Source organism: Nomascus leucogenys, chromosome 2 (assembly GCF_006542625.1).
Source record: "Nomascus leucogenys isolate Asia chromosome 2, Asia_NLE_v1, whole genome shotgun sequence".
NCBI classification, from domain to species: Eukaryota; Metazoa; Chordata; class Mammalia; order Primates; family Hylobatidae; genus Nomascus; species Nomascus leucogenys.
In genome coordinates this window covers 2,773,950-2,917,739 of record NC_044382.1, presented here as the reverse complement: position 1 = coordinate 2,917,739, position 143,790 = coordinate 2,773,950, and the positions used below count along the sequence as shown (strand labels likewise).

Below are 143,790 nucleotides of genomic sequence, written 5' to 3'. Positions count from 1 at the left end.
TACAAACAACAAAAGGTCCAACAAATACAAAGAAATGATAAACGCTTGAGATGATGGATACTCCAATTACCCCAATCATTACACATTGTATGCCTGTATCAAAGTATCACATGCATCCCATAAATTCATACAACTATTATGTACCCATAATAATGAAAAAGAATAACTCCTTTAAAGATACAAAATACAAAAAAATTTTCAGAAAAGAAGACTTGTTTTCCTCCCTCTCTACAGAAAACAATTCTAGCGTGTATGTATATAAAAGAAAGATTCCACTGTGAAGTTAAAAGAAAAAAGAAAGGTCCAACAAAAGCCTGCTCTTTCTGGCCAAAGGACTAGGAAATGTGCAACCTGGAAACACAGAACACTATTAGACAATAACTGCTCCACTCCAGAAAATCTCCAGTTCTACTCTCACCCACACCAGCAAAGGCCAAGTGGGGAGCCTAAATCTCCATTCTCACAGGTCTATAACAAGGTGCCCACACCCTCCAGGTGGAGTCAAAGGAGGCCAAGCATGTAATAAGGGCCCCACCTATGGTGTCAGTGGAGACCACATGGGAAGCACTAATGAGGCACTCCTACCCTTCCCAACCAGGGAGGCATAAATGGGGACCTAGTGAGGAGCTGAAACTCCCATACCCACACAGCAGTCAGTGAAGAGTATCCCCCACCTTGGACGTCAATGATGCCAGGTCAGGAACCTATGACTTTCACCCCATCTAGCACTAACATGGCAGCACCCTTCTTCCTTTACCAGAGCAGTTACAAGAAGAAGCCTACCAAAATAGAAGGTTTAAATAAGAAGCAGAGGCTGGGTGTGGTGGCTCAAGCCTATAATCCCGGCACTTTGGAGGCCAATGTGTGCAGATCACTTGAGGTCAGGAGTTTGAGACCAGCCTGGCCAACCTGGTGAAACCCCGTCTCTACTAAAAATACAAAAGTTAGCCGGGCGTAGGAGGCTGAGGCAGGAGAATCACTTGAACCCAGGAAGTGGAGGTTGCAGTGAGCCAAGATTGTGCCACTGCACTCCAGCCTGGGCAGCAGATTGAGACTCTGTCTCAAAAATAAATAAATAAGTAATAAATAAATCAATAAATAAAGTAAATAAGATGCAGAGTCTTACAACATAATACCCAAAATGTCCACTTTCAATCAAATTGCTTGTTATAACATGAACCAGGAAGATCTGAAAATGAATGAGAAAAGACAGTCAGTAGTTGTCAACACTAACACCATACAGTTGTTAGAATTATCTGAAAGAACTTTAAAGCAACTGTCATAAAAATGCTTCAACAAGCAGTCATAATCATGTTTGAAGCAAATGAAAAATAGAAAGGTGAGTAAAGAAATAGAAAGCCTCAGCAAAGAGATAGAAAAATATAAAGGAGAATCTGATGGAAGTTTTAGAATGAAAAAATACAATAACTGGGCCGGGCGCAGTGGCTCACGCCTATAATCCCAGCACTTTGGAAGGCCGAGGCGAGTGGATCACGAGGTCAGGAGATTGAGACCATTCTAGCTAACACGGTGAAGCCCTGTCTGTGCTAAAAATAGAAAAATCAGCTGGGCGTGGTGGTGGGTGCCTGTAGTCCCAGCTACTCAGGAGGCTGAGGCAGGAGAATGGTGTGAACCTGGAAGGTGGAGCTTGCAGTGAGCCGAGATCGTGCCACTGCACTCCAGCCTGGGAGACAGAGCGAGACTCCATCTCTTAAAAACGAACAAACAAACAAAAACAATAACTGAAATTAAAACCCAATGGATGGGCTTAGCAGTAGAATGGAGAAGACAGAGGAAAGAATCTGAGAACTTGAAAATAAAACAATAGAAATTACCCAGTCTGAACAATAGAGAGAAAACAGACAGAAAAATAACTAATGGAGCATCAGAAACATATGAGGCTGTAACAAAGATCTAACATCCACGTCATTGGAGTCAAAGAAGAGGAGAAAGGGGGTGTGGTTTAAAAAATATTCAAAGAAATAATAGCTGAAACCTTCCCAAATTTGGCAAGAGAAATAAACCTACAGGTTCATGAAGCTGACCAAATTCCAAACATGACATACGCTAAGAAATCCACACTAACATACATCATATACAAACTTCTAAAAACTAAAGACAAAGAAAAAAATTCTTGAAAGCAGATAGAGAGAAATGGTACTTTACCTATAGAAGAAAAACATTTCAATGACAGCAAATTTCTCATCAGAATCCACGAGTGACAGAAGAAAGCAGCACAACAATTTCCAAGCTCCGAAAGAAAAGAAATTGAAAATATTCTCCAGGAATGAAGAAAAAAACCAAGACATTCAGATGAAGGAAAATTAAGAGTAATTGCCACCAACACAACTACCCTAAAAGAATGACTAAAGGAAGTTCTCTAAACAGAAATAAAAGAAGAAGTCTTGGGACATCAAAAAGGAAGAACATGGAAAACAAAAATATGAGAAAATACAATATATTTTTCTTCTCCTCGTGAGTTTCCTAAGTTATGTTTGCTGGTCAAAACAAAAATTATAGGCCGGGCGCGGCGGCTCACGCTTGTAATCCCAGCACTTTGGGAGGCCGAGGTGGGCGGATCACGAGGTCAGGAGATCGAGACCACGATGAAACCCCATCTCTACCAAAAATACAAAAAATTAGCTGGATGTGGTGGTGGGCCCCTGTAGTCCCAGCTACTCAGAGAGGCTGAGGCAGGAGAATGGCGTGAACCTGGGAGGCAGAGCTTGCAGTGAGCCGAGATCGCGCCACTGCACTCCAGCCTGGGTGACAGAGCGAGACTCCGTCTCAAAAAAAAAAAAAAATTATAACACTATCTGATGTGGTTCTAAATGTATGCAAAGAAAATATTTAAGAAAATTATGTTACAAATGGGAGAGGGTAAAGGGACATAAGATCCTTCATGAACTGGTAAAATGACAATACCAGTAGGCTGTAACAAGTTATATACAAGTATATACAATGTAAGGCCTGGAGCAACCACCAAAAGAGCTATGCAAGAAGATACATTCAAAAATACCATGAGTAAATGGGTAAATCAAAATGGAATTTTAAGGAATATTCAAGTAACCCCCAAGAAGGAAGGAAAAAGAAAATAGGTACACCAAAAATCTAGTAAACAAAGCAAAAAAGTCAGATTTAAGCCATATCATATTAATAATTACATTAAATGTAAATTGCCTACACTAATTAAAAGACAAGGGTGAAAGTGGGAGAGTAAACTATAAAACATGACCCAACTATATTCTGTCTACAAGAAATTCACTTCAAATATAATGACATAGGCATGTTGAAAGAAAAAGTGTAGAAAAAAATATATCATGCCAACACTAATAATAAAAAGCAGAAGTGGTGATATTAATATCAGATAAAGTGACTTCAGAACAAAGGAAATTACCAGAGACAGAGAAGCACATCATATAGTGATAAGAGGTTCAATCTCCCAAGAAAGCACAGCAATTTTAAATGTATATGTGCTAAAACATAATACAACTACAAAATACATGAGGCACAAACTAATAGAACTGAAAAGAAAAAAATCCACGATTATATTTGGAGGTTTTAACATACCCTCTGAAAAACAGAACAACTAGACAGAAAACCAGCATGGATACTGAAGAATTTAACATCACAAACAAACAGGATCCAGTTGACATTTATAGAACACTCTACCCAACAACAGCAGAATACACATTCTTTTCAGTTGCCCACAGAATATATAGCAAGGTAGACCATATCCTGGGCCATTTAAAACAAAACTAAACAAACAACATAAAAAAAAAACCTTAACAGATTTAAAATAGTTAAAATCCCACAGAGTATGTTTTTCAAACACAATGGAATAAAATGAAACATCAATAACAGAAAGATAATAGGAAAATCTTCAAACACTTAAAAATTAAATGACACACTTCAATTGATGGATCAAAGAGGTAGCCTTTGTCATAAAAGGATATATGAGATATTTTTAAAAATACACTGAGCTGAATAAAAATGGAAACACAGCATATCAAAATTTGGGGCACAACTAAAATGGTGTGAAATGTTTTGGCTGTGTCCCCACCCAAATCTCATTTCGAACTGTAGTTCTCATAATCTCCATGTGTCATGGGAGGGACCTGTTGAGAGGTAATTGAATCATGGGGGTGGTTACCCTCATGCTGTTCTTGTGATAGTGAGTGAGTTCTCATGAGATCTGATGGTTTTATAAGGGGATTTCCCCTGACTTTGCTCACACTTCTCCTTCCTGATGCCATGAAGCACAACTTTGCTTCCTTTTCTGCCATGATTGTAAGTTTCCTGAGGCATCCCCACCCATGCTGAACTGAGTCAATTAAACCTCTTATCTTTAAAAATTACCCAGTCTCAGGTATGTCTTTATTACCAGCATGAGAACAGACTAATACAGTAAATTGGTACTACAGAGAGTGAGGTGCTGCTGTAAGGATACCTGAAAATGTGGAAGCAACTTTGGAACTGGGTAACAGGCAGAGGTTGAACAGTTTGGAGGGCTCAGAAGAAGACAAGAAAATGTGGGAAAGTTTTGAACTTCTTAGACACTTAGAGGGCTCAGAAGACAGGAAGATGTGGGAAAGTTGGGAACTTCCTAGGAACTTGTTGAATGGCTTTGACCAAAATGGTGATGGTGATATGGACAATGAAGTGCAGGCTGAGGAGGTCTCAGATGCAGATGAGAAACTTGTTGGGAACTAGAGCAAAGGTGACTCTTGTTATGCTTTAGCAAACAGGCTGGCGAAAATTTGCTCCTGCCCTAGAGATCTATGGAACTTTGAACTTGAGAGCAATGATTTAGGGTATCTGGTGAAAGAAATTTCTAAGTAGCAAAGCGTTCAAGAGGAAGCAGAGCATAAAAGTTTGGAAGCTTTGCAGCCTAATGATGCAATAGAAAAGAAAAACCCATTTTCTGGGAAGAAATTTAAGCTGGCTGCAGAAATTTGCATAAGTAATGAGGAGCCCAGTGTTAATCACCAAGACAATGGGGAAAATGTCTCCAGGCCATGTCAGAGACCTTTGCAGCAGCTCCTCCCATCACAGGCTTGGAGGTATAGGAGGAAAAAATTGTTCCATGGGCCAGGGCCAGGCCCCCCCTCTACTGTGTGCAGCCTCAGAACATGGTACTCTGCTTTCCAGCTGCTCCAGCTGTGGCTAAAAGGGGCCAAGGTACAGCTCAGGCCATGACTTTAGAGGGTGCAAGCCCCAAGTCTTGGCAGCTTCCATGTGGTGTTGAGCCTGCGAGGGCACAGCGGTCAACAACTGAGGTTTGGGAACCTCCACTTAGATTTCAGAGAATGTATGGAAATTACTGGATGTCCAGGCAGAAGTTTGCTGCAGGGGTGGAGCCCTCATGGAGAACCTCTGCTAGGGCAGTGCAGAAGGGAAATGTGGGGTACAAGCCCCCACACAGAGTCCCCACTGGGACACTACCTACTGGATCTGTGAGAAGAGGGCCACCATCCTCCAGACCCCAGAATGGTAGATCCACCAACAGCTTGCACCATGCACCTGGAAAAGCCACAGACACTGAATGCCAGCCCATGAAAGCAGCTGGAAGGGGGGCTGTGCCCTGCAAAGCCACAGAGCTGAGCTGCCCAAGGCCATGGGAGCCCACCTCTTGCATCAGCATGACCTGGATGTGAGAGACATGGAGTCAAAGGAGATTATTTTGGAGCTTTAAGATTTAATGACTGCCCTATTGCATTTTGGACTTGCATGGGCCCTGTAACCCCTTTGTTTTGGCCAATTTCTCCCATTTGGAGCATGTTTTTTATTTTTTTTTTGAGACAGAGTCTCGCTCTGTCGCCCAGGCTGGAGTGCGGTGGCGCAATCTCGGCTCACTGCAAGCTCCGCCTCCCGGGTTCACGCCATTCTCCTGCCTCAGCCTCTCCAAGTAGCTGGGATTACAGGCGCCCGCCACCACGCCCGGCTCATTTTTTTTGTATTTTTAGTAGAGATGGGGTTTCACCGTGGTCTCGATCTCCTGACCTCGTGATCCGCCCGCCTCGGCCTCCCAAAGTGCTGGGATTACAAGCATGAGTCACCGCGCCCGGCCTGGAGCATGTGTTTTTGCCCAGTGCCTGTACTCCCATTGTACGTAGGAAGTAACTAACTTGCTTACTTGCTTTCATTTTTACAGGCTTATAGGCAGAAGAGACTTGCCTTGGCTCAGATGAGACTTTGGACTTGGACTTGTGTTTTTTTTTTTTGTTGTTGTTGTTGTTGTTTTGTTTGTTTGTTTGTTTGTTTGAGAAGGAATCTTGCTCTTTCACCAGGCTGGAGTACAGTGGCGCAATCTCAGCTCACTGTGGCCTCTGCCTCCTGGGTTCAAGCGATTCTCCTGCCTCAGCCTCTCGAGTAGCTGGGACTACAGGCATATGCCACCATGCCCAGCTAATTTTTGTATTTTTAGTAGAGATGAGGTTTGACCCTGTTGGCCAGGATGGTCTCCATCTCTTGATGTCATGATACACCTACCTTGGCCTCCCAAAGTGCTGGGATTACAGGTGTGAGCCACTGAGCCCAGCCTGGACTTAAACTTTTGAGTTAATGCTGGAATGAGTTAACACTTTGGGGGACTGTTGGAAGGGCATGATTGTGTTTTGGAATGTGAGGATGTGAGATTTTGGAGGGGCCAGGGATGGAATAATATGGATTGGCTGTGTCCCCACCCAAATCTCATCTTGAATTGTAGTTCCCATAATCCCTACATATCATGGAAGGGACCCATTGGGAGGTAATTGAATCAGGGGGTGTTTACCCTCATGCTGTTCTCATGATAGTGAATGAGTTTTCATGAGATCTGATGGTTCTATAAGGGGCCTTCCCCCCTTTGCTCGCACTTCTCCTTCCTGCCGCCATGAAAAAGGAGGTGTTTGCTTCCCCTTCTGCCATAATTGTAAGTTTCCTAAGGCCTCCCCAACCATGCTGAACTGAGTCAATTAAACTTCGTTCCTTTATAAGTTACCCAATCTCAGGTATGTCTTTTTTTAGCAGCATGAGAACAGACTAATACACAGTGCTAAGAGAGAAATTTACAGCACAAAATGCATCCATTAAAAAGAAAGAAGAGTATCAAATGAGTAATTGAATGTTCCACCTCAAGGACAGAAAAATGGTAGTGAAATAAACCCAAAATAAGCAGAGAAAAGGAAATAATAAAAATACCAGAAATAAATGAAATTGAAAACAATGAAATGATAAAGAAAAATCAAAGAACTTATTCTTGAAAAGATCGATAAAACTGACAAACCTCTGGCAAGGCTAACAAAGGGAAGAAAAAAGAGAGAACACAAATTACTAATATCAAGAATGAAACCAGGGAGATCTCTACAGACCCTGTAGACATCAAAAGGATAATAAGGGACAACAACAACTCTACACACATAAATTTGACAACTTAGTAAAATGGATCGATTTTTTGAAAAGCATAACCTACCCTCACATCACCAAATAAGAAATAGATTATTTGGATAGCCCTATTAAAAACATTGAATTCATAATTTTAAACCTTCCAAAAAAGAAATCTTCACACCCAGATGGCCTCACTGGAGTTCTACCAAACATTAAAAGAAGTAACACCAATTCTGCACAATCTCTTCCGGAAAATAGAAAAGGAGGAAACACTTCTCAGTTTATTTTATGAAGCTAGTATTACCCTGATACAAAAATCAAAGATAAATATAGTATCAAAAAAAGAAAAGTTCTAGAACTACAGACTAATATCCCTCATGAATATAGACACAAAAATCCTTAACAGAATATCAGCAAATAGAATTTGCAATACATAAAAATATTATACACCATAACCAAATAGTGTTTCAACATTTGAAAATCAATAAATGCAACCCACTGTATGAACAAACTAAAGAAGATAAATTATTTGATACATTAATTGATGTAAAAAAAGCATTTGACAAAATTTAACATCCACATATGATCAAAACTCTCAGAAAAATAGGAATGTAGAAGAACTTCCTCAATTTGATCAAAACACCTACACAAAAATCTATAATTAACATTAAACCTAATAGTGAACAGTTATTGGGATGGGCACACTGGCTCACTCCTGTATTCCCAGCACTTTGAGAGCCTGAAGCGGATCACTTGAGATCAGGAGCTCAAGACCAACCTGGCCAACATGGTGAAACCCCATCTCTACTAAAAATATCAAAATCAGCCAGGCACGGTGGCAAGCGCCAGTGATCCCAGCTACTTGGGAGTCTGAGGCAGGAGAACCACGTGAGCCTGGGAGGCAGAGGTTGCAGTGAGCCAAGATTGCACCACTGCACTCCAGCCTGGGTGACAGAGTAAGACTCTGTATCAAAAAAAAAAAAAAACCTCTTGTATATTTTCCTCCTGAGGTCAGGAACAAGGCAAGGGTGTCTGATATCATCACTCTTATTCAACATAGTGCTGGAAATTCTGGTGTCAGTGCAATAAAGAAAGAAAATTAAATAAAAAGCCTACAGACCAGAAAGGAATAAATAAAACTATCAGTATTTATAGATGATATAACTGTATATGTAGAGGTTTCTAAGGAATCTAAAAAAAAAAAACAAAAACAAAAAACAAGGTTTTTTTCCTGATCTTAGGGGGAAAACATACAATGGTTTTTCACTGTTAGGTTTAATATTAGTTGTAGATTTTGTGTCAATGTTTTGATCAAGTTGAAGAAGTTCTTCTCCATTCCTATTTTTCTGAGAGTTTTAATAAGTTAGTTTAGCAAGATTACAAGACAAGATAAACATATAAAAATCAATTGTATTTCTATATACTAGCAATGCACACGTTGATGCTGAAATTTAAAATACATTACCACTTAATATCACTCGAAAATAAAGAAATTCTTAAGTATAAATCAAAAAACACATGTACAGAACTTGCATGCTGAAAACCATAAAATGATGATGAAAGAAATTAAAGAAGATCTCAATAAATGGAAAGACATACTATGTTCATTTGAAGACTTGACATAGTAATTATAGTCAATTATCCCCACAACTGGTACTCAGGTTTAACACAATTATTATCAAAATCCAAGCAATGATTTTTGTAGATATAGACAAGATTATTCTAAAATTTATATGTAAGGGTAAAGGAACTAGAATAGCTAATGTATTTTTTAAAAATAAGAGTAAAGTGAGAGGAATTAGTCTACCTGAATTAGAAACTTATTATATAGCTGCATGAATCAAGACCTTGTGATACTGGTGGAGGGCCAGACAATAGAACAATGGAGCAGAGTAGAGAAACCAGAAATAGACTCACATAAATACATCCAACTGATTTTTAACAAAAGTGCAAGAGCAATTCAGTACATTTCAACAAATGCTGCTGAAGCAATTAGACATCCATATACCAAAAAAAGAACCTTGACCTAAACCTCACATCTTATCAAAACCTAATTCAAAATGGACCACAGACATAAATGTAAAAAAAAAAAAAAAAAAACCTATAAATCCCTTTGGTAAAAAAATGGGAGAAAACTTCCAGGGTCTGGAGCTAGGCAAAGGGTTCTCAGGCTTCTTGACATCAAAACTCCAATTCATAAAAGAAAAAAATGCTAAATTGGACCTTATTAAAACTTTAAAAGTTTTTCTCTGTGAAAGACCCTGTTAATAGAATGAAAAGACAAGCTACAGACTAGGAGAAAATATTGCAAACCATGTACCCAACAAAGGACTAATATCTAGAAAAAATAATTTTATGTTTAAAATTAATTGAATATTTAAAATTAAATATTTAATATTTATATATGTATATATCAGAACTTCTCAAATTCACAATACTAAGTAAGAGAAGCCAGACTCAAAAAGGTTTCATACTATATGATTCTATTTATATAATTTTCTGGAAAAAGCAAAACTCTATGTAAGGTTAGAAAACAGATCAGCATTGCTGGAAGGGGGGCTAACTAAGAGGCATAAGGCAATGTTTGTGTATGAGGAGGAGGTGTTGGAATTGTTTTATATATTGATGTAGTAGTAATGGTTACCTAATTGTATGCATTTGTCAAAATTCATAGAACTGTATGCCTTAAAAGGGCATATCTTATTGCATGTAAATTTTATCTCAATAAACCTAACGTAAGCAAAACCTCTTGGAGCTTAACAGTAAGATAATGAACAATTCAATTAGAAAATAGTCAAAAGACATTGTAGCCCATTCTCACACTGCTATCAAGAAATACCCGAGACTGGGTAATTTATAAAGAAAAGAGATTTAATTGGGTCACAGTTCTGCAGGCTGTACAGGAAGCATGACAGCTTCTGGGAAGTCCTCAGGAAACTTTCAATCATGGCAAAAATGAGGGGAAGTGGGCACGTCTTACACGGCTGGAGCAGGAAGAAGAGAGAGAGGGGAGAGGTGCCGCACACTTAAGCAACCAGATCTCGTGACAACTCTGTCACAAAACAGCACTAGGGGGATGGTGCTAAACTATTAGAAACTGCCCCCATGATCCAATCACCTCCCAACAGACCCCACCTTTAGCACTGAGGATTACAATTCAACATGAGACTTGGGTGGGGACATAGATCCAAACCATATCATTTTGCCCCTGGCCCCTCCCAAATCTCATGTCCTTCTCATATTCCAAAATACAATCATGCCTTTCTAACAGTCCCTCAAAGTCTTAACTCATTCCAGCATTAACTCAAAATTCCAAAGTCCAAAGTCTTATCTGAGACAAGGCTAATCCCTTCCACCTATCAATCTGTAAAATCAAAAACATGTTAGTTACTCCCAAGATACAATGAGGGTACAGGCATTGGGTAAATACTGCCACTCCAAAAAGGAGAAATCAGCCAAAAGAAAGAGGATACAGGCCCCATGCAAGTCTGAAACCCAGCAGGGCAGTCGTTAAATCTTAAAGCTCCAAAATAACCTCCTTTGAATCCATGTCTCACATCCAAGGCACACTGGTGTGAAGGTGGGCTCCCAAGACCTTAGGCATCTCTGCCACCATGGATCTACAGAGCTCAGCCCCCATGGCTGCTCTCAAGGGCTGGTATTGAGTGCCTCTGGCATTTCCAGGTAGTACACGGTACAAGCTGTTGGTGGATCTACCATTCTGGGCTCTGGAGGATAGTGACCCTCTTCTCATAGCTCCATTAGGTAGTGCCCCAGTGGTCACTCTGTGGGTTCCAATCCCACATTTTCCCTCTGTACTGACCTTGTAGAGGTTCACCATGAGGGCTCTGCCCCTGCAGCAGGCTTCTTCTTGGACATCTAGGCTTTTCCATACATCCTCTGAAATCTAGGAGGAGGCTCCCAAGCCTCAACTCTTGCACTGTGTGCACTGGCAGGCTTAATACCACATGGAAGCCACCAAGGCTTACAGCTTGCACCCTCTGAAGCAGCAGCCCAAGCTGTATCTGGGGCCCTTTTAGCCACAGCTGGAGCTGGAGTGGCTGAGATGCAGGGAGCAGTGTCCTGAGGCTGCACAGGCCCTGGCCCTGGCCCACAAAACCATTCTTTCCTCCTAGGCCTCTGGGCCTGTGATGGGAGGGACTGCCCCAAAGGTCTCTGAAATGCCTTGAAGGCCTTTTCCCATTGTCTCAGCTGTAAGTATTTGGCTCCTTTTTACTTACGCAAATTCCTGCAGCCTGCTTAAATTCTTCCCCGGAAAATGGCCTTTTCTTTTCTGTTTTTAAAAATTTTTGAGACAGAGTCTCACTACAATGCCCAGGCTGGAGTGCAATGGTGCTATTTTGGCTCACTGCAACTTCCACCTCCCAGGTTCAAGTGATTCTCCTGCCTAAGCCTCCTGAATAGCTGGGATGACAGGCATGCACCATTATGCCCAGCTAGTTTTTGTATTTTTAGTAGAGACAGGGTTACACCATGTTGGCCAGGCTGGTCTCAAACTCCTGACCTCGGGTGATATGCCCTCCTTGGCCTCCCAAAGTGCTGGGATTACAGGCGTGAGCCACTGTGCCAGGTCAGCTTTTTCTTTTCTATCACATGGCCAGGCTGCAAATTTTCTAAACTTTTATGCTCAGCTTCCCTTTTAAATATAAGTTCCAGTTTCAGATCATTTCTTTGCTTACACACATGATCATATGCTGTTAGAAGTGGCCAGGCCACATCTTGAATGCTTTGCTGCTTAGAAATTTGTTCCACCAGATACCCTAAATCATCACTCTCAAGTTCAAAGTTCCACAGCTTCCTAGAATAGGGGCGTAATGCCACCTGATTATTTGCTAACACCTAACAAAAGTGACCTTTACTCCAGTTCCCAATAAGTTCCTCATTTCCACCTGATATCTCCTCAGCCTAGCCTTCACTGTCCATATTGCTATTGACATTTTGGTCACAACAATTTAACAAGTCTCTAGGAGGTTCCAAACTTTCCCTCATCTTCCTATCTTCTTCTGGGCCTTTCACACTCTTTCAGCCTCTGCCTTGTACCCAATTCCAAAGGTGCTTCCACATTTTCAGGTATATGTATACCAATACCCCACTCCTGCTACCAATTTTCTGTATTAGTCTGTTCTCATGCTGCTCTAACGAAATACCTGGGACTGGGTAATTTATAAAGAAAAGAGACTTAATTGGGTCATGGTTCTGCAGGCTGTACAGGAAACATGACAACTTCTGGGGAGGCCTCAGGAAACTTTCAACCATGGAGGAAAACGAATGGGAAGCAGGCACGTCTTACATGGCTGGAGCAAGAGGAAGAGAGAGAGGGGAGAGGTGCCACACACTTTTAAACAACTGGATCTCGTGAGAACTCTGTCATGAGATAGCACTAGAGGGATGATGCTAAACCATTAGAAATGGCCCCCATGATCTAATCACCTCCAGCCAGTCCCCACCTTTAACACTGGGGACTATAATTCAACATGAGATTTGGGGTAGGGCCATATATCCAAACCATATCAGACACGAAGAGACATTTCACCAAAGACGGTATACAGATGGCAAATAAACACACGAAACAATGTTCAGCATCATTAGCCATCTAAGAAATGCAAATTAAAAACATAATGAGATATTACTATATACCGATCAGCATGGCTAAAATAAAAAATGCTAACAATATGAAATGCTGGTGAGGGTGCAGAGAAACTGGATAAATCTTATATTGCTGTCAGAATTGTAAAATGATACTACCACTTTGGAAATCAGTTTGGCAATTTCTAAAACTAAACATACAACTACTATATGATCCAGGAATCACACTCCTGGGCATTTATCCCAGAGAAATTAAAACTTTTGTTTACACAAATATCTGTAGATGATTATTTATAGCCGCTTTGTTTATAATAGTCAAAAACTGGAACCAACCCAGATATTCTTCAGTGGGTGAATGATTGAACACACTGTGGCAGATCCACACCATAGAAAGCTGCTCAGTAATCAAAAGAACCAACTACGATATACACAACAACCTGGATGAATCTCGAGATAATTTTGCTGAGTGAAAAAAGTCAATCCTAAAATATTTCATACTGTATGATCCAATTTATTTGACATCTTTGGAATAACAAAATTTCTAAATGGAGAACAGTTTAGTGATTGCCAAGGGTTAACGGATAGTGAGGGTAGGAAGACAGTGGGCACGGCTATGAAAGAGCGACAGGAGGGATCACCTGGTGATGGAATATTAGTAACTTGACTGTACATTTCCATATCCTAGTTCTGATATGGTACTATAATTTTGCAAGACGTTACCATTTGAGAAACTAGTTAAAGAGTACATGGGATCTCTCTGTATTGTTTCTTACAAGTGAATATGAATCTAAAATTATCTCAGAATAGAAAGTTTCACTAAAAATAATAATCTAATTGTTTGCAGCATTGCTTGTATTTGGGGTGGTGGGGGGGCCTGGAAACAGCCTAAATGACCATCAGCACAGGAATAGTTGATTATAATGTTAGTTTCATAAAATGGAACATTGTGCAGAGCCAAAGAAAAAAAGCATCTTTGATTTGAAAATCTATATTGCAGAACTCTTTATGCAGCATGATATCATTTCTAAAATGCACACACACAGTGTGGCTCTCGTGTAAATGCCTACACCACGTGTTCCCAGTGATGGAGAGACTGCCTCCAAGAGGTCGAAAATCGATTCTTGAGGGGCTAAATAATCTTACCCTTCTTGTGTCTAAGGCACAGATATACATAAAGTACACCAGCATATATGCGATTTATCTGTAGTATTACTGCACTTATGGTGGGGGAGGATTAGGGGAAAAATTTCTTTAAAACTCCTTAGGAGAGGGATAGTGGGAGGGAAAAACCAGAAATGTTAAGAATCCCTGGCCTATCCCAGAATTTCTCAACTTGAGCTTGTGGGTATTTTGGGCTAGAAAATTATTCACTGCAGGGGCTGTCCGGTGCATTGTAGGATGTTTAGCAGCATCCCTAGCCTCTACCGTAGATGCCAGTGGCACCAACCCTCAGCTGTGATGATCAAATATGTCTTCAAGGCACTGCCAAATGTCCCTGGAGGGCACGGTGGTCCCCGGTTGAGAACTACTAGACAGATGACTGGAAATCATTCAACAAACCCCAGCCACGGGGCATCAGGAGTGATGGATCCATTGCATTTTCATTTTTGACAGGGAGAATATATTCAGGGCTTACTTGTGTCATTAAAAATTAATTTTTCAAAAATGGCTCTCACTGGGAAATGCAGTCCTGGAGAGGGGAAGAGGCCCAGCCAAGCCCTAAGCCTCCAAACTTTAATCCCAGCCCTGCCCCTGCTTGCTCTAGGACCACCAGCCAGCCTTCCCGCCATGGGCCTCTGTTTCCTCCTCTTGCACACACAGCCCACGCTGACACTTTCCACTACCCCTCCACAGTCCGTGCTTCTCTCCCACACCTCCACGCTCAGGCAGCTATCAGGAATGCTGTCTGCCTCTCCGCCTCTCCAGGGCCTGGAAAACTCTGGCTCATGCCTGGACTCCAATGTCCTACCCTTCAGGAAGTTCTCATTATCTCCCACCAGCATGCAAGCAGCCCTGGCTGTGACCCCACAAGCTCTTGGGCATCCCTGCACACAAACGTGCACCCTGCCCACTGGTGTCTACAGACCATGGTGAATATTTGCCATTTATCATCTTCCTCATCCACTCCTCTCCACCCGGCTCTCAGCGAGACTCCTTCACCCTCTGACCTCTGGTTGGCTAAATAAATGTTAGGCACCAGCAAAGGATCAGGGAGCAGGGAGGACAAGGAGGCAGGCATTTAGTCTCCTGCTTCCCCTCTTCCGGGTCCCCGTTTGGTAGTGCCTGGGTCCCTCTTCCTCTGGCCACAGCTCTTGCAGGGTTTCAGTAGCTGCTCCTCTTCTGGTCCCTTGAGACCTAGGGTAGTAACAGCTTCCTGTGTGCACATTCATCTCCTTAGTTCCTTGACCTGGTCTATGTCTTATAAACGCGCCCTTCACTTAATCCTCATACCCTTCTTCAAGAGTTCCCAACAGGGTCCTGATCTGATCCACATGTCCCAACTCAAACGCAAGCAACTTGAGCAAATGTGCGTACGAGAGCTGCATGTTGCTGTTTTGTTCTGTTTTGAATCTCAGCAACCCCAGGGGCCAACATGGATGGGACCTAGAACATGGGCAGAGCTCAGCAAATAAGTGGATGAATGAATAAAGAATAGATGGATGGATGGATGTGAACAGATGGGCAGACGGATGGGTGGATGGACTGGTGGAGGGATGCACGGACCCTGCTTTTGCAAACATGAATAACAGCTGAAATCCCTTGAGTGCTCACTGCTTATTGGGCACAATGCCAAGTCCTTCATATATATTCACAGTAAAGGTAAAAAACAAACTGTTTTTTTCCATCTACTCAAACTCAATACATTACTCAGCACAGAAACACTTCGCCTCTAGTCACCAAAAGGTGTGTGAGTTTTCTTCCCACTGACATGTAATTCTCCAGCAGACACTGACTGGGTGTCCTACAATTTAACTCATTTCTAACACTAACTATCTGGAATTAGTGTCAGATTCTGCAGGATGAGGGCTCAGTCCCACGAGACTGCCCCCTACCTTCAGACATCAATCAAAAGTAGCAAGTTGTCATCTATACTTCTGACCAACTGGCTATAAATCAAAGTTCCCACAACCCCCTCCCTGGGTTCAATTAATAAATCAGGGTTCCCTCAACCCCCTCCTTGGGTTCAATTAATCTGCCAGGGCAGCTTGCAGAACTCAAGGAAACACTTTATATACATTGGCCCATTTATTATAAAGGATATTAGAAAGGTTACAGCTGAACAGCCAGATGGAAGAGATGCATGGGGCAAGGTATGGGAAGGGGTGCAAGGCTTCCATGCCCTCTCCACCATGCCACCCTCCTGGCACCTCTGCATTGTACACGCCGCAATCCAGAGGCTCTCTGAACCTCGTCCTTTGAAGTTTTTATGGAAGCTTCTCGACATAAGCATGGCTGATTAAATCATTGGCCATTGGTGATCCATTCAGCTTTCAGTTCCCCTCTCCTCCTTGAGGTCAAAGGCGAGGCTGAAAGTTCCCACCCTCTGCTGACAGCGTTGGTTCCCGGGCAACCAGCCCTCATCCTGAGGCTGTCCAGGAGCCCACCAAGAGTTGCCTCAATAGAACAAAAGATGCTCCTATTACCCAGAAAATTCCAAGGGATTAGGAGCTCTGTGTCAGGAACTGGGATCAAAGACCAAATATCAGAACCAAAGATCCTCCTATCACCCCTGTCCACGAGGATTTCAGGAGCTCTATGTCAGGAATCGGGGGGCAGAGACCAATTAATATATCACAATATCACTTTCACCCAATCTTCATAACCAGTCTGAAGCAGGAGTATTATCATGAAAAAAGAGACACTCATAATGGCTAGGTCACTTGCTCCAGGTCACAGTTAGGAAGTGACAAGGCCAGGGCTCATCGGTGCCACTGGCTTCCAGAGCTTGCAGTCCTGATAACACAAAGATGTGGCTAAATGACTCCAGGACCCCATGGTCCAGCTCCGCCCACAGGGGTTCCCTCCCGGGCCTCTCCTCTCCCACGGCCTGTCCCCGCCCTCTAGGCCCTGGGTGGACTTAGTCCTGGTCACAGTGGGCACAGCGTCGGCACACTTCCCTCCGAGGCCACACCCCCCCGCCCCTCCACCCTAGAATCGGAGGACGCCGCGGTTGCAAGTGGGAGGCCCAGGGAGGCGCCAAGCCCCTCCCGCTCCAAGCCGACGCGCCCTGTTTTATGCCTTGAGTAGGCGGGAGCCTTGCAGGTCTGTGGGTTTCTTTCTCAAGGGAAAATTGCTGGGCTCATGAGGAACAGCCTTGGGCACTTGCTCTACTTGGAAAGGGTGAAGAGCGCGGGCTTTGGAACCCTAGGCGCGCCCGCAATCCCAGCTCTGGGTGTGGCGCGGGACACCTCCTGCTGAGGGTGTAAACCGAGACTCCTCGTGCGTCCTTGCTGCAAGCGAGGAGCAAATGGAACAGCACAAGCTGCCCGCAGCCTGCACCATCGCTCCCTCGTGAGACCTGGTTCACCTTCTCGCACTTTCCCAAACACTCCTGCAGATCCATGCGATTTGCCCATCTCTGTGAGGACTGCCAGTCTTTCTTCCCATTTGGCAAATTAGGAAACCGAAGCCCTTCAGAGCCCTGTCGAGGTCACGCGCGGCAGGGCGGAGGCAGAGCTGGGTCGAAACCCGGGCAGTGTCTGCCGCTCCCGGCCTCGCTTCCCCCGCGCCTGGGGCTCCGCGGGGCGGCTTTGTTGGGGCAGCAGCAGGCAGGATTTACTTCCGGCGTTGTTTCCGCGCAGCACGTCTGGAACAGGGCCCTTGGTGATTAAAACGCCTCGGGACAGAAAAGCCGAGCTGAAACATTCGTGAAAATATAAAAAGGAAAACAAAACAGCGGCATCAACAGGGACATCTCCAGGCGGACGCGCAGGAGTGCCGCTAAGGACAGCACCTGGTCCCGAGGCTTGGGGGTAGCTGCTTCACCTTGGGCCTGACCCCCTCCTGGATTCCAGTCACCCTGGGACCAAGCCAGTCATCATCATTATGAACAGCAGCAGCGTCATCCCTTGCCATTTGGGGGTCAAGCACACCTGGCTTACACCCCAGGTCTGCCAGTTCTGGCTGTGTGACCTTGGACAGGTAAATTAACCTCTCTGAGCTGCAGCGTACTGGGCCCTGCTTCCCGGGGTCGTTGGGGAATATGTGGAATGACGCATGGGAAGCTACAGGCTAAAGGTCTGGCACATTGCAGCCGCAATAAACAATAGATGTCTGTTTTTTACATTCTAAAAAGTCCTTTTATATATATTTTAGAGCAGAGCAAGCAGGCAGGCTCTGGAGCTGGCAGCGGCAATGCAGCCCAGCTCCTACTCTGTGTTACTAGAGAGAAAGTCATATAACCCTTCAAAGCCTGGATTTCCACATCTTCTATAATAAATGAGGTTAACAACCCCTACCTCCTACGGTTGTGTGAGGTTTTATTAGGAGGTTACACATAAGGGGTTTGTCATAGTACCTGTCACAGAACAAGCGCTCTGCAACCGTTATGAATAATTTTCACCCTCCTGAGACAGGAATAATACAGGGTGGTCGCAGGAGAATAGAAAATTTCAGGCACACACCCACCAGCATCTTGACAGTTCCAAGACCACCCATATTTAGTGTAAAAATGGGTGGCACCTAAAGTATAATAATAATAAAATTAAAAAAAAAAAAAGAATGATCCGTGACCAAAACAAAACCTGAAAAAAGAAAATGGGTGGCACCACAGTTCTGAGAAATCTCCACCTTTTTCCAGGAATCTTCAAGAATATTCCACCCCTTGGGCAAATATATCCATAAACATAGCAGCCCCAAACCCCGTTGCTTGACTTTCTTTGAATACCCCTGTACTCCCCTTCCTTGAGCGTGTACTTTTTGCTTTGCAGTAAATCTCCCTACTTTCACTGTTTCCTGACTCATCCTTGAATTCCTTCTCCCGATGGTGTCAAGAGCCTGGACACTAGCCAGGGTTGAGGTCCCACCAGCATTTGGGGACCTGGGCCAGCCCACCAGTATCATTCCCAACTTGTCTATTTTATAGTCAAGATAAGTGTCTTTGCCCCCATGTTATACAGGGTGGAAGTAAGGCTCTGGGAGGCGAAGTGGCTTGACTAAGGTCACACTACCAGGAAAGCACAGGACAGGAACTTCTGCACTGGGCCCCCAGTTCTAAGTCAGCGCCCCTTCCATTGCAGGGGCCCCAAGGTTGTGCATTCAAAATGGCCTGGCAGCCTTGTCAGCTCTGCCCAACAGAATGGACTGAAAGACGCCCTGAGAAAAAGGCCCAGGCCACAGCTTCAGACTGATCTGGTTTCAAATCGTCTTCCAGCTGTGTGACCTTGGCCAGAACACTCAGCCTCTCTGGGCTTCAGTCTCTTGTCTGTAGCTCGGTGGGAGTTAGTCCTACTCCTCAGGGTCAGTGTGAACAGGAAATGAGGATGGGTGTAGACGTGCCCAGCATTGTGCCAAAAACCCAGCAAGTACTCAGGAAAGGTTGTCTCCTTCCCCGGCCCCCATCAGTGCATCTGTTGTCATCTCTCTTGGGGCTTCTAGCTCCAGCTTCATTCCCAGCCAGAGGGACCTGAGTGACTGACAGGCCCTGACATTCCAGCTGACAGAGCAGCTGCATCTCCACCAGCCTGCCTCAGCCTCCCAGGTATCTGCCATAGCAGCATCCTATCACCTGGGCTCCGAGAGCTAATGAGGCCACCAAGCGGGTAAGGACAGGCCCATCCAGATGCTCCAGATCCTGCCTTTCTCTCTTCCCCCTTGCCCTTCTCTGTCCCCCATCCTTTTCCAAACTCTGCCTCCTTCACTCTCCTTCCCCTCAGCCTCCCTGAAACTTTCAAGGAAGCAGCTGATGGCCTCTGACAATGATCCAAAAATTACGACCAACGTCAAAAAAGTACAAGATGATTTATTCATGCTTCAAACTCTTAGCGCATTCTTATACTTATCAAGAAGCACTGTGAAGACAAAGTTGAACAAGACACAGTCCAGCCTTGGGGATCTCAGAAAAAAATGATGCATCAGCAGAAATGTACAACCCAATGGGATGCACATATTAAATAAGAATTCCGACAGCTGCCATTTATTCAGCACTTTATATGTGTTCTGGCTTACGGTTGCAGCTCAGGGTCAGGGAGTTCATGGATCTTATCCAAAGTCACACAGCCAAGAAGGGATAGTGTTGAGATTCAAACCCAAGTCTGTCTGACCTCAAAACTTGGGCTCCTTTCGTTTCGTCAAGGCTTGCCTCTATTGGGAATATCCAAACATAGAGAAAAAGAATTACCATGCAATGTGAAACCCGACATGAAAGTACAAACTCCAGAGTGAATGATCTGGGGAAGGATTCTCATGAGCTGGATAGTAAGATGCTAGTCATAGATGCATATATCCAAGTCCATGTCTATGCCTATATTTCTACATCTATGTATTTATGCCTACATGTCTGTCTATTTCTACCTCTACAGCCATCTATAACCTGGTCTCCCATCTCCCAGGATCTCTGAACAAAACTGTCACTCCACTCTTCCCTCCGAATGATAATTTAATTGAGTTGGCCAGGCACAAGGGCTCATACCAATAATCTCAGGTCAAGGAGGGAGAATTGCTTGCATCCAGGAGGTCGAGACCAGCCTCAGCAGCATAGTGAGATCCTGTCTCTACAAAAAATGAAAAATTATCTGGGCATGGTGGCACAAGACTGTAGTCCCAGCTACTCAAGAGGCTGAGGTGGGAGGATCACATAAGCTCGGGAGCTTGAGGCTGCGTTGAGCCATAATCACACCGCTGCACTCAGCATGGGCAACACTCTGTACCCCCGCAAATATATATATATATATATTTGAGTTTACACAGTTGGGGTCCAGATTTGACTGGTAATCGAAAAAGTCCATTATAGTAGGAAATAATTTAATTAATGAACTACATACTGCTAAACATCTTATTTCAACTTAAAGTATATAAATATGCATATATCGATATAATTTTAGATGAAGGCCTCTCTCAGAATAGCTCTGTTGATCGGATTCCGCATTCCGCTTTTTCTATAAACCATAGCCATAATACAATTAACACTCATGCTTCAGGCATCGTTAAAGTAGAACAAGAAAATGTAATGTGAGTGCAGAATCATAGACAGTGTTTTTTTTTTTTTTTTAACCCCCTAACACTTTGCAGGTCTCTAACCCACACATATTTGTACAGATTATTTTTTTAGCAACTGACATGTATGGTGTCTTTTCAAATCATTCAAGTTAGTGCTCAAAGAAAACAGAACTTTTTTCTGATATATTACAGACATTGAACTCACTATTGTAATTATGTTATTTAGTTAAACATGATGTAAACTGACAAAGTATGGGCACAAAAAAGAATGGTTGCTCCTGTGAACGCTAAACTGAATGCTTTAGAACACTCCACAGAGATGAATTGTTGCAGGGTAGCAAATACAACTGATTCCTGCTAAGCAGCAAGTCAACTGATGAAAACAGAAAAACATGGGTCATCTCAACGGGTGAGCAATCTAATGGCCTTGGGGCTCCGCCTGCCACCAACATCAGGCAATAGGATTGCAGGTGAAAAGTCATTGATCCAGTGAGACAGTTAAGTGTAGGTCAAGTGGACAATGTCCACTGTATCTACTTTATAGTTCTGATCCCAACAACGTCCAGGTAGAGTAGAACCCTGTCCACACTCTGGCCCACTCCTCACCCCACTTCTTGTTCTCCCGAGAGGAAGAATGCAGTTCTAACGAGCGAGATCCCACGACACTGAACACATTGTTTTTTTCTAGTGGAAAGGGTCAACCCTCTCTTCTTCACCTCACTCTTCACAGCACTCACCTCTTGTCTTCTGCCTCATACTGGTAACAAAAAGTTATAAGGGCATGTGCTTTGAGGGAGTAGCAAGATAAGAGGGTGTGGTAGATGAGGCTAGGGAAGGGGGCAAGTGTCAGTCTATGGACATTGGACTAAGGCATTCAAACTTTACCCTATAGGCAATGAAGAGTAACTGAGATCGAATCTGTGTGAAAGAAAGATCACTCATGCAACTGATGTGTTCAATAAATTGGAGGAGAATGAAGGCAGGAAGGCCAGTGAGGAGCCTGCTGCATTCACCAGGGAAAGAGATGATGACGCCTAAACTGATACAGGAAGCTGAGGGGGGGATGGCGGTCCACATAGTACCAGACCTAACAATGAGTTAGACGTGAGGAATAAAAAGGAAAAAGTCTCCGAGAATGCCCAGGCTTCTGTCTTGGCTAACTCGCTTCAGCCAGTAAAATCAGGAGGACAGGAATGGGAGTGGGGTTGGAGTCAGAAAGATGAAGGCTTCTGCATTGGCCATTTAAGCTTGTGTTTCCTGTGAGCCATGCAGAAGGAGAAAGCCAGGAGCCGAAATACATTCGAACCTGGACTGGAAGAAACAACTCTTCTAGCTGCTTGAATCAAGTGAAAACTACCAACTGCCTTGAGGATTTCTCTTTTCTTAAGACAGCGTCTCTCTCTGTCTCCCAGGCTGGAGTGCAGTTGTACAATCATGGCTCACTGCATCCTCAGCTCAGAGGCTTGGAGCCTAGTGTTGGGCATCAGTGAGTCTTGAATGAGCTTTTTCTCCAGAAACCAGTGTCCACCTCAGCCTCCCAAGCAGCTGGAACTACAGGCATGCGCCACCGTGCCTGGCTGATTTTTTAATCTTTTTGTAGCGATGAGGTCCCACTTTGGTGCCTAGGCTAATCTTGAACTCCTGAGTTTAAGGGATCCTCCCTCCTTGGCCTTCCAAAGCGCTGGGATTAGAGGTGTGAGCTAACCATTCCCAGCCTGCCTTGAGGACTTCTGATTGCTCTTGTTCCACTCAATACTTGGCAGCAGAACAGATAGAGTGGAAAAAGCCATGCCTTTGAGGTCATCCAATTCTGGGTGGAAATTCCTAGTTCTGCAGATATGCATTATTTGTGGCTTTGGATATGTGATTTAATGTCCCTGTGCCTCTGTTTCTTCATCTATATATAAAACAAATAATGACACATTCTTCATAGGCTATAATGAGAATCAAATGCACTCATAAATATAAAGCGTCCAGCTAGTGTCTGACACATAATAGGTGTTCTGCAAATGGTGCTAACTAGTAGTTAGTAGTGGTATTTTATTGGTATTCTATAGAATGTCATCTATTAATTTATTAATTATACAAAATCAAATAATTATAATTCTGGAGTGGAGAATCTGGTAATTCAAAGGGATTTGAAAAACAGATATTTGCTTATCTCAATTCAACCAGACTTTTCTGGGCTCCTCTGGGTGTGACAGGCCCTTGGAATTTAGAAGCCTCCAGGTTTTTCCATGCTTCCCCCTGCAAACACACATACACATTTAAGCAAACAGTCACCATCATCAAAGGGGGTTCCCTCCAATTGTGTAGGCGCTCTCAAGAGCTGAGTTAAACAGACATTCCACGCTGGGCCCTGGGCACATAAAGAGAAGTCGTGCCAAACCTTGGCTCTGGAGGCTTGGAGCCTAGTGCTGGGCATCAGTGAGTCTTGAATGAGCTTTTTCTCCAGAAACCAGTGTCCACCCCCGCCTTAGGCTCCCTGCCCAGAGCACAGGGATGCCAGCCCATCTGTGTCCTTGAGAACATGCTGGGCTCCTGACCCAGGCAGCAGCTGGTCCACTACCTGCTGCCCCCGACCTGGCACCTATCCAATTCTGAGACAGCACAGAGCGATAGAATCTGAGAGCTGGAAAGGAACATGGAACTCATCCAGGGCATGGAATGTGCAACTCACTGGGCCCAGAGCCAGAAAAGGGTTTGATTTTTATTGAGCTTGGCCCTTTACCAGCTGTGTGGGTTGAAGCAGTCACTTTTCACTCAGCCTCAGTTTTCTTATCTGTAAAAGAGGGATAATAAATGTCTACCTCATGGGATTATTGTGAGGATTGTAAATGACAGATACCCATCTAATGGCATGTTAAGCAAAAAACTAAACAAAAAAATCAATGAAGTGGCTATTTATTGGTCCAAAGTGTTACTGAAACGTTTAAAAGCAGATATAATTTCAGACACACCTGAAACTACATGCTCAAACATCTTCAGAAAGCTCTCTCTCTCTCTCTCTGCCTCAGTTGGCTCTATTTTCTTATAAGCCTTCGAATATTGTTTGGATATTTGCCCCCACCACCCAATCTCATGTTGAAATTTGATTCCTAAAGTTGGAGGTGGGGCCTAGTGGCAGGTGTTTAGGTCATTAGGGTAGATCCCCCATGAATGGCTCAGTGTCATCCCCATGATAATGAATGAGTTCTTACTCTATTAGTTCACATGAGAGCTTGGTGCTTAAAAGAGCCTGGCACCTTTCCCGTCTCTCTCTTGCTTCCTCCTCTCTCACCATGTGACATGCCTGCTCCCCCTTCATCTTCCACCATGATTAGAAACTTCCTGAGGCCCTCATCAGAAGCAGATGCTGGTGCCATGCTTCTTGTACAGCCTGAAGAACTGTGAGTCAAATAAACCTCTTTCTTTTAAATTACTCAGCCTCAGATATTCCTTTATAGCAACACAAAATGGACTAAGACACCTTCCCTTCAGGGTGACAAACTGGCCTCCAGCAGCACTAAGCTTTCTCTAATGGAGAAAGAGTGCTTCTCTCCCAATAGTCTTAAGACTGGCCCTCATTAGCTCTGATTGGATCACTTTTGGTTATATATTTACTCCTCCACTTATCACTGTGCCCAGGGAGATATCATATTACCCTTGGCCAACATTGGGTCATATGTCCATGTCTAGAATCCTGAGTTCCAAATTGGCTCTACTCTACCCAGATAACGGACTGATAGCGGAGAAAGGAGTATTCAAAGAAAATCAAGATGCTCTTACAGATTAAAGGGGGAATGGATACTGGGCATGGCAAGACAGCAGACATCATGTCAAGAAAGCAGACATTAATAAACATGTGTAGGGGTTAATTTTCAACCAATGCTATTATCTTCATCAATATCATCATCATCATTATCATTGTTATCATAATTAACATCATTGTCACCATCATCATCACAGATAAATAATACATTGTAACTGTATGTTCCTGTGATCTACTGCTTCCCATGCAGCCTCTTCTACATCCATTCTTTACCTAGAAGAGTAGTCTGTTGGCACTCAAGCAGGGTTTCTAAGAGCCTGAGGCTCCCCTTCTTGTCTTCCCCCTAAAACTGTCCAGCCCTGCATCCATTATTCTCTGTGTTCTGAGATGGATCTACTCCAGGCATGGTCTCTGCTCTCCCCAGCATCAGGCTCCAAAATTTACTCTCCTCTTCTCCTCATAGCTGTGGCCTCCTGACCACCACTCTTTGCAGACCCAGTTCTGCTCCAATCATGGACAAAAGCAAGAGGGTTAAAAGAACACCAGCCCCATTCTCTAAGGCGCATCACACACTGTACCACACTTCTGGTCCTGAAATTGGGACCTTTTCTCATCACTACAATGTATCCTTGGCCCTATATGGGTACCCATATTGAGTATGTATTAACAAACTTTTGGTTGAAAATAACAGAGAACCTAATTTAAACTGACTAAAAAATAAAAGGAATTCATTGGCTGATGGGCATAAAACCTCAGAAGTAGTTCAGTTCAGGTAAAGCTAGATCCAGCAGCAGCTCAATGACATCACCAAGGATCTGATTTCTTTCTCTCTGTTAGCTCTGTCTTCTTCAGGGTTGCCCTCATCTTAAGGCTATTTCCTTAGTATGCCCAAGATAGTTTCAAGTGCATTCTAAGGCTATATGTTTCCAATTTTCTATCCTGGGGGGAAAGAATAGCCCTTTATACTAGAATTCCTAGCATAATTTGAACAGATTCACTCTTACTAGACTAGCTTAGGTCCCACCTTTGGTTGGTTCAAGAGGACAATGGTGGGGTTAATTCCAAATAAACCACATGTTGTAAAATGGGGAAGAGATGGTTCCAAGGAAATGTGGGATCCTATTACAATAAAGGAAGGGGGAAGATTCCTGGCCAACAGTCAAAAGATGTCCATTATCAGAATTTTGAAGGAGTTATGCTCAAATTGTACCTGGAAGTGAGCCAAAATTTCTCTGGATTCTCAGAGACATTCAGCTCTCTCTTTTTACCTAACTTCTCTTTTGGAATTGGGAGGTGATTCATTGAAATTATTCATCTTGAGTCTGGGTAAGGAGTATATTGGAGTTCTTTGTACTATTCTTGCAAATTTTCTGTAAGCCTGAAACTATTTCCAATTAAAATAACTTGTCAAAGTTACATGGTAGTGCATAATCACCATTTCCCCCCCTTAACCATAGATAAGATACATGTAATATTGATACTTGCCTCACCTTTGCTTCAGGAATGATGGAAGAATTTCAGGGGAGAATTCACCCAACTTGACTGGGATACTGGGGGCACTGATCTGGAAAGGAACTTTTGAGCTTTAGGTGGCTGAGTGTGCATAAAGTAACACACATACCAAAGTCTTCCAAACAAAGATTAAGGGATGAGACCTCTCGAATAAACTCCTCCAAATTGGGAACAAATGTTACAGTATCAGGATCACATCTCCTATCCCAGTTACTCCATTGCTCAACATGGGATGTAGGTTGTCAGGGTGAAGATCTTTTAGCAATTATCTTTGTTTGCCTCATTACGTAAGGAGGCGAAATAACTTACCTGTTTAGGTAACTGGCCTTTAGATTAAGAGCAATAGTACTCAAAGAACTGTGCCCAATGCACTGCACCCAAGGAGCCTCATCCACAGCTAAACCTGATTTAGATGACAAGATTCTAGATCTTGAGCCTGCTCCTAATGACATAATAGATGGGATTTGGGGGAAGTATTAGTAGAAGTGAGTATATTTTGCATAGGGGAAAAACATAAATAACTTATGGCCAGATGGTGAACTGTAGTTATTTTAAAACATGGCCCCCCAATTTTTTACATCCTTCTGATAGAGAAGTAGAATCAATTTCCCTTGAATCAGTGATTGGTTGACAAATAGAGTAGGGCAAAAAACACTATTTGACATTTTTTTGTGTTACTTCATATACTTATTCATTCATGACAAGAACACTTAAAAATCTACTCTCTTAGCAATTTTCCAGTATACAATTCACTATTCCTAACTATAGTCGCTATGTTGTACAGTAGATCTCTTGAGCTCACCCTTTTGTTCATTATTTGACCTTTGGGGCTGGATAAGAAAAAGCCATGTGACTCAGCCTGGTTTCCTTGAGATGCTCATTCTTGGGATCCAGACAAGGGGAAGGATGTCCAGCCTGTGGAGAGGTCTACAGGGAGAAGCTTAAGCTAGAGAGAAACAAGGGCACCCTCCCTTCTCAGCTCCTACTGGGCTCCCAACTGAGAGTCAACACCTACTTGCCCACCATGCAAGTGAGCAATTCTGCAAGTGGGCCCTCTAGTCCTATCAAGCATCCCCATGTGGAGTAGAGACTACACTTCTCTGCCAGCCCCTTCCTAAATGGCAGATTTATGAGCTAAAAAGATAACTGTTGTTTTTTCAAGCCACTAAGTTTTGGGATGGTTTTTTATGTAGCCAAAGTAACTGGAACGCCACACAAATGAATGCAAAAGCACTTCAGAGAGAATACTTGTGATCTCAAAGTATTAAGAGATACCCTTGTGAAAAATTTTAAAGCCCATGAATATTTGTGCAAGAAATGATTCTCTTGATAAGTATACTGTAAAAACCGAAATGAAACATATAGGCAGTAGTAATGAGCTGCCCAACAACTTTACTGGAAAAAATATACACCTCAAGATCATCAATATTTGATTCAATTCTTGTTTGTCCTTAAAATCAGCTCATAGTTTCAATTATGACCTATGATTTGTTAAATATAGGATACCATTACTTTATTTCATATTTTTAACTGTTGACAAAGCCCAAGTCAAATCTATGAACCTGCCTTTATGCCAAAATTTTAATCCCTACTCAAAGTGGTTTGTATTGAGTGGGAACTTTTTTCTCATTCCCAGTTATTCTTAGGAAACTTTATTAGTCAGGGTTCTCCAGAGAGACAGAACATATTTATATATAAGTGTGTGTATAAATGTGTGTATGTATATATATACATATATATATAGGTTCTGTTTCTCTGGAAACCACACACACATATATATTCATATATATGAAGAGATTTATTATAAGGTTTTGGCTCACACAATTATGAAGGCTGAGAAGTCCCACTATCTGCCATCTGCAAGCTAGAGACCCAGGAAAGCTGGTGGTGTAGTTTGAATGCCTGAGAACCAGAGAGCTGATGGCATAGATTTGAGTCAGGTCTGAAGGCCTGAGAACTGGAGGGCAGAAGGCAGGAGAAGATTGATGCCTGAGCTCAAGCAGTCAGACAGAGTTAATTTGCTCCTCCTGCCCTTTCTCATTCTATTCAGGTCTTCAATGGATGGGTGATGCCCACACATATTGGGGAGGCCATCTGCTTTACTTGGTCAACAAATTCAAATGCTAATCACTTCCAGAAACATCTTCACAGACACACCCAGAAATAATGTTTAACCATTTATCTGGGCATCCTAAGGCCCAGTCAAGCTGATGCATAAAATTAGCCATAACAGAAACCAATAACCTCTTCTATATGCCTGGAACACAACCTGTTATTGTGTCTTTGGCTGTGGTATTTTGCTGGCCAGACTTGCTTTTTTCCTAGTACCAGAGGAGGAGGATGTTCACCAATCTCTCAGGATCCTCTTCCAGCCCCAGCTTGCCCATCCTTCAGTAAATGCCCAGCCCCTGCTTGCACTCACCGAGAAAGAGCATCAAAGATGGCTGCCTCACTCCAAAGCTCCAGATGCACTCTACTCCCCCATTCTGCCTCCCACTCTGCCTCCCACTTGTCTCCACCTCCTTAGTTCATCTTTCTTCATCCTCTTCCCTTGTGTTATCCTTGGCTTTCCTCTCCATTCTATATGTATACTTGGATTATATCAGCCTCATCCGGGAAATAACCCAGACCAATTCTATCCAGTCCCCAATGCTACAGCACAATGCTGAAATTTCTGCCAGATGGGTCTCAATTATCACAAAGAGAAGCAAGCAGCAATTAACAACGCCATAGTCAAGGGAACCTGATACAAGTTGAACATCCCTTATCTGAGAATCTTGGGACCAGAAGTGTTTCAGGCTTTTTTGGACTTTGGAATGTTTACTTTATACTTATCAGTTGAGCATTCCTAATTTGAAAATCTAAAGTCTGAAATGCTTCAATGAGCTTTTTGTTTTCTCGAGAAGTTTCAGATTTTGAAGCATTTTTGATTTCAAGTTTTTGGATTTAGAATGCTCAACCTGTATTGAAAAATTTCACACTGCCTTGGGGATGGGTCTTCGCACAGGAAGTTTATAGATACAACTTCACATTAGGAAATTCTAAATCCATACTTTTTTTAAACCAAACTTTGGGGCCTCAGAACCCACTATATAGCAGTTAGAACTCATTATATTGAAAGTATCAGAAAACCCAACTCAAAATGGTTAAAAAATAAATGAAATTAGGCAACTGATAGAATTGCAAAAGACAGAGGTAGACCTAGCTTCAGGTAAGGCTTGATCCAGACACTCAATGATGCCACGAAGAATTCAGTACCCTCATCGTAAAGGTCTCATCCTAAAGCTGGCTCCCCTCCTGATCATAGGATCATCTGTCAATATCTCCAAGAGTTACACAAGTCCACTCCCCAGTGACTCAATAAAAGTGTCAGAGTTGAGTCTTATGGTCTTGGTTGGCTGATTTGGACGATATGTCATTGGTTAATCTGTATGTAATCTCTGTGGTCAGGAGAATGAGAGATACTGGTTAGTTTAAGCTAATTGGGTGTACCCTCTGGGAATGGAGTCAATAGTAGCTAACCTACATGGATGAGAAATGCAAGATACTCTTAGGAAGGGGGAAATGAATGTTAGAAGGCTAGAAATTGACCCCAAACTGCAAGCTCCACATGTTTCCTGGATAGAGAACACATTAAAATATTTAACTGACCTGAAAATGGTCATAATAATGCATGTTTGCACAACCCTGTAAAATATACATATATATATACTTTAATTTTTAGAGCAGTTTTAAGTTCACAGCAAAATTGAGTGGAGATAAAGAGATATCCACATACCCTCTGCACCCGCACATGCATTGCCTACCAACTTATCAATATTCCCCACCAGAGGGTACACTTGTTGCATTTGATGAGCCTACGTTGACACATCATTATCACCCAAAGCCCATAGTTTACATTTGGGTTTACTCAGTGTTGCACATTCTGTGGATTTAGACAAATGTAGATGACAAGTATACACCATTGTAGCATCACACAGAGTGGTTTCACTGCCCTAAAAATCTTCTGTGTTCCACTGATTCATTCCTCTCTACCCCAACCCCTGGCAACCACTGATCTTTTTACTGTTTCCATAGTTTTGCCTTTTCCAGAATGTCATATAGTTGGAATTATACAATATGTAGACTTTTCAGACTGGCTTCTTTCACTTAGCATGCATTTAAGTTTCCTTCGTGTCTATTCATGGCTTGACAGCTCATTTCCTTTTAGCACTGAATAATATTCATTGTCTGGATGTTCCACAGTTTATCCATTCACCTACTGAAGGACATCTTGGCTGCTTCCAAGTTTTTGCAAAATCATGAATAAAGCTGCTATAAACATCTGTGTTCAGGTTTTTGTATGAACATAAGTTTTCATGCACACTTTTGAAAAGTTCCATTTCATCCATTACTTCTTTGGAGCCCCACATTTTCTCTGAAAGGTAGATACTAGTAACTCCAATGTCTAGATTACCAAACTGAGGTTCTGGCCAAGAACACATAACAGATCAGTGATAGAGGTAAGACTTGAACTCCTAAGGTCTATATTTTTTTCCTGGCCTTATCATTGACTTCCTGGGAGATGAGTTTCTAGAAAACCAAACTCAAAGCTGCCCCCAAATGGCAAAACACAGACCGAGCCCAAGTTCTTCATCCCCTACTCAGTACACACATATGCCCACCAGGACAGCCTGTTTCATGCTGCCCTTGGTTCTGGGCACTCTGAATTCCATCATTGGTGAGTCTGGCTGATGGCATGACCCACCCTCCGGCCCCCTGCTGGTACTATTATTTTCCACTACGCAGATTCCCTGGCTGTATCCAAACCAACTCCAACCAGACTCTAAGTCCCTTGCCTCCCTCCTTCCCTCTGTTCTTGCCTTTCATCATCTAGTGTTTATTGAATACCGCCTAAGACCTAATGTCCTTATCATAGCATTTTAGCTCCCTCACTTCCATTCCTCTGACCTCTCCCTCCAACCACTTTCCCCTCATTCACTCTACTCCAGCCACATACATTCTTCATAGTTCCACAGATGTGCGGGGCACATTCCACCTGGCCCCTGCTTCTTACCCACAGGGCTTATTCTCTCATTTCTTTCAAGTTTCTACTTAAATATCACCTTATAAGCAAGGTCTTCTCTGACCCCCCAGGAAAAAAAAAATCAACATCTCCAGTACTTCCAGCACCATCTCTGTTTTAACTTTTTCCATAACAATTATCACAACAAATGTCTTACATATTTATGGATTTATTATATGTCTCCCTGTTCCACGAGAAGATGAAATTTTCAAAGACAGAGATTTTCGGTTTTATCCATTGATGAAACCTAAGCATCTAGAACTATTCTTGGCCCCCTAGGGTACTCAGCAAATATTTGTTGAAATAATGAATCCTATCAAGACTGTCATCTAATGACTCTCTTCCAGACAGGGGTGATACCAGCCCAAGGACTCTCCAATGTCAGGAGGCCCAGATGAGACTCTCCAAGAGCTAACCTTGAAGCCCCTTTTACTTTTTTCTTCTGTTTTAAGAGACAGGGTCTTGATCTGTCCCCCAGGCTGGATGCAGTGGCACGATCACAGCTCACTACAACTTTGAACTCCTGGGCTCAAGCAATTCTCCAAGCTCAGCCTTCCAAGTACTTAGGCCTACAGGCATGCACCAAATATATACATTATACATACATACATATATATGTACATATATATATAGATATGTATGTATATTTTCTAGAGATGAGGTTTCACTATGTTGTCCAGACTGGTCTTAAACTCCTGACTTAAAGTGATTCTCCCACCTCGGCCCCCCAAAGCACTGGGATTGTAGGTGTAAGCTACCACTCCCAGCCTACCTCTCACTCTTGGGGTGCTCCTCTCCCTCCCCATGACAGTGATGGGATGGCGTGATACCCAGCACTCCACTAATTCCAAAGAAATCCCCTTTCCTTCTCTCTTTAACTTCAACTTTGTATGCCCTCAAGCCTGGTCAAAATTGTTTCAAAATCAATTAGTATATCCTTCATTGGTAGACTGGCACCTCACTTTGCCTGAGGCTGCTTGGCATATACATTTTATTTCTGGTCTCTGTGGCTTCAGCTGACATTGAAATATAAACAGTCCACTAACACCCTGCTACACATACATCGTATCACTGAATGTTCACAAGGACCATGCAACACAAATCTCCTTGTCTCTATTTTGCAGATAGGGAAACTGAGGCTCAGAGAGCTATTACTCTCTCACTGGATAAATGATCACAAAGTACTTGTCTCTCAGTTGAAAGAGCTATGGATATTATTGTACTCTGGCCCCTCAATGCCACTCCTAGACCATGAGTCAGGGTCTGATTGTCTGCTGTTTTCACTGTAGGGTAGGGCTCTGCCTCCCACCCAGTCCTTAGAACATCCCGTACTCCCAGCCAGGCAGAGCCCAGAGAGGCTGCGGACACTGATCAGCAGCCCTCTTATCCACCGCTGCAATAAGCAGCTTGGAAAGGAGATAAATGGATGTGATTATTGGCTTCAAATGAGGTTTAGGGATTATCTGTAGATTTCCTTTATCCTTGTGGCAGACACAGTGGAGAAGGGAGGGGCTGTGATTTCAGAACCCAGGGGAGGGGACCAAGCACCTTCGTGACTTGAATTGTACCAAAGCTTGAGAGTCAGATGAATTTTGACATGAATTCAAGCTCTGTGACCTTGGGTATGTCACTTCACCTCTCTGAACCTGCTACCTTCCTCTCCACAAGGACTGGAGACATGCTAAGAATGTTCTTCTTTCTCATCAGAAGAGGATCACTCACTCAAGTACTGGTTTAAAGGAGTTTACATACAACCGTAAAACTGCCTTAATTACCTCTGGGCATCTTATCTCCTATTGCAACTCCTCAGCAACATCTTGAAAGAACAAACTGAAATTACTATATACAACACTAACAATAATAATAACAGCCTACATATACTGAGCTCTTCTTAAATGCAAGCACTTGATAGTCATACTGCCATTTAATCGTCTCAATAATGCTAAGAAGTAGTTTTATTTTATTCCCATTTTACAGAGAGGAAACTGAGTTCCATCTGGCTTGCCCAATGTCACAAAGTTGGTGAAGGGTAAGACCATGCCTAGAACTCAGGGTTAGGTCCCCCAAAGCCAATATTTAAACCACCTGCTAAATGCCTCCATTGCATGTGCCATGATTTCAATAGCATATTCTGAAATGGGTTTGAACCAGCTTCATTAGAGTAATTTTATGTAATCCAACTGCTTTTGTGGGCACTAGCTATACTTGTCTCTCTGAGTCGTCATTTCTTCATCTGCTAACTGGGGGTGATAACGCCTTCTTTCATATGGCTGTTTTGAGGATTGAATGAGATGGAATAAACATTTAAGAAGTATCAGTTTTCCTTCCTTTCACCTCAAAAAAATTAATATAAATTGATTTGCTGAAGTTATAACAACTGGGGTTTAAGAATATCAACAACAATAGGAAAATAAGTCAGGTGCAAAATTGATGATGTTGGAAATTGTCTACCTACCCAGTCATGTGTTGCACAATGCTAGAATTTTTGAGATGCTGTTTATTGCATTGACACTAGAGCTATATGACATGGAAATTAGAGTGGAAAAAGTGTCATTCTCACTAATTCAACAAACATGCATTGAGCTACTTTTGCCAGCACTGTGGGTGCTATGGTCTGTATGTGTCCTCAAAATACACGTGCTGGAAACTTAATCCTCAGTGCAATAGCACTGGGAGGTGGGGCCCTTGGGGAAGGTTTTTAGATCATGAGGCCTTGCCCTCATGAACAGATTAAAGCCACTATAAAAAGGGCTTGTGGGAGTGAGTTCTGTCTCTTCTGCTCTTCTGCCATGTGAGAACAGAATTCATCCCTTTTGTCCTTCCACCTTCTGCCATGTGAGGGCACAGCAAGAAGGCCCTCACCAGACGCTGGTGCCTTGTTCTTGCACTTCCCAGCCTCCAAAACTATGAGAAAATAAACTTCTGTTCTTTATAAGTTACTCGGTCTCGGGTATTTTGTTGTAGCAACACAAAACAGACTAAGACTCAATGTCCTTATCATAGCATTTTAGCTATGGGTTCAGAGATAAACAAAACAGATATGGTCCTTGCTCTCATGGACATTACATTCTAGTGAAAGAAACAGAAAATAAACATAAATAAGATGTTTCAAGGAGTAGCGTGTATTATCAAAAATAAAACAAGGTAATCATATAGTGTAACTTGGGGCAAGAAGAGGCTATTTCAGAGAGCAAGCAGTTCAACTTTCTCTGAGAAATAAACATTGACACAAAGGCCTGAATATTGAAAAATAGGCACTCCTGGAAGGAGCTAAGGCCCAGAGCTGAGAATGAAAGGTATGCATTCAAGGTACACAAAGCAACTGCAGCTACTGTGGAGTCAGCATCAGGGTAACTGATGGAATAATAAAATAAAATAAACAGGTGGCACCCAATTATGCAAAACCTTGAAGGCCATTGTATAAAGTTTGGATTTCATTCTAAGTTCAACAGGAAAAATACCATTAGAAATTTTTAGCGGCCAGGCGCGGTGGCTCACACCTGTAATCCCAGCACTTTGGGAGGCCGAGGCAGGTGGATCACAAGGTCAGAAGATCAAGACCATCCTGGCTAACATGGTGAAACCCTATCTCTACTAAAATACAAAAATTAGCCAGGCATGGTGACGTGCGCTTGTAGTCCCAGCTGCTGGGGAGGCTGAGGCAGGAGAATGGCGTGAACTCGGGAGGCGGAGCTTGCAGTGAGCCAAGATTGCACCACTGCACTCCGGCCCGGGCGACAGAGTGAGACTCTGTCTCAAAAAAAAAAAAAAGAACTTTTTATCAAGAGGCTAGTAACTTGATCTGTTTCATACAAGCCACATCGGACCCACACAAATATAGTGCTAATTGTTTGGATATGCTTTGTCCCTGCCAAAACTCATGATAAAATTTGATCCCCAATGTGATTGTGTTGGAAGGTGGGGCCTAGTGGGAGGTGTTTGGGTCATGGGGAAGGATCCCTCTTGAATAGATTAAGGTCCTCCCACAGGGGTGAGTGAGTTCCTGCTCTCACAGGAATGGATTAGTTCCCCCAGAGACTGGGTTGTTAAAAAGAGTCTGGCTTCCTTGGCTTTGCTCTCTCGTCTTCTCTCTTACCATATGACCTCTTTGCAATGCCCACTCTCCTTCCACTTTATGCCATGAATTGAAGCAGCATGAGGTCCTCACCACAGGCAGATGCCCAAGCTTGGACTTTTCATCCACCAGAATTGTGGGCCAAATAAGCCACTTTTCTCTATAAATTACCCAGCCTCAGATATTCTGTTACAGCAACACAAAATGGACTAAAACATGTGGGTTACTTGATTTATAACAAAGATAGTACATGGAGCAGAAATGGGAAATAGTCTTTCTTTCAATAAATGGTGCTGTATCAACAGGGTAATGATATGGGTTAAAAAATCATAACCAATACTTTATACCATATACTAAAATAAATTCAATGTGGACTACAAATATAAATATAAAAAGTAAAACGATAAAGATTCTATAAGATAACAAAGAGAATATTTTCATAATCTGGGATAGGCAAAAATTAAACAGAACACAAAAAGTGCTTTAAAATAGATAAATTAAACTTTAATAAATTAGCAACTTTTGGTTATCAAAAGACACCACCAACAGAGGGAAAGTAGCAAACCACCTGATTGGAGAAGATATTTATAATACATATAATCTCAAAGTATCCCTACCCAGAATAGATATAAAAGTCCTACTAATCAAGAAAAAATATATAGATCACAATAGAAAAGTTGACAAAAGTCATTAACAGGTACTTTACAAAAGAATGTTTTCAAATAATCATTAAATATGTGAAAATTTACTTCATTAGTCATTAGGTAAATTAAAATTAGAACCACTAAATATCATAGAATGGCTAAAATTAAAAACAATACCAAGCGTTGGTGAGGCAATGGAGCAACTAGAACTCTCATGCACAGCATACAGGATTAAAACTGGTAAACCTTGGCTGGGTGTGGTGGCTCACACCTGTAATCTTACCACTTTGGGAGGCCAAGACAGGCAGATCGCCTGAGCTCAGGAGTTTGAGACCAGCCTGGGCAACATGGTGAAACCCCATCTCTACTAAAAATACAAAAAATTAGCCAGGCGTGGTGGTGGGTGCCTGAAGTCCCAGCTACTCAGGAGGCTGAGGCACAAGAAACACTTGAACCTGGGAAGCAGAGGTTGCAGTGAGCCGAGATCATGCCACTGCACTCCAGCCTAGGCAACAGGGCGAGACTCTATCTCAAAAAAGAAAAAAAAAAACAACAACTGGTATCCCCACTTTGGGGAACTGTTTGGGAGTATGCACTAAAGCTAAGTATATGCATACCTTACCCAGAAATTCCACTTCTGGGAAAATAACTGACCAAAATGCTTGCATATATATATATATATCAAAAGATTTATACAAAACTTGGAAACAATGAAAAACTCCATCAACAAACTGAGGTGTATTCATATAGTGAAACACTACACAGCATAAAAAATAACATTGCTGACACAGGCAACAACATGGATGAATCTCAAAAACATAATACTGAGCAAAAGAAAAAAGCCAAATTGAAAAGCGTATATACGGTCTAGTTTTTTTGTTTGTTTGTGTTTTGTTTGTTTGTTTGTTTGAGACAGAGTCTTACTCTGTTGTGCAGGCTGGAGTGCAATGGCACGACCTCGGCTCACTGCAACCTCTGCCTCCCGGGTTGAAGTGATTCTCCTGCCTCAGCCTCCTTAGTAGCTGGGACTACAGGCATGCGCCACCACGCCCAGCTAGTTTTTTTGTATTTTTAGTAGAGGTGGGGTTTCACCATGTTAGCCAGGCTGGTCTCGAACTCCTGACCTCAGGCAATCCACCTGCCTCGGCCTCCCAAAGTGCTGGGATTACAGGTGTGAGCCACCGTGCCCTGCCTGTACAGTTCCATTTTATGAAGTTTAAAAACTGGTGAAATTATAGGGTCAGAATTCAGAATTGTGCTTTCCTTTGAGAGAGGATAACAGGGATATCAAATTGGGGGCTATCATGTTCTGTTTCATTATCTGGGTGTTGGTTACACAGTTGTGTTCACTTTGTGCTAATTAATCAAGATGTTCACGTAATTTGTGTTCTTCTCTGTATGGGATATATATTTTACAAATTATTTGGGGGAGCAAGAAGGGAACCAGAGAGACCAGGTAAGAGGATGTTGTAGTGGTCCAGGCAGGAAGTGATGGTGATGAGAACTACAGGGGATGTGACAGGGAGGGAGAGAAGTGGACTAATTTAGGATATGCTTTTTGGTAAAAGAACCTAAATGACTTGTTGATGGATTGGATGTGAAGGAAATGGAATAATTCAACAGTGGACTCTGGGTTTATGACCCCAGCAGCTGGACATATGGTGGAGCGACTGTTCCAAATGAGAAAGATCAGGAGAGGAAGTAGCATCATTTGGACGTGTTCATACATTCCTTTATTTATTTCCTCCAGCAACCTTCCTTGACAGGTATTCTGATCCCCACTGTACAGAAGAGGAAACTGTGGCTTGAAGAAATGAAATTATTTTGTCCAGGGTTGAACAGGTCTGGCAGGAAACAGAATTAAAATGTTTTACCTTGGAGGCATTTAGATGTAGTGTTGGAGCCTGCAGTTTTTTTTTTTGTTGTTGTTGTTTTTTTAGGCAGAGTCTCGCTCTGTCACGCAGGCTAGAATACAGCGGCACGATCTCGGCTCACTGCAACCTCCACCTCCAAGGTTCAAGCTATTCTGCTGCCTCAGTCTTCCCAGTAGCTGGGACTACAGGCGTGCACCACCACATCCGGCTAATTTTTGTATTTTTAGTAGAGATAGGGTTTCACCATGTTAGCCAGGCTGGTCTTGACCTCCTGACCTCAGGCAGTCCACCTGCCTTGGCCTCCCAAAGTGCTGGGATTATAGGCATGAGCCACCGAGCCCAGCTTAGACTTTCAAATCAAGCAGCTGGGTATTGAAGGCTGCCTCTGTCAGAGTACAATCTTGACTTCTTCAGAGTACAAATCTCTTGACTTCTTTTTTTTTTTTTTTTTTTTTTTTTGAGATAGAATCTCACTCTGTCACCCAGGCTGGAGTGCAGCGGCGCGATCTCCGCTCACTGCAAGCTCCGCCTCCCAGGTTCACGCCATTCTCCTGCCTCAGCCTCCCAAGTAGCTGGGACTACAGGTGCCCGCCACCACGCCCGGCTAATTTTTTGTATTTTTAGTAGAGACAGGGTTTCACCGTGTTGGCCAGGATGGTCTCGATCTCCTGACCTCGTGATCCACCCGCCTCAGCCTCCCAAAGTGCTGGGAATAAAGGCGTGAGCCACGGTGCCCGGCCTTGACTTCTTTCTTACTCATCTGTGAAGTGGGGTTGAGAGTCAAACCTACCTCATTGGGTTAATATGTTTCAAGGGCTTTAAAAGTCCCTGATACAATTAAGCCCTCTGTATGTCAGCCATTATCAGGGTCTGTGTGGACTTCCCCGAGGGATGAAGAGACAGAAGGTAGATTTTAGTTCTTGTGCCAACACTGTTTCATTAGCATGGTGATTGCCCTTTAAATCAAGGAAACAAATGATGGCAAATAATGTTATTGCCACATAATAGAGTCCATCAGGACCAAAATCCAGGAGCCAAAAGACATAAAGTGCATATATACAACAGAGGGAATCCTGGCTTAGCTGGGCATTGGCTGTCTAGGTGCTTCTCTGTATATGGGAGAGGAAAATTGTTATAATTATTCAGCAACCATTTTGGAGAGCTAAATTACAGCCTCCCCAAAGTGCTTGGAGATAAGGGGCAATACACTTCAACTTTCCAGAGTCCATAGTCCAGAGCTGTGCACTCCTGGATTAAGTGATACTGCTCATCCCTTTGAATTATTGCAGCAGCCTTTAAGCTAGACTCCCACCTGTGTCCAATTTTTTCCTCTTCAACAAATATTGAGCACCTACACTGTCTCAGGTTCTCTACTGGGTGCTAGGGGACAGTAAGAACAAGCTCACAGGGATGGCGCACTATTAAAGCACTTTGCAAATTATAAAGTATTGATTCAATGCTGTTGCTGTGGGGATGATCAGGTGGTAGTGGCAGTTGTTAAAGCAGTTGTTCAACAGTTCTCTGCTGCCTGTGGAATAGAGGCATGGCAGCCAAGTCCAAACCAATTCCTGCCTAATTTCCCATCCCCTATTCCCTACATCAGCTTTACAGTCATCCACACCGAACCTATAGCAATCCCTTCATTTTCACACCCCAAGGCTCTTAAATATTCTATTTCCTCTATCTGACATATTTTCCTCCTTTTGTCTGCCTGTAAAACCCCCACTTAATCCTTTAGGTTCCAATTTCACCCTCCTGTAACTCCTCCTAACAGGCAGTGTTCATCCCTTCCATGAGCATTTCTCAGTAAAGGCCAAGATATATCAGAATGACCTAAAATCATCTTCAAATCCCAGGCCCATACTGCTCACCAGATTCAATAGGTCTGGGGTGCATAATGATTAAGAGCTCAGGCTTCGAATAAAAAAAAAACTCAGGTTAAGCCCCAGCTCAGTTGTTTACCAGCTCCATGAGTTTGGCCATGTTACTTAACTTCCCTAAGACAGTTTCCCCTGTGAAAAGGGGATAGGAATAAGAAAGAATGACTAGTTGAGACAAACTACATAAAATAGTACAGTACCTGACACCTGGGAAGCACTCAACAAATTATCATTGTTATTGAAAAGAGTTCCATTTTATTCTGATTTTGACAGCCTATCCACTTCTTCCCCACCCTAACCCATGCCTCTCCAGGTTGAGAATCACTGCTGAGCAATTATCAAATTGTATTATAATCCAACGTGTATGTGCTTGGGTCTCCTACTACCAGGAAATTCAGAAGCTATGTCATAGTTGTAGATCCCCAACATGTAGCACTGTATCAAGAACAGTGTCAGTATTTACAAGCTGTGTGACCTTGTTCAAGTGTGTCTGCCTCTTTTGGCCTCAGTTGATTTGGCATAAAATGGGGAGAATAATGCTTACCAGATAAGGTTGTCAGAAATATCAAGCGAGATCTTGAATTTGAAATTACTTTAAATGATGTGTAGGAGTGAATTGCTATGCTTCTGCCATCTGGGGTGAAAAGGGGCTATGGTCCAGGTTTGTCACTTTATGCCACATATTTATGTAAAGGGGCTCTCCCCTTTCTCTCCTTCCCTATCTCATGGAGTATCAGTGTGATCCTCTTTCCTTAAACATTCGTAGATGATTTGTGCCTAATGGAAGACTTTAAAATGACCTGCAAAGTGGCTCAAGCCTTTCCAAGGAGAAAGGGACTATTGGTGCATTGGTGTAAGTTCAGTTTCTCTCAGAATGCTAACCACTGAGAACACTGCAGTAAGCTTGACAGACAGGATCCTTGCTCTGGTTGAGTTTGAATTCTAGTTGAGGGAAAGTGAATGATAAACAGGTTAAACATATAAATAAAATAATTTCAGAGAGTAATAAGTACTACAAAAAAAGAAGAAAAGAAAAAAACGCAACAGGTAATGTTATAGAGTGATTGGGGGAGGAAGCATTAGGTAGGTGGCCAGAGAAGGCCTCTTCGACAAGGTGACATTTGGGCTGAAATTCAAATGATAAGTATTCAGCCATATAAAGATCAAGATGATGAGGGCCCCAAGCAAATAAAACAGCAAATAAAATTAAAAAAAAAAAACTTTAAAAACATCTTGGTACAAAATGTAGGCCATTGTAGGAGGAATTACTGAGACAGGGGAGAGTGGGTCACGAGGAGGCAGGAGGGTTGGGCACGGATGTTGTATGTGGAGCTTCGCAGTCTGTGATTCAAAAAATAGAAATCAGGCTGGGTGCGGTGGCTCATGCCTGTAATCCCAGCACTTCGGGAGGCTGAGGCGGGCGGATCACGAGGTCAGGAGATTGAGACCATCCTGGCTAACATGGTGAAACTTTACTAAAAATACAAAATATTAGCCGGGTGTGGTGGCACGCGCCTGTAGTCCCAGCTACTCTGGAGGCTGAGGCAGGAGAATCACTCGAACCCAGGAGGCAAAGGTTGCAGTGAGCTGAGATCACACCTTGCACTCCAGCCTGGGCGACAGAGCAAGACTCCGTTTCAAAAAAAAAAAAAAAAAAAAAAAAAAAAAAAAAAAGAAAAAGAAAAGAAATCAAATGAGCAATTACATGAAGAAAAGGAAGTTATTTTGCCCTCTGCTTCTCTTGTGTACATTCATTCAGCAGATATAACTCAACTTCTATTGTGTGCCACTCACCATGCTAGGAGATGAAGATACAGAGAAACATAAAATATGGAACCAGTTTTTATTAGCCTGGCAACTGAGGATAGAGGTGCATGAGTAACACAATATGATGAGAAGTAGAGTGGCGGGTTGTAAAGGCTGAGGGATCCTAGAGGAGGCGGTGACTGACTGTGCCTCAGAGGCCAGGAAAATTTGCGTGGAAAATGAGGATGCTTTCACTTGCAGATAAAGCATAAGTAGTAAGGAAGGGAGAAAGTCTCAGCCAAAGGGAAGGGCAGGTGCTAAGGCACTGGGGTGAGCCTGTTCAGAATAAGTGGTTCTCTGTCATGATGGGCACATAGCTTGTCTTGCTAGTGAAGGATCTCGTCAAAGTTAGTTTAGAGAGCTTTCTCTGGGACATGGTAAAAGGCAGCCTGGAATGAAGTACTAGCGGCAGTCAGGCCAGTGAGTGGAGCTGGTAACAGAGCAGGTAGGTAGACCTGCATTTGGTTACTGGTCACAGAAATGGAGAGTGAGAGATATTTCAGACAGGATGCCCTAGTGGCAGACCCCTAAGTCCTCGAACTTCAGGGCAGAACTGCCTGTGTGGGAACTCTCCCATGTCTCCTTGATTTCACGGCCACCTCTGCTGGCGCCATCTCTCGTCTCCGCCGCCTGCTCCCGCCTCCTTTCTCGGGAAGCTTGGGTCTCCCTGGGAGCGGGTCTGCCCTTAGGGGGAGGCCTCTGGGCTCTGTGCCCTGCAGCTCGGCAGACATTCGGGGCGGACAGAAACGGGGCTTGGCGCCCCCCGCGTGCACGTGTGCTAACCCAGGCAGGAGGGAGCGCCTCGGCGGAGGAGTCAAGGAAGAGGGGGAGGGAGAAACGCGCCAGAACCTCGGTCCCGGGCGCCCTGGTCGGCCGCGGAGGAGCTGCAGCCTCCAACAGGTTCGTAGAACGCGCGCTCGCTCCCTGTGGCTGAGCCGCCCTCCTCCGCGGGAGCGGTTGGCGGAGAGACCCCGGCCACAGGCCCCGCGCTCGAGAGCTTCCTGAAGGCGGCTTCCTCCGGCCTCTCCCCCTCCCTAGAGCTCTCAGCCGCCGGCGGCTCTTCCGGGGCGAGGCAGAGGGCGCCTCGGGCTTCTCGCTCCAGCACCACCTCGGGGACAGCTCCCGCGCCGCACGGGGTCCCTCCCGGGTCAGCACTGCAGCGGCGGACAGCGGCGGCCGGGCGGGCTCCTCTGCACCCTCCGCCCGGGTTCGGCGCGGCTGCTAAGGACCGTCCCTCGCCCCCGCGCGCCGCTCCCAACGCCAGCACCGCGGCGGCGGACAGCTCTTTCCGGCGGCACCGCGAACCGCGAACAAAGCCTCGGGTCTGGGGCCCCCAGCGCGCCTGGGGGTGGCGTGAGGCCGCATCAATCGGGGGATTTCAGCTTCTCCCAGAGCGGTGTCACTGGCGAGCTGGGCGGGGGCCTAGCACAGCCGCGCGTCTCCGGCTTGGGTCTGCCGTCCGCCGAGGCCTGGCCGTGCAATGGCGGGGCCCAGCTAAGAGTGGGCAAGAGGGTAGAGGGGAAACAGGCACAGAAGAGTCCCGGCTCCGCTAGGCGGGCTGGGCCTAGGCTGAGGTCCCGGCGGGGAGGAAGGAGTGCGCCGCCCCTTCTTCCCTCCAGACCCCCACCCCATCCCAGCTCAGAATCGCGGACTTCCAAGAGCCCTGCACAGAAGCCTGCGGCTGGCAGCTGCAATCACTGACTCCGGCTGTCCCTGGAACATCCCTAGAAAGTGTGAGGCTGAGTTTCCGTAGGGGGAGGGGGCTGAGAAGCCGCGGGGAACCCTCACGAACGGGACAGCTCCAGGCTCCCTCTCTCCCTCACGCCCCGGGTTCCGCCCCCACCTCCAGAGAAATCCCAGACCACAGAGAAGGCAGGGGGGAAGGGGCGGCCCAGACAGCAGGTTGCGAACTCGGCTTAGACCTGGGAGGTTGCAATTAGCAAGAAAAAAGGTTGAGGGCGTCTGTGAAGTCGGGAGGTTCCCAAACAGGGAAGCCAGTTCCGCGGCAGGAAAGACTACGTGGAAGAGAAACCTTTTCTCTGAGAGCTGAGGCTGGGAGGGCCCTCGGATCACGTGACACTCTAGATCACTGATTGTCTCCGCGGGAGACAGGGCCTAGGGGGCAGGGGTGATTCGCCCAAGGTCACTCAGCAATTTAGTAGCAAAGCTGGGCCTAAAACCCGGGCTCTCTAACTCCTGGGCCTGTTGCATAACATTCATAGAGAAGTCTTTTAAAATCCCAGATGCAAGGAGAATAGCAGAGTGGTTTACTTACTAGCATATGACCTTGCGCAAGTGACCTTCTGAGACTATCTTCAGCTATTAAAGAGGAATGAGAAGATTAATAATATCCACTTCGATGAGAATTTAATGAGAGAGCCATGTAATGAGCTTGGTGGCACATAGTAAATGCTCAAAAAATGGTAGATCCCATGACTGCTATTATCCTTTCTGTAAACTTGTACTGGGGACCTATTATATACCAGGCACTGGCTGTGCACTGCGGAGGCAGAGAAGTAGCTTGAGGAGGTCACAGGCCAAAAAAGAAAACAAACAGTTGCAATATGTTATGATAAGTATCAAGGCAACTGGGCTGTGGGATCTCAGAAGCAGGAGTCACGAACTGTAAGGAAAGACCAGGAAAAGGACCCCAGGCAGACAGAGCTGTGTGTCAAGGCCAAGAGATGTGAAGTCCCAGCCACCAAGGCAATGTCACTGTGCCAGAGGGTCCTCAGGATGTGGACTGAAAGATGAGAGTGGAGAGAAAGGCTGGAGCCAGTCTCCAAAGAGCTTTTATGGATGGAATACTTCAAACATATTTAGAAAAATAGAAAGAATAGTATAATAACCCCCCACATACCCATCATTCAGCTTCAACAGTTGGCCAATTTTGTTTCATTTATACCCACACCCACTCTCATCACACACACCCACATCCACTCTCATCACATGCGCACACACTCACACTGACTTATTTGGAAGCAAACCCAAGACATCACATCATTTCATACAGAGGGATTTTAACATCAGTACAACTTCTGCCATTCAGATACTGGACAGCCTTGGAAGTCACTAACTCAAATCATGACCTTCCTACCTCAATTCATTCTGAACATTTCTGTCCTTTGCAGAATGTTTTGAGAAGCCACACTACAGTGATGAGCCACATGCATTAAAAGAAACTGTTTCCGAAATAAACAAGGGATACATCAACGCTCAACAGGTTTTACCATGCCGGAATTGTTCATGTCCACTACCTACACTGGGCTTTAGACCAATAACTAAAGACAAATCAAACCCCACAGAGAAAAAGCAAGAGCTTCCCTTTCAAAGTAATCTGAATCATGAGCTCCTAAGGCTAGAAAGCTTAGCATTATGGAAATCATTGATTTGGAAATCTTCGAGCCCAATAGCCACATTTTACAAATGAGGAAGAGAGCAGTAAAAAATGGGGAGAAATTGGCCCAAAGTTCCATGGTGCAGAGACCAGAACCAAGGTCTTTGAACTCATAAACTTAAGATCCCATTTTCTTCTCTAGCTCAAAGAGGCTGAAGGCGGAAGGTAGAAGGCGGAAGGCAGAAAAGGAAGGGGGGCAAGAAATACCCTTCTTAGTTCTCAAGAAGATGGCAATGTATGACAGTTGATCTTGATCTTTGAGATCCCTTTGCAAGTTTCATATATGTATATAGTGTAATCACAGCTTACTGTATCCTCAAACTCCTGGGCTTAAGGGGTCCTCCCTCCTCAGCCTCCCAAGTGGCTAGGACTACAGGCATGCACCACCATGCCCGGCTATTTTTTTAAATTTTTTTTTTTTGTGTGTGAAAATGGAGTCTCACTATGTTGCCCAGGCTGGTCTCAAACTCCTGGGCTCCAGTGATCCTCTTGCCTCACCTTCCTAAATGCTGCTGGGATTAAAGGCATAAACCACCCCACCCAGCCCCTTCCATATACTTTCTAAGTAACTTGATCTTGGTGGCACCTTCTTTCTGGCTGCTGTGCTAACCTCCCAGCTGGCCCCTTAGTTCCCATTAGCAAAAGCCTACACAGTCAGAAGCCCAGATCTTATTTCTGTGGATTTTTGCCAGCCCTGCTTGCCTTAACCAGATGCATATGAGGCCTTCCTTTTCTGATTTGCCCTGAATTTGACTGCACACCTAGCTCAGTTACAGACCTCAGCTCCTTGGAGGTGCTAAATGAGTAGTGTTTGGCTTAGGCCCTGGAAGGACTCAGAGCTCTTATGCCTTTTGGGAACATAAAGTCTCCCCATTGCTGATGAAATGTGATGGCCATGATGGGTATGTGTGTCCTGACTGGGCTCTGGGGCTCTGATTCTGCAAGTCAGCCTTTCCACTTTTCAGGGAAGCCCCTGCCTCTCAAATGGGGAGGGCAGTGTCTCACGAGTTTCCCCAAGTCTTAGGTAGACAATTGAGAGCACATGCAAAGAGCTCTTAGCATCCTTGGTGAAGGGAAGTCAGCCATTAAAAGCCAATAAAAGTCCCCTTGAACCCAGGAGGCGGAGGGTGCAGTGAGCTGAGATCGTGCCACTGCACTCCAGCCTGGGCAACAAAGCAAGACTCCGTCTCCTGAAAAAAAAAAAAAAAAAAAAAAAAAAAAAAACAAATGCCTTGCTCTGGGAGTGTGATTGCAGTCCAGACACAGGAAAGTGATCAAGATAGGGAATCCCGGCTTGTGAAATTATCCCAGCTATCAGCTTGGGATGAGACTGACTTAGATGTATTATGTTACCTGGGCCTAGTTGAACTGCAATATGTAAGATCCCAAAGGGACTTGGTGAGCATCTCGTCTTCCTTCAAGACGCTTACTCATTGAATGGCTATTCTGTGTCAGGCACCATTCCAAGTGATGGTGATACAGCAGAACAAGGCACTGCTAATCTCTGTTCTCATGGGGCTTACAGACTCGCAGGAGGCACAGTCATTGATAACAATTGAAAAGCAAATGTGAAAATAGACAGAGAAGGCCTGTGTGAACTAGTGACATGGAATTGAGGCCTGAATAACAAGAGTCGGTCATGTGACGACGTGGGGCAGCACACTCCAGGCAGAGGAAATCGCTGTGGCAGAGGCCCTAATGTGAGCCTGGACCGCATGGGGACAGATGGGAGGTGGAGTGAGTGAGGGGAGAGCAGCAGCCGCCAGGGACAGGGAGGGGGCAGAGAGGAGATCATGCAGGCCCTTCCAGGCCATGGTCAGGATTGAGGCTTTTATTCTAAATGTAATAGATAGTAGCCAGATGGCTTTAAGCAGAGGAGTGTTAAAAAAAAAAACAAAAAAACTGGGTTTTAAAAAAAATGCCTCTGTTGCTGTGTGGAGAGTGGATGATATGGGGGTGCTGGGCTGAGCACTGAGGTAGGAAGGGTGAGACACAGCCTCTCCCACCCGGAGGTGGTCAGCATTCAGCTGAGGAGACCATAGGCAAGCAAGAACAACAGTAGCCCATGCTAAGGGCTGCCATTGTGGGAACAGAGACAGAAGATTTAAGTCAGCCTGGGAAGCATCAGGGAAGGCTTCATGGAGGTGGGCAATGGATGTGGGATTGTATCTGGGAGAGTGGTAAGGCTGCTGCACAGGTGGACCAAGGGGCAGTGTGTGGTAGCTGTGCAGGGCATGGCCCAGGAGCTAGGCTGCCTGGGTTCAAATCCCAGCCCTGCCATTGAGAAGCTGTGTGGGTTTACGCAAGTTGTTTACCCTTGTGTGACTCGATGTCCTCATTCTTAAAGTGGAGATGATGAGAGTCCAAAGACTTATTTCAAGGGATTTCTGTGAGAGTTAAACAAGTGAAAATATGTGCAGCACTCAGACATTCCTGGCACTCAGAAAGTGCCGTATGAGTACGAGTATTCTAAATAAAAACGGAGCAAAATGGAGATGGGCAAGCCGGGAGCACATGCCAAGAAGTGTCCACTAAAGCCCGGCTCGGGGCCTCGAATCCCAGGCCAGAGGTGCCCATCTTGCTCTGTAAGCAATGGAAGCCATTGAAGACTTTTAAGCAGGGAGGTTCAGAGTAGAGAGGAAGATAAAATCCAAAGGCCCAGAGAGGGAAGGGAACTAACCCACAGTCACACAGCCAGTTACTGGCAGGAGTCTCTGTCCTCCGGCTCCTCCACTGAATTAATATCTGTAGAACAAAGGCAGTATATATTTTGTCCCATCATTGCATCCTCAGAGTCTAGAATAATGCCTAGGGTATTCTCAGAAAATATTTGTGGACTACATTGCTGAATTGGTAGCCAAGTGGGCCAGGAAACATCAGAAACCTTGAATCCTCTAGAAGCTCAGTGCTTTCAGGACAATGGTGAAACCAGTCTCAGGAAAATAAACCAGACTTCCAGAGGTGTTGACGTGGGGTCTCAAGCCCTTCCAAATCCTAGGTTCTCCTGTGATCAAAGACACCCCTGCCCACACTTTCCCTGCCGCCCCCTCAATCTGCAACAAGCATTGCTGCATAGGGTTCAGAAGTTAATCTTGGTAAAGTGCCTGGCAAATGAAAACTGTTCCTCAGACATTCAGTGTGGTAATTGCCAATGCGGAGAAAATGTATCTCCACATTTGCAAGAGGCAGGCCTTTGTGTTCCACAAAAAACAGCCATTAGAATTCCTGTCTCTGACTCGTCGGAAGCTGCGACAGCCAGGCTGGCAAGCAGGGTCTTGCAGTTCAAGCAGCAAATGGCAAAAGGCTCCGAGGAACTCAGCCCTGGCTCTCACATCAGGAACACCTCTGCACAGTAGGGCATGGGGCCAGGTGCTTCTCCAACAGGAGAGAGCCTCAGCCCTGACCCTTCCTAGCTGGAGGATCTTGAGCAAGTCCGGCCATCTATAAAATGGGGGTAATATCGCCAGGGCCCACTGGTTCATTTTGCACAATGACAGGCACATACCAGATGCTCAACAAATGTGCTTGCTTGCTTGCTTTGCTTTCTCTCTCTCTCTTTCTTCTTTCTTTCTTTTTTCTTTTTTTGTTTTTTTTTGACAGTCTCGCTCTGTCACCCAGACTGGAATGCAGTGTCATGATCTTGGCTCACTGCAACATCCGCCTCCCAGGTTCAAGCAATTCTCCTGCCTCAGCCTCCCGAGTAGCTGGGATTACAGGCACCCACCATCACACCAGACTAATTTTTGTATTTTTAGTAGAAACAGGGTTTCACCATATTGGCCAGGTTGGTCTCGAACTCCTGACTTCAGGTGATCCATTTGCTGGGATCCAAAGTGCTGGGATTACAGGCATGAGCCACCCACCGCGCTCAGCCCAAATGTGCTTTCAACTGAGACAATAACACTGTGGGTTAGGGTTATCATCCCATTTCCCAAATGTGAAAACTGAAGCCCAAGGAATGGCTCATTGATTCGTCAATACCCACTGGGCAGCTGTATGAGCCAATAACTGTTTTAGAAGCTGGAGAGACAGTGAAGAGGAAGACAAGGACCATGGCTCTGTGGAGCTCACTTTCTAGTGGGAGACAGAAGCCAGGCAAGTAAACAAAATCATTTCACCAAGTCATATAAATACTAGGAAGAAAGTAAAAGAGAGGAGTGTGCCAAGGAGGATGAGGCTGTTTACATCAGGGAAGGCTTCAAGGAAGAGGCATTGGGGCTGGCATCTGAATGAGAAGCTGCCTATGGGACAAGCGTGGAGGCAGAAGGAAGAGAACATGCAGAGGTCCTAGGACAAAAACAAACCTGACAAGATTGCAGGACAGAAACCAAGTGAGCAAGGAGGAGAGTCACAGATGGTGAGAGCGGAAAGGCTGTGAGGCTTGGGTTAGGCAGGGCCTTGAAGGCTTGGGGAGTCTCTTTGGGAGACAGAGGGGTGGCGTGATCTAAACTGTGATGAAGTCACTTCCCTCAGTCACTCAGCCAGTAAAGGGTGGATGGGGTGAAGCCCATGTCAGAGTGATCCCCTGTCCCCCTCCTTCAGGCCACAGTCCCTGCTGCCATCTCTAGAGCAGGTCAGCCAAGGGGCAGGCCAAGTGATGCATCTGCAGGACTCACCTGCTGGGAAATAAATCCATTGGCGCTGGCGGCCGTGTGGGCACTGCAGTGCCTTGCGGGCAGCATCCTAATCCCGGGAGGATGCAGGGGGAGGGAGATGACATAAGGCCACCAGGACTGGGGTGAGGCCAGTAAGACACCTGCCTCTGGTGCACAACTTAAGGGGATGCTGAAAACTCGATTAAGATAAATAACTTTTTATGCAATATTTTAAAAAAATTAATGCAAAAAAACCATGATGAATAAAATATCAAAATTTTAAATAAAGACAGGATACAAAAGAGCAGGGATTAGGGCGAGGAAGGTGAAATGAATTGTGCATAAGCAGGGTCTAATCTTGGCCCGAAGACATTTGCTTAACTGCAGGGACACTGCCTGGGCCAAGCCCTGTTCCCACTAGGAGCCAGTATCAGGAGCCAGTCTGCTCATGGTGAACCAAAAATAAGAAACTGTTCCTGGTAGGGGCCCCAGAGAACACTGCCTGCCTTGGCTGTGGAGACAGAAGCCCAGAGAAAGGATCACATATCAAGGAGGTGATACTGGGCCTGTACCCTAAGGTGCTATGTAGGATCAGACCCACCCCTTGTAGGCTTTGGGAGCCTAGTAAGGTGCATTGCCTCTCAAGCCTCAATTTCCCCATCTTTGAACCCAGAACTAATAAAACTTAGTCACCAGGATTCAGTAGGATACTGGTTAAAGTCCTCTAGCGCCTGGCTGCTCAATGTGTGGTCCACAGACGGGCAACATCAACATCAGCTGGGAGTTTATTAGAAATGCACGATCTCTGCTGCATCTCAGATGCATTGAATCAGAACCTGCATTTTAACAAGACCCCCCGGTGATTGACACACACGTTTAAGTCTGAAAGCCTGGTCGATTCTTGGCACATAAAAGATGCTCATTAAATGTTAGTGCTACTCCCCTGACTACCCAACCCTGTTAGCTTCTGACTTCAGACAAGAGGAAAAACCTAAGACGTAAGAAGAGATCCTGAGGTGGATAGTTCATGCATTTTAAACTAGCAAGTTTTGAAGCGAGGGACCCTGGCCGAGCTCTTTCTATACTTAACCTTATGAGGCCTCCATTTTGTTCATATGCAAAATGGGGATAATAATTATAGGTAGCTTCTATGGTTGTTGTAATATTAGGAAAACAGCACAATGCTTGGCTCATAGTAAGTGTTCGGTAGACTCTTGCTGCTGTGGCCGTTGCTGGTGGTGGGTCAATGAATTTCAATAGAGCATAGATCATGTGATGAAATGAAATCAATAACATTCAGATTAATTATTCTTTGCCATTTGTAAAGCACTTCAGTTGACACCATTTCAGCCAACCCTAATAACCCTTTTGAGTAAACATAAGATATATCCATTTTTCAGAGAAAAAAAATCTAGACTCAGGGATGAGGTGACTTGTCCACTAGGATTTAAATCCCTGGAGTCTGACACTAAAATCTGTGTCAGCAACAGAGAATCCGAGCAATAAGCATGGAAAATATCAAAAATGGGATGAGACAGCTTTAGACTGCAGAGATCCCTTTTTATTTTGCAGAAGGGAAAACTGACACCTGTGAAGGGGAAGAAACGTGTCCAAGATCATTCACACAGAGCGTCAGCTCTGGGGTCAGAACCCAGCTCCCAAGGCTTTCCGTGTCCAGACCACCTCCCTCACCTGGTTGGCCAGCCTCCACCTGATGAGCCTGGCAGGCTGCAAGTGGCAAGTTCCCTGGGTGGGTCTAGTGGTCAGGGGGCATCCCAGCCCCACCTTTCCTTCCAGCACAGTCAGAGGAGGAGCTCACGTTGCCAAGGGGAGGGCTGTGAGGTTGCTAGGACACGGTCTGCAAGCAGTCAGGTGGTAGGGGAAGCCTTTGCTGGAACTGGCACTAGGAGCTGCCACAGCGATTTTCTCGTGGCTGGGAAAGGACCTCCAACTCCACCGGGTGGGTCAGCTGATGGGAGGGTTGACTGCCACAGATGCCCATGTCACCGCTACACACACACCCAAGCCAGCAGGCTGAGTCCCATTCTCCCTCAGCTCCACACCTCATCAAGCCCTGAGTCCTGCTACCTACTCCTCCTATCTTTGCCACCCCAAGCCACCGCCTTAACACAGTTCCTTGTTCACAGCCTGTTAAGAGCACCCCAGATTCCCCACCTTCATGCTCCCATTCTCATCCTTGAGCCCCTGAGGTGCCCGGAAGGATCTAGAGCGCAGAGCTGAGCCCTGCAATGGCTCCCCATCACCCTCAAGGTGAAGCCCAAGCTCCTCTAAGGCCCCTTCTAAACTGGCTCTGACAACCTGCCAGTCTTTTTTTTTTTTTTTTGGCCCTGAGGCTCCAGGCAAGCCACCTTCCTCCCAGTTCCCTCGGTAAACCATGCATCCTCTGTGTCTTTGCAGATGCTGTTCCTTCTGCCTGGAAAGCCCTTCCTGCCCCACTGTCCACTTGGCCCTCCCAGCTTCTCTGAGGTGATGAAGAGAGAGGCACCTTAGAGAAACCTGTGTTAGAGGGGGTGACACACTGTAGCTTAACTATCTGCTTTCCTGCTCATGTACGCATTTCGCCTGTGAACTTTTTTTTTTTTGAGACAAAGTTTCGCTCTTGTTGCCCAGGCTGGAATGCAATGGTGCCATCTTGGCTCATCGCAACCTCTGCCTCCTGGGTTCAAGTGATTCTCCTGTCTCAGCCTCCCAAGTAGCTGGGATTACAGGCATGAGCCACCATGCCCGGCTAATTTTGTATTTTTTTTTTTTTTTTTTAAGTAGAGATGGGGTTTCTCCATATTGGTCAGGTTGGTCTCAAACTCCCCACCTCAGGCAATCCATCACCTCGGCCTCCCAAAGTGCTGGGATTACAGGTGTGAGCCACTGTGACCAGCCACAGCTATGAAGTTTTTATGTCTCACTCTTAGAGTAAGACAAGAGACCTCGGCAGAGTCATTCACCCACTTAGTTACTCACGGGTTTCCACCGTGCAAGATCAAGGCCTCTCTGGGCCTCCGTGCCATCCTCTGTGTGGTAGGGGTTATGACATTGGCCTTGCCAGGCTAGTGGGAGTGTTAAAGATTGTGGCTGTGGGGGCCTGGCACACAGTAAATACACTGAAGCTGGTGGCATTGCTGTTTTGTTTACACCACCACCACCGGTGCCCAGCACAGAGGCACAGAGTCCTCACCAGCAAGTATGTGCTCAACGGGCCCCTCGCCTGCACAGGAGAAGGACTAGTGTGTGAAAAGGCTCTGTAAGGAATGACGCTCCATTCTAAGTCATAATAATTCTAGTAGTTAACGCTCTTGATTCTCCCTGCCTCCTAGACCCAAGTCATCCCAACATGTGTTCTGCCCACTCTTCATTCATGGAACAAAAGTTTACTAAGCACATACTATGTGCCAGATGATGCGCTAGCTGTTTGGGACTGAGCAGTAAGTAGACGTTAAACACAGAATTGTACCACCTCTCCTTCTTTCCTTCCCTTCTTAAAGGCCAGCCTCCTGTCCCTGCACACAGGTGGCCCCACCTAAGGACAGGGAAGATGCCATTTGCTCCCAGGTGCTCATTCCCTGGGCAGACAGCAGACTGCAGCCCACAGGCGCCCACCCCGTCTCCCTCCCCAGCAAGCTGGAAACAGGAACATCTGCCCTGTTTTTAACCCAGTTGCTAGTTTTAAATTCAAATATTGTCAGCTCCCTGAGAGCAGGGATCATGCCTGCCCTTTTCACTGCAGTTGTCACCAGCATTTAGAACATGGCCTGGCAGAGTCATTCGCCTACTTAGTTACTCATTCATTCATTCATTCACTCAACAGATACTTATCAAGTCCTGCTAAACGCCAGGCTCTGGGGAAACCACTGGGCTCAGCCCCAAGAAGCTCCTATTCCAGCAAAGGAAGAGAGGAGGGAAGTGGGGGTCTGAGGACTGTGTTAGGAGGTAACCGTGCCTGGAGTCGGCTGATCCCTGTGGGAAGCCCTGATTCACTCTATACTGTCTCCCTGATCTGGCCCGACCGTTCATGCCTCTCAACCTTAGTTCTCACCTCTGCAAGTGAGACAATAGTATCTGCTTCCCGGAGCCACTGAGAGCAGGGCTTTGGTTACTAAAAGAAGAGGAAATAGAGAGCTGGGGGAGGAGGCGACAGGTTGTCCTGGGAGGAGGACATTGCAGCTCCTTCAGTTGCTGGGGCCTTGGTGCCCCGCCCAGTGGGGGCCTGGCTGCAGCAGAGAGCAAGAGCTGGAGAGAGAAGAGTTCCAGCTCCACACCTACCCCCGTGTGATCTTAAGCAGACCATCTCCCCCTCTCCACGTCAGTATTCTCATCTATCAAATGAGGATGGAACATCGACCTCACTCATCCTAAATATGTGATACCAAATCTAGCAAACTTGTCATGATGCTCAGTCAACAATTATTTACTGACACCTACAATCTGCCTGGCCCCATGCAGAGCTCTGGAAACGAAGTCATGTAACAGCCAACCTTTGCCTTTTACGGAATGCATGGTGCCCCCTAGAATCAAGCAGAGGAAGGTAATTAAAATTTAAGGAGCTATAGTGTAAAAAAAATCTTCACAGACGTGATCTTATTTAACAACAGTAACCATAACAAGCACTTATATAGCACTGAGTGTATGAGGCCAGTAGTATTAGGCATCCCATTTTACAGAGGAGGACACTGAGGCTCAGAGAGGACATCCCCAAAGCTGGAATTCAAAACCAGATATGATTGATGATAAATCCTGTCCCTTTGCACCAATCAGAAATCACATTTAAGTAAGAAAAGTATGGTCAGTGGTACTACTACCAAAGTATGGTCAATGGTACAGTGCTACCCACACCGGTGAACAAGATGAGTAACTACTGTCGGATTGGGTGAGGTGGGCCAGGAGTTGGGTCTGATGCCAGGCAGGGTCCCATCCCGCCCAGCCCTTTGCTGGAATCAAGAGCAGCAGTGGTGGCCTCTGGAGAACTAAGGGCATGCCTTCACTGGGGTCTGGGGCTCCATGCCCATTCAGCAAGCCAAATCCCCCAGAAGCTCTCTCCTCAGCCCTCAACCTCCTCTCTCCTCCTCCAGGAAGGTGTGGTCCCTGCCATGCTATCTGCTCTGCTCAGCGACTGAAGGCGCCTGCATCCCAGCTCTGCCAGGAAGCAAAGGTAAGGGCACTGCTCAGCACTAAAGCCCTGGATAGTGTTCAGGGCCTCCCCTCACCCCCGGAGCCCTGATAAAGGGGGCATGTCTTCCCCTCTGTGATTGCCAAGAACGGTCCTAAGATGGAATGAGATGGATCAGTTGGGCAGTGTGATGGAATGGTGTTTACCTTGCATGTTCAGAGCCATTTACAACAGAGAAGCACTTTCGTGTGCATTGCCTTATTCAGTGCTCCCCAAAAAACCTGAGGTGGATACTATTATCCCCAGTTACAGATGAGAAAACTGAAGCTCAGAGAGTGAAAGGACTTGCCTAAAGACACACAGCTGGTAGGTAGCTAAGGCTGAATTCCAGGCTTTTTCATGTCTGTATCCCAATGGCCTCTGCACATTGTAGGTGCTTGGTACATGTTTGATGAATGAATGAACGAACTGATGAACTGCCCAAGATGAATGGAAAGGCAGGGCTGGGCTGGCACTTGGCTCTCTTGTCACTGTCAGATCCTATGCTTTTTCTGCTGAGCCATGGCTTCCTGCACTGATGAGCTCAACATCCCCCATGCCACCCCCTCCCCAGCCCAGGATCCCAACCATCTTATGGGTGGAGGAGTCAACCTCAGCTCCTCTTCCAGGTGGCTGGCCAAGCTCAGATCACACCCGGCGTCCCTCATCCACATCGCCTCTTCCCCACCACCCACGACCAGTAATCCAGTGTGCATAGTTGTAAACTTGTTTCTTTAAATAAACAGTCTTGAGTTTCATACCAAATAGTCTCTTAAGAGAAGGAACGTCTCCAGGCCACCTCGTATTTAGCATACAGTGAGCCACATATTTGCACAGAGAGAGTGTATGTGGATATAGAGATCGCTCGATCGCTATAGATATCGTTGCTCATCCAGATGGGAGCTATTTATGATGCTGAGTCATTCGCAGAGAATGCCACTGAGGAATTCCAGGCTGGGCTCCGAGCCCCAGCATCACAGACCTCATGGCTCTCTGCCTCGTCTTCACTGTTCACAAATGAGAGGTGGGAGGGGGGCCTCCCATCACAAGGCAGGGACAGAAGGGAACATTTTGGCCACAGGAAATGAAGATTTCCTCATAACCAGTTCCTAGTGTAAGTCATTCTCCTCCATCCAGAGCCTTGCACCCTTAGGGATCATCTTGTCCAATTCCTTCATTGTGTAGGAGAGAAAACTGAGACCCAGAGCAGGGAGGGACTGGCCCGGTGTCACACAGAGAGTCGGAGACAGAGCTGGTGCTAAAGCCCAGACCTTCTGGCTGCTGTCTGGGGTTTCCACATTCCCAGCAACCTTCTTCAGGTTGTGTCTCCAATGTCTTGGCATTTCCTCTCACTGAGGAGCTTCTCATCTTCCAAAATTTGGAGATGTCACTGAGCACTTGCACCTTTTGGCTCTTCCAGGACAAGAGCTGACTCCGGCTTGTTTGGGTACTCCAGCCTCACACTTGGTGCAAGAGCTGCACACACTGGCTGCTCAATGCGTGTGTACTGAGTGTTATATAAGACCAAGCTCAGTACCAATTCCTGGGGAACCCATTTGGAAAAGCACCCATCTATCTCCACCCTCTCTTTCTTGTCTCTAAGCCAGTTCCCTATCCATGCAAAAATAGACTCCCTCCCACTCACCACCCACCTCTGCCCAATTCTATAATGAATCAATTTTATTAATAGGCTTTGGGATGGAAACTTGACAAAGGCTTTTTGTGAAAGTCTCGCTTTATCTCCCTATATAGTTCACTTCTCAAAGAATTCTAATAAACTGGTCAGGTGGGATTTGGTCTTACATAAAATATTCATTAATCCACTCTTTCCCTCCATATAGAATGTATTGGTTTAAGCATTCAGTGATCTCTAGCCTGTGTTATAGATTCTATTCAATTGTTCTAAGAGGCAGTGGGATGAGATGGAAAGAGCACGGGCTTTGGAATGAGGGCCAAGTTGAAGTCTAGCTGGCCCCTTACTGGTTTTTCGTTCACATTGATGACTCTGAGGATTAAATGAGATAATATATGTAAGGTGGATGGCACATAGTAAGTGCTCGTTGCAGGTTTGTGAATAAACGAATGAATGATTATGAATGATTGGCTCAGGACCCATATGAACCAGATCTTAAAAGTGGAGGAGCCAGCTGACTCTGCAATATGAGTTAACAAAGTCATACTACCCAGGAAAGGTGGTTTGAAAAGTCTTGAAAAGCAAACTTCAGAATTAGGCTGTTGGTTGGTCTGTCTCTAGGCCAGAAAGGAGGATCTTTCTCCAGCCCCTTGTGCAAGGGGTTCCCTCAGCTCAAGAAAAAGTTTGAGTCTGGAATCTGGGTTCAAAACAGAAAACTCCTTGAGAATGAAGACTGTGTCATTTTATTGCTGGATTCTGCCTTTCTCTCAACTAGAGCCTGGCTCAGAGTGGTGTGGAATAGGCAGAGAGGTCCACAGCACATATTCATGTTGTGAAGTTGAGGTGCATTGACTTCAGTTGATGTGAGTTGACTTGGCTTGAATTGACTTGAGTTGTTCTGAGTTTACTGGTGGACTCAACTCTTGGGCCCACCGAGAGAGAAACTTCCTGAAACTTGGACTTAGCTAAGACCTGGCTGGTCTCATAGCACAGGGGAGACTTCACAGGTGATGTTCTGGGGACATTATAGAGTGTTCCAAAGATGGAGGCCTTTCAGAGAGGACCAGGGCCACAGTCAGCCCTGAGGAGCTGGATAGCAGTCTTGGCGCAGTCAGGGGGCACCACAAGGCTAAATGTCCCTTGGGAATCTTTAAAATCTATTGGAACTCTGCCAGGACCTTTTCATATTTTTTAAGGCAATAGATGCCTTTCTTACTGGCATAGAAGGATCTTTTTGGGGTACCCACTTCAGTGGGAGGATGGCCTCCAGGTTGGAGGGTCAACTAGACTCAGCAATGAGGAGAGAAGACAGGGTGAGGCTGGGAACCAGGCAGAGTTTCATACTACAGATGCTGGGACCGTTGTAAGTGGGTCCTCCCATGGAAGCGAGGGTTTGGGGATCTGAGTGAGATGTGATTCTAACTCTAGACTTATGTCAGGCAGTGTTTGCTGAAGGGAATATGACCCAGAAAGTACGCTGAGAAATCAGGCAAGACCTCTAGCCTCACCATGCGGAGGGCAGCCAGCACAGCTCGGGCCCCTTGGCCAGCCCCATCCCAGGCCTTGCCCACCGTAGAATGCAGCCAGCACCTGAGGGAGACAGGAACGAGAACACCAGTGAGCTTCAGGTGAGCAGGGGCTGCTCACATGCTTACTGCACTTGACCAGTGTCTGTCTCTCACACGGATCTGGGAACCCACCAAAGGAAATATGTTCCATTCCTATCATCCCCTTTGTACCCCCTAAAACTCTGGGTACAGATTATAGACATCAGTGTTTGATGAGTGAATAATCAGGTCAGAGTAAGGTTTAGAAAGCCAGTGGAAGATTTCAAGATGCCAAAATGGAAAATTTCAAGATTTCAAGGTGGCCAAGGTCCAAGGTAGAGATGCCTAGCCAGAAAAAATAACATAGACCCAGAAGCTGCCCCTCAGGAGTTTGGCTCATGGAAAAAATGCACTAAATGGAGCCGAGGGACAGGGTGGTGCAATGTGGGCTGGAAATAACGCTCCTCGGTATCGTGGGCTTCTAAGAAGGTTCTCAGGGCCCATTATGGGATGGGTTTGGGGAAGGGAAGGCCTCAAAGAAGAAGCCCTAGATCCTCCAAACCCATTTCGACCACAAAAGCTTCGCTTTTATCTGTTGTATATGTTGGATTTCCTCCTAAATTTTTACTTTTAAAGGGTTCTTTTGATTTTAAAAAGTGCATTTGGGAAAGTACTGGCATTGAAAGAGCCTATGCCTTTGGAGGTAGACTGGGTCCAGATCTCAGCCCCATCCCTTTCCACCAGTGGGACTTGGGGCAAGTGTCCCTTTGAGCCTCCACGTTCTCAGCCACGAGCCACCCTCCCGGGGCTGTGTGAGCACAGCTAAGAGGCTCTGGTACCTCCCAGAGGCTGGCACACGTGTGATTGATCGATGCTGTACAAGATGACTTTAGCTGGCATATAGATGAACATTTATTATTTTAATAGCTCGCAAGTGATACGTGTTAGAAATATATAACCAGCACACTAAACTGTGATTTATGAAAATAATATGGCATTTCCTCTGAAAATAAAATTGTGCTCTTTTTAAAAAGGCAAATCAATTTAAAGAGAAATACTAAGTGATAGGGCAGAAATCATGAAGGTGGCACAGGAATGACTGAAATTTGGGGGAAATTGAGAGAATCTATGTAAACACCAATCACAGTGTCTGTCACTTAAGAAGGGCTCAAAAAGTTAGTTCTTATATCCTTCTCTATTTTAGCTCCCTGGGGTGGTTGAACCTAGTACCATGCTCAAAAAACAAAACAAAACAAAAACAAAGCTTCCTGGGACAAAGTAGGGGCCCAGGCCCAGTCGGCCTGGAACAGTGTGGGGTGGGCATGAGACAAGCAGCCACGGATCCAGCTCTGATGGGCACAAGTGGTCAAGTGTGGCCAGGGAGCTGGCCACGAGTGCACAGAGCAGTCCGAGGCTGCTGAGGTAGCATCTCCCACAAAGTGGGCACAGACCATCGGGGATCCATGAGACAATTTGAAGAGTTATCCAGGCACAAATTAAATAGCACTGGGAGAGAATGACTGCCTTTTCGGTTGATTACATCAAGGAGAGAGTCTCAATTGAAGGTGAGCCTCTCCTTAACCATCTTGATTTCCTTTCCAAGGAAGAGGCTCAGACTTCAGCCGGCAACAGTAACTAGCTGGAAGTGGATAACGATGTTTTATTTTCCGTGTATTTGTTTTTTTTACCATGGCCTTCTATTTACAGAACAGGATACTGCATTCCTGTTTATCAGAAGGATCTTATGTTCTCTTTTCAAATATATGTATTAAAGGTCAAAAAATGAATCTGTTACTCTTGCTAAGTATAAAGTGAGTAATAGTAAATGCAAGATGTACATGAGGAAAAAAGAAGTGGTGTATGACTGAGGCAAAAGTAACCTGGCAAAGGTGTTGCAAGGGGTTCCATGGCTCCAGAGCCCATGCTGGGCCCAGAGGCAGGGATGGCTCCAGGCCCCACCACAGCCTCCGGGGCAGTCCTCATCCTGGGGAGGGCAAAGGAGGCCCCATCCTAAGAAGGAGGGAGATTGCTGGGCAGGTGACCCAGAGCCTCCTGCCTGAGCTGGGAGTGCAGAGACCAGGACAGCAGCCTGGCCAGGAGTCAGTGAGGTCAGGGCTGCCACCAGAGGGTGGATCTGAAACAGACCCTAGGCCTCTGGTTTCTGGCAAGGTTGATTACATCCAGAAGGGAGTCTTAATTAGAGGCTGTGGCCCAGTGGTTGATCATAACTTGGATTATCCAGCAGGGCAGGAAGGAGCTGAGGGCCAGGAAGAGGCAGCCCGTGTCAGCCTGGTGTTCAGGGAATCAGGTGTGAACCTAAACAGTTCACAGCAGCCTTAGAGAGGGGCTGGGTGTGAGTTAGGGTACACTGATAGCAAGCAACAGAGACTAACTCTGTCATACTCAGACAGAAAAGGGGGTTATTGAGGTTCTCAGATGGGACCCAGAACCAAAGGGAAAGCTGGCCACAGGGCTCAGGAAAGGACCAGAGCCAAAGCTGCACAAGGGGTCTGGAAGCAGGACCTGAGGCCGGTTTTGTCCAGGTCCCCTCTGGGATGCATCAGCCACAGCCGCTTTTTTCCTCCTTGCATCACTCAGCTCATGAGTCACAGGCCCAGGAGGGAGACAGCTGGCCTGGCGTGGGTCCTGTGTCCTCCTCTCGGCCAGCCCAAAGCATGGCGGCTTGATGGGACTGCTTCCAAGATTGAACGTGAGGGAGGGGTGGTTCCCAAAAGGAAAATCAAAGGGCTGTCACCAAAAGGAGGAGGAGTGGATTCTGGGCAGCTAAAACCAGCAAATGTCCACCAGGAGGATCCCAGGGAGTACCAGGCACTGCGGTCTCCTAGGTTTCACTCTCTGGGACCATCCCTGAGGCCTCCTTTCTCCTACCCTGAATGGACCAACGTCACCATCCCAGTCTGGGAGCAGTGGTCTGCTGTTCCTGAGTACGGTGGTGAGCTGCTGCAGTGAAGGTCCTCCGATGGGCTGGGGGCCCTAGGGGAAGGGTACTGGGCAAGTCTGATCCTTGGCCCCAGGGCTGAAAAGGATCTGCTGGGCTGAGGAAGTCTAATGAGAACCGACTCACTCAGGGGCTGCAAACCCGCTCGTCAGCAGGCTTGGCAGAGAGCACATGCATGGAGGAACTGTGACAGGGAACAGACATGCTTAGCTATCAGGACAGCCGCTGCCCACTCCAGGGAGTGGAGTTACCACTCCAACCGTTACCACACAGGCACGCGGCCCCAGGGTTGATGGTTACACCTGTGCTGATTTGTTTAAATGAAGGCCCAAATCAAGAGTTTTATGTGAAACTCCTCATTTTTTAGTATTATCAATTAACAGGAAAACAATTAAATATTATGTTGACCAAACAATATGTACCACGAGTTTGTGACCATGGGAACTAACTTCTACTCATCCACTACGACTAAGATGAGACATCACCTCCTCCAGGAAGCCTTCCATGACTTGCCCCTCCCTCTGCCTTGCCACCCATTCTTTGGACTCCCACAGACCCTGTATTTCTTTTTGTCACAGCATTGACCCTCTGTGTTACTTGGAGGCACACAAGTTCGTTTGTTTTTGTGTGCTGCTTTTTGACTGTAAGCTCCTTGAGGAGACCCACTGTCTCTTGCTACATCTGTGCCCAGCATCATGCCTGACACACATGAAGGGTTGTGGCATTGATGGAAGGGGGCTATAGGTACTGCAGGTGTCAAGGTTATACTGTGGCAACAAGTTAATCCTGAAATCCTGTTGTGACTTAATACAACAAAGATTTGTTTCTCCTTAACATGATGTCTTCTGTGGAGCCGGCAGCTCTCCAGGCAGCATCCTTCCAGCTGGTGACTCTGGGATCCAGGCTGGCTCCACCATTATGCAGCAGGGGAAGAGAGTGAGTGGAGAACTCATAGTCACTCTTTCTTTTTTTTTTGAGACAGAGTGTCACTCTGTCGCCAGGCTGGAGTGCAGTAGTGCAATCTTGGCTCACTGCAACCTCCAGCGTCTGGGTTCAAGCGATTCTCCTGCCTCAGCCTCCCAAATAGTTGGGATTACAGGCCCGCACCACCATGCCCAGCTAATTTTTGTATTTTTAGTAGAGACGGGGTTTCACCGTGTTAGCCATCGTGATCTCCTGACCTCGTGATCTGCCCGCCTCAGCCTCCCAAAGTGCTAGGATTACAGGCGTGAGCCACTGCACCCAGCCAACAGTCACTCTTAATACCTCAGCCCGGAAGTGACACTGATTGATTCTTTTCACAAGCCGTTGGCCAAAACTAGTCACATGACCTATCTCACCATCAGGGGCTGGAAAGAATTCACCGAGTTCATGTTCTTGCAACACAAGCCCTGACCTGCCGCTGGCAGTGCTGGGGAGCCAGGGGTCCAAGAGGAGGACTTGGGCTATGGGTGGGGCAGAGGCAGCCAGGAACCAGAGGTGCTTGAGACACAGAAACTTGCCAGCATCACCGGGAACCAGAGGTGCCTCATGGCTGGTGCATGAAAGCACCTCTTAATTTGCATGTTTAACTCAACACATCCTAAAAAGTGGGAAAAGAGTGGGGAGAGAATTTCATTAACCTGAGCTTTCCACCTTTCCTTATTTTTCCAACCAGTAAACACTAGCAAATGAAAATCAAGTTGATGGAAAAATAGAGGTCAAATGCCAATGGGCAAACTGTTCAGAAAGAAATCGCCACCTGGTCCCTTCAACATCTTACGTGGTGTCCATGGTGACCCAAGAGCGATTGCAGCTGCTGGAAGGGCTCAGACGCCAGTGCACTCAGGGATACCAACCCTCACTGCTCTGACAGCCTTGGCCAGACCATGGCCGATGGCAAGTCAGTGGGCCCCACTCCGGGGGGCTCCAAGACACTTGCCATGCTTTCTTCAGGCTGTATCACAACAGCAGATATTTCTTTGGGATGGAATCACAGGATCTTAGATGGCTCTAGAAAGAGCAGAAGCTTAGGAGCCAGAAAGACCTGGGTTCGAATTCCAGCTCTTTCCTAGTAAGTCAAATTCCTACCTAGCAAGACCCTTCACCGCTCTGAGTTTCAGTGTTATCACCTGTCTAATGGGTACAAGGATAACACCTACCTCCCTGAACAATTGTGCAGTCTCTGACGTTACGCCTCTAATGCGTAATGTCCTAATGCACAGTACGACCTCAATTGATGTCATTGTTTTTCCTTTTCCCCCACTGGGGTCAGAGGGACTGAGTCCAACCTCTCCTGACTGCAGCCAGCCAGTTCTTATTTGCATACCTCTGATGACAAGAAGCTCACTACTCTTCCTACTGCCCCCCTCCCCCTGCAAGCCCTAAGCATCTTGCTCCATTTTTTAATTACTCCCACGATGTTTGTGAAGAGAGGGTCTGATGTCCCTAGGGACTAGGGTTTGAGGGGAAGGTGCCTGGCTCACTTCCCCACCTGGCTGACTAATCACAGCATTGGCCCTCAGAAGTTGTGCGGGGGAACTGAGTACAGTGAGGATGAAGGAGGTGAGGGGATCAGGGTAGAGGAATGTGTACCCATTTCTGGTTCACAGAAGGAAACAGAGAAATCCATCACACAGAGGAGACAGGATCAAGACTGGGGACGTTTGTCCCATAGAAGAGAAATCTCAGGAAGACTACCAGAGGACGATGATGGAGGTTCAACCTAGGGTTAAGTGTGGGGAGCCACAGAGGGGAAAACAGGAGCCTCAAATAAGAGCAAACTTTCCTTCATTCATTCTGCAACCATTCCTTCTTCTCCACCCTGCCCGGCCCCAGGCTGAGCATAAGGGCAAGAAATGAATCCGTGGCCTTGACCTTGGGAGAGTGGGCAGGCCTGTAGATGATAATATGGAAACCATTTGAGTATTGCTGAGATAAAGGAAAGTTCAATGGGGGCTGTGGGAGCTCAGAGTGGGGGTAGCTGGCCCACTAGGGAGGGGAAGGATGAGGAGGCAAACAGAAAGTGGGGAGAAAAGGGATGCCAGCTAGAGGGGCACCGTGGGCAAAGGCACAGAGGTGAAAATCAGCCTGCTGTGTGGAAAACCCACCCCTTTCTCTAGTGCTTGGGCAGGGAGTGGTGACAGGTGGGCTGATCCAGCAGCAAAGGGCTGTGCAGACAGCCACAGAGCAGAGACCCTGTCCCAGGCTAAGAGGAAGCCATGGAAGGGTGAGTTGTTTTTCATTTTTGTTTTTTTCAGGAAAAAAAATTACTGAACTATAACCTATGTTCATAAAGTTCTCCTAAGTTTACAGTTCAGTGAGTTTTCACAAAGTGAACATTCCCCAGCTCGAGACACAGAAACTTGCCACCACAGAAGCTCCCTTTGCTCCCCCTGCTCTCCTTTCCAGTCCCCACCTCCCTGCAAAAGAGCTGCTGTCTCAACCTTTTTTTTTTTTTTTTTTTTGAGACAAAGTCTTGCTCTGTCACCTGGGCTGGAGTGCAGTGATGCGATCTCGGTTCACTGCAACCTCCGTCTCCAGGGTTCAAGTGATTCTCCTGCCTCAGCCTCCTGAGTAGCTGGGACTACAGGCATGCGCCACTATGCCCAGCTAATTTTGTATTTTTAGTAGAGACGGGGTTTCACCATGTTGGTTGGCCAGGATGGTCTCAATCTCTTGACCTCATGATCCACCCGCCTCAGCCTCCCAAAGTGCTGGGATTACAGGCGTGAGCCACCGCGCCCAGCCCCAACTTCTAATTCCATAGATTCATTGGCTGTTTTTGAACTTCACATAAATGAAATCACGCCGTGTTGGACCCCCGCTCAGAGACGTTGGAGAGTCTCTTGAGTTGTTGCACATGGTTGTCATTCATTCTCATTGCTCCAGTAAATCTCATCGTGGGACTAGACCAAAATGCAGTTCTAGTATTGATAGCCACTTGGGTTGTTTTCAGCTTTAGACTCTTGGGAGAAGCACTGCCATGAAGATTCTTGTACGTGTCTTTGGAAAAACACATGTACACATTTCTAGGGTGTTTATGCCAAGGAGTGGAGTCGCTGCATCACAGGAGATGCAGGTTCAGCTCTAGCAGATACTGTCAAATGTTTCTTCCAAAATGATAGTAGCAATTTACATTCCTACTGTAGCTATTTGGTGGAAGTTCCAGGAGCTCCAAACCCTCACCAGCATTTGGCATTTTCCATCTTTTCCATTTCAGCCATTCCGGTGGATGTGGAGTGGTTATCGTTGGAATTTTTATTTCCCCAAAGACGAGCAGGTTAAACACCTTTTCATATGCTTCCTAGCCATTTGGACATCCTCTTTCCCAAAGTGTCTATTCAAGGCCCTGGACAGGGAGGGTCAAGGGCCGCCTTTCATTTTAGAAAGTTATCTCCGGCAGCCAAGTGGAGTGTCTGGGATTGGAAGTGGGTGTCCTGGAACCTCTGGCTGATACCAGGGGCATCTCTTAGGTACCAGGTTTAATTGGCTTCCTCTGCCTTCTTCACTCCTCACAGTCACCCTTTGACCTCACAGGTCAAAAGTGTTATCAGTATTTCACAGATGAAATGGCCGGGCTCAGAGCGGTCAAGGGCCTGCCCAAGGTCTCACAGAGGGTGCTGAGAGGACAGCTGGGATGTTCTCAGCCTGAAGCAGGTAGCCCAGGGAGGAATAGAACAGAAGGGAACAAAAGGAAGGTGAAGAAGCAGCTACAAGGACATCTATCTCCTTATTTTGCAGCAAAGGAAATTATCCACCTCTCTCCCCAATTCTCTCCCTTTCTTTCCCCTCTCTCTGCATCACACCAAAAGTCCCTACAGAGGTGAGTAGCCATCTGGAGGTGAGTGTCCCCAGCCTGAGACTGTGTCGGAGGCCCTGTGATGTGAAGGGAGCCAATTTGGTCAGCTCCTGTCTCTGCCACCACCCACCATGTGGCCCTGGACTGGTCATGTCACCTCCCTGAGCCTTAGGCTCTTTACCTGTTTCAATAATCCCTTCCTCTGGGCCTTGTGGGGAGAAATCACTGAGGCAAACTGATGCAGTGCCCAGCAGGGTGCGTGGCATCATGCAGCCCTTAGTTTACTTGGCACACACTCATTCCTTCCCCCGACACTTCTATGACTAGTGGGGCTCCCTGTTCTGCCCAGGCCCCCTCTCCCTGGGTAGCAGGGTCAGCCTCTTCACGTCTCATGCAGCCACAGCAGGCCACTGGCAGGTTCCTCACTGTCTTGAGAGCAGGTGTGGTGGGCCAGGCACGGCATCCCCTCCCCGCAGGACCTTGTCTCCCTGCAGCTGCCCGCACTCAGGCTGACAGCCACACAATGAGTCCCAGAAGGGCCTTTCTCCTCTCAAGGACTCTCATCTCAGAGCCCAGACGCCTTTATTTTAGGAGCTGTGGTTAGTAAAGTGCTTTATCAACGCCACCTCCAAGCAGCCCCCCCGCCCCCTACCACACACAGCCCATGTGACCGTCTCACCCACCCTGTCCTTCCACTCCTTAATCCGCGCTGCATTTCATGAGCATCTCCAGGCACTGTGCTAGCACCAAGAGGCCCACCAGCTCCCTCCCTTCATGGAGTTTCCTCTGCATTGCGAGAAATATACAATAAACAAATAGATGGACATGGTCAACAGGATGACTTTGGATGGTGCTCAGGGCCGCGGAGATGATGGAGAAAGCTATAACAGAGAGGCACGGGCAGTCGGCCACTCGGTCCCAGAGCAGAGTCAGGAACTCCCAGGCCCGCTGCCCGGGACGGTGTGTCCTTCTCTGGTTTGGGCTCTTCCTGGAGGGAATAGTGACACTGCAGACCTCCTGGGGGCGGTCCCAGGATTTGGCAAAGGATCCTGGCTGCTCCTGACCCCTGGCACTTCCTCCATCCACCAGCTTCTCCCTCCCACCCCACAGGGTCTCTTCCTCCCAATCCCACTGGATCCTGAGCAAACTGAGTCCTTTCCTGATGGTCTCCCCATCCCCAGGGGCAAGGGCAACTGAACCCCACACAGGGCCAGCACAGACCCTCAGCTCTGCGCAAGCAGGACACGCTGTCTCCCTTCTCGGGCCTCCACCTTCTCTCCCTCCTGACTCAGTCTCTGTCTCTGTGCCTCATCTCGCTTTTCCCCTCTCCAACTTCCTGTTACTGTCCTTCTCCTAAATTTATTTTCTTTCTTTTTCTTTTTTGTCTTGAAACAGAGTCTCGCTCTTGTCACCCAGGCTGGAGTGCAATGGCGCAATCTCGGCTCATTGCAACCTCCGCCTCCTGGGTTCAAGTGATTCTCCTGCCTTAGCCTCCTGAGTAGCTGGGATTACAGGCACCTGCCACCATGCCTGGCTAATTTTTGTAATTTTAGTAGAGACGGGGTTTCACCATGCTGGCCAAGCTGGTCATGAATTCTTGACCTCCAGTGATCTGCCCGCCTTGGCCTCCCAAAGTGCTGGGATTACAGGCTTGAGCCACCACGCCCGACCCTAAATTTACTTCTTATCGGGACACTCATTTTCTTCAAATAAATATATGTATTTTTAAATGCACTGAACCCCTACTGGGTGCAGGCATGAGGTGAGGAGCTTGGGTCTAATCAAAGATGAGTAAGACATGGACTTCCCTGCAAGAGAGATGAGTCATGTACCTAAATAAGTGAAATGGGGAGGCTGAAAGTGGCCAGTGTGATAAAGGAGACACTGATGGGGGCTGCAGAGTAGGAGGGTTCCTGAGGGCTTCAAGGAAGAGGTGACGTTTTTAGTCACCTTGAAATATGATCATGCAATGAAACGTGGGCTGACTCTGGGCCTCTCCTGTGGACAGTTGCTCAAGGACCAGCGCATTTGCCTGGAACGTAGGGAATTTGAATGTCATCTTTCTTTCACTTCACAGTTCTCTGATTCTGACTCACTTCCTTACCGATCTCACCACCTTCTCCTTCATTTTCTCTTTCATCTGTACTTTTTTCTTCCCCACCTGTCCCTTCACAGACCACAAGACGTACTTTTGAGTTTTGTCCTCAATTTCATTTTCCTTCCATCCTTTTCTCTCAAGTCTAAGTCTCACTCTCCAGCATCCTTCCTTCCTAACCTCCAAGGTGCCCTGGTAGACCATGTGGACTCTAATGTCTGACAGACCAGGGTCTCAGCCCGGTGACTCAACTCTCTAAGCCTTCATTTCATCATCTGGAAACAGCCTCCTAGGGCTACTGTATAAACCAGTGAGACAAAGGATGTGGAAACGCTTTCTACTGTAAATGAGAGTCTTTACCATTAACGAGGCTCTTTAGACTGTAAGTGACAGAAACCCAACTCAAGATGGCCTAAAGGGAAAAGGGAAAGTCTGATGTTGCTGGGTCAGACACACATGGCCCCAGGGCTTCAGACAGTGACCACAACACTCTATCTTTCTACATCTCTCCACTGCCATCCCCCATGTTGGGCAGGCCTTCCTTTGCAGAGTGGGAACACAGCCATCTCCTTCCTATCAGCTGAGCAACTCCAGTGAAAATCGGGCACCCATCCCAGTGGTGTCAGCAAAGCTCTGTGATTGAACGTCAGTAGATTCAGCCCTAACCCATTCCCATAGCCAGGCCTGGGTCCCACACTATCACACGGAGCCATTAATGATGGGATCCTCCCATCCAACACATAAGGACCATGAGTGGGAAAGGGGAACATCTTCCCAGAGAGGGGCCATTTCACAGTTACAAAAAGAAGGGGAAATGGTTGTTACGAATCAAGCTCCTTGAGCAATGGAGACAAGAAACACAGGGAAAGGAACAGGCTCCCGCCTTCTTAGCTCTCAGGTGCCATCTCCTCAAAAAAAAGTCTTCTCTAATCCCTTAAGGATGTGTTGGGTGCTTCACCTGTGCTCTAGTAGCACCTAATGCTTCCCCTATTATCACACTTTTCACGTTTATTATACTATTCTATTTGCTTGTCTGTCTCCTTCACAGGACTTTAAGTATTGTCAGGACAAAGTCAGTGCCTGTCTTGCCTGTTGCTGTACACCCAATGTTGACAAATGCCAGACCCTTAGTAAATGATGGATGGAGGGATGGATGGATGGATGGATGGAGGGATGAGTGGTGAGATGGATGGATAACAGACAGCTGGATGGGTGAATGGATGGATGGTAGGATAGATGAGGGTAGGTGAACGAATGAGTGAGTGGTGGAGCGTATGAACGATGGACGATTGGTTGGATAGTGAGTGGATGAAGGGATGAATAAATAGATAGATGGATGGATGAATGGTTCCGAGAAAACTGGTGAGATAGTTTGGAATGGGCTTAGCCTGAACTGCCTGTAAACACAAACAGAGCTGCCCCTCAAGTTGTTGATAGATGAACCCCAAGTTCGGGAGAGAGGTCTGGGCTGGAAACAGAGGTTTAGGAGCTATTAATACAGAGACTATAATGGAGTGGATCAAGGTTACAGGGGAGGCGGCAAAGTGGGGGAACCAAAATCAGACAGCACCTAAGTGACACTTGAACCCAGGGCTGTGTGATGTCAGAGCTCGCTTTCCTTCCTTCATTTTATGGCAGCTTGGCCACTACTTGAGGTGACAGCACAGAGTTAATGTCTCTCCCTCTCCCCTCCCTCCCCCTCCTCAAACCACTCAGCCAGAAGGGAGCAGCTGCCTGGGAGGACAGAGAGACAGATTATGTAAACTGTGATTGCCACCCACAGGAGGAGGAGGAGAGTGAATAGGTATTGAAATGCGCTTTCAATAATGCATGTCCTCCTCCGCACAGGCCTGGGGCTTGGTGGGGAGGAGAGGATCCTTAAAGGGACCGATCCTCCTGTCCCCAACACCCACAGGCCCCCAGCCAGCCATACAGGTCCCCTGTGCACAATTGGAGAGCTCTATAGACATCCACTCCAGGGGTCCCCAACCTTTCACCCTCAAGGACGCCTTTTTTTCTTTCCCTCTTGACTTCAGTGGATTTGATTTTTTAAAGATTCTGTTTCCCAAACATGCTGCATTTAAGTCATGATTAATTCATTTTCCCCATTTTTTATTAATCAAAGACATTTAACTGCCAGTCAGAGCTTTGATCAGCAAGAGGTAAGCCACGAGGTGGGGTGATGTCATTCCAACCCAAAGCTAAGAAATATAGCAAGCAATATTGTTAGGCAGGCCGACCTTGCTGCCAGAAAATGCCTTCTCTTCTGCTAACCCCAGAGATAGAAGAACCCAGGCTGGGGACCAGGGATCCTGCCCAAGTCTCTCTCATTTCCCAAAGGAGGAAACCAAGGCCCAGAAAGGCAAATGGACTTGCCTGAGGCCACAGGATCAGTGAGACCTAAAGGCCGAGGCCTGGCTCAAGTTCAAATGACCTAGAACTTGGCAGTGAAACAGGCCAAACAGGGGACCTGAAAGTCAAGAGCAGGGCAGGAGAAAGAGAAGCCATGAGAGCCAGCACCTTCATTGTGCCCCTACTATGCACCAGACCCCCTAGAAAGGGTCTACCACCTTGTTCTCACACAACAACCCGGAAGGCTGAGATTGACATTCCCATTGCACAGAGGAAGAAATTGAGCATCAAAGAGGCTCCATGGTTTTACATAATCCACTCAGCTGGGAAGTGAAGGATCAGGATTCCAGCAGGTGTGTCCAACCGACCGTGAAACTTTTTCCACCTCACTGGCCTGGCTGGGATGGAAGCGAGATCATTCAGACTAGATTGGCATTTCTATTTGCCACTCACCAGCTGTGTGAATTTGGCTAATGATCTCACCCCTCTGAGCCCCCATTCCCTCCTCTGAGGAATGGGGATAGCATCTGATGGCTTGAGTGACGGTGGAGGATAAGAAAATGGGGTTAAAGAAAATGGGGCACAGCAACTAGGGGCCAGAGAAGCTTTAACTTGGTGAACTGGACTGGGCGCGGTGGCTCGCACCTGTAATCCCAGCACTTTGGGAGGCCAAGACAGGCAGATCATGAGGTCAGGAGATAGAGACCACCCTGGCCAACATGGTAAACCCTGTCTCCACTAAATATACAAAAATTAGCTGGGCATGGTGGCATGCGCCTGTAGTCCCAGCTACTCAGGAGGCTGAGGCAGAATTGCTTGAACCTGGGAGGCAGAGGTTCAGTGAGCTGAGATCGCACCACTGCACTCCAGCCTGGTGACAGAGCGAAACTCTGTCTCAAAAACAAACAAAAAGAAAAAAAAAAGAAAGAAAATGGGGCACAGTACTTAGAAATGGCATCCTCTCACTCCATTCCCTCCTTTTCTAGTGAAAAAGCTTCCAAGCTGGCAGAAGCCAGAGTGTGAGATCTGATTGCTCCTGTCTCTGGGGATCTCCTGGGCTGTAGTTCAGGAAAACTTTACCCTGTTCTTCCTCTGCTTTCAGTTAAAGGGACTGTTTTCCTCTGGTCCAGTAATTCTAAGACAAGGGTTGAGAGTGGGACGAGGGTCTCTGCCTGTAGCTTGAATGCTCTCCTGGTCACCACCATCTGCTTCCACATCTGGTTTTATCGCTGGGTGGGAGATAGCTTGACCATTCCCATCACACTCCTGGAAACTCCACTGATTTCCCCAAGGCAGCCAAAGAAGCTGGAGTGGAAATCTCAGCTCCCAGCAGCTAGAGAGGGTGACCCTGCTGGACTTGCCACAGTTGCTCCTCCTGGACCAGGTGGAGGTGGAGTAATTGACTCTCTGGTTTCCCCTGGAAGTGGTTTTAAATGAATAAGTGCAAAAAAAACAAAACAACAACAACAAAAACAAAACGTGGTAACTGGGGTGGGGCACTAAGCAATTTCTTGGGCAGGAATTCGGCAGATCAGAAGCTTGTGCCAGTGGCGTGGGCTGGGCTGAGACTCAGGGATGCACAGGGCTTGGTGGAGACAGGGTGGGAGCACTGACTAGGGGCTCCACACAGTTAGAGGGCTGCGATAAAGGTGTGTGAAGGGCGCTGCAAGAGCCCAGGGTGGGCGCCGCTGACTGAGTGGGGAGGGTAGTATGGGTGAGGTGAGCTTCTCAGAAGACGGACCTTTGAGCTGAGCCTGGTAAGAAATGGGGAATTTCAGATAGTGTAGACAGATGCAAAGATGGGACCACATGAGAGCATTCTAAGGAGGAGTCCAGGTTGTTTGAATACAAGGGGATGGACAAAAGGTAGGGCAGGGGCGTGGGGCTGGGCCAGATGGTCAAAGGCCTTGACTGCTATTCCCAGTGCGAAAGGACTCCATGCTTTGGTCATGGCCACAGCATGAGCATACCTGGGGTGGGACTAGTGTTTAAGAAAGATCTCTATGAGAATCAAACTGGAAGCAGATGTTCCCAAGCAAAAGCAATAGGCCAGCAGGAATCAGACGGACCCTCAACTGGGCTGGAGAGATGTTTGTGGCGGGTGAATGGGTTGGATTTGGTGGCTGATTGGATGTGGGAAGGAGACGAAGAAAGGAATCTCCCAGGATGGCACTTGCTTTGGGGCCCCTACTGGCCCCTCTACCCTGCTCAGGGTGGGGAGAGAGGACCCACCAATGCCCAGGCCAACCCAGGCTCCCAGGGAAGCTTGGACAGGGAGGGCTTCCCATCACCTACTCCCTCAAAACTGAAGAGAAAACTTACTACTTGTGTTCTTGAGCTGGTCAACACACTCAGTTGCAAGCCAGCAAAATCCGACTCAAAGTGACTTCAGCCAAAGGGGGAATGTGTCGGTGTGTGTAATGAGAAGCTCTAGGGATGCTGCTTTCCCCTACAGTTGGATCACTCAGCTCGAATCAGAAGAGCAAACCTCATTCTCTCTCCCTGTCTTGGCTCAGCTTTCCTCTGTGCTGGCCTCATGTCCAGGCAGGCTCTCTTCACACGGTGGCCTCTGCTGCTCCAGACTTACATCCCCACAGCTCAGCAGCCGCAGCACCAGGAGGCTCCAACAGCCCCATCAAAAGTTCCAGAACTGAGTCTCATTGGCCCCTTTTGGGTCACATGCCCTTCCCTGCACCAATCACTGTAGCCAGAGGGTGGACTACACTGATTGGCCTAAACCCTGGTCATGTGCCCTCTATGGGAGACCAGGCTGGGGCCTCACCCTCAACTAAACCACACTGAAGGAGACTGGGGGAGGAGCAGCTCCCCCAGAAGAAATGGAGATACCCTTTCTAAAATAAAGGGAAATCGTTGCTTGATTACTTTTCTACAGCAGCCGAGGGCAATGCAGAGTGGCCCCTCTTCTTTCCAGCATCTGACACCCATATTATGGTTTCATACCCAGGCCTCTTCAACACACCTTTAAAGTCCAAGAGATGATGGCTGGGTGCAGTCCCTTACGCCTGTAATCCCAGCACTGTGGGAGGCCGGGGCAGTTGGATCACCTGAGGTCAGGAGTTCGAGACCAGCCTAGCCAATATGGCAAAACCCTGTCTCTACTAAAAATACAAAATTAGCTGGGTGTGGTGGTGGGCGCCAAGCGCCTGTAATCCCAGCTACTCCGGAGGCTGAGGCAAGAGAATCACTTGAACATGGGAGACGGAGGTTGCAGTGAGCTGAAATCACACCACTGCACTCCAGCCTGAGTGACAGTGAGACTCTGTCTCAAAGAATAAATAAATAAATAAAGTCCAAGAGATGAACCAGCAGGCAGATGCACTTGACCTTGTGCACATTTACAAAAAAACCAACTGCAACTATTCATTCATAGATTCATCTGCCTCCTGCGTGCCCTGGCCAGCCCTGCCTGTCAAAGGTGATAGAAAGACCCAGACTCTGCCCCCAAGGAGTTTACGGTCAGTGGAGTCTATTTTAGGTATAATTCCCGGATAATTTAGTAGAGTCAGACTTACTCTCCAAAAAATACACTTCACTGCCTATTTTTTTCTGGTATTCGGATGCTTTTATTTGCTTTTAAATTAACCGCCTCACATGAAAATCATGAATTGAAAAGACCTTTAAAAATTCACCATTTACTTCTGAGTCAATTTTGTCTTCACTGATAAAAATACCTAATATCTACTGCACATCCTCACTGAGGCAGCCTCTGGGAGTTTCATGGTTTATTCTCTGGAAATCTGGATCTGGGTCCTGAGAAAATGTGGTGGTCCCTTCACAGACTAGGAGGGTGAGCGTCTGGAAACTGTTCTATTGGAATAGTGAGCTGCAGAATGATGGTCTGGACAAAAGAAGACTCGGGGCATGTGATCTCTTATTACCCAGCATCTGTATGTGGAAGCAACGCATGTTAGAGGGTAGAGAGTAGAAGTGATTGGGAATAGATTTTTTAGCTCAATCTGAAAGAGAAATATCTAGAGACCAGGGCTGTTGCAAAACAAATAGACTGCCGTATAAGCTAGTGAGCTCCTCATTCCTGGAAGCGCGTAAACAGGGACTCCTAGGTGGAAAGTTAGACCAAATGACCTCAGCCTCTTCCAACTAGAAGATTCCTGAACTATGGGCTCAACAGTGTTTGAGTTTTGGCTCAAACACTATTTTGCTCTGTGGCCTTGGGTGAGGCGCTGTCCCTCTCTGAGCTTCAGTGACCTAGATAACCCGCATAGCGTCTTCCTCTTCTAAATACTTTGCCTTGCTCATGTCAGATATTCACACCTGCCTCTGCACACTCAGGCAGTTTCTGCCCCGTGCATATTTCGAGGCTCCAGAGCCTGAGCAAACCAGCCCACCAAACCCACAGGTGTGAGGCAGATTCTGTCTGCGCCTTCTGTTCCTAGAGAGGCTGTGATTCATGGCCATGGGGGATGCCTCCCCCATCTGACAGGTGGAGAAGTGAGGTCTGGGGGAGGAAACGAACCACTGGAGCCAGACGCACTTCCCCCAAACACACCTGACTGGGCCTCTCCCACCTCACCATCTCCCTGTCCCCATTATTGGCCCTCAATCCACAAAGGACCCTGGGAATAGGCCTCTCCCCACCACGTCAGGTGAAGGGCAGCCACGGCAGCGGATGCAGATCCCAACATCTTGGTCTTGGACCTGAGAAGTGCATTTCCCACAGATCTCTCCATACGCGGTCTTAAGGCTTTTTGTGTTTGATTTTTACGACAGCCCTGCAAGGGAGGCATTACCATCCCCAACTTCTGGGGAGGAAACTGCAGCTCAGCGAGGCCAGCAATTGTCTGAAGCCAGCTGGTAAATAAGCTGCAGAGAGGGCACTGGACCAGGCCCACCTGCTCAGCCATGCTCCCTCCCTGGGGATGCACAGAAGCTCACCTCGGGAAGAAGGCCCCGCTCCCCCAGGAAGGGCCCCCTTGTCAGGACAGTCAGCCAGAGCCACACCTGACCCCAGTTCCTGCTGTCACTCTTTGCCAAAAGATGGAGAGGATTAGGTGGGCCTCGAGCTCCACATTCCCTCGGACCTCTGCTGGGTCTTTTGGAGAAGTCACTTGCCCTCTCTGAGCCTCCGTTTCCTCCCTAAGGATTCCATCAATCTCAGTCTCGGCACCCCTATATCTCCATCTGAGTGGGGAATAAAACTTCCAGCTACACAGAGTCACAAAGCATCCTCTACCCCTTGTCTGCCCTGCTATGACCCGGTAATGTGGAGAGCAGAAGACCCACTGCACAGATGAAGAAACTGAGAGGCTTTAACTTGTGCCCAAGATCACACAGTTAGGAAGACACAAAGGCAGAGATGCAGTCCTGACCCTCACTACTCAGGCAGTGCCTGCCCAGGACTCTCACGCAGACCTAGCTGGGGCCACAGGATTCACAAGGATGCGGGGTAAGCTGATGACACACTTGTCAGTGGGCCCCACCAGCCCCCAGATCTTCCCTCCCTCCCAGGGCCTCACTGAAGCCAATTTCTGCACCGTCAGAGCCGCTGAACCTTCTGCTGTAGGTGGAAGCCGGTCACAGGTCACTACCTAGCGGTTTCTCTCATCCACCAGCGTGGCTGTGGCCCTCCGTGCTCTCTGGGGTTCTGAAACCAGAACTGTGTGGTGCCAGGTGATCCAGAAGAGAAGCAGTGAGAGCTGGAAGGGCACGTGAAGGGAAGTGTGGACAGAGGGACAGGCAGGGAGGGCACTGCCGCCACAGAGCTGCCCTGGTTCCCTGCCCCCGGGGGAGCACAGCCCAGCAGGAGGGAAATGTTGGGATCTTTTGTGGCTGAATTTTCACACCTCATGAGAGAGGAAAAGATGATTGCCCCATTTTTCAGCTGAAATCACTGATGCTCAGACATGAAGCAACTTGCCCAGGGTTACATAGCCAGGGAGCAGCAGAGCCCAGGTATGAACCATCATGCCTGTCTCCTTCCCTGACCCCAGAGGTGCATAATGCCCCCACACAGGAGAGTGAAGCGAGGCAGCCCTCCTCTAGGAGGGGGAGTTTTAGGGGTGAAGCACCCCACCCCCAGCTGTCCAGCCACCCTTAGCCTCTTCCTCTTTGCCACAGGCCATGGGACACTCACAAGGACTCTGGTGCTCTCTTCGAGGGACCCTCATGTAGAGCACTGCGGGCAGGCAAGGGATGAGCACAATCCAGTCTCTGGAGTCCTCCCTCCCCAGAGCTTTCCTGGAAACAGCAGGAAGCTATTTTTAAAGCAGCATCCGCAGGCAGTAACCTGGGAGATGAGTCTCCCTCCAGATCCTCACCCCTGTGGGCTGGGGACAGCGTTCACCCTGCTCATAGCTCAGCCAAGAAGCCCAGATCTGGGAAGGAGCGCAGAGAACATGTCACCTGCCAGGGGAAGCAGGTGGGTCTGCTCCAAACAAGCCTCGATTTTACCTTAGAGCCCAAGGCAAACGTGCGTGTGTTCGTGCTCACACAGTTGTGTCAGTGCGATTGTGAGCATGGCTGGGGGTGCATGTGTGTGCTCATGGCAGCTGAGTGTCTCCATATCCATGCAGGCGTGACATTTAGGCATAAGTGCGTCTCTGTGTCTGTGAAAGCCAGTGTGCTGATGTCAGCTTGCCTCTGTGTGTGTGTGTGTGTGTGTGTGTGTGTGTGTGTGTGTGTGTGTGTGTGTCTGGGTACATCTGAATCTATTTGTTCCTGTGTGCATGTGTGTGGGTGTGAGTATGCATCAGTGTTTACGTGTGTCTGTCAGTCTCCCAGAAACCCTGGAAATACATGGGCAGAATTTTCAAAGTAGGAAGCGCATTTGCTCTCTCCAGCTCCCTCCCTTCTCTCCCTACTGTTGAAGTCACAGAAGGGGAAATCGTAGCTCAGAGAGGGGAAGGGACTTGCTCAAGGCCAGTCAGCTGCAGAGAGAACTGGAACCCAGATTTGCTTCCTGGCTCCCAGGGCACATCTACTCAGTCACCCCATTCGGGTTCCATTCCCAAGGCCAAAAGCTGCTCTCTCCTGCCCCGATGCAGGTGAGAACCAACAGGGCCCATCTTCTCCCTGGGCCTTGACTTGGCTGCTGAGAGGGGAAAAGTGTCTGACACAAGTGTCTCTGTTATGGGCTCTGAACAGAATATTGACTATGGTTCAACAAGCCATAGTCTGCTGTTGGGGCAGAGCAGGTACAAAGCCTATCAGCTGCCCAGCCCTGGTCCCGCAGAGATCCCAAGAGAGGCCAAGCATGGTCGCTGCCTTCAAGATACCCACAGCTCAGCAGGAGGTCAGATAGGTCAACCAAAACTATGACATGGGATTAAACATGCCTAACGGAGGCATGCAGAGAATCCCAAAGCAGCACAGAGGCAGAGGCAACTGATTCTGCTGAGAGGGTCAAACAAAGCTAGTGAGGAGATGGGTGACATTTGAGTTGGGATTTAAGAGACAAATAGGTATGTCAGACATTGAAAGAGAAAGGACCTTCTAAGCTGGGGGCATGAGTTATGCCAAGGCAACTTATCCACTTCTGACACTTTGTTCTAAAGAGGTCCAGCTCCTCCCTGGTCTACCCTAGGACTCTGCTGGCTCTGCCCTCCATGTCTCTTATCTGTGCTCCTATTATTTCCACCATCTGGGATTTATTCATTCCTTTAGCAAATATGTCCTAGCCACCAAAAAGGTTCCTGGCCCTGAAAGTGGTACGGGAGATAAAGCTGTAATTTTGAGCATAGTCTCCATGTCTGAAGGCAGGAGATGGGGGTAATTAATCATCAATCAATCACAGCTCCTCATTTCCTATGTGCCTGGCCCTGTGCTCAGTGCCGTGAGGAATGGAGAAGACCATGAAAGCTCATTGAGCACCATCCTTGCAACAACACAGAGTTAAGTCTTGAAGGCCCCATTTCTGGAAAAGAAAGTTGAAGCTCAGAGAGATGACCTGACTTACCTGAGGTTGCACACAGTGCTGAGAGCCGAACCAGCTCTGTGTGATGAGTGTGGGTTCTTTCTGCCAGGCTGGGCTGCCTGCCTTCACAACCAGAAACATGGGCGTTGGAAACTGCTGCTTCTGCTGTTCTTTTGCCTATAATTGTCTCCTTAACGGGCCTGTGACGCTTTCAGTTATGTTCTTTTGTAAATGCCAGACAAGCTTGGGGACCCAAGGCAGTAGGGAGCTTGTCTGCCAAAGAAAGTAGAATCAAACCTCCCCTTCCAAGGAATCTTCCAAACCCAGCAGGTTTGAGGTTAAAATTGGAGAGGGCAGGAAACTCAGGGGACAAGACTGGGCCCCTCTGTGCCTTCCAAGAAAGCACCTCTTCCTGAAACTCTGATGCTCAGATCAAAAGAAGGGAACGTGCACGGAGAGGACACAGGCAGGCCCCACACATGAAGCCCTTAGCACTCTGCTTGCCTCTTTAATGTGAGCTAAGAAAAAAGGATTAGGCTGGGAGCGGTGGCTCATGCCTGTGATCCCAGCACTTCGGGAGGCCGAGGTGGGCAGATCTACCTGAGGTCAGAAGTTCAAGACCAAGCTGGCCAACATGGTAAAACTCCATCTCTACTAAAAATACAACAATTAGCCAGGCATAGTGGCAGGCGCCTGTAATCCCAGCTACTCGGGAGGCTGAGGCAGGAGAATCACTTGAACCCAGGAGGCGGATGTTGCAGGGAGCTGAGATCGCGCCACTGTACTCCAGCCTAGATGACAAGAGTGAAACTCCATCTCAAAAAAAAAAAGAGAAAAGAAAAGAAAGAAAGGAAAAGAAAAAAGGATTAATCTGCATTGCATGGCCTCCACAAAGCTTTGGGGTTTTTTGAAATCTCTTTTGTTACAGAGGCTTCATAATCTACCTTGTGATTAGGAATTGCCACCCTGATTTTGCAGATGAGAAGGGCTGGCTGCTTGGGATGTAGAGATGAAGAAAGTACAGTCCCTGACCCCAAAGAACTCGTGGTGAAGAAACATGAATGCACAGAGGGCCTCTAGGGTGCTCAAGTCTGTAATACAAAGAAGCATGGGGGGCTGTACAAGGGACACAGGGGACTCATTTCCAAGTTGGAGAGTCAAGAAAAGCTTCCTGAAGGAGCAGACATCTAAGCTGAGACTAGAGGAAGAAAGTTAGCCAGGCAAATGGAAATGCAGGGGGCGCCTGATATGCGATAGGTCAAAGGCTCCAGCCCAAAGCCTAGATCCCACTCCAGGAATCTTTGAGAAACACTGTTTGACACATCCATTGGACAGGTATAGTTTGGAAGAATTTAGCAGTTAGGATCTGGGGTGGGGATGGGAGGCTGGAGAGGGATTCCACAGCCAAAATCAGTCAGTCCCCAGACTGAGGGGACTCTCTCCGCCCCTTCCTGCCATAGCCAGGCCCCTTCTTTGAAAACTTTGCCCAGACCACGGGCTCGGCTGCTACCTACCTTCTGTTGCCTGCCTCTGGTTTTCCTCTCTCACATCCCCTTCCCTGGTGAGCTGGGGACCCATCTAACCTGGAGGCCCAGGTTCCTGCAGGGCACTTAGCTTCCATGCATGGCTCCAGCCCCCGTGGGCTCAGCGTTCCTCCCTGAAACATCCTCTCTGGCTGCTGTTTTAGTGCAAGATTTTGCTTCAGGGTAAATCCTACATTTCCCAAACCAACGGCATCTTGGTGTGTAACTGAGATGCACAGGGAATCCCTGGATTTGAAGTCAGGAAGGCCTGCCTCTGGATGCCAGCTCTGCCACTGATGTAGCTTGGCAAGTTCCTACGTGTCTCTGGGCCTTGGTGTCCACAAATGTAGGATGGGGTAATGACACCAACTGCACAGAATTACTGTGAATTCAAATGAAACCCTGCATGTGAAAACTGTTCAGAAACGGTCCAGAGATGTGTAGATACAGGCAGGTACTATTGCTGTGACCTTGGTCGTGCATAGCCAGAAACGTCCATTCACTGAGCAAGTGTTTATCCAGGGCCTGAGTGCCAGGCTCTGCACTCAGAGCTGGAATCTAACAATGGACTAAGTAGACGCAGAGTCTGCCCTCAAGGACCTCGCAGTCTGGGAAAGAGACAGACACGAAGAACTTCAACGTAATGCAATTCATGCTTGGGTGGGAGGAAGCACAGTGGGTGGGGTAGCAGGGGGAGTCACCCTAAACCTAGGCCAGCCTGGGAAATGCAGAAACGTTTTGTGGAGTTGGGTGTGGTGGCTCACGCCTGTAATCCCAGCACTTTGGGAGGCCGAGGCAGGCAGATCACGAGGTCAGGAGATCGAGACCATCCTGGCTAACACGGTGAAACCTCGTCTCCACTAAAAATACAAAAAATTAGCCGGGCATGGTGGCGGGCGCCTGTAGTCCCAGCTACTCAGGAGGCTGAGGCAGGAGAATCGCTTGAACCTGGGAGACGGAGGTTGCAGTGAGCTGAGATCGTGCCACTGCACTCCAGCCTGGGCGACAGAGTGAGACTCCGTCTCAAAAAACAAACAAACCAAAGTTTTGTGGAAGCAAAATCCCAGTGGAGCAAGCCAGGACAGGGTCGAGGAAGAGTGCTGCAGAGAGGGACAACAGGAGGGGCAAAGGCCAGGGGGCAGGACCACAGGGTTGATGGGGACATGGCAAAGAGAGGGAGCTGAGGCTGTGAAGGCAAGCAGGATACATCGACTTTAAGATATGTTTGAAGTTCACGGTATTTTGTTAATTTATCTTAAACAGATTGCAAACAATGTGTTGATTTTTTTTGAAAAAGTAAAAACTGCCACGCCATCACATACGTTTAGATCATATTACAGTTCCTGGAGCCTGGAGCAGCTAGAACAAGAAAACGGCAGGAAAACACAACATTGGGAAATAGTTCAATCAATGCATAAGACAGGAATAGTCAGCAAAGCAGCTCGCTTTTTAAAAAAGTAATTTATAGCATCAAAAATCTGAATCATGCCTCACTGGTAAATTCTACCAAATATTTAAGGAAGAAATAATACCAATTCTACACAAAATATTTCTAGAAAATAGGAGGGAACCTTCCCAAATCATTTTAAGAGGCCAGGTAAATTAGCTTGATACCGAAACCAGACACAGGCATTACAAGAAAACCACAGGCCAATATCCCTCATGAACACGGATGCAAAAATCCTCACAAAATATTAGCAAATGGAATCCAACCATCTGCACCTTATTCCCAGATGCTCACGGCTGAGCTCTTCCCAGTGCTGAAATCAAAGTTTTTGTTGGAATCAAATTATTTATTTAAGTGAGTTAGTAAGAGAAATCTCGGTTGTAAGTGGTTTTTATTTATTTATTTATTTACTTTTTTTTTTTTTTTTTTTTTTTTTGAGACAGGATCTCGCTCTGTCACCCAGGCTGGAGTGCAGTGGTGTGATCTTGGCCCACTGCAGCCTCCACATCCCGGGTTCAAGTGATTCTCCTGCCTCAGCCTCCTGAGTAACTGGGACTACAGGCGTGCACCATCACGCCTAGCTAAGTTTCATATTTTTAGTAGAGACGGGGTTTCACCATGTTGGCCAGGCTGGTCTCAAACTCCTGACCTCAAGTGATCCATCCACCTCAGCCTCACAACATGCTGGGATTACAGGCATGAGCCACCGTGCCCAGCCGCAAGTGGCTTTTAAAATCTCAACTGACTAGGCCTGGTGCGGTGGCTCACGCCTGTAATTCCAGCACTTTGGGAGGCCAAGGAGGGCAGATCACGAGGTCAGGAGATCAAGACCATCCTGGCTAACACGGTGAAACCCCGTCTCTACTAAAGATACAAAAAATTAGCTGGGCGTTGTGGCGGGCGCCTGTGGTCCCAGCTACTTGGGAGGCTGAGGCAGGAGAATGGCGTGAACCCGGGAGGCGGAGCTTGCAGTGAGCCGAGATCGTGCCACTGCACTCCAGCCTGGGGGACAGAGCAAGACTCTGTCTCAAAAAATAAATAAATAAATAAATAAATAAATAAAATCTCAACTGACTTAAGTAAAAAGAATAAGGTGAAGCACTGGTTCGTGCTCCTGGTCACTCAGGTGACCGGAACGAGTCTCTTAATCTTAAGTCCACAGGGAGCCAGCTCCCTGCACCCCTCAGCTCCACTCTCCTGGGGTTGTCCCATTGTCTCAGGTAGGTTCTCCAGCGGGGTGGCAAGATGTTGCTATTCTCACCAGGTTTGTCCAACCAGCTGCAAGTCATCTGGAAAGAGGGGCCCTCTTTCTGGGGAAGCCCAGAATTGAGGTTCAGCCAGGGGGGGTCACACAAGGGTTTTGCATAAGCATTCCATCTTCAACTACCCCATCGTCTGTCCACAAGATAGAGGCCTTGGCACAGAAAACAGGATAAAAACAGTAGTAATCATTCTCAATCCATGCCTCCCTTTACAGTCTATAAAGCTCCAGCAGCCATCGTCCCAGCTGACCCTTGCCCTGCAAGGCGGGCAGAGCAGGTGCCAATGTCACACCCACTTTACAGAGAAAGAACATGAGGCCCAGAGTGCAGGCGGTGGCACAAGTGGTGGAGCCAAAGCTGTGTTCGGATCAGAGCTGCAAGATGCCACATCCCAGGGCAGTTTCAATTCTCAGGAAAACCTCTCTAGAAGAAACTAGACCCTAACTTGGGTATCCCAAAGGAGTCAGGGGGACAGGAAGCACGGGGCCAAGGCTTGGTCACCACTGGTCTCACTCACTCCCTTCTCCACGCCTGCAAGGTGGTCTCACTGACCTGAGGCTCCGAGAGGAGCTGTGACCTGGTCAAGGTCACGGGGCTAGGAAGGGAAATTCAGACCCCAAGCTGTGCTTCCCCCGACCTTCACTTAGCTCTGAAGAAAGGCCTCGGGGCAACCCCACGGGGCGTCTCTGCACGGCTCCCACAGCAGGCAGCAGGGCCTAATTGGAAACTGGAGCCTTGAAAACTTCCCGCCCTCCCCTCTCCACCTGGAGCCAAGGCCATCTGTTCCCTTTTGTCTTCGGGCTGCAGGAGAAGATGAAACTAAATTTAAATACTAATAATACTTAACATTTGTCTGGAAAGTGTTTTGCACACTAATTGCTGATTAATCCTCCCCAGGCCCCAGAGAGATCTCCCTGTCTTTGTGTCCCCATTCTGCAGACAGACTGGTGGCTTTCAGACAGAAAGGAGCTGGACCAGAAGGCTGGAAGATGGATTCGGGGCGTACTGTGCAAGACCTTTGCCAGAGCCTGAGCAATTTCCATCTCTACTCAGCTGGATGGGCATGGGGTGAATAAATTCATTCAGTTCATTGTTGCTCCACAGCTAACAATAAAGCTAGGAGCTGGGTCCAAATGGTGACTTGGCTGTCTACCAGCTGCTTGGCCATGGGCAACCCCCACCCCCTCTGAGCCTTGGTTTCCTTATCTGTAAAATGTACATGACGCTCCCTGTTGGCTGGGTCAGCCTCCCCGGTGTTATCAAGCCACGGGGCCAGACACTGGGATGCTACATTGAACAAAACAGAGAAGAAGGTCCCAGCTTCCATGCAACTTGCAGTCTAGTCAGAGAGGGAGATAATAGTTAAAAATAAGCAAATAAGCAAGGTAATTACAGCTCATGATGGTAAGGCTGTTAGAAAACAGTTTTGTAAATGTATTTTTTAAACTGTGATATACCTCAAAGATTCTTCTGGGTGGTAGAGTCCTATTTTTGTTGCAACATTTATCTAGAAATCAGAGATGTGTTCCCCAAGAAATGGTTGCAACAGACGGAAACATAGACCGGGGAATTTTGCCAACATAAGGGAGCGTCTTAATGGGTCCTGGGGGAGACAGGGCGCCGTCAGCTGCCCACCCTTACATTCCTGCGTGGAGGGCAGCTGTAGCTAGCATTTCTCACCCCTTCTTTTTTTTTTTTTTTTTTTTGAGATGGAGTCTCGCTCTGTCGGCCAGGCTGGAGTGCAGTGGCACGATCTCGGCTCACTGCAAGCTCCACCTCCTGGGTTCATGCCATTCTCCTGCCTCAACCTCCCGTGTAGCTGGGACTACAGGCACCCGCCACCAAATGCGGCTAATTTTTTTGTATTTTTAGTAGAGACGAGGTTTCACCGTGTTAGCCAGGATGGTCTCGATCTCCTGACCTCGTGATCCACCCGCCTCGGCCTCCCAAAGTGCTGGGATTACAGGCGTGAGCTACCGTGCCCAGCCCCCCTTCTGTCTTTCAGCAGTCATCTTTATACTTCCCCAGGGGTTTCTGGGCTGCCCCCTCACCCAAGCCTCAGAGCCAGGTCTGTCTTATGGAGTTGGAGGCTGTGACCACATGGTTTTCCAGCTTTTCTAATTCTTTGAAGCCCTAAGATTCCACACCAGGTCTCATAGGCCACCTCAGGGAATGAGGAGACCCCGGCAGGGGTCTCCAGGCCCCCCACCACTCACGCAGCCAGTGCATCTTCACTCTAACTTTCTTACCTATTTGGCTTCCAAATCAAATGCAACTAAAAATAGAATCCCATTTCTTTAAAATGCTTGAAAAATAGCTTTCTTCAGGGAGATGACTTGGAGTTGGGACACCAAGATTTAAATCCTGGCTCTGTCTACTAAGAGCAAGTAACTCAGAGCAGGCCGGCACTGTGAAATGAGGTTGCTGTCTGACCAGAGAACACACAAGGAAGGTCGTCCTGGCAACAAACCCAGTGTAATGCTTGGGGCACTCCATAAGCATTTTTTAAAAATGTTTTTAGAGACAAGAGTCACACGATGTTGCCCAGGCTGGCTTTGAACTCCTGGACTCAAGCATTCCTCCCACCTTAGCTCCTGAGTAGCTGGGATTATAGGCACGAGCCACCACATTCAGCCTTAAGCATGTTTTTCTTTTCATTTTTCCTCAAAAAAGAATGACACAACTTTTATTTTCCATGAATTTTAAAGATACTTTGCTACAGAGTTTAAATATTTGTGTGAATTTTTTTCATTTATGTAAAGTTCAACCTTAAACAAAAAAAAATTTTTTTTTTTTTTTTTTGAGTTGGAGTCTTGCTCTGTCACCCAGGCTGGAGTGCAGTGGTGATCTCGGCTCACCACAACCTCCGCCTCCTGAGTTCAAGCGATTCTCCTGCCTCAGCCTCCCAAGTAGCTGGGATTACGGGCATGCACCACCACGCCCGGCTAATGTTTGTATTTTAACAGAGATGGGGTTCCACCATGTTGGCCAGGCTGGTCTCGAACTTCTGACCTCAGGTGATCCGCCCACCTCGGCCTCTCAAAAGTGCTAGGATTACAGGCGTGAGCCACCTCATCCGACCTCAACCTTAAACAGTTTTAAAGTGATATGTTTGGTAATGTATCTGTGATCTTTAAAAGCTGTAGAGTTTTGGGAATGTACAACATACAAGGTAAAACCAAGATTACGTTAAACATTATTTTATCCTCTGCACTAATTTTGCAGTGAGGCGCAAATGGCAAGTACACTATTAAATGACATTTACTGTCAAAATTAGGAAATTCATTGGAATTACTCTGAAAAACATAAGCCACTGTAACTTGACACAGTGACACATTTTTCCATTTTAGGACATCCAATTATATATAAATCTCTGGACTATTACATTCAAACTCATTTGTACTGCCAAATGTGGCATTTTAAAGAAGTTTCTAGAAAACAATTGCAATCACTGTTGTTTGGGGGGAAGGTTATCACCCTGTACATAAGAGATTCAATTTAAATAAAATGTAAACATACAGTATATTACAGTGACAGGTCATTCTTACCACTCAGAAAGGCCAAATTTATCCATTTCTTTTTTGAACAAAGGTGATTTTTTTTTCTACAGCACATATCCTTTGACATAAAAAATTACAATACATGCCCATTCTTTTATAAAGGAAAGTCTTCAGGGATCTTCAAAGCATAAAACATATGTTCTTTTTTGAAAGACTGACAGAAATGCTTAATAATCACTAAAATGCCAACCTCAGCAACTAAAAATTAGTGACTCACTATACTAAAATTAAAATAGCTTTAAAAAGCTAGTTATAGGTGTTTTACAGATAATAGATGTGATAAAACAAGAGCTGGAGAAGTTTTAATCTGCGTCTTTTCTTCAGATATTTAACAAGATAGAATAGAGCTGGGTTGCAATATCTTAACTCCACCACCAGGTGGACCTTGCCCGAGAAGGCCAAAAGAAGGCAAAACAAAGTCACAACTTAGATTTTCAAGCCTATGGCTTCTAAAAGTCGGTGTATCCCATTCATTTTAAAACAGCAGATGCCTCCTTCTTTCATTTAAGAACTCAATGTCAAGTCTCCCTTTCATGGAGGATGAAAAATCAGCACCATCCCTCTCAGGGCAAAATAGAGAAAGCCCACTCAAGCACTGTTTTCCTCATGCAAAGGCATGAAGATCTTTGCAGGATTGACAGGGTCTCACCTCCTCTGTATTAGCTGGTGCCAGGGAAAAGGGCAGGCATGGAGAGGAAGCAAGGAGATTGTCTTGCAAAAATGTCAAGGAAACATCCCCTGTTTGCACACATGTGGGAAAGCGAGTGGGCCAGCACATGGTATGACAAGACTTTTTTTCTAGCATGCTCAGCTCAGAGAGCTTCCTCTGTGCTGGGCACACAGGTATCCTCTGCAAGCCACACAGCAGCCTGACTATCCTCATCTCACAGAGGAAACCAGGGCCCAGGAAAGTGGGTAACTCACCAACCTCCCACACCACAGTTGGGGAAACTGAGATTTGAACTGAGAACTCTCTAACTATGAAGGGCTGTGCCAGGAATGTTTTAAGGTAGAAACAAGGAAAGCATTGACCTTCATGCTTCAATCCAAGAGGCAGAGACCTTGAGGTGAGTCTAAGACAGTGGCTGCTGGAGGCTCCAGTTCCCATACATACCCTCTGGTGAGCTTCTCAGCATACATCTCAGCCTATTCCAGTTCCCCACACCACCACACACATCCCCCCAAAACCTGCAAACTCAACACGGAGACAGACACTCAGATGCATAGTCAGAACTCATGCCCACACAGAAGGGCAGTTTGTGCAAGCTCCCAGTAGGTGCACACACAGGCTTACGTGGGCACCAGCACACAACAAAGCACAAAGGTGCACCTGGGAGAGTCACGCTTGTGAAGAGGACATTACACACAGGAGACGTGCACATCAGAAACAGCTTGAAGCTAGAACACAGGCAACCAGAGCAGGGGATGTGGGGTATACCTGCTCCACTCCTCAACTACCCTACAACGTGCACTCCTGCTGCTAGCAAGAACCCTATGTCTGAGACCTAAATTCCAGGGACCCCGAAGTCTCTTCCACACTGCAGGCTCAGAGGATCAAGGTCCCTTACCAGCAGGGACACATGAGCGCCTCTCACACAGAGGCATCCTCTGAAGTGGCTCTCAGATGCGTGGGAGGGCCATGTCTCCCTTCTTTGCCTTGGACCAGATTGGCACAGTGGTTAGAAGCAAAGACTGAATGGTAATCCCAGCTCTCCTCCTGCCCGGGGGGGAGTGACCTCGGACAAGTCTTTTCTTCTATAAGCCTCAAATTTCTCCATAAAATGAGGGTATGATACTCACCTTGTAAAGTTTTAGTAAGAAATGAGATAAAGTGTAAACATCCAATAAGAACTGAATAGATGTTGATTACCTTTTCTTGGACCCCAGTCTCCTAGCACTCGCTGCTCAATGCAGCAGACAGACAGATACCATTCAATCAGCCACAAGCATTCCCCCCATAGTCCCTCCCCTCCAGGGGCTGAGAATTGCAGCGAAGACAGAGATCTAAGTAGATAATGACTGTCCAGCATGGAGAGCCATGAAGGAGGACGCACTGCCGGCATGGTGGGAGCCCAGAGGAGGAGATGGCAAAGCAGCGGCACAGCAGGCTGCCCAGAGCTGTGGGTGCCGGCAGGATGGGGGCCACGGGGCCACATGTCAACCAGAAACAGCAGGTGGTAATCATTTCCTCAATGACTCCCTCTATTGACACTTACTGAGCACCTACTATGTACTAGACATTTTACATGTCCCTGTTAGTGAACCAGTGCAAAGATGCTATTATCTCCTCCTAAAGAAAAGGAAACCAGGGGAGTGGGCATGACCTGCTCCAGGTTACAGAGATCAGGGTGAAGCCTGACTGCAAACCCCACACTCTTCCCTGATGATCCCAGCTCTCAGCTGCTTTAGCAAACAGCCCCACTTCCTGATTGTGCCTTCCTCCCCGAATTCACTGGGAAGACATACGGTACCGTGGTGACCCTCATCACCATCTCTGCAGAGTCCAGCACCCTGTGGAAGGACGGCCATGGGGCCTGCACTCCAGGGCTCCCCTAATCCTCCTCCCCTGGCCCCAGCCAGGCCCTCTACCTCCGAGGCCCTTCTCACCCACCTGCACTTGCAGGACAGCTGCTCAGTGGCGCCAGCACAGGCCTGCACCTCTGGGTATTAGGCAGCCTCTCCTGAGCCCTGGCATCTGCCAATCCTGCCCTTCTTAGACTCTCTGGCTAAACACCCAAATCGTGACAACCATTTCACAGAGGGAGAAACTGAGGAAAGAAAGACCAGGGGCCCTAGAGATGAGGGCCGGCGCCCATGCTCTGAAGAGCCCATCCCACCAAGTTTCCCCTCTAGGCCCTGGGGCAACTGTGAGTCCAGAGACCCCTCTCCCTACCTCATCCTTGGGAATCAGGAGCCGTAGCTTTAAACAGCTCATCCCCCCCAGGCTGAGCTAGGATTACAGCAGGCTTTCCAGCGAAGGAGGTGCCCAGCGAGATGAGTCAGCCAGCCAGTCAGGGTCAGCGGGTACAGGGAGGGCCAGTCGGTCAGGCAGACAGCAGCAGCCACCCAGGGTCCAGAGCCAGTCTCTGAGGCAGCCAGACAGGGTCAGCTAGTCAGACAACAGGCTGGCCTGGCTCACAGCCTCCTCCAGCCCCTCTCTCGAGCTCTGCCTTCCCCACAAGCCTTTGATGAGGCCTCAAAGCAGTAGCCAGAAAGCCCCAAGCTGTAAACACTGGCTCCCAAGAAACACACACTGTGGTCTCACGCATGCACACACCTGCATGTGCTTACTGTGTGAATGTCCCCCCAACACACACACACAGCGCTGTGCATGCCTAGGCACGCACACACCAGGCACACATGTGTGCATGCTTACTATGTCATGTTGCACACAACACATGCTCACAGAGTCGTGCACACACACACTCACCAAGGCACACTCGCGACCTCCTTCCTGCTCACATCTTCGTAAATGAACGCAGGATCTCCCCTGCTGATGGGGCCCCTGAACAAGGGAACTCCAATCCCTACCATCACCTAAAGGGCTGAGAAAACCTTGGGTCGGGGAGGCCACTCCTCACCAGCAAAGGGTGAGTGAGGGAGCAGGCAGGGCCTGGGGTCAGGCCCAGGGTCTCGCTCCATGTGAGCCAGGCTGTGAGCCAAGTGGGTGCCTTCAAAATTAGGCGCTGGCTCCTCTCACCTGGGTTCCTCCAACTGAGGGGAAAGCCTCAGGAGAGAAGGTCGTTGTTACCTGCTATGGCCCCGGGCCAGATGGCTGGGCAAGCCAGCCGTAGGGAGGGTTCCCAGGAGCACAGAGATCTGGGCAGGCCCCAGCCCCACCTCTGAGACCTCCTTTCACCTGCCACACAGTGTTCTCTGATTCACTGCCTCCTCATCTGGGGCCTTGCCCGTGTGGGGCAGATTTGAGGGCAGAAGACCTGTGTGCCTACCCAGAAATGACCCTCAAGCCCACCCCAGCATCACCTCACCTGTAGGACAAAGCTAATGATCTTCATTAAAAGGGGTGGGGTTTCTGTGCAATGCTATCTAGGGACCATCTTGCAGACGGAAGGCACTGCCCAGACGGGAATCACCAATGCCCAGCCAGAGGCCAAGGAACACGCCAAGAGGAACAGCCAGAGACTGCCTGGCAGTTTTGAATGTTAGCGGCGGGGTGGAGACGGGTTCATTCACAGAAATGGAGGCACCCAGAAAGGCAAGAAGCTTCTGTTTCTTCATCAGGAAAATCAGTGTCTACCACACAGAATTGGTCATGCATTCATTCAACAAACCTTTACCGAGCTGCTACTGTGTACCAGGCACTGGAGTTAGAGGGGCCAATAGGGACAGACAACAGCCTGCTCTCTTGAGGCTTCTGTCTGGCGGGAGAAGACAGACAGTCAACAAGGGGACAGATGGAAAAAATAAAAGAGATTGTCAGCTGTGACAAGGAGAGTGGCTTGTTGTATAAGCAAAGTCAGAGAATGTCTCTCTTGGGAGGCAGCCTGAATTTGTCCGGCCACCTGAAAAAGAAACCACCAGCCATACGAAGAACAGAGAGAACAGCCATGGGGCCGAGGGAGCAGCAAGTGCAAAGGGCCGGAGGCTGGCGGAGCTTGCTGTAACTCCAGGAACAGAGGGATCCCGTGAAGTGGAATTAACGTGAATGAATTTTAAAAAGCAGGGCGTGGATTTAAAAAGTGCCTTTGCAGGGGGAGGAAGGGACCAGATGATGTAGGACATTGTGAGGACGACCAAACAGCACATTTGTAAACTCCAAGGGCTGGGAAGATGAGTCTTTGTCGAGGGCTGGATTGTATTTCAGGAAAGCAGATTTCAATGCAGGAGCCTCTAGGGTGGATGGAAGACACCAGAATAGCTACAGAACTGAGGCTCTGTGAGCTTTTGGCTGCCCCTCTGCCCAGAACATTCCCTAACAAGGATCAGTTCTTAGAAGGGGAAGCCCCAGGCAGGCCCAGATGGTGACCCAAGAGAGCCTTCCATGCCCATGGAAGCACCTGCCTGCAGCTTCTGCGGCCAACAGATCACTCTCCTGTATGTTTTCTCATTTTATCTTCACAACCACTCTGTGTGGGAGTCAACAGCAGACACCTTTTCCAAACCAGAAAGCTCCTTAAAAGGGAATCACACATGTCCCTCCTGTACTTACAACCCTACAAGGATCCACTATTCTTGGACTAAAACCCACAGCCCACTCTGGGACCCGCAAGGCCCCGCATCACCTGGCTCCTGCGGCCTCTCCGGCCTCATTTCCTCACCTCTGCCCCTGCTCCCATACTCCAGCCACAGGGCCTTTGGTCTATTGCTCCAAAGCACCACCAGGCACTTTCCTGCCGCAGGCCCTTTGCACCTGCTTTTGCTCTCCTTAGCAGATTATCCCATCAGGCAAAGGTCACCTCCTCACGAGGGCCACTGCCCCTAGAATAATTGCCCCTGTCTACCTCACTGTGTGTTATTTTCTTCAGAGCACTGCCTGAAATTATCTTGTCTTTGCTTGCTTAGGTAGTATCTTTGCTCCCACTGGACTGTGAGTCTCTTAAGGGCAGGGACTCATTGGTGCTGGTTCCACGGGCCTGGCACACTGCCTGGCACAGAGAAAGAGCCCGAGGGATATTTGTGGGATGAATGGATGAGTGATGTGCCCAAGGTCGCATGGCTGTCAGATAATGGAGGCAGAACTTACACCCAGGCTTTTGGGCTGCTAAGGGCAAAGTTTTCTCCTAGAATCCCAGGACTTTGAGGGAAACCCAGGATGGGTGGGCCCGGGTCCCAGGAAAGGGGAGTCACTTGTGTTCCTCCTGGCTTCCACCCCTCTGGCTTCATCCCCAGCAATCTGAAAGATGCAGATGGCCTGTCCCCTCACCTCCTGAAATCAATCAGGGCCAGACCTTAGTGAGGGCACTAAGGTCTGACCCTCCTGCCCACACTGCACCTGTGGCCTTTTCTTTCCTTCATTTTGAGGCTTGGCTGGAAGGTCTCCACTTCTGGCCATGCACACACACAAACACACACACCCTCACCCCCCTGCCTGGCCAAGTCCTCCCCAAGGGTGGGGGTGAGGCCCAGCACTAGCCATTCTGCACCCCCTGATTCCTGGTCTGTGAGTCCACAGGACAGGTATGACACATCAGTTCTCCCTGCCCTGTAGGTTCCCAGGGCTCAAGGGCACCTGTGGTCAGCCCTGCAGTAGGATGAAGAGTCAAGAGGGCTGCGCGGAGAGTCAGAGGACCTAGATTCTAGCTCTCTCCACCTCCCTCTGCCTGTATGACCTTGGGCAGGTCACTTCCATCCCCTGAGGCTCCATTTCCTCATCTGTAAAATGAAAACAGGGTGGATTTAATGGTCTCTGAGGAATCTTCTAGGTTGAAAGATAAAGAAAGATTTTTTGGGATGCTGGACATTTATTGAACACCAACTGCATACCATCCCCAGATACTGGGCATTTATCGAACACTACTGTATACCACAGCAAATCCATGACTACACCCAGACTCAGAGGGACAAAGAGGCTTGCTCAAGTTGTCACAGCTAGCAGGTGGCAGAACTGGGATTTGACCCTGGCCTGCCTGATTTCTCTTCCCCAACTGTTCTAGGAGTCTTTGCTGCCTCAGCCCCCCAACTCAATGCCACTCCCCCATGCCTGTAAGCTGGCCTTCTGTCTTCTCTGTCTGAAAAGTTTGCTTTTGCACTGAATCCCTCCAGGGCTGCTGGAGTGTGATTTTGCTGCCTGACAGCTGGAAGTCAAAGCAGCAAGGCTAACTCCATCCTGCAGGCCTAGCCAAGCTCAGGGGCTCTGAAGGTCTCCAGGGGAAGTTAGACCAAGCTGGGCAATCTTGGGCATGTTGATCAAGCTCTCTGAGCCTCGGCCTCCTCATAAGTAGTGCAGGGAGGCCACTTCTATTTAGGAGGTGTTGAGATGAATCAACGAGGTGGTGGCACCAAGGAAGCAAAAGGGAGACCCTAGCCTGGAATCTGGGTGTGTAAATAAAGAGGCGTGGGGCCGAGGAGGGCTTTGTGGGCCTCGTCCCAGGCGACGTGAGGCCACTGCAGAAAGTTTCTGAGCAGGGGAGTGCTGTGATGCGAGGAGTATTTTAGGAAGATTCTTCTGGCAGCACAGGCCAGGTTGAGTTGGAGGAGCCGTGTGGGGGAGTGCGAGCGGCGCCCATGCCTGGAAAACTTTGCAAATGAGGCCCCCTCTCGGAGCCCTTCAGGATCCAAGGCAATCTGAGAAGCAGGGGCTGGGTCCGAGGTCTTGCCCCCGACACAGGTTGCATCTACAACCCCAGGGCCATCAGCATCCCCAGAGCAACTCAGACAGGCTCCTAGTCCATCACAAGGTGCCTTCGCTCACAGCATGCTTGGCCCACTCAGAGCCGCCGCTAAAGCCGGGATTCGAAGCCGGGTCTGTAGGACATCAAGTCCAGCGCTCTTCCATCAGAGTTACAGATACTCCAGGAACCTTGCCTGAGCCTCAGATGGGCATCTTACTGCCCTCGCCTCAGCCCAGCACAGGATTAGAGAGAATAGGAGGTCCCGTTTAGCTGGAGACTCACAACTCCTGCAGGGGGCATGAGAAGGCGGCTGCAGAACCTGCCCAGACCACACACAGGCTCCACTACATGGTGCCAGTCACAACAGAGTTAACCCTGGTTTCCCTGATTCTGCTAGTCAGACAGCCACCATGGCAGAGGCACCAAGAGACACTGCCTGGGATCCCCAGCCCCTCTCCTCCAATCCCCATGTCTGGCAGTGCCCCCCATGAGGTTCAAGCTTTCTCAGCTGCCAGCGAGCTTTATGGCCTCTGATGCTGACAGTGCTGTTCCAAGTCCCTCACCTAACAGCTTCATCACAGGGCTAATGGTCACTGCTATTCATTCAACAAACAATCTGTGATGCTTGCTTTGTGCCAGGCCCTGGGGCCAAAGAGATGTTTAGACACAGCCTGGCCTCAACAGCCCCAGGCTGGCAGCAAAGAGACACTGCAGGAGATGGGAGACAGTCTGTCCAGCCAGGAAACTCCTAGAAGTCTCCCCAGAGCCCACCATACCTATAAGGAGATCTGAGGGGGGTGGGGGGGCAGGGAAGCCAGACACAGCGATTGGTAGGGGAGAGGAAGGAGTGTCCCCAGCATGTACAAAGGCTGAGGCATGATGAAGGGCCCCAAAAAGGAGGGTCAGACTGCTGCAGAGGGGCCCATCTACCCAAGGGGATCAGGAAGCATCCCTGGACCAAGCGATGCTAAGCTGAGTTTTGTGTAGGAGTACAAGTCAACCAGGGGACAGGAGGAGGACAAGGCGTTCCAGGAAAGGGAGAAGCAAGTGCAACACAGGCAAGGGAAAGCAGGGTGTCTCCTGGCAATTGCAAGGTGTTGTTCAGCGTGACTGAAGGAGAGGGCACGAGGGAGGCATGGGCAGAGTAAGACTCAGAGGACTCAGGGGCTATTTCAGGTGCTGGAACAGAGCCACGGGAAGGGTGGATGAGGGTCCTACTCCTAGAGAAAAGTCATTCTAGTTAAGGAGATGCAATAAACACATTTAAACGAATAAAGATAATTCCAGACAGTGGCGAGTACTGCAAAAAACATTCAATAGAGTAGTGCCACAGGAAGTGAGGTCCTGTTTTAAATATAGCGATCAGAGGGGCTGCTTTGGGGAAGGGACATTCAAGCCAGAATGTGAATGCCAGGAAGGAGCCTGCCAGGCAAAGATGAGCATGTTCCAGGCAGCAGAGAGCAGGTGCAAAGGTCCTGAGGCAGGAACAAGCTTGGCAACCCAGGGAAGGCAGGGAGTCCGTGTGGCTGGAGCAGAGTGAGCCGGGGAGAGCAGAAGGAAAGGAGGGCAGAGAGGAGACGGCTCAGTTTGCATGGGCCTCAGAGGCCCAGGGAGTGACTGGATTGCATTCTACCTGTGCTGGTTTCTTCTAAGCCAATGGAGGCTTTCAAACAGAGGTGTGTCGTGATCTAATTTACACTTCTCAGGATCCCTCCTCTGCTGCGGGAGGCTGTGCTGATGTGTGTTTTTAACACCAGCCAGTGCTGCCGTGTGTGCAGGACCGATGTCCACACTTCACAGGTGGAAATGGAGCACAAAACAGTCAGTTTGCTTGTTTGGGTGGCACTGACCTGTCCATTGTCACCAGCCAGCAGCTCAAAGGGATGTCCAGCTACCCTTGGGTGAGGACAGGGTAGTGCGCTCTCTGATTCCATAGGGACACCTGATGGTGAGTTTCGCAACACTGGACCTCTGCGTGCACTTTCCTGGGACTGATGTCACAAAGGCCCAGAATCTTCCTTAGGCCAAGAAACATGGACCCCTCATCTCATACGCAGGACCTCATGCATGCAGCCGAACCCCACACTGGATGTTAGAGGCACAAAGACTTGACCTTGAGGGGCTCCCAGCATGGCTGGGGAGATAACACACAAGCAGAGACTCTCCCTGAGCACAGGGGTGCTACCACGCTGGACAGGGGACTGCGCTGGCTATGGGAAGCCTCGTCAGGGAGAGAAGAGGAGAGGCCCCTCGAGAGAAGCCCTCTGCCACAGGTCCTGGTTGGGGTCATCATGGGAGAAGCCTGGCTTTGGAGCTGGACTCACCTGAGCCTCAGTGTTATAGCTCCCCTGCTGCGTGAGCTCCAGCAGGGCCCTGACCCCCACCCTGGCTCCATCTCCCCTTGGAAGCACCTTCCTTGCTTTGCTCCAGCCATTGGGGTCATAGCATGTGGGCTCTCCCCAGGTGGGCTCTCGGCAAACATGAGTCCCTTCCTCAGATATTAATGGAATTGTCCCTTTGGGGGAACGACCGTGTGACTCTGAGCATGAGAAGTGTGGTTTTGGGTACCATCTGTTTCCCACTGAATCAGGGGCTCCCTGTGCTCCAAAGGAGCCGCATACACAGAAGTCATCCTTGGGAATGTGCAGTCTGTGCAGCGGGCCACACCACGGCATCAAGGCACGAGTGCAATGGCGCAGGCCGAGTGAGGAACCTGCTGTTGATGCTGATCAAAATACTGGAGTTTGCGAGTGACGTGCTTTTTTTTGTTTTCTTTTAAGCAAATTAGGGTTGATTCAAAGATTTCCCTGTAACGACATCACACTCAGGATGATCTAGCATCAGCCAGATATGGGGCCCTGGGGTGAGAGGTCGCCCATGCAGGGCCCAGCGAAGGGGTGGTATGTGGGCTGTGCCTTGAAGAAAAGGAAGGCCTGGGTGTATGGAAAACGCGAGTCTGGCAGGAGGAGTGGGCGGGAGACAGAGGCAGTAAAGCTGCACAGGCGCAGGAGCCTCCAGAGGTTCCTTTGGGCTGGCCAGAGCAGACTAGAGCCGCACTGGGAAGGACCCTGACCACTAAGGTCAAGGTCTAGTCTAGACTCTGGCCAACACACCAGCACTTCCTCGGAACACCCCCTTGATGTTCCACATCAAAAGGTGCATGATCAAATAAGTTCTAGAAACGCCGCATGCTGCATCACCTCCCGGAAAATCACCATCCACAAGAGCACAGTAAAGGCCCTGAGAAGTCCTGCAGGGGGGATGTCTGTCTGACTCCATTTAGCCCAGCAATCCCCACTTATTTGACCGAGGGCACCCTCATCCCCAGAACCCCCACTAATATCTGCAAGATCCACTTTGAAAAATGCCACCATAGAAAGGGGTGAATTGCTGAGCAGGGGCAGGGCGATGCGTTCAGAGCCGAGCTCACAGAGGAGGTGTGAGTCAGAACCAGGTGAGGGGTGAGAGTGACGACGGGGCTGAGGGAGCCAGGCTGAGACAGAGACACAACTAGGAGGCTGTGTGTGGTGCAGAGTGGGGCTGGGAAGGCCTGAGGAACCAGAGGCAGGAGGGAGGTGGTAGGGGCAGAGAGACAAGAGATCTCATGGGGTGAGTAGTCCAGACTTGGCATCCAAGCAGACCAGGGATTTGAGCTTTGAGGAACCACAGAGATGGTAGAGCCGCTGCCTGAGGTGGTTCTGGTGGGAGATAAAGTGTGGCTCAGGGCTTCTTGCGTGTGAGAAGCCTGTGGACAGGTGGCTGTACCACACTAGAGACAAAGCCCACTTTCTTGTCTCCTCAAAGGTACCCTCAGGTTGAAAGGTGGCCCTTTGGTTTGAGCTGGGAGCCCCTTAATGAAACACGCCAGCACCATTCATTCATTCCTCCAGTAAACAGCTGTCAGGCCCAGCCGGGGCCAGGTTGAAGGGCCATGGTGAAGCCTGCACAAAGGCCCAGTGAGGCTGGGGCTGACTGCCCAGGGCAGGTGCCATGTATCCTGGGTCATAAACAGTCACACAAGGAGAAAGGGCATCCCAGGCAGAGGCACGTGCAGCTTGAGGTGCTGAAAAGGGTGTGGAGAAGAAACACGTGACTGGAGGGAGCTTTCCCCCACAAGAAGTCACTTCATGGCCCAGACCTCAGCTTTCCCACCGTGAAATGGGTGTAATAACTTCCACTGTGGGGTCCTCCACAAGGCCCACAGAGGAATGGCTGCGGAAGCTCCCTCATCCACACTCCAGGCCCTACTAGGCCTTACGCTAGCCACGGGGGCCACCAAGATGAATGAGTCTCAAGACCAAGGTGGGCTTCTTCGTGCCACTGGCACAGGATATCTGCTTTTTGCCCTCCAGGGTTTAGGAGGTGGTTATTGCTGGAATCAATGCCGGGGCTGTCCTCAGCTCCCAGGGACTAGGTTCCAGATGTGTGCATCTGGCAGCCGCGCTTTGGTCCTGGCTTCAGTGTGAGGATCCGTGGGCCGCTCAGAAGAGGCAGATGTATTTTGACAAGCCTGCCACAGCTTCTGCAGCATCCTGAGTCAAAATAAGCCCTTCTCTTGGGCAGCCCCTGGGACGGGCTATTTCTGCACTGTGTTTCTTTTTTCTACACAGGGGGCTGAACAGCAATGATTCCAGCTAAAAACAGAAGCTGCCCCAGCTGGAGCCCACAATATTCCCCTCAATGACAGAAACCTCAGCGCGCAGCCTGTCAGGAACTCAGGAAGTCTTTCGCGTGGGCTCAGACTCAGATAATTTCCCCTGAGGGTAGGCAGTCCAACTCCAGAACACTCTGATAGCCTTCCAACCCAAGGTGGTTACGAATAATAAAAATAAGCCCTTACAGGAATATGAAACTTTACCAGTGACAAAGTCTTTTCTTGCCCAAACAGTAACTTGTTGAGGGGATTCTATTATTCCCATTTTAATGATGAGCAAACTGAGGTTTCGAGAGTTGACCTGCCTCTGGAGGGATGGAGCAGAGAAGATTTGAGCCCATAGCTGTTGAACTGTCTTGGTAGAAAGACAGAGCCTGTAAAAGAGAAAATGGAATTGCAGCAGAGGTGGCTTCAAACAGTTTCTCGGTTTGACCAGATCAGCACCAAAGGGCTGGAGTTCTTGCTTTCCATGCCAGGCACCATGCAAAGGGACGTACGTTCACACACTGCATCTCATTTAATCTTCCGAACAGCCCTGGAAATGGGGATTGCTGCTGCCTTTTTCTGGATAGGGAAACTGAGGATCAGAGAGACAAAGTGTCTTCTTCCCATTTGGCTACAAGAAACTCAGGTTCAACCTGGGGTCTTGTGCATCCGGCAACCAAGCAGAAAAGTCCTTTGCCTCCCTGGTACTGGAAGAGCTGAGGCCAAGGACCAGCTAGGTGGGATGGGAAGTAAGGCCGACCCCAGAGAAAGCAGGGTGGGCAGGTGTCTCCCGGTGTTTTCCAAACCCAGGGAAGCATCAGCATCTCCGTGACTGTAGGCGGTTCTGTGGGTACCACTCTTGATAGCAAGTCATATACTGAGGAATCGATTCTGGTTTTTCAGTTCTCCTTCAACACTCCAGTTGTGTCTGTGAGGAAGTCTCAGTACGTCCTCAGCACTCTCTAATGTTAGCCCCCTCCCTGTCCGTGACCAGAGGGCTAGCCTCAGACTGAGGGCCCAGGCCCAACAGCGTGGAGCGAGACAGTACACGGGTTTCCCTTACACTGCATTTATGTGCATTGTTACCTCCTGTTAATAGCAAGTGATACTAGTTTTCTGGTTTAAAGTGCCCATGTGAGGTTTCTTTTTTAAATAAATGCACCGAAGGGTTTTATTTTTGCAAGCGAATGAAATGAGAGAAATGTTAAGTAAATAGCATAGGTGGTTTGGAGATGTGGCCAATACTATAGAGGTGCTACTCCACCGGTCAAGCCGGGGACGCGCTGGCTCCTCAATTCTGGGCCAGCCCTGGTGCCAGCCTCACACAGTGCCCCTGGAAACAGCTGTGAGGACCCCTGAGAAACTGGCCCCAGCGCCCCTCCTCAGAGAGCTGCCCGGCCTCTCATCTTTCAGGGTGGTACAGAGGCTGTCAGGAGCTCCAGGCCTCAGTCCCACCCTGTCACCTGCTGAACAAGCTGGGCACCAGGCCTTATTTGTCTCTGAGCCCCAGTTCCAGCACAGGCTCCCACAGGCTTGCTGGCAAATGTCTGTCTACTGTACCCTGAGATATGCTGGGGAGAAGGGACAGAGTCTCTCGGAGGTAAAATTATGAAAATAGCAACTTGAACCCGTAAGGAGGGACAGTACAAAGTCAGCAACTGTCTGCACCGGCCCCTTCTCTCATGGACATCCAAATTCAAGCCCTTCTTGTGACGCAGTAGGAAAGGGCGGTTCTGGAACCACGCAGCCACAGCACAGATCTCAGCGGCCTCTGACGACTGATGGCCTTCAGCAAGCGGCTGCGCTTCCCTCCCCAGCTTCCCCCTCTGTGGAGTGCGATTGCTGCGATGCCAACTTTCTAGGTCTGTTGAGAGGCTCCCTGAGGAGCTTTCATGCAGATGAAGAGCTTACAGCACCCCTGGCCCGTGGCACCCCATTCATGGTACCTGTTCCTCCATGGCAGGCACTGGCTAGCAATTCCCAGGTGTTATCTCAAGCCTGGCATCAGCCTGGCAAAGTGGGCTCAGAGAGGCAGAGTGCCTTGCTCTAGATCACACAGCCAGAAAGTGCTGAGGCTGGGTAGGAGCCTAGGCTCTCCAGCTTCATGCCTGGTGCCCTGTCCCCAGCACCCCTGAGCTCCTACCCATGCGTCCTTGTCCTGAGGCCCCCACTTCTCACAGTTCCTCCTTCCTTTGACCAGCTCTTTTCTCCTTTTATCTTCCACAGTGAGAACTCTTTTCCTTTTGACCGGGGACAGCCAGGCCTTCATTTGCTGGATCAATCTTAAAGCTCCCCGCTGACCCCAGCCTTCCTGTCACCCTTGCTGCCTTCCATCCTAGCCTAAGATTCCTCCATAAAGTCACTGGGAAAGCAAGGACTCTTGATTGCATGACACAGAACCCTAACTCAAACTGGGGAGGCACAAAGAGTCCACGTAACCTCTCTGAGCCTCAGTTTGCCCTTCAGTGTAATGGGGTCATAACGCTACATGCAGTACAGTTGATGTAAGGATGAAAGGAAGCAATGCATGTCAAAGCCTTAGAACCATGCCTGGCAGGTGGTAAGCACTCATTATCAGCGTACTATCTATATTATTATTACTATTGTTATTACCACTACTCAAGGGATGCGGGGTCAGAGACACTGCCTCATCTTCAAAGAACTCACTGTTAAGAAGGAAAAGCATAAATATGTATACAAAGATAAGTAAACATCCCAAGATCAGAGCAGCCTACGAGACAGCAGAGCCAGAGCGAATTTTGCAGTGTCAGAGTGATACAACACTGCAGTCAAACAGGTGTACCATGATCCAGCACCACAGTGGGAGTGAAAAAATTACACAATCCATTTATTCCACAAACATTTACCAGGTACCCGCCATGGGCCAGGCACCGTGTCAAGGCATCGGGGCTGCAACAACGGCCAGACAGAGGTCATCTCTGCCTCTGGGGGACTCCCACCCAGCAAAAGAGATAAACCCGGAACAAATAATTATTGAAGTTCAGTGGAGCTCAGAAGAAAAATTATATTAGGCCATAAAATGTCTACCAGAAAACAGAGCTTAGTCTGAGGGTGTAGCCAGCAAGGCTTCTTTCCTGAGGAACTGGGGATTAAAGGGCATGACAGTCGGCAGGGAGAGCAGCTGGATGAGAGCTGGAGAGTAGACATTACACACAGTATTTAGGGGTGACATCTGCCTTCTACCATAAAGCAGAGCAGTCGAGGTTCAGTCCAGAGTCGAAATGTGTGGGGTCTAATCCCAGCTCTACCACGTGCTAGCCGTGACCTCTCAGCCAATATAATACACCTCTCTTAGCCCTAGTTCCTCCATCTGCATAATGATCACAATGTCTACCCCACTGGATTAAGTGAAATAACAAACGTGAACTACTTAGCACAGTGCCAGTCAATCCTATTTTAGATGCAAGTGACAGAAAAACAAATGTAAATGGTTTAAGGCCAAAGGAGTTGTATTTGTTTATGTAACTGAAAAATTCAAGGGTAGATAGCTGGATTTCAGGAAGGGCTTGATCCAGGAGCTCACAAAATGTGACTGAGGTTCAGCCTCTCTCTGTCTATCAGCGCCTCTTCTGGCGTGGCTTTCCTTTGGGGCAGGCTCTTTCCACACTGTGACCCTGCAGCTTCAGGCTCATGCTTTCCCAGCTCAGTAAGTCCAACAGAAAGAGAGGTTTTCTAATATTTCTGGGATAACCCCCAGGATCGAGTCTCACTGGACCATCTTGGATCACATGTTCATCCCTAAATCCTAGGCCTGGGTTACATGCCAATCTCTAGAGCTTGAGGGAAAGGAGATTCAATTCCATCCAAATCACATGGCCAGAGAACGGGGAAGAGTGGTTCCCCAAGGTAATATTAAGGTGCTATACGGAAGAAAGGCTACCAGAGAAAATAGGACAACCTGCGTCTACCAGAGCAACCGCACAGACACACAGGATGACCATGGACAGTGCAGAATAATCCCTCAGTGCCACCTCATCCTACATCCAGCCATGGAGCGAGCCTCATCTCCCATTCAGACATCCTGGTTCCAGAAGGACAGAGAGGTTAAGAGAGCAAATTCTTGGACTAGACAGCCTAGATGCAACCCTGGTATAGCACCTTCTAGTTGTGTGACCTTGGCAAGTTTCCTGACCTCTCTCTGCCTCTCTCCTTCTCTGTAAAATGGGCATAACGATAGTACTTACCTCATAAGGTGGTTGTGTGGCTGAAATGAGGTAGTATAAATAAAGCTCATGTAAACCCATTTTCGTTAAGCACCCAACTGTGTGCCTCACACACAGCTGAGACTTCTGTACAGCCCTCATCTAATCTTCACCACAGACATGGGTTTTTGTACCCCTGCGCTTCTGATGAGGAAACTGAGGCTCAGAGAGGTGCAGTGACTTGCCTACAGTCACCCAGCTAGTGAATGGCCGAGCTGGAGCCCAGCCCCAGGCTTTCAAATGCAACATCTGAGCTCCCGACACGCTCCGCACGGAGCCAAGCCGAGGAATCTGACAACCCAGCAGCCCAAGTGGAAAGACAGAGCAGGTTTCCAAGGAGAAGGAGGAGAGGTGTTGGGAACATGCAGTTATTTACAGGATGCCGTGTGGGCTGCGGCATGCGAGAGGGAGCTGTCCTGAGGTGAGGAGGGAGCGGGAGAGACTGGGTCCTCAGTTTCCTCATCTACAGACAGAGATGACGATGGCAGCCGCTCACCAAGAGTGGGCCGATGAAAGGACGTGGCAAATGTGCAGGGCCTGTGCACAGCGGGTTCTCAGGAAGGTGGGGGGTGGGGAGGACCAGCTGGGGTGTGATTGGGTGGCTGTTGTCTTCATCAGTAGGACCAGAGCCTGACCCAGGGACTGTGGGCCTCAGCTTTCCCAGAAATGAGGAAGGAACTTGCCTGGATCCTTCACTGCGGACCTTGGTTCTCCAAAAATGGCAATTCGCTAAGGAAACTGAGCTGACAAATGCAGTCAGAGAATTTAGAACTGGGGACTGAAGAACTGAACTAGGGACTCACGGTGGATTCTACCTGCTTATTAAAACCTCCAAATGGCCCCCACCTCAGTCTGATAGTATCCCAGGCCTCTCACTAGGGCTGGTGAGGTCCCAAACAACCTGGGACTCAGTTCCTATTACATTCCCTGCCACCTGGGCTCCATTCCGTCCTGGGAACAAGCCGAGCTCACTCCCAGCTCAGGGAAGCATCCTTCAGAGCACTTTCTGCCCCAGATCTTCAGCATGGGCCTCATCCAATTTTTCAGGTCAGGCTCAGATGTCACCTCTAGGAGCCTTACGGGGACATCCCTGCCCTGTCTTTCTTTCTCCTATCAACTGGCTTTATTTCTACAGCGCACTCACCACTCTGAATTATCTTTCCATTCACAGATGCTCCTTGACTTACAATGGGTTTATGTCCCAATAAACCCATCATGAGTTGAAAATATTTTAAGTTGAAAATGCATTTAATACACTGAACCTACTGAGCATCATTGCTAACCCTAGTCTACCTTAAACATGCTCAGACACTTACATTAGCCTAGTTGTGCAAAGTCAACTACCACAAAGCTGCTTTATAATAAAGCGTTGGATATATCATGTGATTTATTGAATGTTGTACTGACAGTGGAAAACAGAGTGGTTGTATGGGTACCTGAGGTATGGATTCTACTGAATGTGTATTGCTTTCACACCACTAAAAACTCAAAAAAATCATAAGTTGAACCATTGTAAGTTGGGAGCCACTGTTATCTGTTAATTGCCTGTCCACTCCCACCAGAAACACCCCATTAGGCAGGGCCCTCCCCTGCCTTATTCACCCAGTATTCCAGCTCTCAGACATGCCTGGCCCAGAGCAGCTGCTCAGGGAGCAGTGTTAAGTGAGCACGAAGGTGCTGGTCTCTGCCAGACATGGGCATGATGGCTGATTCCAGCTGCTGGTAGCTGTGTGCCTCTCAGCGCCAGGGTCTGTGCATACACTGTCTCAGCCCAGCAATGTGCCTGCAAGGAAAGTGTCAATAGCCCACTTTGCAAATGAGGAAACTTAGGCTCAGAGAGGAAAGTTGACTTGCCCAAAGTCACACAGTGAGGGCCTGGCAAAGTCTGGATACAAACCCGATTCCCCTTCCTGCCATTTCCCGGAGAGAAGAGCTCTGAAGAACAGTACACAATAGAAAGTGAGAGAACTCCTTTGGAGAGACCTTCCCAGAGCCCCAAAGTGCCCAATACTGAGGACTGGGAGTCATGAGCTGGTGCCCGTGGTGGAGATGACCAGAGCACAACCATACCCGCTTACCCCTCTTCTGAGCACAAGCGACACCACCCTTCCCAGCCCCTTGCAGCGGGCAGGCCCAAGGCACTAGGCCTGGCCAATGAATGGTGAGCAGAAATGTGGCTATTGGTGAATCCACGAAGATCCTGGCAGGGAGCATGGACCACTTTATCTGGCCCATTTGAAGAGAGCCACATCAAGGCATGGACAGAGTGAACAGATCCCACAAGGATGGCTCAGCTCCCAGGGGCCAGTGTCAGTGGGGAGCCATTACCACCTCCACCCTGAGGGGCGGGGGAGGAGCAGTTGCCAAGCCTAGAGAGGGTACAAGCAGGAAATGTACACAATAAATTACACCAAAAATATCCCAGTGACAAAATGACACAGTGATGGGGCCAAAGCATGGAAAGATCTTGCGAAGTTATAGGCACCAGCTGCAAAATGCAAAAAAGCCTCCACCTTCAGCCGAGAGACACTCTGATTGTGCTCTTTTCCTTGCCTCTAATCCCTGCCAGTACCTCTTTGATAAAACCCAAGAAAGCCAAGGACCAAGGGAGCCTGTTGATTGGTCTATGTGGGGCAGCCTCCTGGCCACAGGGCAGCAGGGGAAGGGAGACAGCAGAACTGGAGAAAGAAACAATATAGCCTGAAGGATCACTTTCCAGCATGGAAACCTTGGTGACACACAGCTCCCTCTTGCTACCAGAGAAGCCACATGATCTGATGGCATCACAAGATGATGGAGGCTCCATGAGCCTCACCAACCTAGCACACAGGATCCCTCCTCCAACTACAGCCGGGCATGGTCTGACCATCATAGTGGGAACCAAAACAAAACTAAGCAAAAACAACAACGAGCTAAGGAGACACATCTGAGAGGTTATTACAAAGTAAAAAGCATCTTTGGGAAAACATTTAAAACTTGATGACTTGGAATCAGGAGGCGTAGCCAGGGCAGAGAGGCCTTGAAATTATGCAGTCCAAAAACACCCTGAAAGTCACCTTGGGAAGGCCTGTGGGACCAAGAATAAGAGGCCTTTCAAATGCATCAAATGGAAAGAGGCCAGATAAAGAACTGGCAAGACGCTTGATGATCACAGCTCTGAGATGAAAAAGATATCCAGAAGATCTGAGGAAGCCACAGCCCCAGTCCCAACTGAGGAGGACCCCAGGGAAATCCCCGCTCCCAAATGGTCTCTTGGAAGTAAGGGCACCAAAGGCACTGCTCTTGAAGGCAAATGTTCCAACTCCAGTTGACAAACTAGATGCAGACAAATTGCCAGGAACAGATGGCACCCGCCCAAGAATGCCGATGCCACTCAAAGGTGAAACTGCAGGGCTGTTGGCCAAAAATATGTGCATCTTTGAGGGGGTATGGAGATATGAACTGGGATCTGTGGATGTGATGTTTGGACTTTGGCAAATCTTTAAGCAAGCACCACCATTGTGAGTTCCCTCTCTTTCAGTCAACGTGACCATGGGGGCCAGCTTGTAGTAGGTCAAGATGCAGCTTAGAGACAAAGGAAGATCAGCTTCTTCTTTGAATGTGAGAATATTAAATGGTGGGGCTTCCCAGGATTCGGACCTGCCTGATAAGAAGTTTTCTGAAGGAGGGGACACACAGCTCCAAAGTTACAGATTCCAGCAGGTCCCTTCCAGGTGGCCGAGACAGAAACCTAATTCAGAGCAACTGAAGTAAAAAGGCAGCATTTATTGGCTCACATAACTGAAAAGTGCATGAGCAGAGCCGGGACCTGGGCCCTCACACACTGTCATCACGAATTTGTCTCCTGCCCTTCTCTCAGCTGTATGCTTCTCTGCACTGGCATCACCCTCGGGCAGGCCCTCCCCAGGTGGTGGCAAACCAGTCACCAGCTGCTCAGTCCCACATTCTGCCAGCCCTGCTTATCCCATACATACAGCCTCCTTTTGGTCAGGCGCTGTGGCTCATGCCTCTAATCCCAGCACATTGGGAGGTCAAGGCAGGAGGACCACTTGAGCCCAGGAGTTCAAGACCAGCCTGTAGCCCCAGCTACTGCAGATGCTGAAGCAGAGGGTCTCTTGAGCCCAGGAGGTTTTAGGCAGCAGTGAGCCATGACTGTGCCATTGCTCTCCAGCTTCTGTCTCAAAAAAGGAAGGAAGGAAGGAAGGAAGGAAGGAAGGAAGGAAGGAAGGAAGGAAGAGAGAGAGAGAGAAGAAAGAAAAGAAAGAGAGAGAAAGAGAGAGAAAGAAGAAAGAAAGAAAGAGAGAGAGAGAAAGAAAGGAAGGAAGGAAGGAAGGGAGAGAAAGAAAAGAAAGAAAGAGAGAGAAAGAGAAAGAGAGAGAAAGAAGAAAGAAAGAGAAAGAGAGAAAGAAGAAGGAAGGAAGGAAGGAAGGAAGAAAGAAAAAGGAAGAAAGGAGGGAAGGAAGGAGGGAAGGAAGGAAGGAAGGGAGGGAGGGAGGGAGGGAGGAAGGAAGGAAGGAAGGAAGAGAGAGAGAGAGAAAGAAAGAAAGAAAAGAAAGAAAGAAAGAGAAAGAAAAAAGAAAGAGAAAGAAAGAAAGAAAGAAAGAAAGAAAGAAAGAAAGAAAGAAAGAAAGAAAAGAAAGAAAGAAAAAAGGAAGAAAGGAGGGAAGGAAGGAGGGAAGGAAGGAGGGAAGGAAGGAAGGAAGGAAGGAAGGAAGGTAGGTTTGTTCCAACTATTGGTTCCAACTAAAGTCCCAGGGCTGACTCTCATTGGCTTAGCTTGTGTCACTTGCCATCCTAGAGCTAATCACCATGGCCAGGTGGCTATCCAGCACTCTAATTAGCTGGCTATGGATCTAATGCCCACCCATGGCAGTAGGACATAGAGTCAACCGCACCCAAACCACAAAGACTGAGAGTGGAAGAAGACAGGAACCCCAGGCAACACTAGACAGGTCAAAAATTTATTATGACCACAGCAAATTACACCAGAAACATCCCAATGACATAATGCCATAGTGATAGGGTAAGAGCATGGAAGGAACTCATGGGGTTATGTGTGTGGGTGAGAAATACAAAAAAAAAAAAGCTTCAGAAGGGGCAAGTGCAAGATTTAAACAAGGATGCCAGAGCTATTATTATGCTCTGTGATCCAGAAAGTGGCCTCAGTCTGCAAATCCTGCCCCTGAGATGGGGACTTCAAAGGCCATGGGCCAAGACAAGTTATTTCAACCCCAAGTAGGTGGGGCAATGCCAGGCATGTATTCTACCTCTGGAAATATTCGTTGACCATCCACAATCAAAAAAGCCTTGGGCTTGATGTTGGGGATTCAGGGATGAGCAAGGCATGCCCTTGCTCTCAAGCAGCTTAGGATCCAGCAGCAGGAGACAATCAAACATAGGGTAAAAAGGGCGCCCCAGAGGTGTGGAGGGCTCTGCAGCGGGGAGCGCTATGTGGGAGAAGAGTTGAGGTAAACAGGTTGACAAGGAAAGCATAAGTCAGATCAAGAGGGGCCCTAGTGGGTTTGGACTCGATGCTGCAGGTAACGGTGAGTCATCGAAGGCCTTTGAGCACAGGAGTGACCCAAGCAGGGTGACGCTTCACCGCCTTAATGGAGCCAGACAAAGGCCCAGTGGAGAGTCACAGAGAGGATCAAAGGCCTGGCAATAGGCCTAGAAGAGAGACGGCAGAGGGAAGGCTAGAAAGCTGGAGGTGGGGAGAGCCTTGATCAAAGTCAGGCAGGGGAGCACAGCGGCTTCCTGACGCTGGACCCAGGTGGGGACAGAGCGGCCCTGTGAAGTCAAAGAGAATGTTGCTTTGTTCAGCTCCCACTGGGAAAGGTGAGTGTTGCACAGATGCACCCCAATGTCATTTATATAACCGTGACCCCCTCAAGAGGGGGTGTAGGCTGGAAACTGGGACTAAGTCACTAACAAAGAGGTTTTGGTAGAGTCTTGAGTAACAGTCATAAAGGAAAGCAGAGGGCCACCTGGGTGTCTGGGGATGTTCCTTATTCATTAAACAGCCACTTCCTGAGGGCCTGTTTTGGGCCTGGCCCTTCTCTGGGCTCTGAGCCCAGAGACATGAAGCCAGCATGCCCCTGTCTTATTCTGTCATAGCGAAGCACCTGCTGAAAGCACCCTGTCCCTGGGTGTGTTTGCCCGAGCAGTGCCCACTTCTCCTACTAGAAGAGAAAGAAATTTGTGTATTTTCTCACCATGTATCCCCAGCAACAAGACGAGTCCCTGGCATACAGTAGATGCTCAGTATGTGTTTGTTAAGTAAAGGACTCCCTCCTCTTCAGTGAGTCCCATCCTCCAAGAGCTCACAATCTAGTAGGGAAGTCAGCCAAGAAAGCAACCTTAAGTGTGAAGCTTAGTGCTACAATGAAGGGGTCCACATGGGTGCATGGGTGGTTCCACATGGGTGGTTCCATCCTGTTTCCCAAATTAGATTTTTTTTATGCTCTAGCTGTGCCATGATGGTCAAAGCAAAGGTTTGCCAAGTGCACAGAGCAGACAAAGGCATTCCACCCAGAGCAAACAGCACGGGCAAAAGCTCAGAAACATGGTTGAGGTTGTGGCGTATCCAAGAACTGTAAATCATCTGGTGTTGATGGGGCACAAGTGGCTACTATGAGACTGCAGAAAGCAGTCAGAGTCTGATCACCAAGGGCCTTCAAGGCCAGTTTAAAGGGCTTGGACTTTATACTGAAGGCAATGGGAAGACATTAAAGGATTTTGTATTAGTCAGGATCCTTTTGGATCCCTAAAGTGGCTTTAAACAAGAAACAAAGAGAAGAGACAAAAGTAGAAGACCCCGAATGGAATCTCTCTTGCCCTCTCTGCTCACGTGCCCTCAACTGATCTCTGGGGCCAGAGGGACCAGATGTGCTGATCAGTCCAGCCCAGGTCATGTGATCCACCACCCATGGGTCCAAATGAAATACACAGGTGGGCTCCTCTGAAGCCGATGCCACATGAGGAAGGAGTTGGCCAAAAAGCTGTGACCATGGCGTGTTTTAAGGAGAGGAGTGATGCAGTCAGCTCCGTGTTTTAGAAAGCTCTGATTCTCCTACAGGTCTGGAAGCCAGTTAGAAAGTAAAGAAGAAGGTAAGAGCAGAGGCAGGAGCAGTGGTCCGAGGCTGGTGGTAAGAACAGGGCTGAGCCAAGCTGATTGGAAGTGCACAAAGGGCTGCCCCAGAGGGAATTTCTTATGTAAGTCCTTAGGGCACAGCTCTGAGCCCTGACCTACAGCTCCATCACTTTTGGTCACCTTGAGACCTAGAACACCCAGCCCCATCAAGGACCAGCCCATGGCGAGGTCACCATATAGGGTGCCCTAGCAAGATCACCCAAACTCTGGGACTAGTTGCCTTGAAGCTGCAGACCCAGGCTCGGCTTCTAGAAACCCCCAATCACCCTCAGGAAATGTGGCCACCTGGAGAGACACACCAAGTTCAGATGCTGTTGCTGCTGCTTCTTGGCTATGTTATCCTGGACAAGGGCTTAACCCCTCTGAGTCTTAATATCTCTCTCTGAATATAAAGTGGAGATAATGATATTTAAGGCAACAGAGGCGAGGGCCTGGGGATTAAATCAGATAAAGATGATGAATCACCTTCCCCCATGAGAGGCTCAGTCGATGAAAATCCCTTCCTCTTCTGCCCTTTAAGCTTTTCCCTGGCTTCATCTTCCCAAGACTTCCCCAATCCTTTTCTTGTTTGCCAAATAAAAGGGAGTTTTGTTTTATTTTGTTTTTTGCCAGGAAGAAACAACTGGAGGTTGAGTGGCCCAGAGCAGCCATTTTTAACTTTGTGGGTGGAAAATGCCTCCTGTTCTTGGGCCTGAAGTCTAAGTCCCCTCTGAACTTTCCTCAAACAGTTCCCATTTTGGAGGACACAAATATCCTAGGCCCTCATGTACAGGAGAGGAAGGGAGGAAGCCAAGAAAAGGGGTAAAAAGAAGAAGAATCATCTCCCCCATTTTCCTCTAAGCTTTAAATTCTTTTCTTTCTCATTCCAACTTAAATACATGCAGGGAGATTATGAGGCAGAGTTCTTTGACCAACAGGATCATAAAAGGAGGTTTTGTCTAGTGGTTACTCTGCCCTGAACTCCAGAAGAGAATGCTATGTCTTGCCTGGGTGTTGGAGAGAAAGAGGGAATTAATACTTGCTCAGGCTATGTTGCTGTTTCCTAAGCATCGTTTGATTAGAGCCACACAACCACCCTGAGAGGTAGAGATCACTCCCCCGTTTCACCAATGGGACACAGTCTCAGGGAAAAGCCACACACCATGGGAAGGGACAGAGGATTAGTTAGATTCAATTCCTTGTCTTTACGTGGCCAGTGCCCATGGCTGCCACCACCATGAAACCTCTGAGATGACTTGGATGGCCCCAGAGCTTTCGTGCATCAGGCGCAGGGGGTGCCAGCCACCCCTGCCCCTTCCCTGCTTTGAGCCTCCAATTCCATCTGGCTTGCAAGCTGTGTGTGTTTGATTCTCCTGCTCAGAGCTCCCTCTTCACTAAGACAGCACTTAACATGTTGTATGGTCATTGACTGTTTGCGGGCATCTGTCTCCCACTTGCTTCTGAGTGCTTCAAATCAGAGAGTCTCGGATCTGAAAGGATCTGGAGAGTGTGAACTGGTCCGTGTGTTAGCTCTCAGTGAAGTATTTGCATCTCTCACTGTGGAACGAAGTAGGGGAAGAGAAACTCTGAAACTTCTTGTACACCTTTGCCTAGGAGAGCTCCTGGGGTGCTGTAGGCTCTCCACGTATGTTAGATAAGAGAATGAGTGAGTGAAAAATGCCTGCTACATAGGGTTGTCATATGGCTTAGAGGGTTGACATCCATAATGTCCCTAAAACAATGCTTGGCACACTGGAGGTGTTTAGGACGTGTGGAGCTGGGCGCTGAGTTATACCTAAAAAAGAATGCTTACCTAGGGTGAGAAGCTTCATTAACTTGTTATGTGACCTTGGGAAAGTCCTTTCCCCTTTCTCACCCTCTGTTTCCCCATCTGTAAATTGAGGACATTGGGTTAGATGACCAGAAATTTCTCTTTTCATCACTGATTTCTTTAATGCATGCCTCATTGCCTCCCTTCATCCAACCCTCCCCCAACCGCATACTCACACGCACGCGCATGCACATACACACACACACATACACACTCGTCTATTAATCTCCAGTAGCATTCCTCTGCCCCTTGGCACTCTCTCTCTGTCTTTCATTTCCTCGACCAGAGGCCCCATAAGCTTATTAACCTCTGTTGTCCATGTTCAACCAATATCCTTGCTTTAACAAAACAGCAATAATGTCCTTTTGAATTCATTTTTATCAACAAGCAAGATCTGTTTTGTGGGCCAGAGTGTGCTGGTTCTAAATGGAAAGTAGAAGTCATTTCCAGCTCACTTACTCCATAAATGCAGGGGTTCTGCCGACTGCCTCTGCACCAAGATGGAAAGAACATCTATCTTCACAAATGTAGGCGACACCATAGAGGCAGTCGTTCAAGGGACAAGGGAAAAAGCTTTCCATTCCAAACGGAACAGGAAGGCTGGAAACTAAAAATTCCTCCTAGAACAGGAACAAAATCACACTCCAGGGTCACTTCCAACTTCACAATTCTTGACACTGAGATTCGTAGAATTTAAGATTCTAAAGTTGTGAGTGAATGTGTATAATTGGTTGATCTGAAGCTTCCATGAATCCTAAAGTATTCTATGGCTCCACGATCCAGTTTTTCTGTAAGATGAGGGTCCAGGATCCTATGATCCTCTGACTCTATTGACCCAGGGCAAGGGTTTTTCAACCAGTTGATGTGTCAGAAACACCTGCGGAGCTGGGCAAAAGATGCAAATTCCTCGGCTTCCGTGTCAGAGATTTTGGTTTGTGCCATGTGGGATGAAGCACAAGAATCTGCAATTTTTTAACAAGTCCCCCACTCCAGTGGTTCTGAGTAGGAGTGGGCTACTCTTTGACATATAGTGTTGTAGGGAGCCTATAATTCTGTGATTCTAAATGTGATTCTAAAATGGTCTTTTGTATGATTCTAGTATCCTGCAACTCTGTTATTCTATTTCCCTGTAGCTAAGGAGGATTCTAATGTGTAAAAATTGTCTTTCTGAGCATGGGTTTCACAGGTGGAGAGGAAAAGGGACCAAGCGTCCTGAGGGTGGACAGACACTCAGGAGGGGGACCCTCTCTAGAGCATGGAAAGCAAACTTTGATGCTACACTGATTGTGCCTGGGCAAGTCCAGAGCTGGGACTCAGAAATGAGGATGCTTGGCTGGGGTCATTGGCTGGCTCTAGGGAGAGGCCATCAGAGAAGAGTTCTTGATGGACGGGGATATCCAAACACATCTCAAAGAGTTGAAAGGACTGAGGTTGGAGGAGAGGAGACAGAAGTCATAAATGAGAGTTGGAAAAAGAACCAGAGGCAAGAGAGGAAATACTCTTCCTTTGATAGGATGGGGGCAAGGAGACTGCAGACTGATTTGCAGACATGAAAATGCAAGGCTTCAGGAAAGTACAGGATGAGGGGAGCTAACCATGTGGGGATATCCAGGGCTACAGTGTGGGCTGGGAGACGACTGCTTTGACATGCTAATGAGCGCCTGAATCTGGGAGGGTGGGACGGGATGAAGGCTGGCAGAGGACCTCTGAGGAGCTTCTGGGCAGATGCTGGGCTGGGAGAGAGGCTCTGAGTTAGGGGCAGGGCTTTGGGATAGGGAGGGGTTCCCCCAGGGAATTTCCACCTGGACTCCATGCACCACCAATGAGTCAGAGTTCATATGTTGAGCCTGGTACCCTCTTTCTGAGAAAAGTAAAGAATGAACCCAGGTATCATGGCTCCTGCCTGCAATCCCAGAGCTTTGGGAGGCTAAGACAGGATTGCTTGAGGCCAGGAGTTCAAGACTAGCCTGGGCAACATAGTGAGAACTTGTCTCCACAGAAAACAAAAAATAAAAATCAGCAGGCTTGGTGGTGCACCCCTGTAGTCCCAGCTACTCAAGAGGCTGAGATGGATCACTTGAGCTCAGGACTTCAGGGCTGCAGTGAGCTATGATTGTACCACTACACTCCAGGCTGGGCAACAGAGCAAGACCCTGTATCTAACAAAATAAAATAAGAATGAAAGGTGCTGGGGCTTCTGCAGCTTCCCAGGTGGGATAGAAGCCAGCAAGTTGGATTAATCAGGGTGCCTCTAGTGGGGGCAGAATAGACAAGGAGGGGTCAGTCACTATCTGTGACACATTTTGCCTGCATACCTGCCCAGTGGTAATGACACGCTCCTGGCTGCACACACACACCCTTACTGCCCTACACAATAGCAGTGACACATGTTCCAGCCCATTGTGGCACTCTCATATCTGCAGCCTTACCACTGATGGTTACACAGGACTACACCATTTCATACTGATGGTAACACCCTATCACCTGGGGCATTCCTGGCTGACAGCAACACGCAGACATACACCAATATACAGAAATGGTGACACGTCCCCAGAACCTTTGTGTCTGGCACAGTCTATGTAAATGGTGCCCTCTGTGGTTGTGCAGTACACAACCTGCACAGCTCCATGTGGTACTCTTGCCTTACAGCCAAATGCCCAGACAATGCCACTGACTTATTCTACTCTAATGATACTCCACGTAGGTCTATACCATCACACACCAACAACACACTGACATAGGAGTCACATCCCATCGGGAGGGAAACACCACCACACACTGCGAGTCACAGACCCATGCCTGCCCTGCCACACACTGATGATGACACACAGCGCCTGTGTCACTGCACATAAGTGCTGCCACTCTCCCACCTGCACAGTCCTGCACTGCTGGGCACTCAAATACACCATGGCACACTTATGGGTTTGCCTTCACACCATGCCATTCCATGTTGAAGGAGGTACACTAGGACCCTCACAGTGATGGCACCCGGCCATTGTCAGTGACAAGAGGGAAGGCACTCATCAGATGAGCAAGGTGGCCTAGAGCCCTTCTCTGTGTACCACCCCCGCAGTTCTGTTTCCTCGGGCACACAGCCAACCTCCCAAACCAAGACCAACTCTGCCCCTCCAGGCTCACGCTAGAATGACAGGATGTGAAGCCAGTGTCTGGAGCATTTGAATGTCTCCCTGCACCCACCAACGTAACTCCCAGCAAGCTCAGGACCAGCCAGCAAGCTCCAGATCAGAGCTGGTGCCTGGCATTTCCTAGACACCCCCTCACCTCCCACATGGCATCCAGGATGCCCTCTGGGCTGAGGCAATTGCAGGGAAGAAATGGGCTGACCTTTGGACAGGCGCCTTATGCAAGCTCTCTCACTGATCACCACGTTTATGGTCTGTGACAGTTGTCATTCCTCACACATTGTTCCTCGATCCTCACACAAAGTACTAACATTAGCTCTCTTGATTGGCTTCCTACTGAACATTCAAGGCATATACATAACATCTTACAAATCTGTTCAAATCTGAACCCCTCCTCCTGCCCCCAGGGCTCATAAATAAAAGTGGAAATTCAGCTCCAGCCAGGATAAGTCACCTGAAGCAGAGCCACCTCTATATTTTACCAGGTGACTCTTAGAAGCTGTCTACAGAGCAGGCTCGGCAAGAACCTGCGGCTGGGCCTGTTTGCACTCCCGCTGGATTAGAGATGCAGGAGATGAAGGAAATGCTGGCAACCCACATGACATGAGGACCCCGATCTGGGTGTGAATTCGTGGCAGGTTTTTTTTTTTTTTCTTTTAGTGAGAAACTGGAGAACAGGGAAGACTATAAATGCCAATGTAAAAAAATATCTGCAGAGCAAAAGTTACATTTCCATAGGCTGTGGGATGTGTCAGGAGAGAAGCAGCCCCACGTGCTGGAAGGACCACAGAACTCAGTGTCAGGCAAGCCTGGTCTGGAACCCTGGCTCTGCCAAAGATTCATTTTATCTCCCTGGGCCTCAACTTTCCCATCTTGAACATAAGCGCTTGTGTAAATTAAATGAGAAAATGTAAATTATATAAAGCACCAAAGTTAACACCTGAGACATAAAGGAAGCTCAAATATTCACTATTAGTAGTAGTATTTTAATCATTAGGAAAGGCTTATGATATTCAGCAACTTTTTCAATAATAATAGGGCCTTTGGGAAGTATGTCATGGCTGGTAACACTGAATAGAGAGCAGGTACTCATCTCTTCATCACCTTTAATGGCTAAAGTGTCATGATTTACCCCTTATTGTGCAACAAAATGAAGTCACCAAAACTTGGCTGAGCTGTCTTCCTATTCTCCAGTAAGATTTTCTGCAGTGAGACACAGTTCATGTCAGCTTAGGCAGTTTTTTATAGACTCAAAGATGCTTGGGTTCAAAGGGGGCTTTAGCCATCAGCTGGACCAGCCTCCCACCCACCTGCCATCTTCCAGAGATAGAGAACCTATAACCCCACACAGGGCAGTCTATCCTATGCCTGGACAGCTCCTATGGGGAGACGGTTCTTCCTCTCAGAGCTTCTGCCTGCTTCTTTTACCTTTCCCCCATTGCCCTAATTCTATCGCCAGCAATAGAAAAAGCAATAGTACTACTCTTCCCCTACAACAGTTATTCATCCATTCAAGCACTTCCTTAGCATGTACTTTGCCAGGCACATTACTAAGTGGGGGAATTATAAATTAAGCAGGAATTGCCAGCCCTTCAAGGGTTAATGCCCCCTCAGCATTCTTTCTTTCAGGTGAAAGATCCTCAGATCCTTCAACCTGCCCTCATTTGACCTGATTTCTAGGTGCCCACCACCAAACTAGCCCCTCCTCGAGCTTCACATACTCACGTTTGTCAAAGTCCATCTTAAAATGTGGTGTCCATAACTGAGCTCAGTATTTTCCTTAAGCCTCAACTGGATTTGTAGCCCAGCTCAGTTGATGTCCATGTCAAAAGCAATACCGATTGTGGAAAAACCCCAATTGTAACCAGAGTGCTGCCAGCCAGGTCCCATTTACTGAGCATGTTCTTGAAGCACATGAAGAAAGAGGGGACGGGGAGGACTGTACACTTGAAATGACATGATGTCAGATCTCCCTGCCCAGAATTCCCCTCAGGCATCAGTGGAAAGTCTAAGTCACTCTAATCAAAGAGCCTCCCTGCCACTGCCATCCCCCTCTTAGTATCTGCCCTGGGAAACGGAAGAAAAATAAAGAATAAGCATTCTATGCTGATGGCCCAACAGAGTGCTAAACATGGAACTCAGTCCTAAAGGAGGGGCCCTCCTTACACAAGCCTGTAAGGGGAGAACAGACATAGACTTCAGAAGGTGATTCTCCAGGTGACAAGGATGGGTTCACCAATGGCCTCTGACTTGTGGGGGGTCTCCTGCTTTAAGGCCTCTGCTGTGATCGTGTGTGAAGGGATAAGTTGCCCCTCATTGGAACAAAATCACATTTCTGCAGCTCTTGTTGCCCCTTCCTTGGAAGGAAGCCATCCCCTTAGAAGGAGAAGCCATCTTCACTCTGACATACCCTGATGGATGTGAAACTCCTGCAGATCTTTCAAAGGCCTTGTGCAAGGCCCCTCCTCTCTGAAGCCATTTTCCTACACATAGGGCTGGAGCAATTGGGAGCTGAAAGATGGCAGGCAGAATAAAGAGGCTCATTAGGAGAGAGTAATAAAACAAAACGAAAAAAAATGAGTGCAAGGGGAAGAGGAAAGGCTGGGGGTGGGAGCAGATGTTGTCCTGCCTCTTGAAAGTCCTTTTACTTTCTTGGGCATAGGAGGAAAAGAAATGGCCTTCTAGAATAAATTTTGCCAGAGGAGTCCTTATTCTTCACAAGATATCAGATCTCAAAGGGATTGGCAAGTGGCTTGCCTAAGGTCCACTGCAGCTTTGCATCAGTCTTCTCTCTCTGGGTGCACAGTGGAGGTTCCTGACCCACTGTGAGGGTCTTGCCCACACGCTCCATCAGTGTTTCCTGAGTGCTCCTGTGGCTGGACACTGTGCTGGGGGGCTGCAAAGGTGACCCGGCCAAGGTCCAGTCCTGGAGCTGCTCACAGGCAAGAGGCAAACCAACAGGTGGAACGGGGGTCGCTGAGGCAAGGGCTTGTCTAGGAGTGGCAGGAGCCCCAAGAAGTGCGACCACTCTGCCTGGAGACACCAAGGAGGGCTTTCCCAAGGAGGCGAACTTTGAGCTTTGCTTTAAAGAACCCTTCCTCCACCCCTTGCCCCCACCACTCCTCAGGAGCAGCACGCCTGTGGGCCTGGAGCTGTGGCCAGGATGTCTGGTTGCAGGGAGACGGCAGGGGCGTCTGCGAGGGGGAGGAGAACAGTGTAAGGTGGAGGAGAGAGGGGAGGGGAGCGAGAAAAGAGGGGGAGGAATGGAGGGAGAAGGAGACGGGAGGGAGGGAGAGAGGGAGAGAAGGAGGGGACGAGGGGGGAGGGAGGGAGAGAAAGAGAGAGAGGAGAAAGAGAGAGACAGAGACAGAGAGAGAGAGAGAGAGAGAGAGAGATTTGAATTTCCCATCTGGAAGGGGAGCGGTAGAACGTCAGGGCCCGGCTGAGGGGCGTGATTGGAGGGCGCCTTCGGCAGCCGCCCGAGGCAGAAGCCGCGGCCCCAGCTCGCCTGGCGGAGTTGCACGCGGCGGCGGGAGCTGGAATAGCAGAAGGAACCACCTCGTGGAGTCGGGCCGGAGCCCTGCAGTGGCTCAGACGGTTGCAGGGACCGCCAGGTCGGTGCTGGCCGAGGGCCGGGAGGGCGGAGCCGGGCTGTGGGCAACAGGGTCCCGGCTCTCGCCTCGAGGCCTTGGGGCAGCTCGGCAAGCTGGGGAGCACGGCTTTCGGGGGGACAGCTCCCCAAGGCTGCCTGGGCGCCGGATGGGGACTGAGAGGATGTAGAGGGGACACTCCCGGGTGCGCTCTCCGTGGTGCTGAAAGGACAGCTCCTTGCGAGGGGCCGCGAGCAAGCAGCTAGCCGCGAACTAAGGGGAAGCGTGGGCCCTAGCCTGAGACTCCGGGCAGAGCCCGAACGGCCGGGGTCCCGGAGCCAGGACCGCTCCGGCTGCGGCGGAGACGCAAGTCTGAACCCAGAGAACAACTTTGAGCTCGCGGGGGTGGGGGACGTCGATCTAAGCTACTTCTGGCTGTGCTTAACCCGAAGCCCGCCGGAGCACGCTTCGCCCCGGAGGAGGGAGTCGCCCCGGAGGGGTACAGTTCGTGCTCCCGGAGTGAGTCAGAGGGCGGCGGCAGGGGGGCGGACAGACCGCAGGTGGAGGGGCGGAGAACGTAAACGTCGACTGGGGATGGGGGACCAAGGGGACTATTTGTCTCTTTCCGGGAGGAGCCGCGGCTTGGGCAGCGCACGCCCGCCGCCTGGAGTCTTCGGGAACGACCCCTTCTGTGCTCTCGTTCTCGTCGGTCTCAATCTGCCCCTTTCCCCAGCAAAGTTTGAAACCCGGCCGGGTCTTGGGGTTGGAGCTATGTGTGTTGGGGAAAGGGGCGCTCTCCGTGGCCCACCGGGAGCTCCAGGACAGAGCTGCTGGGGGTGTGGGTCTCCGCGGGGGTCCGGGAGAGGGGCGCCGGGGTTCTTGTCCTCTCTTCTGGCAGGGAAACGGGAACCCCCGGCCACTTCCGCTTTTCAGCCGGAGCCGGCTCCCTACCTCCTCCCATCCTCCGCTGCCCCTCCCCTCCCCCATGCGTCTCCCATCCCGGGCCGCGGGGTGGGGACAGGGAGGGGGGGCGGGGGTGGAGTGACATCCCCTGTCTCTGCCACTGCCTTTGGCGTAGAGTCCCCTGCCAGAAGCAAATGAGTGTTGAATTGAGTTGCAGTGAATATAGCCCAGACTTGAATCATAAAAACAGAAAAACAGCCATAAGGACAACCACTGCAGGTACCCGAGTCAGCTTGTCAGATGGCGGGGCCCAGTCCCAAAAACCTCCAGGGGCTCAGATGGTCGAACCTGAGCCGGTGCTTGGGCTGGGACGGGCTCGGAGGGAGTCGGAGAGGGGAAGGAAGCTGAGGGCGCGCCCTGGGTCCCCGGCGCACTGAAGGTACGGAAACCTGGTGCTACGGGCGGCATCCCTCCCCGCCCCTGGCCTCCCCTCCCCCAGCGCAGCATCCCCCACCCACCCCCACTCCCAGCCCCCCAACCCCACTCCCACCCCCACCGCCCTTCCCGCGCAGGGATAGACCAAGGCTTCCCGCAGAATCGCTAAGGAGCGCCTCCTGGCGGCCTGGCCAAAATCCTCAACTGCCGGCAACCTGCTGGACCTCTGCACTCCCGCAGGCATATGGCAAAACACACACACACATACACACACACACACACACGCCTGCACACACATACGCACTCACAGTATGTCTAAGTCCCGAGTTGCACACACGGGGTCATACTTTCAACGCACACACCCTCATGCACTCGTTGACACGTTAAATTCAACCCAGCACACACATCCTCAGGATCTACCATGTACCAGGAGATGTAGCCGATTCTGGGGACAGGAGAAATGAAACAAGATACTGGTCCTGTCCTGAGAGGAGCTCAGAGTAACCAGGAAGGGCAAGACAAAGAAAGACAAACAGACAAAGAGAGCATGTACTGGAGGCAGGCAATACTGCCCCAGAAAGCGCCACAGGTCTCCAAAGGGGAAGATGCCCTCACATCTTGCCAAGGAGATCCGGGAAATTGCATGGAGGGAGTGCTGTTTGAGAGGGATCTTTGGAAATCAATGCTGCTGCTGCTGATGATGATGACTGCGATGATGTTAGATAATATGTACCTACTCTGGGTCAACACTGGCCTGAGCACTTTATTTGCATCACCTCATTCAATGCTCACTACAAGCCTTGGGAATAGGTGTTGCTGTCTCCATTTCACAGATGAGAAAACATTGAGTCATTTGCTCAAGGTTACTTAGCAAGTGATGGAGCCAGGATTTGAACTGGCAGAGATGAGGGTAAGAGGTTCCAAGGCTGTGGGAATAGCATGCACAAATGCCCAGGCATTCTCAGAAAGAGTATCTGTTGGGAAATAATACGTGCTGAAGCAGAGCCCTGTACAAGAGGTGGCACACGAGCAGCAAGGAAGACGGGTGCTAGACTGTGCAGGCCTTGAAGGTCAGCACAAGGACTCACATCAGTTTAACAAGGCCATGGGGAGCCATTGCAGGGTGTGTATGCATGAGCAAATCTGCCCTTTAGGAAGATTAATTGGACAGCCATGTGGAGGCTGGATGAGAGCTGGGGGAGAGACAGTTAGAGGTTATGGATAAATCCAGAATCTCTAGGTCCTTAACCAAGGCATTAGCAGCAGTCAGAGAGTGGAGGGTGGGGATGTAGGCAGCACTGCAAAGCTACAGCGTCTGAACTTCTCCCTGGAATTCTCCCTCGGCACCCCCATCCCAATCTTACTCACCAATTCCTTGCGTGATCTGTTATCCAGCTTCTACCTCCCCAGCCCAGCTGAATGCTGTGAGACCACTGCTGGGACTCCCTTGTTCCCTGCCACAGCCCCAGCACCCAGAACAGTGTCTGGCAGAAAGTAGGTACTCAAGGAATATTTGTAGTATGAGCAACTGAGTGAATGAATGAATGAATTAATGAGGAATCTGCTGTCTCTAGAGTTTTCAGTTGAGGTGATTGGGACAAGGCATGCTAGAGAAAAAGATGGGTGTGTGGGGAAAGCCAGGATGAGACTGATCTTTGGACAGATAGGATTTGAGATTATCCATGTGACAACATTCAGCAGAGTTAAATGTGCAGGTTTGGGGGAGGGGAGGCAGAGAGAGGGAGGTATCTGTGACTAAAGAAGTGCACTAAACCAATAGGGGTAGATGAGATTCCCAAGGGAGACAGAGGAGCAGGAGAGGCAGGAGGGGAGAGTTTGTTTGGAGAACATCTTCACTTTAAAGGAAAGGAAAGGAGTCAGCAAAGAAGAGAGAGAAGACCTATCTGAGAAGTAGGATGAAGACCACAAGAGTGCTGTGTCATGGAATTCAGGAGGAGATTCCAGAAAGCTGGAAAAGGTCGGGGGAGGGAGTCAGCAGCAGCATGTGATTCAGTAGAGGGATGGAGGAGGATGACGGCTGTGAAGACCCTCTTGAATTCGGCAATGGGAAAGCCTCTGGTGACTGATTACCGCAGTTTCAGGGCTCCTGCAGAGGCAGCAGAGCTCTGGTCTCACAGAGAGGTAGGGCTTGACAGGGAGGTGAAGATGTGGAGATACCATGTGGAGATCACTTCATCACAAAGTGAGAGGGGTGGGATTAAGGGAAACGCAGAATTTAGGGAAGGAGTTAGAGAAGGGAGGGAATAAAAGCAACATATGGAGAGGGATGGAAGATGTAAAGAAGAGGGAGTGGTGAGGTACAAAGAGAGGGAATCCAGGGCACAGGTGGATGAATTGGCTTCAGCCAGGAGAGGGCTTCTTCCTCAGGAGCTAGAAGGAGGGCAGGTTACAGGAGCTCCCACTCACTGACATTAATTGTTTTGATTATTACAACCATTTACTGAGCACCCAGCATGTGCAAACACATCCCATAGAGTTTTTCTAAAATTTCAAAGTGGCATTATAATTCTCATTTTATAGAGAAGATCAAGTATCAATGAGGTTAGGTCAATTACTCACTATTGCATAGCTTAAAAGGGGGCAGATTCAAGATCTGAGTCAGGCATGCCTAACCTCGGAGCTCAGACCCCTTATACTTTGGCCCATGAAGTGGGGGGAAAGTCACCTGCTGAGAGGGAGGAGGCAGTAGTAGTTTGGGCCTTGAGAAAAGGAGAATTGGTTAGGAGAGTGTAGACAGAGTGAATGGGAGACTGCTTAACAGCTCAGAGGTCCATGCTGGGATCGGGCAGCAGGATTTTTGGGCAGACTTGGGAATTTCAGATAAAGAATCCCAGCAGGCTGAAGAAGAGCTACTTAGAGCCACAGGGATGTAAGCATTGAGAAGACTCAGTGGTGAGTAGAGGTACTTTGCAAACTGGGGGAGGGGTGGCAGTGGTAAACAATGTCTGATGAATGCATGCCCGCAAGCAGAGGTGGCTGGAGAAGGTGATAGTTTGGTGATACAGAAATGGCATGTTAAGCTTGAGGGGTGTGCACAGACATCCAGGAAAGGGTATCCAGGAGAAGGTAAATGTGTTTTTTTACTTATTTATTGCTTATTTCCCTACTCATGTGTGCATGTACCCCCACACTCACATACACACATACATACCTCAGAATGTAATCTGCATGAGGGCAAGGCTTTGTCTGTCCTGTTTCCTGTAAATCCCCAGTGCCTAACACATTGACTGGCATATAGTAGGTGCTCAATTAATACTTGCTGGATGAGTGAATATAGAGGTCTAGGTGTCATCAGTGTCAGTGGTCATTAAAACCCCTAGAATGGATGAGTTCTCCCAGGGAAAGATGAGAAAGAAAAAAGAGGCAGGGGCTGAGGTCAGAGTCATGGGGAAGAGACAGGAGGAAGAAGAGGAGTCAGAAAAGGCAAAGGAAGAGAAGAAGAGAAAAGAGGAGAGGAGAGGAAACAGGGGAAGCAGGGACAGAAAAGAACTGAGTTACAGAACCAAGAGAGAAGGAGGTTTGAGGGAACAGTGGGGTTGTCAGCAGTTCAAATGCTGCAGACTGCTTCAACAGAGGCATGAGAGAAAGGGCCTGGAAGATCATCTGATCCAGGAGAGAGACGTGTCAGAATCACCCAGCAAGTTAGGGATGAGGCTGCAACTAAAGCCCGGGTGCCCTGCCCCCCAATTTGGAACATCTCAAATTAGAGCCCGGCATCTCCCACTGCCACCTGGTAATTCCTTGAGCTCTATGTAAACACAGAGTAGGAACCTAAGAGTTTCTGAAATCACTTGATTATTAAATTGTTCATTTCCTGTTCTTAGAAATGAAGTTTTTTCACAATGTATTAAATCGAACGAAAACATCTTGACTGAGCTGAGCAACCTTCAAACTCAGAATTCGGGGTTAGGCGGGTGGGTTCTCTTGCATTTCTTAGAAAGCATGGAAAGCCTGTTCCTTTTTGGTTTGTTCCACAAATATGTAGTCAGCAACGGCTGGCATTTTATGAGTTCCTGCAACACCCCAGGCACTTGACAGGTATCATTCATTCTCCTTCAAACATCCATTCAAGGGCGGCCTTAATATTCCCCCATTTTGCAGGGAGCAAACTGAAGCTTGCCCAGGGACCCACAGCCAGTAAGCATAGCTGCCTGGATTTTGAACCAGGTGTGTCTGATGCCAAAGCCCCTGGGTTGTTTTGTGTTTTGCTTTTTTTTTTCCCTGCACATCATGACTTTCTCTTCCCAAAACAACCTATCAGATGAGATGGTCTGATCACGTAGAAAAGCTCTTGGGCCCCATATCATGAAATAAACTCAGTCTACCGATATGACTTCTCATCTTGAGAGAAATGAAGAAAATCTATCAAAGAACAACCAGTGACCCTGAACTCGGCCAGGTTGCAATATCCAGCCTTGAACCCAACAAGGTTGCAATATCTGCCACCCTTTCCCAGGAACCCTTTTTCTTCCTTGCAAGTCTGTGTGGGACAAAAGGCCTTGGGGAGCAGGCCTGGCCTCAGCTTACCATGAAGCTACTTCACACTTTGGATAGCTCACGGATGTCCCCTCTACACTTGAAAAGAGATCTGTGTCTGTTAAAGAACATTGGAACTGAATGGTTAAAATACAAAGAAAATCTCAAGCTGCAGCACTAGGGTTCAGCTTCTCAGGGATGTAGGGGGAAGATGGTAAGGAGGCCAAGGGGGAAGGCTCTTCCTCCCCCACCACCTCCATTGGAAGAGTTCCACTTTTACATATTTTGCATATTGAGATTCCCATTAAGATTTTATTTGGAGAACCCTTCTGAGGCAAAAACATAATAAAAAATATAATAAAAACTGAAAGTCGGTGATTTAGGAAGAGGAGTAGGATACTAATGTCTGCTGAGTGCCTGCAAGGCCCGTGCTAGGTAGTTTAAAAGCCCTAAGCCCCCAGAAGATGACAATGTCTCCAACACTCCCATGTGAAATTCAAAATTAAAATCGATATTAAGCTATAAAACATAAAAATTACACATACACTACAATAAAAATAACGTATTTTCCATTTGTCTAATTTCAAAAGTCAGGATCTGTTTATCCAAGCTGGCTGTTCTCATTTGCTCAGCTGCCTCCGATTGGCTGGGGCAGCAACACCGGCTGGTCTTTTGATGGGCTGATCCAGTGGCCCAGGCTGAGCCCCCTCCAATCTCCGCCGGAGCCGGGGAAAGGTGGCATTGCCATTTCTCTCTTACAGAGGAGGAAACTGGGGACTCGAACAGGTTAGGGCCTTGCTGAACGTCCCATGGCAAATAAGGAAATGACGGTGGCATTGGAAACCGGATCTGCCTGACTCCAAGTTCCAGGCTCTTTCCAATGCTCCTGGCTTCAATCAAATCTGAACAATAGGGTCAAGATGAAGGCTTTAAAATAGGGACCAAACCGCTTTCAAAAAGCTATTTGGCAGCACCTACGTGTCTGCCCAGTAAATCGCTTTCTTCCATCTCCTTTTTCCTCTAGCAGGGCATTGGGTCTTGACCTCAGAGCGATGGGTGCCTGGTGTCTGAACCAGGGTGAGGCTGCTGTCTGTCTAGCTCCACCGCCCTGCCTGTGCAGAGGCCTCTCCCATCTGACTCCCAATTCTCTTTTGCAGGTTGTCACATCTTCCCGAGCCAGGCCAGCCAGGAGCGCTGCATGCAAATCCTGCCGTGGGCTAGGGCACGCTAACCAGAGCCGGCGGCATGGACTTCGTCATGAAGCAGGCCCTTGGAGGTGAGGTCCAGCACCCTTCCGCGCGTCCTCACCCCTCCCCTCTCTCCCCAGCCCTGACCCCTAGCTGACCTCGCCCTCTCCCACCCACCCCTTCCTCGTAGGGGCCACCAAGGACATGGGGAAGATGCTGGGGGGAGAGGAGGAGAAGGACCCTGACGCGCAGAAAAAGGAGGAGGAGCGGCAGGAGGCCCTGCGGCAGCAGGAGGAGGAGCGCAAGGCCAAGCACGCGCGCATGGAGGCGGAGCGAGAGAAGGTCCGGCAGCAGATCCGAGATAAGGTCAGCTCCGCCCGCCCGCCCTGGGGAGGGCCACAAGCGGGTAAAACCGGTTCAGCGAAAGCCCCTGCTGGGGCTCCCCTGGATCCCAGCTCTCACCTTTGCCCTAGCTCTCTCTGAGCCTCACTCTTCGCATCAGCAAAATGGGTGTCACAAGGACACCTCCCTCAAGGGATCCTTTTGGGGATTAAGAGAATGCGCGTAGTAGGTACTCCAAGAGGGTAGACCCTACGGTCCACCATTTCGTACTGCAGATCTTTGGGACCAAAAATGAGTGCAGTTCTGAATTTGGGAATGTTCGAAAAATACCACAGTGTCCTAAGCACTTTGTGCTGTTAGGTGTCACTCCCAGCGGGTCTGGGGCTGCCACCCTACTCCAGACAGTCCAGTGCATGTCTGTTAGTGCGGTGCAATAAATAAAGGATAGAAGTAGTCTTCCATTGGTTCAAGTCAGATCCGTCACCAAAATTTGGCTCAAAATATATGAGCAAACGCCATGTGTTCAGATTTTTGCGGATTTCAACACAGCAGGGAGTTCTGATGGGCAGGTGTTAATTTTAAAGGAAACCCCACGTATGGTCTCTCCCACTGAGGACCAGGCACCATCCCACAGGGAAGACACCCTTATCCCCACTTTACTGATGACAGGACTGAGGCTTGGGAAGTACTCCTGGCCACCTCAGCCAGTGCTGCATGATCATGAGACTCCCGCTGTCTCCTTGCCCACCCCGCTTCATGCGCGTCTCTGCCCTCCCCCTCCCCAGTATGGGCTGAAGAAGAAGGAGGAGAAGGAAGCAGAGGAGAAAGCAGCCCTGGAGCAGCCCTGCGAGGGGAGCCTGACCCGGCCCAAGAAGGCCATCCCTGCGGGCTGCGGGGACGAGGAGGAGGAGGAAGAGGAGAGCATCCTGGACACGGTGCTCAAATACCTGCCCGGGCCGCTGCAGGACATGTTCAAGAAGTAACCAGGCCTCCTGCCCCAGCCCACTCCACCTGTTACTACTTCTTTTTGGTTCTTTCTTTTCTTTTTATTAGGTTAAGTCTCAATTCTGAAGGGAAAAACCTCAGTTGGCCTCTGCCCCCCTTCCCTGGCCAGGGGCTTCTCCCCCTCAGCTCTCCCTCACACCTCCCTTCATCCCAGGGTATCCACCTGCACCCCACTCCCAAGTAGCTTGAAAAAGGGAGAACAGTCTTTCCCCAGCAGGGGTCAGGGGGCGCTGAACCCAGGGCCAAAGGCACTGGGGGCCCCCTCAGGAAGCCTAAGGTCATGCTAGTGTGGTGACCCCCATACATTCCTTCATGCTCCCCACTGCCAGGAGGACCACTGTCCCCAGCCAGCCAAAGTAATGACACATTCCAGCCCTGCCCAGCATGGTGACCTTTGGCCTCTAACCCTCAGTGGGCCCCCAGGTCAGGGCAGGGGCACTGAGTGGCCTGGCTCTGAGGAAGGGAGTCAGGGGAAGCCTGTCCCGGGAAGGCCCAGGCTGAGAGGCCCCGGGTCTGGCCAGGCTGGGATCTGGGCGGGAGGCTGGGGCTCTCCTTCTTCCATCTCCTTGGTGACACCCAGCCCAGGGGCACCCCCTTCCCTAGCCCCCACCTGGAGAGACATGGCCCCTGCCAAGCTGGTCCCTCCGAATGGATCCTTTGTGGACTTTAGCTCATTTGTGGAGAAACCCCAGGTAGGGAAGCCCCTTGTTCCTCACCCCCACCCCACTTAGGTCTGGGCCCCCACTGCCAGGCTGGGCCCAGCTTGCTCAGTCAAGGGGCTGCCCAGGCCCCCAGAAAACACTTGGAGCCATCGGGCAGTGATGGTCTATGCCATGGGGAACACCCCCATTGGTGTGGCCAAGCTGCCCCCATTCCTATCCACCCCTCTCCCCACCCTGTCCTGTCCATGCGCTTCCAGGGCCCCATGGTCCCCAGGAGGACCCTTCCTAGCCAAAGCCCCAAGCCTTTGGTGAGAAGCCAATTCCCACTTGACAGAAGGCGTCCATCCATTCATCTCATTGGCCAAGGACAAACTCTCCTCTGGGACGTCTGGGACTGGCATTTGTCCCCCACTCAAATTATCAAAGCTTTCTGCTCAGTCAGTTGTGTGGGGATGCTCAGTGAGGGAAGAGGGGTCAAATGGGGAAGGAAACTCTATGCATGCATGCATGACAGTGTGTGGCAGAGACGGAGTCAGAGATTGTGTGTTCAGAGATCATATGCATATGTGTAGGGCTAGAGCGTGTGTGTGTCTTGAGATTGTGTGTGTTGTAGTCATCATATCTATGTGTTAAAGATTGTGTATGTTAGCCTTGTGTATGTGTGCTTGATTGAGGTGGTGTATTCGGGTTGAAATTGTGTCATGTGTGTGCTATCCATCTCGTGTTTAGAGGCTGTATATGTTAGCTTGTGTAAAAATGTGTTTTCAAAGCAGCGTGTGTATCGGGAGTGATGGGTATATGTAAGGTGTTGTAGAAGCATGTGTTTGAGAGAATTGAGAGATAGTTGAAGGCTGCTGTGTGCATGTCTGGGGGTCTGAAAAGACAGTTGTGTGCATGGATGTGTGCTTGGGGAGAAAGAATGTGGGGAAGATGTCCCTTCCCAGCCCTGAGACCACTGGTCACAGTTGGCCACCTCCAACGGGAGACCTTGTCCTTGGCCTAGAGTCCTCCCACTTTTGGGGGGTTCCTGCCTGAGGTCCTCAGAATCCCACTGCGACAGACCCAGGCAGTGCCCCAGGAAGCCATGCTGGGCCCCCGCCAGGGCCTATCCCAAAAGCAGGGGCCAGGGAGGGGGCGACTTGCCTGCCCCTAAAGCCTTTGCTCCCATTGGCCCCAGTTTGCATTCTGCAGGTTTTCCATTTTAGTGGATTCTGCTTTTATTTCAGAGACAGACATGTGTCTTCTCTGTCCGTTTCCAATAGGTAAAGCCATATCAGTTAGACTGCAATACTTTAAACATGAGACAAAACAATCCATATGTTTAGGGAACCAGAAAAGTCCCCTGGTCTGTCCCTTCTTTGGGGAGCAGGGCCTCGACAGCTCCAGCTCCCTGGACCTACCTTCCTCCCCGCACCCCCGCCCCCACCTTGTGCCCCTGTGTCCAGCCCCCCAGGGGGCCTGTGTCTGTGTCTGTGCCTGTGTCTGTGATGGGGATCCACCTCGCACCCCTGTTGTCTGCTTGTCTGTGTCTGTTATCCTGGGCAGGATGGTCATTCTCAAGAACCCTGGGGTCCTGGGCCAGAGACAGGCAGGGCCCAGTCCAGGGGCCCCAGGCCTCCCCAGTCCCAGTGTGTGAGCCCCACTTGGACACAAGTGTTCAGAGATGTCCCCCTCTGCCACTTGACAGGGACCTTCAAACCTCGACAGTGATGCCAGGACACAGAGAGTACCAGATAGGAAGCAGAGACCAAGGCGCAGGGTGCTTCAGATGAGCAAGAGAACCCAGTCAAACCAGATATCCCAGGTGGGCCGGAGGGACCCCAGACCCTCAGAGGGCTGCCCTGGTGGTCTCCACAGTGCAGTCCCTCTGTATTCCCAGAATGGGATCGGGGCTTTCAGCCCCACCCTGATGCCTGCCCCCCAGGATGCCTGGTTTAGTCTGGGTCCATGTCCCAGACCCCTCTATTCTGCTCCAGGACAGCAGGACTTCAGGTCTTCCTGGGGGTGGGTATAGGAGAAAATTTCTGCCTGGCACACACCTGGCTCCAGCCATTGCCAAGAGATCACTCTTAGGCCCAGGGGAACACAATGACTATCATTACTGACGCAGATCTGGCTGTGGAGAGCAGCCAATGTGTGGCCCAGAGAGCATGTCTGGGTGGAGCACGTAGTGCACGGAGTACGTGAGAGTTGCTCTAGCAGGGGTGGGATCCTCACAGGATCACCTGGGAGGTGAGGTGTGTGTGACCCACTGGATGGAGGGGAATGAGTGTGCACACACAAATGGGGCAATGTGCATGCAACACACTTAGGGGAGGAGTGGCCCCAGAATTCAGCACGCGCACAACACACAAGGGAGAGAACCCCCAGATACGAAAATAGGAAGGAGCAATCATTTGTAGATGGGTGAAAAAAGAATGAGGTTCAAGGGAGCGTGCACCAGGTGAGGTGAGCGTGTGTGCTCTCGGGGAAGGGCCCAGGCTCCCGTGCCTGGGAGGAACTGCCAGAGAGAAGGAAAAAGGCGGCTGTGGATCACCCTGGGCTGGGCATCGGCGATGGGTCAGGATCTCCAAACGTGGATGTCCTCTCCTCCGACTCCAGAAGCTCCTGGAAGGTGTTCTTAACTGCAAAGTTGTGCAGGGTACTCCTCCAGATGGAATCAGGAAGTCGAGACGCCATCCCAGGTGTGTGTAAGAGAGAGAGAGAACAGAGAAGAGACAGAAGAATTGCAGCCCAGAGCCCCTATCAGGGGGACAGCTGGTGGGCAAAGCAGCCACTCCACAGCTTTGTGGCTAGAGTACAGTGGGGTGGACCCCCCAGCCCCAATAGCCCTGGTACCCAGCTAGCAGGGTTGCCCACCCCCGCTGTCCACCTGCTCCATCCTCTAGGGTTCCACAGGCCCCTGACCACACAGGGAGGCTGGGGTCAGCCTGGGCTCCCAGGCCCAAGGACATGCCTCCCACCAAATATCCCCTGCTCCAGTCCCACTCCTGTCACCCCAGCTCTTCACTGGGGAGAGAACAGGAGGTGCTCATGCTGGCCCTGGGTGGGAGCGGGGAGTCCTGGTGAGACCCAGGTGAGATGGACCATCCTGCCCACGTGGGGGAACCCCTTTCCCACATTCGTGCTGTGTCATTGTTGCTCTGCTTCCTTTCAATGTGTCAGTGCCTGGGGGGAGGGGAGGAGCACCCCCTCAGCCCCCCTGAACCTGACCAAAAGCCATGGCTGTTGCTCCCCCCTTTGTATGATGCAAATGCTGAGATGTACAAAATCAACCATGACAACAAAGAAAAAGACCTTGTACAGCAGCTCTCTGTCTGTCCGTCCTCTTCTGTCCATCGGCACCACCAGGGTCAAACAGGGGCACCGACTCACCAGGGAGGAGGCAACCCACAAAGCTCAAGAGGCCCCAGAAAATCTTCAATTTTACCCTGGCTTCTGGCCAGGACACCATGGAAATGACTCCAGAAATCACCCGCAGCCAAAGTTGGGACTGGGCTCGGGGTTCCAGGATCACTCTGCTTCCCTGCCTTCCAGAATCAATTCTTCAGCCCCAGGGGCTGAGTGGTCCCCATGGGCCCCCCACCCCCCGCTCACACACACCATCTCTGACACCCCTTCCCCTGAGCCCCTCAGGGTGCCGCTTCCTGAGAATGCTGTCAAGTCGCACAGTGGGCAGCAACCTGTCCTCATTCATTCCCCAGACACTGAGGGAGACCTGCTCCCCATGGGCCACATGCAGAAGCCTGGGGTCCCATAGAAAGGACACCACTCAGCATTCCTCCCAGACACAGGCACTTCCCAGGCCTTGGTGAGGAGTCAGAACTGTTCCGGAACCCCCTCCACCCTTACCCTCACCCTAATACCCTGCCTTAGTTAGGTCCCAATCCTCTCAGCTTGGCTGGGCCCTTCCCATGGCCATGCAATGGTCTCCCAGCCCCCACCCCTCTCCTTCCATGCACCCTCTTCCGCCACCCTGCGCCTGCCTCCAAGGCGCATCCAAAATGCAGACTTCACCATTTCACTCCCTGCCCAGAGCCCTCCAAAGGCCTACAGGAAGGCATCTGCCTATAGGATAACATCCAGATTGTGCAAATGGCCCTGTGTGATGTGGCCTCAACCTACCGATCAGACCCACACCCACCTCTGTGCTCCAAGTGCCCCAGTCCCCATCTATACCATCTTCTTGATGTTTGCATATTCTGCCTCCGGTGCCTGAGATGAATGGTGCCCTTACCCTCCTTGGTGCTCTAGGGAGCTTGGAGCTCCCTCAAGCTCCAGCTCAAACATCACTTCCTCTGCGAAGCCCACCCTGATCCAGCCCCTGTCCCCCTGACCAGAGCAGAGGCTGTTGTGCTCACAGCCACAGAGCATCACGCCTGAGTGTTCAGACAGTGCTGGATGTGCTTACGGCTCTGTCACCCAGCAGAGTGATCCTGAGTAAGCCACTTCACCCCTCTGAGTGTTTGCTCGCAAGTGAAATGGGATGACAAGCATTGCTCCGATCTCCACGCTTGTTGTGAAGGGTAAATGGGGTCCTGCACATGCTTTGAGCACCACATGCCAAGCATTCAGTGAACGGAGCTTCGCAAATTCTGTTGAAAGAGATGTCGCTGAACCTGTCTCCCTCACTAACTTGGGAGCTTTATGAGCGCAGGGCTGGCCTGTGCTCTGATCCCTCTGCAGCACCCAGCATAGGGTCTGGCCCACAGTGTGTTGCCAGGGACCCCAATGCTGATTCAGGGCCCAAGATATCAATCTCTGCACCATCTACTTGGTAGCCACAGTCACTCTTCTTTTGGCTTGTTGTACTTACTAGGCAATGTGGGGAGCAGTGCAGACCCTGATCCCCTACCTTCTATGTCCTGACATCACCCTCCTGCCTGTTCTCCCAGATCTGCCCATACCCCTGGGTTAGTGCACTGTGGGTAGCAGGGTCCTTGGACTCTCTGAGTCAGAGGGAGCTCAGTGTGCAATGGGAGGCCGTGCTAGTGATCGACGGCTACATAACAAATTATTACAAACTCAGCAGCTTAAAACAACACATGTGTATTATCTCCATTTCTGTGGGTCAGGAGTCCTGGCACAGCTTACCAGGGTCCTCTGCTTCAGGACCTCTCACAGGGCTGCAGTCAACATGCAGGCCAGGGCTGGGGTCTCATCAGAAGGCTCAGCTGGGCACGACTCGCTTCCAAGCTCACATGATTACTGGCAGGCTTCAGTGCCTGTTGGATTGCGGGCTTCAGTTCTTGGCTGACTGTTGGCTGGAGGCCATCCCCTGGCCCTTGCCAGGTGGGTCTCTCCCACTGGGGCACCTCACAACAGGGCAGCTTGCTTCACCAAAGCGTGCAAGCCACAAAGGCAACAGAGAGAGTCTGCTAGCAAGATGTAAGCCACGTTGTTATATAAACTAATCGTGGAGGTGACTCTCCCGTCACCCTTGCCATCTTCTATTGGCTAGAGGTAAGTCACAGGACTCACCCACACTCATGGGCAGGGGACTGCACAGGGTGTGAATACCAGGACAGGGGATTATTGGGGGCATCTTAGAGGCTGCCCACCATAGAGATTGAGGCAAACTCCCCCTTTCCTACAAAGCACTGGAGTAGAGCAGGGCCTTGGAGGAGCCAGAGCTCCAAACCTCTTCAGCCACAGGGTCCCAGGTGGTAGAGGAAATGTCTCAGAGCTGGAGCAGCAGCCAATGGCAGGCTCTCCTGGAGCCTGTACAAGACGAAGGTCATTCCCAGAGCCCCCAGGCTGGGCTCTGAGGGCCTTCTAAGGGTGGGGACTGCAGAGAAAAAGAACAAAAGGGCTTGTGGCTTCCCTGGGAGTCCATCTGTGTGCTCTGCCCAGCACCCCAGGCACTGTCCTAAGACTCAGGGCCCACCTCCAGAAACAACCCAGCCTGGGACACTCAGATGCCTGCCCTCAGCTTCCCTCTCCTCTCCACTCAGTGGATCGCAAGGTCAGTAAATGCCAGCATCCTCTCATTTTCAGTCCTCAATGTCTTCTCCTAAGAGTCTTAATCCTCTCCGGTAAAATGAGTATTCACTGGGCTTCTACCATGTGCTAGACACCAAGAATACCAATCACACAGCCCTCCCTCCAGGAACCTACGTGCTGAAGGAGGAGATAATGGAGAAACAGAACAGCTGCCCACCAGAGCATGAGCAGTGCCACCGGTGAACTTGGGATCATGGTGCAGGCTCCCTGGAGGGGTTTACATCTGAGATGAGTCTTCAATGAGAAGGAATCAGCCTGGTGGAGAAGGGGGGCACATCCAGGAGAGGGACTGGCATGAACAAAGGCATGGAGCAGACAAAAGTAGTTTAACATGGGCAGTGGGAGTGGGGGATGGAGAAACAGAGGGTATCTGCATGAATTCATTGAGCTCTCCGTGAAAGGCTGAGAGGTGGGGGACTTCAACCTGGGTGCCAGGAGGTGGAGCTTGGACTCTACCTGCAGGCAATGGAAAGTCACTGAGGGTACTGAGCAGAGATATGACATGATCAGATGTGCAGATTGAGGAAGATCAGCTGGGGCTGTGAGGAAGGTGAACCCCAAAATGTAGCCATGTCTTGACTATTGACTTCACTACAGGATCAAAGCACAGGAAATCAAGAAACCTGGGATGGGAAGGGGATTTAAAGTCAAAGCCATCCTCCCATGCAATTCAGGAAAACCTCCTGTGCCATCTTAGGTAAAGGGCACACTCCTGCTTACATTCTCCACAGTGTTGGGAAGCTCATTCTAGGCAGACAGCTCTCCTCTTTCTCCTAAACCAAAAGCTGCCAGGAAGCAGGGGGTTAATGAAGGCTTCTCCAGCATCTCTTTAATTGACTGCAAAATCCTGCTTCCAGACCACTCACTTAGCACTTGTAATTAATTGGGGCTTCTTGCCTGATCTGAGAGATGATGCGTTACCCCCTGAGGACAATGTTTTCTCAGCTGGGATTCTCCAGCTGGAGACAACGCTACACACCCAGCATCTCCCCAGGCACTGGCCTGGGTATGAGTGCAGGCTCCAGCCCTTCCCCTCTGGGTGAGCTCAGGCAGGGTGCTTCCCCATCAAGAGCACAGAGCCAGCACATTGCACAGACTCAGTGGGTGGGTCAGAGCTGGTGTCACCATCTCCGTGGGCTCCAGACCCAGGGCATCCACTCTATCCTGGGGCAGGACCAGGGGTCTTCAGCTCTTGGCCACATCAACTCCCTGCTGTTCTCATTGTGAGGGGCACTTGGCATGGCCCTGTCTGCATAAGGGTCAAGACAGCCCATGTCAAAGTACATAAAACAGGGGAGAAAAAGGGAAGGCAAGGGAACCCCTACTTACCAACCACCTGCTGTATGCCACACATGGGGGCTGATTACTTTAAAGCCTCCTGCTCTCCTCCTCCCAACAGGAATCTGTGAAGTCAGTATTCTCCCCACTTTACATATGAGAAAGCTGAGGCTCACAGGTAAAAGCATGAAATGGGAATGGACACAGGCTTTGGACTCAGACAAACCTGGCCTTCAATCCTGATTCCTTCCATCTGATCCTAGGCAAGTGATCCAACAGCCCTGAATCTGGGTTTTATCTATTTTTAAAAATTATTATGTATTATAATACATACATAATAATACATAATAAAAATTACTATATATACTAATGCCCACCACGACCATCAGGGTCATTGAGGGAATTGAATAAAATAATGCCCATAGATCCCCTGGCACAGTGCCAGGCATATAGCAGGTACCTAAAAAATAACAGTGACTGGGTGTGGAGGTTCATGCCTGTAATCCCAGCACTTTGGGAGGTCGAGGCAGGTGGATCACCTGAGGTCAGGAGTTCGAGATCAGCCTGCACAACATGGTGAAATCCTGTCTGTACTAAAAATACAAAATTAGCCGGGCATGGTGGTGCATGCCTGCAATCCCAGCTACTTGGGTGGCTGAGGCAGGAGAATCTCTTCAACCTGGGAGGTGGAGGTTGCAAGCCAAGATCGCACCACTGCACTCCAGGCTGGGAGACAAGAGCAAAACTCCGTCTCAAAACAACAACAAAAAAAAGACAGCCATTGCTACTAAATGCTACTATTACTATAGCAAGACTGATGAAGAAAAGTAACTAGAGGAGGAAAGGAGGGAGAAGAAATGAAAAGGATAAGGAGAGTAATTTGTTATGATAAAAATCTTTTGTCTTTTCATGTAACACAAGACAGGTGAGAGGCAAGGGCTAAAGTGAGTTACGGGACGGAGGGAATAACTGACTCCTTCAGGAAGCGCTCTTGAATTTTAGCTCAAAAGAGACTTGGCAATTTGCAGTAGTTACCTGTTACTGCATAATAAATTACCCCAAAATATTAGTTGAGTGTGGTTGTACACACTTGTAGTCCTAGCTACTCAAGAGGCTGAGGTGGGAGCATTGCTTCAGGAGGCTGAGCTGCAGTGAGCTATGATCATGCCACTGCACTCCAACCTGGGCAACGAAGTGAGATCCTATTTCTACAAAAATAAATAAATAAATCACCCTAAAACTTAGTAGCTTCAAGCAATAAACATTTATTTTCTGTCCACTTCTGTGGGTCAGGAATTCTGGAGTGGCCTAAGTAGTTCTGGATTGTGGTCTGTCATGAAGCTGCAATCAAGATGTCAGCCAGTCCTGCAGTCTCATCTGAAGGCTTGACTGGGCTAGAGGATCCACCTCCAAGGTGGCTCAGTCACAGGACTGGCAGCTGGTGCTGGCTACTGGCAGGAGGCCTCTTTTCCAGAGCCTCTTCATAGAACTTCTTTAGCATCCTCGCAGTATGGCAGCTAGCCTCCCCCAGAGTGAGTAATCCAAGAGAGCAAGGTGGAAGCTGCAATGTCTTTCATGACCTAGCCTCAGACACATACCATACCTTCTGCAGTATTCTATTAGCCACACCAACCAGCTGTGATTCAATGTGAGCGGATGCTACACGGGGCACAAATACTGGGGGAAAGCTCCCTGGGGAGTGGCCCCCCCTTGCAGGTTGTCTACCTCACAATGCAGACCTCAGCACACCTGCAGCTCTTTCTTTAGCCTCTAGTTAACAAACACTCCTTCATTCATCCATCCATTGAGAAAACATCTCCTCATTCCTTTCTGCCATCAGCAAGTGCCTTCCTCCAAAGGGCCTCCTCACAGCCAAACCCAGGCTAAGCACTGCCTTTCAGACCCAGATCTGACATGGTCACCGGAGCCTGTAGTGCGGACATGCAAATCAACACAAGCTGCCTATCATGAGCAAACACTTGGAACCTGGTTCCAAGCCAAGCTTCATTTGACCTTGATCATATTATCTCATCTCTCAGGGCCTCCATAAAAAGAGATAAGACTTGCACTGCCCAGTCATGGCAAAAATGTGTTAAAGTGCCCAGCACAAGGCAAGTTCTCAATAAATGATGACTAAGACTGTTAATATTACTATTCTAAACAAACAGAACTTGCACCCCCAAACCCGGACAGTCACGCACCTAGGCTTCCCCCACCCTTCAAGAGAAGGCTGGGCTCTTGGACCCCAACACTGGCCCCCAGCTCCTGCCAGCCACCTTCTCCAAGGCCTAGCTGAGGCTTGCCTTGGCTCTGCCTGCCAGAGCCTCCCCAGCTGCCAGCCCTAATAAGCTGCTCCAGCCAAGACCTCAAATTGATTTGCCATCGTTTAGCTGGGAAGCAAGAGCTCTTCTTGACTCATGGCCAAAATCCATTCTGTAATAGCAGAGTAATCACCTCCATGGCGGGTGTCCGGAGAATGTGATAGAGATCTAGCACACAAAGTCTCCATCCTAACGCCCAGAACCCCAGCCTCGCTGCGGCACACCTCTGGTCTCCCTCCTCCCTCCTGCACCTGTGCGGCCGCCATGTGTGTCCTCTGCAGTAGCATGTCCCCTCCCGTACTTTACATGGTCTGATGCAGTGGCTCTAAAACTTTGCAGCACAGCCGACTAGCCTGGGGAAGCTCCAAAATATACTGAAGCCTGGCCCTGGCCCCCTGACAATCTGATTCAATTGGTATAGGGTGCATGCTGGGCACAGAGGTGCCTTTCAGTTAGTTAGTTTGATTGTTTGTTTGTTTGTTTGTTTGTTTGAGACAGGGTCTCGCTCTGTCACTGAGGCTGGAATGCCCCATGGTGCAATCATAGCTCAGTGCAACCTCGATCTCTTGGGCTCAAGCAATCCTCTTGCCTCAGCCTCCCTAGTAGCTGGGACTGCAGGCATGCACCATCAAACCCAGCTAATTATTGTTTTGTTTTAAGAGATGAGGACTTGTTGTGTTGCCCAGGCTGGTCTTGAACTCCTGGCCTCAAATGATCCTCCTGCCTCAGCCACCCAGGCATTGGGGTTTTTAATTAAGAGCTCTCTAGGGGGTTCTGATGGGCAGCAAAGTCAGGGAACTGCTGTCTAAGGCATACAGCACTGCCACCTCTGGATGTGTGCACTTAGCATGACTCATTTAGTCAACAATTATTTATTGAGCACCTACAATGGCTGAGCACTGTTCTAAGGTCTGGAAATGCCACCAAGAACAAAGTCATTGCCTGCATAGACTCAACATTCTAGTCAAAGGCAGTGGCCAAGAAACAAGAGAATAAGTAAATTTATAAGCTACTAAATAATAATAAATGCCAGCCAGGCACAGTGGCTCATGCCTGTAATCCCAGCACTTCGGGAGGCCGAAGCGGGCAGATCACCTGAGGAGTCCAAGACCAGCCTGGCCAACATGGTGAAACCCCATCTCTACCAAAAATACAAAAATTAGCCAGGTGTGGTGGTGCACACCTGTAATCCCAGCTACTTGGGAGGCTGAGGCAGGAGAATTGCTTCAAGTGAGCTGAGATTGAGCCACTGCACTCCAGCCTGGGTGACAGAGTGAGACTCCATCTCAAAATAATAATAATAAAAAATAATAATAATAATAATAATAATAAGTGCTTAAGAAGTCATGTGTGGCCGAAGTGGCTTTTGAATGACACCTGAGTCCCCCATATACCAGCTTACAGCATCCGCCCTGCCTACTGCTGAACAGATTCTGGTCCCTCACCTCAGGCCTGGACTGAGTCTCCACCTCAGCCATACAGTGACCCCAACTCACACGGTACCCCCAACCCTGGCCACACACTCAGTCTTGACACCAAGCACAGAGTGAGGCTCAACCCTAGTGGCAGACCCAGCCTGAGGTTGTGATAGTCTCTGACCATTTGCTTGGGCCCCAAATTCTCCCATGAACCCAGGTCTTGCCTCCCAGCAGCACCGCATGCAGAGAACAAAGCTCCCTAATGCCTGTCTAGCCCTGCTGCCAATCCCAAACTTAGCTCTACTCTCCACAACTTTCCCTACAGAAAACCCACTGGGTTTTCTAAGGATTTTTACTACTGGTGTCTACAGGCACAAGAAAACAGATGGGCTAAACAGATGGGAAAAGCCTCTGAGTGGTAAGGTTTTTGAAGCTGGAAGGTCCCTTAGAGAGCATCCAACCTCACCCCCTTGCTTTACAGCAAGGCCCAGAGAAGTTCCTAAGTAACTTGCTCAAGGTCATGCAGCACACCAGCAGCTAAACCAGAAATGGAATCCACGTCGCCTCTCAGCCCAGTGTTCCCTCTCCTGCCTCCCTACGACAGAGTAGGGGGTATCACCCATCTGCTAAAACAGCGCCCAGAATTTCCTCTGGGAACCCACTCCTCCTCTGTTCTCTACCCATGATTTGCATGAAATCCAATCCAATCTTCGGCAAGTGCTCCCCTGGTCCTGTGATTGGTTGGGAGCCAGACTCAGCACCCAATTGGGCAAGGCGGGTCTGGGAAATGTGCTGAGACCGCAGTTCCTCCTCCCTGGTGCACTCAAAGCTGGGGACTGGGAGGCCCCAGTGCTGCCTGCCTCACTGTCATCTCACGTGGGCTAGGGATGAAGCCAATCCCGGATGAGGAGGAAACGTGTGCGATGAAGAGAAATGGAATTGTGGGGGCATCATCTGAACATCCACCAACCCATACCTGGAAGAGTTCCTCCCTCTGGCTTTTTTAGTTCCGTAAGTCAATAAAATCCCCTTGTACTTAAAGCTATCTGTGTTGGGTCTCTGTTGTGTGCAGGCCTGACCAATACCGAAGGCAAGCTCTTTCTGGCTCTCCCAGGACGGCACTTCCCTACATCAAACCGTCCCGCTCTCAGATCTCAACCATCTTTTTGCCCTTGGTTTCTCCCCACTCCTGGAGCTCCATGGAGCATGGTCCCTCCCCTGACAGGGCTCTGTCTTCTCCAGTGTCCCCCACATTGTGGCAGGCAGAACAATGCCCCTCACCCCCACAAAGATGTCCACATCCTAATGCCTGGAATCTGTGAATGTGTTCTTATCTTATGCAGCAAAGAGGAATTAATGCTGCAGATGCAATTAAGGTTTCTAATCATCTGATCTTAAAAGAGTAGATTATCCTGGATTATCTGATTGGGTGCAATGTAAACACCAATGTCCTTAAAAGTGGAAGAAGGAGGCAGAAGAGAGCCAGGGTGATGGCAGTGTAAGAAGGACGCAGCCCAACATTTCCGGCTTTAAAGACAGAAAGGGCCCATGAGCCGAAGAAAGTGGGTGGCCTCTAGAAGCGGGAAAAGGCAAGGAAACAGACTCCTCCTGACAGCCTCCAGGAGGAACGCAGCCCTGCCTACACCTTGATGTTAGCCCAGTGAGATTGAGTCTGGTCAGATTTCTGACCTCCAGAACCCTAAGAGAATAACTGTGTTGTTTCAGGCACCGCGTTTGTTACAGCAGCAATGGGAAACGGATATGATACTGGTACTCAACAGGGTGGTTAACAAACACTCCCCCTGAGGCCCTGGATCAGCACTAAGCACAGGCCTGACTCTGAGCTGGATGCCAGGAACAGCGAGATAAACAAGGCCCCCAATGCCAACCCTCAAGGCTCTGGCATTCAGCTGGGGCAGGGGCCAGATCTGCAGTAGACTCTGACACAGCATGCTCAGTGCCGTAACGCAGGGGCGCGCAGGATGCTGCCGGAGCCCAGGGTAGAGACACCCAAACCTGCTGGGGGCATTTCCTAGAGGAGGCAGAAGCTGAGCTGACTCTCGAGTTAGCTGAGATTGAAAACCAAAAGCCAGGGGGTGGGGGTGGGGGGCAGGCATCCCAGGCAGAAGGAGCTGCAGGAGCAGAGGCTCTGAGACTGGGGGAGCCGGCCCACTGGAGGGTGCAAAGGGCTGCAGAGGGATGCGGAAGCAGAGGCTGCAGCAGGGGCCCGGCTGTGCGGGCCTGGGATGCCAGAATAAGGAGGGCGAACTTCATCCACAGGGCTGGGGGCCACTGGAAATATCAGGCAGGAAAGAGATGTAGACAGACAGCGGGACCAAAGTGAAGACTGAAATGGTCCAACAGGGAAGGGAAGGTGTGAGGTCTAGGGCTGTGAGGAAGGGAGCGGAGGGAGACACTGGAGAGCTGACATCCCTGCAGGGGTTAAGGAAAGAAACAGAGTTGAGGACGAGTCCAGTTTTCTGGCCTGGACTAGTGCTCTTCCTCAAGACAGGTGCCACAGAGGCAGAGCAGATTTGAGGGGAGGAGGAGAATGCAGGAGTCTGTGCAGCCTGGAAACACCCCAAGAGACACCCTGGAGACAGCTGCTCAGCAGAGAGGTCTGAGCTGTAGACAGGAATTCAAGTCACCACCGATGGCCGGGGAGCACATGGTGACGGGGAGAGAAGAGGCCAGGGGAACTGAGCCACCTAACAGATGTCCTTCCACATGGAACAAGGGAAAATGCTATGGTCTGCAATATGGGAGCAGGAAGAGGTCCCAAAACTGCAAATAGAAATGGCAGGATTCTCAGACAGACAAGGCAGGGTGTGAGCGTCCAATGGACCCCCCCAGCCCCCACCATGGAAGCCAAGGAGGCCTCAGGATGGGGGTGCCCCTCAGAGGGGCCATGGGGACCAGCTCTGACACTGATCCAGCTCCCCGCCTGCATCCAAGGATGCCCAAGACATCTGTGCTGCCAGGGGGTAGCCATGGTGACAGGTATAGGCCATGGAGAAGCCCCAATATCACCTCTCCCCCAATCAAATGAGACCAAGGGGTTTCCTAGTCCAGGCAGAGCCAAGCCCCACCCCCTCAACACACAACTCCCACGGTTGGTTTTTCCCTTCCCACCAAGCTCTTCAACATAGGGAGTATTTAATAACTGGCTGCCAAGTCCCCTGGGGACAGGCTAATGAAGCTGCCTCCCTGCCTCCCCGCCTCCCTGCCTCCCTGCCTCCCGCCTCGTCTGGGGCCTTGGCCCCTCCCCACCTCTCCCTGCCTATTCTACCCCTCCCGGCTCTCTCCTAAACCTCCCACCTCCTCCTCTCTGAAGCAATGGGGACCCAAATTGCTTTAGATGAGAAAGGGAGGCAGGAGACGCAGGCCAGAAAGTAAAGTCTCCCTCTGTGCCTCCTGTTCCAGTGTCCTCAGAATATTTGCTGAGTGACTGTGGGACACAGGCGCATCACCCACCTGCCATGTTTCTGGGGTGCTGCAGGCTGCAATTGGGTCTTTGGCCTCCAGCAGAAAAGGGGTCCCAGGGTGGAAGAAATGGTGCTTGTATGTCACATGGACTGGGGGGAATCTGGATTCTCTACCTTCCAGTGTGTGACCGTGGTGGAAGTCTCCTAGTTTCCTAGAAGCTCAGTTTCCTCGTCTGCGAAATGGGAACAATACCCCCTCACACAGACAGGCTGGAAGGAGACCATGTATGTACAGCACCTGCCACAGGGCCTGGTACGCAGAATGTTTGCAATAAATAATACGCCAGAGTGTTTCCAATTGCACTCCTTGGCAAGGTGAGGTGTCCAATCAGGATGTGGCGGTTGCCCTGGAAACACAGGTTTCTCTACACAAAGGGTCAGCAGATGCCATGGGGACTAAGCTCACCTCTCTGGCTTCCCCTAGGCTGGTTTTGTCCCTCCAGGGGTTGGTACTAATTTCTAAAACCCCTTTCTTCCTCTTACTTAATCACTGCTAATCTCTTGAGGGCTTGGTCAGGCAGAGTCTGTGGTTCAAGCTGGTGAGCTGTGGAAGCTCAGATCCTTCCGTCACACATCCTTCCTCCAGATCACAATCAGGACAGTGTGGGGAGGAGACAGGAACGCTCCTCGCCCTGCCTGAGCAGCTCGCCGCGACCATGCCTGTTCCCTGACACGGCTTTCCACCGTCAGGATGGTCATTCTGCCTCTCAGGCAGGCTCCTCGGGCTCTGTGCCCTCCCCCCTCCCCCAGCTCAGGAGCCTGGTGCCTTTCTCAGCCCAGGCTCAAAGGAGATCACTGGGCAGCTCTGTCTCCTGGAGACCAGGCTGCAAACTCCTCTGGGGTTCTGTGAAGGACACTGGCTGAGCATGCTGGCCTTCTTTCCTTCTTCTAAGAGCAGAACCCCAATATTATTTTGAGGGACCACCCTTCTCTACTCTCAACCCCTGTTCTGGCTCCCCTGGCCAACTTCAAAGGTGAACCAGGATGGGTTCAAGGATGATCCCATGAAGCAGCTATGACCAGTAAGAACCCCATCTGAAACGTTCACGAGAACCACTGGGAAAGCAGCTGCCCCTCCCTCCCCTCCCCTCCCCAACCCTCCCCTCCCCTCTGCTCTGGCTGAATGGCTACATACAGGTCTGGAGCTGCCAGTGTTCCTCCTGCCACCTTCTAGGGAGGGCCCACCTGGGAAGGACATTCACACAAGGGAGAGCAGAGCTGAGTGCTGGTGGCAGTCACGTGTTTGGGTCTTTGAGTGCCAGAGTTGCAGCAGGAGTGTCTTGGGAACAGGAGCGCTCATTTTGCTCATTTTGAGGCGAGCTTTGACCACCAGGCTCAGAGTCACGCAGAACTGGGTGTGAGTCCCAGTTCTGCATTCTGCATGCCTGACCTGTGTGAGATTCAGTTACACCCTCTAGGGCTAATACAGGGTTAATACCTGAAAGCAGCCAGGAGATCCAACATTATTTCCTTTGAGGGAATGTACTACTCCAGCTTCTCCACTTTGCAAACTCCTACTTGGCCTTCAAAACCCCATTCAGTGTCACCTCCAAGCAGTCAGATTCTCTCTGCCACGCCCCCACATGGAATGAATGCTTACTATACGCCAGGCATTGTGTTGTTGCATTTAATCTGCACAATAACCCTGAAAGGTATGGACTAAAATATCACAGTTTTGCAAATGAGGCACCAGAAATGTAAAGAGTTTAATTAACTGGCCAGGGACAGTGGCTCACACCTGTAATCCCAGCACTTTGGGAAGCCAAGGCGGGTGGATCACTTGAGTTCAGGAGTTCGAGAGCAGCCTGGCCAACATGGTGAAACCCCATCTCTACCAAAAAATATAAAAAATTAGCCAGGCGTGGTGGTGTGCACCTGTAATCCCAGCTACTCAGGAGGCTGAGGCAGGAGAATCACTTGAACCCAGGAGGTGGAGGCTGCAGTGAGCCAAGATTGCACCACTGCACTCCAGCCTGGGCAACAGAGTGAGATTCTGTCTCAAAAAGAAATCAAAGAGTTTAATGAACTTACCCAAGATCACACCCTCCATTCTGGTCTTATAATTGTCCATTTTGCCTCATTTTGCTCTCTCCTCCACAAAACTATGAACTGTCTGGACCTTGTTTATCTCTGCATCCTGCCTCTCAGGCGAGCTCCTTGGGCTGTGTGCCCTTCCCCTACCCAAGAGCCTTTACACCAGATGGAAGCACGTACGCACATGCCAACCACCAAGAGAAACTCGGAAGTCCCTCTTTCCATTCACCCACCCTCTCAGCCCCAGCCTGCATCCCCGCCCTTTAAGAATGCCCCGGGACATATAAGAGAGACTGAATTCGAATGCCCCCAGGAAACTACTAGGCACACAAAGAAAGCTGGTGTGGGGAGGCTCCCCTTAATGGAGAACCCAGCCCTTCTGAAGGGCCAGCTTCTGTCTATGGATTTGGAAATCTCTTCCAAACGCAT

General features: G+C 48.7%; 1 protein-coding gene across 3 annotated transcripts; it reads left to right on the top strand.

Annotated features, from left to right (window-relative positions):
• Window positions 1-41,870: 41,870 nt before the first annotated feature.
• Window positions 41,871-126,321, top strand: CPLX2 (complexin 2). 3 transcript variants are annotated; one of them, XM_003273259.4, is made up of 5 exons: window positions 41,871-42,639; window positions 54,816-54,895; window positions 124,784-124,902; window positions 125,004-125,179; window positions 125,941-126,321. In XM_003273259.4, the coding sequence occupies exons 3-5, from the start codon at window positions 124,872-124,874 to the stop codon at window positions 126,136-126,138; spliced, it is 405 nt and encodes a 134-aa protein (XP_003273307.1). In that variant the 5' UTR covers window positions 41,871-42,639; window positions 54,816-54,895; window positions 124,784-124,871; the 3' UTR covers window positions 126,139-126,321. The 3 variants fall into 3 exon arrangements, with proteins under 3 accessions (XP_003273307.1, XP_003273306.1, XP_003273308.1); XM_003273258.4 differs by lacking the exons at window positions 41,871-42,639; window positions 54,816-54,895 and adding an exon at window positions 117,472-117,815 and having other exon boundaries at window positions 125,941-126,240; XM_003273260.3 differs by lacking the exons at window positions 41,871-42,639; window positions 54,816-54,895 and adding an exon at window positions 117,508-118,310 and having other exon boundaries at window positions 125,941-126,240.
• Window positions 126,322-143,790: the final 17,469 nt, after the last annotated feature.

What these genes read in the sequence shown, in the direction of transcription:
- CPLX2 (XM_003273259.4), top strand. Translation starts at nt 124,872, where the DNA reads ATGGACTTCGTCATGAAGCAGGCCCTTGGAG. An exon ending in CATGAAGCAGGCCCTTGGAG is followed by an intron (nt 124,903 to 125,003) that starts GTGAGGTCCAGC and finishes CCTTCCTCGTAG; the next exon opens with GGGCCACCAAGGACATGGGG. An exon ending in GGCAGCAGATCCGAGATAAG is followed by an intron (nt 125,180 to 125,940) that starts GTCAGCTCCGCC and finishes CCCCCTCCCCAG; the next exon opens with TATGGGCTGAAGAAGAAGGA.